The sequence below is a fragment of the Eschscholzia californica genome, unplaced genomic scaffold (genome assembly GCF_041429995.1).
Source record: "Eschscholzia californica isolate CP2 unplaced genomic scaffold, dmEscCali1.0.p SCAF_3, whole genome shotgun sequence".
NCBI lineage: Eukaryota > Viridiplantae > Streptophyta > Magnoliopsida > Ranunculales > Papaveraceae > Eschscholzia > Eschscholzia californica.
In genome coordinates, this window is record NW_028238420.1 from 5,626,061 (window position 1) to 5,743,822 (window position 117,762).

General features: G+C 36.1%; 8 protein-coding genes, 1 long non-coding RNA gene and 1 other non-coding gene across 13 annotated transcripts; 6 read left to right on the forward strand and 4 right to left on the reverse strand.

Annotated features, from left to right (window-relative positions):
- The first annotated feature begins 4,328 nt into the window (after window positions 1-4,328).
- LOC147547954 (hydroxyproline-rich glycoprotein family protein) lies at window positions 4,329-5,102 on the forward strand. The gene is made up of 3 exons (XM_086669552.1): window positions 4,329-4,565; window positions 4,657-4,765; window positions 4,956-5,102. Exons 1-3 carry the CDS (start codon window positions 4,390-4,392, stop codon window positions 4,998-5,000), a joined length of 330 nt encoding a protein of 109 aa, XP_086525678.1. The 5' UTR covers window positions 4,329-4,389; the 3' UTR covers window positions 5,001-5,102.
- Window positions 5,103-6,370: 1,268 nt separating this feature from the next.
- Window positions 6,371-9,440, forward strand: LOC147547955 (uncharacterized). Of its 2 annotated transcripts, XM_086669554.1 has the most exons (4): window positions 6,371-6,526; window positions 6,680-6,780; window positions 7,715-8,449; window positions 8,865-9,440. In XM_086669554.1, exons 3-4 carry the CDS (start codon window positions 7,734-7,736, stop codon window positions 9,100-9,102), a joined length of 954 nt encoding a protein of 317 aa, XP_086525680.1. In that variant the 5' UTR covers window positions 6,371-6,526; window positions 6,680-6,780; window positions 7,715-7,733; the 3' UTR covers window positions 9,103-9,440. The 2 variants fall into 2 exon arrangements, with proteins under 2 accessions (XP_086525680.1, XP_086525681.1); XM_086669555.1 differs by lacking the exon at window positions 6,371-6,526 and having other exon boundaries at window positions 6,665-6,780.
- Window positions 9,441-9,866: 426 nt separating this feature from the next.
- Window positions 9,867-13,179, reverse strand: LOC147547956 (ninja-family protein AFP3-like). The gene is made up of 2 exons (XM_086669553.1): window positions 11,940-13,179; window positions 9,867-10,560 (listed from the first exon to the last, which is right to left on the reverse strand). The coding sequence occupies exons 1-2, from the start codon at window positions 12,604-12,606 to the stop codon at window positions 10,139-10,141; spliced, it is 1,089 nt and encodes a 362-aa protein (XP_086525679.1). The 5' UTR covers window positions 12,607-13,179; the 3' UTR covers window positions 9,867-10,138.
- A 17,091-nt stretch (window positions 13,180-30,270) lies between these two features.
- LOC147547957 (uncharacterized) lies at window positions 30,271-32,335 on the reverse strand. Its single transcript, XR_015237986.1, has 2 exons — window positions 32,193-32,335; window positions 30,271-30,615 (listed from the first exon to the last, which is right to left on the reverse strand). It is a non-coding gene; the product is annotated as an uncharacterized LOC147547957 (long non-coding RNA).
- A 1,131-nt stretch (window positions 32,336-33,466) lies between these two features.
- LOC147547958 (Asparagine synthase family protein) lies at window positions 33,467-40,000 on the forward strand. The gene is made up of 14 exons (XM_086665034.1): window positions 33,467-33,836; window positions 34,700-35,063; window positions 35,275-35,465; window positions 35,546-35,681; window positions 35,948-36,238; window positions 36,382-36,479; window positions 36,614-36,728; window positions 36,870-36,975; window positions 37,203-37,296; window positions 37,699-37,895; window positions 38,204-38,303; window positions 38,405-38,521; window positions 39,171-39,227; window positions 39,415-40,000. Exons 1-14 carry the CDS (start codon window positions 33,741-33,743, stop codon window positions 39,529-39,531), a joined length of 2,079 nt encoding a protein of 692 aa, XP_086521160.1. The 5' UTR covers window positions 33,467-33,740; the 3' UTR covers window positions 39,532-40,000.
- TRNAT-CGU (transfer RNA threonine (anticodon CGU)) lies at window positions 33,533-33,604 on the reverse strand. The gene has a single exon. It is a non-coding gene; the product is annotated as a tRNA-Thr (tRNA).
- A 13,677-nt stretch (window positions 40,001-53,677) lies between the features above and the next one.
- CDC48B (cell division cycle 48B) lies at window positions 53,678-60,106 on the forward strand. Its single transcript, XM_086672492.1, has 13 exons — window positions 53,678-53,836; window positions 54,827-54,995; window positions 55,107-55,151; window positions 55,221-55,276; window positions 55,397-55,546; window positions 56,387-56,494; window positions 56,740-56,839; window positions 57,041-57,331; window positions 57,413-57,582; window positions 58,079-58,207; window positions 58,615-58,702; window positions 58,822-58,899; window positions 59,211-60,106. The coding sequence occupies exons 2-13, from the start codon at window positions 54,834-54,836 to the stop codon at window positions 59,688-59,690; spliced, it is 1,857 nt and encodes a 618-aa protein (XP_086528618.1). The 5' UTR covers window positions 53,678-53,836; window positions 54,827-54,833; the 3' UTR covers window positions 59,691-60,106.
- A 1,492-nt stretch (window positions 60,107-61,598) lies between these two features.
- On the forward strand, window positions 61,599-62,908 carry LOC147547961 (Bromodomain transcription factor). Its single transcript, XM_086672497.1, has one exon. It carries the CDS (start codon window positions 61,599-61,601, stop codon window positions 62,700-62,702), a length of 1,104 nt encoding a protein of 367 aa, XP_086528623.1. The 3' UTR covers window positions 62,703-62,908.
- Window positions 62,909-63,146: 238 nt separating this feature from the next.
- LNG2 (longifolia2) lies at window positions 63,147-67,817 on the reverse strand. Of its 3 annotated transcripts, none has more exons than XM_086672495.1 (6): window positions 67,593-67,817; window positions 66,791-66,913; window positions 66,599-66,669; window positions 64,425-66,509; window positions 64,195-64,342; window positions 63,147-64,116 (listed from the first exon to the last, which is right to left on the reverse strand). In XM_086672495.1, exons 2-6 carry the CDS (start codon window positions 66,876-66,878, stop codon window positions 63,314-63,316), a joined length of 3,195 nt encoding a protein of 1,064 aa, XP_086528621.1. In that variant the 5' UTR covers window positions 66,879-66,913; window positions 67,593-67,817; the 3' UTR covers window positions 63,147-63,313. The 3 variants fall into 3 exon arrangements, with proteins under 3 accessions (XP_086528621.1, XP_086528620.1, XP_086528619.1); XM_086672494.1 differs by having other exon boundaries at window positions 67,100-67,708; XM_086672493.1 differs by lacking the exon at window positions 67,593-67,817 and having other exon boundaries at window positions 66,791-67,498.
- A 5,326-nt stretch (window positions 67,818-73,143) lies between these two features.
- LOC147547963 (uncharacterized) lies at window positions 73,144-74,388 on the forward strand. The gene has a single exon (XM_086667971.1). The coding sequence runs from the start codon at window positions 73,144-73,146 to the stop codon at window positions 74,386-74,388; it is 1,245 nt and encodes a 414-aa protein (XP_086524097.1).
- The last annotated feature ends 43,374 nt before the right edge of the window (window positions 74,389-117,762 follow it).

Below are 117,762 nucleotides of genomic sequence, written 5' to 3' on the forward strand. Positions count from 1 at the left end.
TCCCATGGATGGATTGTCTCCAATTTTTTCACTTGTTATAAATCAAGTGGCCATCAACCCTCTAAATAAACATAACGAATGTCTTATCCGCCTTTTAATGGGTTGTACCCGTGTTTCAAGTAAGATTTATAGGGTCGTACCTTTTAATGCGCCTTTAGTGGTGTCTCCCGATTAAGCTCCCCTCGAACTCCCCATTGATCATTTGACAGCTACATAACTGTCAAGAGTTTTTTTTTGCAGAGCAAGAATACATAAAAATTTATGAAACTAGACTAAGAATGTCCTATCCGCACTAAAAAGTTTACTAATACCTTTCACCGAACACTTGAAATGTATACAAATCAACCAAGCAACTTTCCATAAACTCTGCTTTACATTTTAGAGTCCTCATAAGCTGACAGCTCATATAATGAATCCCATAATATAAAATATTTACCTCAAACTATCCATTCATGTTAAATATGATAAAGTTCGGGTAACCATCTCTATTCCAAATCATTAAAAAAACTAGTCCAAATATGAAATTCGAGTAGTAAATTAATTCGGTAGCACCCCATCTACATAAGTTGTCTATAATATCCTAAACAAGTTCATGGACATAAATCATTCGAAGAAATAGAACTATGACCATCTACATAACTCCAAATTAAGAATCCAAAAGAAATTAGACTCGAGTATACAGTTTTCAATAGAACTATCATACAACCATCAAATTTGGACGAAATAGAAAATTCTAAACCGCCGGATATGTAGAACGAGTCAAATTAGATTACCTGAAAAAATAAAGTTATTGAATTCCGACCACTGAGCACGAAGAATTTAACGAACGAAGTTAACCATTAAAAACCACTTCAACCAGATCGAATAGGATTACGAGATCAGATCTCGTCTGGTCGTCTGGTTTCCTCCCCTTCGCCAGAGTTAGAAAGAGAAGGGAGCAAGATGAAAGGAGATAGAGAGAGAGAGAGAGAGAGACAAAAAAAGGGAGAATGGGAGGGAGGAAGAAGAGAGAGATGAGAATTCCGCGAGTTTGCCGACAGGTGACTATACCTGCGATATGAAAGGAAGGGTGTGTTTGGGTGAATATTTTGAGTTTTCCACCCTTTGATATTTTTTCCCAAATTTTTTTATTATTTCTGCAAATCACCCACCATTCCAAAGCCCTTTTGTCTAATAATCGTGCGTCGCAGCCAGTGAGATCGGTGTTTCGGAGAAATAAGAAATTTTTCCGAGGAAGAAAATTTTGGGTGGAAACAAAATAAAAATTATTTCGTCGAAACACTATCACTTTTAAAGTTGTTTATTTTCTTCGTCCTATATCTTCCCCTCCAACCATCATAAATATCGGCAAGCATAAACTCCGACGACACCAGTTCTTCTCCTCCTCTCTTTTCTCTCTTCTCCTCTATCTTTTTCCCTTTCCCTCTTTCTACTCTTCTATGGTTCCGGCGAAGGGACCATTCCCTTCGTCGGAACTTAGAGAGAAGGAGAGGATATGACTTGAGAGAAAATAGAGAAGAGAGAAAGGAGAACAGAGATAAGAGAGGGAGAGAAAGAGTGATGTAGACGCAGCGGAATAATTAAAGAACAATAAAATAAACTAAGAACAATTAAAGAAAACTGTAAGAAACGATAAACTAAACTTAAATTCTTAATAACTTCAATTGTTTTTCTCTTCAAGGTGAATAATAACATAGACTAGATCTCCTTTTATAAGATAATAAACCTTCCGAGATAGACTCAAACTAGGATTCCTAAAATAATAAACTACTCAAACATAGAAACTTTAAAAATAAAGAAATATCAAATTAAAGTAACTTCTCCTATACTAAATAAACTACTATTATAACCAAATAGGATGTGGGAACGCGTGGACGTGGGCCCACACGTTTATGCGCCTGCATCAGCACCCTGTTCCCCAGAAGGTTCGTCCCGAACCGATTTCGATGAAGAAAACAAGTTGATGCACCCGCAGACGATGAACTTTGTCATGGCGATCCGTAATTTCCACTTCGAACGAAGTTTGCACTGGAATGGAAGGATACTAATGTGCAAGTAATCGTCAACCTCGTACCCAAACTCATATGCCAATGATTCTCGCAAAATTAACTTTAGTGAATAAATAATGTTCATCTCGCCATCTTCCCACGGTAGGCTCAACCACTTAATCTTCAAGAAAGTGTGAAGTACTATGAGCAAGTGTGAAGTAAGAGTAATTGTAACAAATTTCTAAAATACTTCATCAATAGCCAAAGTATAAGCATAACCATCGCTAACTAAGATATCGATATGGAACCATGTAGTGTAGATATGCCACGCAAAATTGACTTTTCCACGTTCATCTTCATGTAGTTTATGTACTCTAACGTGATCAATACCTGGAGCCCACTGTTTGTTTTCTTCAATTGATATGTGAAACCTAGATGGAAGTTGTTCAATTGGTATGTGATCTTTGACCATTGAGTATAGGTTCATTGTAAGAATTGGAAAATTGATCCTATTTTTCTTAATTGTTTGAAGAAAATTTTGTAGGAAGAGATTTGATAGAGAAAGCGGCGATGTGGGACATAATTGATTTAGAAAATTTTTATGATTCGAACCATCATAAGTAGGCAAAGCCTGATTTGAACCAGATGGAACTATCAAATCATCAAATTTAACAATATTTGACATATCCCAGTCACATGAATCCGAAAATCCATCATGAATCCCTCCACCGAATACTAAAGACTGGTCATTCACATCATCAAACTTAGTGTGTGTAGTGACTAATGGGTGTTTCTCTTGTTGTTCTTCTTCTTGGTTTTGATTGGTTTTGATAATTTCTTTTTGTTCTTCTTTTCCTTCACTAAATTCTGGGTTTTGATTACTTGGGTGTGTTGATAACTGAGTTTCAACTTGATGAGAAGATTCAAAATTTTGTGGTAGAAGTGTTGGGGATATGGAATAATAAGGAGAGGTTTGTTGTGTTGGTGATGGTGTTTGACACCAAAAGATTGGGAGGGAACCAGGAACATGTTGGTGATATTGGGGTAGGGTTATTTGGGTGGTGGCTATAGATGGGATTTGAATATTATGTATAGGGAAACTAGGGGTGCCTATAGAATCCGGATTGTAGCCTACATAACTAGGGTTTGTATATGTGTGGTGGTTTTGGGTTTGGGTTTCGAGTGGGATGGTGTTTGGTGAATAATATTGCCGAGGTGTTTGAAAGGGGTACGGTTGGGTGATACTTGGGTTGGTAGTAGAATGGTGGGAGAATGATTCGAGTTGGTTTGATGTTTGTTGTTCGTTGAAGGAGAAAGGTGGTGTGGTTGGAATGGATGTAGGGTTTATGTATGTTAGTGGGAAAACTGGTAAGAGTGGTGATGTAGGGTTGATGTGAATCGGTGGGAGGAAAGTGGTCGGGCATGGGTTAGTGATAGGTTGACCAAGTAGGGGAATTGAATTGGTGTTGTGGTTGTGGTAATGATGTTTGAATGGAAGTAGTAGATGAAGGAGTGGTGGTAAAAGAGGGAGACTTACATATGCCTTCGATTTGTTTAGATAACTTCATGATGGAATCATTGACTTGATCGAATTTTTCCATATTTTCCTTCTTGTAATTTTCGAAAGCTTCTTCCAATTTTGTAACCGAGGATAACTTTTTGTTGATGTTGTCCCATTCGGAGGCAAAAGTTGGTGTCTTCTCTTTGATCGTTGGAGTAGGAACGGTAGGATTAACCATTGTGATTGGTTAAAAAAAATGGCTCTGAATACCACTTGATGTAGACGCAGCGGAATAATTAAAGAACAATAAAATAAACTAAGAACAATTAAAGAAAACTGTAAGAAACGATAAACTAAACTTAAATTCTTAATAACTTCAATTGTTTTTCTCTTCAAGGTGAATAATAACATAGGCCAGATCTCCTTTTATAAGATAATAAACCTTCCTAGATAGACTCAAACTAGGATTCCTAAAATAATAAACTACTCAAACATAGAAACTTTAAAAATAAAGAAATATCAAATTAAAGTAACTTCTCCTATACTAAATAAACTACTATTATAACCAAATAGGATGTGGGCACGCGTGGACGTGGGCCCACACGTTTATGCGCCTGCATCAAAGAGAGAGGAGAGATAGAAGATGAAGTCGCCCGCAACATCCAGCCCGCGACTTGTAAGGTGTGTTTGGTTGGAGTTTTTTTTTGTTTTCCACCGTCTTCCCGGGAAACTTTTCTGATTTCCCGGAAACATTGCCCATTCCAAAATTCGACCGTTAGAACTCTGTTCATTTGAACGGTCATATCTCAAACCCTCTCTTCTTATAATGAATAATAATTACTATAATTCTCAGTCTAATTACTCTCAACTCTCTCTCTCTCTCTCTCTCTCCAACCCAAAATGGATAAACTGCTAGAGACTCCTCAAAGAAATCCAGCTAAACCCATGGAAGAAAAAACACCACCTCCAACTCTGCAAATAGATAAATCATCACCAATTTCAGTCGAAGAACTTCTTAATACCAACATCCCTGATCCTCTTAAAGTCCCTCAGTACTCATTCAAATACCCAGAAAGGTTCACCAAAATTTCTTCATCAATTAATTACATTCTAATGCTTCCAAATTTCCAACTTATCTTTATTTTTCCTTTGATTCATTTTTTGCAGGTATATGAGTCCAACTGATCTTATGATGTCTCCTATATCAAAAGGGATTCTTGCTAGAACCAAGAAGAAGCCAGGCGTTTTACTTCCGCCGTCTAATAACCCGCCTAAGGTAGAGTATGTCGATACTTCGAACATCTAAGACTTATTAGATTTCATTTAGATTAGATTCTTTGGTGGGGTTTAAATTTGTTATTTTTTTTTTGTTTAATCTAGCTTAATTTTTACTCTGTTTTTAAATTTTGGGCATTTTGAATCATGTTTATAATATGTTTTTTTTATTGTTTGATGAATTTTTGCAGATCTTGGAACCATACTTTCAGGATGTGGGTTTATCTCAAAATTGAATATCTTTGATGAAAATAAGCAGAATTTTATTAATTATATTCATGTGTTCTTTTGTATACAAGTTTGATCTTGTTAAGTTATGAATTTTCTTTGTTTATTAATACTGTATGTCTTTTTTTTATGCTTTGGGAAATGAGGGCCTAAGAGAAAGTTTAGTTATCTTGGAAATTAATTCAGCAATAAAAACAGATAGTTTCTTCAATTCTTAGGGTTTTCTAAATCCAATTCATGGGTTTGTTACATTTCCATCCAAAACCAAAGGGTCTTTTAGGGTTGTTGAAGTCATGGACTTTGCGCATTAATCTATGTAATTTATGAACTTATTCCGAGTTATGAGCAATCTCTCATAAGATGTGAGTCTATCTACCACTCACTCCAGGATCCTGAACAAGATGAATACAACTACCTTATAATCGGGCAACCAAAATGCGTTAATGTGCACTACAATTCAATTTAAAACAATCATTTCAAAGAAAATACAAGACTTAAAATAAACATTATAGAAGCGGGAACAATTGTAAGAATATATCAACCCAATCATATCCCAACATCTCTAGCCCAACATACAATATGCATATCTGAATACTCTGAAATTGGTTGAAGTGTTAGGCTTAACGCCGTAATGAATCGATAATATTAGCACATTGAGGACCTTAACTATAAAAGTTGCTTAAAATGTAATTCTTTTTTATGAGCAAACCAAAAGTGTAAGATAACCAGAAGTGTTGGGACTATATCACATCACTCGCGATAGTGTCCGGTGTCGGGGCTATAGGTGTAAGCTCAAACTTAGTCAGTGGTTAGGTCTTTTGGGTGGGTTTGTGGAGTCTTCGTCGAGAACAAAGCCTCGTACCCGGTGGGCCTGGGGTTAGGGTGCCAAAAACGGAGATAATATTGTTAACTGCTAAGGCTTGGGACGTCAGAATTAGTATCAGAATCGATGATGGCTCTTCGCTGGGGGTGGGAGCATTGTAATTGTCCCACATCGCTCCCGAGAATGTCCTGAGTCTGGGCTATAAGTGTATGCTTAAGCTTAGTAAATGTAGAGGCCTTTTGGGTGGATTCGTGGAGTCTTCCCTGAGAACAATATCCCGTCTAGTTTGTGCAGTTGTCCGAGTAGACAAGTCTGAGTAGTGTCCCTTCTGCCCGGACCAAATGGGTAATTGTCTGCAGACAGCCTCTCGGGACCAATTCCAACTCCTATTTATGGGGCCATGACATTTGGCCCAACTTATCGGTCCCTCCAAATACCCAAAAAACACAAGATAAAGAGAAAAGAGGTAGTTGGAAATGGCGCGAAAAGAAACTAGTTCGTTTATGCAAGGGGCCGTTAAAAATGCCGAGAATGTTGCTTAACCATCCTGATCATGAACCCTAATTTTCTCTTCTCTACCTAATCATCTCTCAAAAATAAACCAAAAAAATAGGAAAAGCAAAACCAAAGGTCCAAAACCAACCTTTCATTTTTATCCCACCAAAAAGAAAATTTATTCATTTCTTTGAAGAATGGCAGGACCTAATTGAGGTAAGAACTTAATTTCTCTCCAATTCTTCCCAATCTTCATTTAATTGTTTCAAAAGAATCAACAAGAATAAGAATAAGAAGATTGAATTTATTTTGGTTGGATGAATTTTGGGGAATTTCTTCTAATTTCCTGATGATTCTTAATAAAACTAGGGGTTTGGAAGGAGATTTGACTCAACTCCGGTGCGTTCCCCTCTGGGTTGATCGGAGGCGGTTTGATCGGCATTTGAGCTCCAATATATTTGATGAATTGGGTAATCATTTGTTTCTCTTGTTCTTGAGTTTGATTCTTCTTGTTAGTTTGTTTGCAATTCGTTTTAATCTTTCGTGTGTAGGTCTTTGTGTATTTGAAATTTTGAACCATATATGAGGTTTATGAACAAATATGAATTAGGTGTTGTAGCGACACACGAGAAACCAGTGTTATTTTGTCAATAACCATATCATACGGCTTCCCCCATCTCAACCCAAAAGGGAAAACGGAATGACACCCTTACATCAACGTAAATGGGGCGTGTAAAAAAATTTGGCAGGGCTTTGCTTATAGACCAAAATGGTTATCTGGGTCGCACTTCAAAGATTGCTATCGACCCATATTCAAGACGTTTTTGTTGTGTGGGTCTCACATTGTGGGTTGAATGGAAAATGATGCATAAAGGAATCGAAATGCACAACACCCGCAAAAGAAAATAGAAAAAGTGAAGTTATAGGAATGAAATTTTGAAGTTTCATTCATGTTAGTAGCAATAGAAGAAAACGAAAACAAGGGGTCTGTTGAATTTCAAGTATTCAGCTTCGCCAATAAAAGACGGAGGTACATTTTATTCTTCACCATCAAATTGAACATAATGGGTTTGGAAGATAATTAGGTGTTGTTCTATTGTTTCGTCAAGAGGGACCGGGCTTATCAGATACTTAGCCGACCAAAAACCATGACATTCACGGACATTTCTCATGTCCGTGCCAGCTTCATTATATGTACATGCTGTTATTATGTATGAATATGAATGTTCCTTTAAAATTCAAAAATATTTACTTCACCTTGTTTCTTGTAATGAAAGGATATATAATATGGTCTTAATGCATCTTGATTTCATGTTTTCCCTAGGTAAATTTACAGTTTATGTGTTTGTACAGGGATCTATAAATCTTAGTTATGGACTCTAAACAGTTTATGTGTTTGTACAGGGATCTATAAATCTTAGTTATGGACTCTAAACAAAAGAGTGAAAGTAGTAAGCACTCGACGATACTTCTAGAGGCCGATCCTCTTCTTATCCCAGACAAAGAATCAAAGTCACTTTCTTCTTCTTCGTCATCGTCCTCATCTTCGTCTGACTTTCCGTTAGATGAAGTTCTTTCCACACGAGATGAAAATGTACTTATTAGCCACAACGCCGATGCTCCCACTAGCCCTTCTGCTCTTACTGTAGAATATAGCTTGACCGAGATTCCGGAAGATCAGTCGTTTCCACTACAAGTTACAGACAAAGAAGAAAAACCGACTCCATATAGGATTCCGTCCAAGGTATTCGCTCGAACTCCATCGTCAAAACCAGTTGAATGGAGTGTGACTTCTAATGAGTCCTTGTTCAGTATTCATATGGGAAATAACAGTTTCTCTGCTGATCAAATATTCTTGATGAGGTCCGGGGAGCTTGGCATGCCAGGAGATTACAACAACTTCCTCGATTCTAAACTCGCAGATTCTAACAATAGACTGTCGACAACATCTCCAAGAGCAGGAAATGAAAACATAGGTGTAGATGAAGCGGCAGCCGAAACCATGAAGGAAGTTATAAGGGCGACATCAGAAGATAAAGATAAGGAGAAAACACCCACAGAGGCAGTTTGTCATTCCTCTAGTGTTTCTCGCCGTTCCGATGAGAGTGGCACTAGCGTCGTTTCCTTCGCATTTCCAATGTAAGTTCCTGTAGTTACACGAGTACATTTCTTCTTTCGTTTTATATTGAGTGAGAAAGAGTGAGCCAGTCTTTGTTTCTCTAGGCTTGTTTGAGTCCGACTCGTCTATGTCTGACTTGTCTGTACCTGAATCGTCTGGAAGGCCACAGGCTATTTCAGATATGCGCTCTTATTTCGGACTTATTTTATCTGTAACTCAAATTACGAAAAACCAGACCAAGTCGGCTATTAGACGAGTCAAATGCGTAAGTGAGACAAAAAACAAGCATTACGGAACCTTACTTGAGTCCGACTCATATTTCTTGTCAGAGTCCAGTCTGAACTTCAAAAAGCGAAAAACATCGGCAAAGCTAGTTCTTGCTCGTTATTTTAATACCATTGTAAATTTATGCTTACTAATTTATCCTATGCGTAGATTGACTGGGGAAGCATCAAGAGCTGTATCGGCAAAGGTTGAACCAGAACATCCAGTGCAACTATCAACGGAACCACCAAAGGAGCAGTCGATGGAGCAACCAAAAGAGAAATCCCAAGAGCAACAACAAGAGCAACATCAGCAGCAACAACCATCCTCACCTGCACCACAAAGTGCTGCTCCTCCTGCTGCCCAAACCAAGTGGTTCCCATGCCTCCCATGTTCATTTTGCTGCTGAGACTTGAGATTCACTATCCTTTTCTCTAAAGACGGAAGAGTCTCAACCCGTATCCTTCGAATTCATTTAAGATTGTTGTAATCATCATCATTAAGTAGGAACGGAGTGGTTTCCAAAATTTCATACTTGACGATCTCTGTGTAACCAAAATGATTATCTCTCCACCTAGATTTGTATTGTAGAGCTAGATACTTTTCAGTATTGAAGATGGAAAAAGGAAAGACGATGAGCTCCGAAAAGAGGAAGTAAACACACGGTTGAACAAATCTCTTTTCACATATATTGTATTTTATCTGAACTGTGTTAGAAGAAAATCTAAGAAACATTTTGTCTGCCCTGTCTGAGTTCTTCCTCTATCATATGGTCTGTGTTTCCTCTTGGTGCTTATATTCCAATATTTGAATCTAACTCAAGGTCTAAGTTGGCTAGAGTAATTTAAGGATGACTTGGGCTGATATTGGGGTCCAAGTGAGTCAGATTTAAACAATAAGAAGAAACAAACACACCCATGTTTCTGAATCTTGTCAGGGTTTCTCTAATTCAAAGTATACTAAAAACCCAGAAACAGAAGTGCTATAAGACTAGTTCAGAGAGCCAAGTATGTGGAACTGGAACACCAGAAACCTGGCTTGGATTCAGATGGACACCAATCATGCACCGATATTGCCATAACAAGTTCATATTTGCTACTAATGGAGACAATCAAGCTCCACAAACGAAGAAATGCTCAGAAAGATACGATCCACAGACTAAAGGCGTTAAAATAAGAGGGTGAATTAGTAATTATATTAGTTCTCAATAAAACTCTAAGCTTTCCATGACAGTCAATAAGAATTCATGAGGAAGAAAAACTGAAACATAATCCTTCTACTCTCTCTCTCTCTCTCTCCTATTTGTATTTCACTGTACACACACACTCAAGACCTAAAAGAAAAACCAACCACTTCTTTGCTCACCTTCCACCATTTTTTTCTTTCACTCCTTAAGAAGAAAGAACCATGAGAGAAGCGTAACTTGGTTGGGGTACTGGCATTCATCAGACATAGGTAGATGAAGATTGACTTATTGTTATGTGCCTTAAGGGATTTTCGACATCACCACCACCAGCGTGCTTAACGAACTCGGCTGGAGAGAGAAAGCTACCATGACAAACACAAACAATTCTTACCTCTTCTCCTTTCCTGTACTTGTAAAGAAATCCTTCGATTCGTTTCCCGTTAGGTCCATTTCCTGTTGTAGTTACGCACGGCATTTCTTCCATCATTTTCATTCCCATTTCCCTTGACCCATTTTCAGTTACCTTAGGAGGATCATTTGACGGATTCTCCGTCTTAACTCCACTTGAGGTTCCTGTTTTCTCAATAGGTGTTGATGTCGTGCGAGCTAGGACGGGTTTTTGTTCAGCTAGTTCAGGTACCACATTCATCGAGCTTCTTGCTTCGAAACAATTGTTCAACCCTGTGATGTAAAATTCCGTAAAACTATCAGAAGATGAAACAAGTATTCAAATTATTTTCTACATCAAACTAAGAAAATAGGGATTCATCCAGTATCTCAAATTAAAACGCGGATCTGTCACCTAACTCTACTTATAATTTTTTTTATCTATTTCATGTCATATCATATCATTCTACAAAAGGAAAGAACATTTAAAGTATACATTTAGATCAAATCCGTAATCGTTGAGGTTTCTTTGGTAACTTCGTACCCCTTGAGTTTCCCTCACGTGCATAACGTACAGTTTCACTATCGAATGAAGGCTACTATTGGCATTTAGATCATAAATAGGCATTTGGCTCATGTTTAGTATATACCAACATTCATCACCACTAACAAAAAATTCTATCTCATTGTGATGACAATCTCACCTATAGAATGGTCAAGTCCGATTGGCCATTGGCTCCAATATTATGACCAAATTGCCTTTTTGACCTCCATATTTTGACCAATAAACTTTTATTTTGTCAATTATCAATTACTCTCTAGCTATAAAAAATTAATTAATCCAAATGCATAAAAGTATTCATGTACTTTAGCAAAGTTTTATCCTAGGAGGCTAAGACTGAATTTTTTTGTTCAATAGAAAACTTACAGATACAGAAAGGCTGTTTGCTACGAACACCGAAGAACGATGGGGATGCCATGAAATTTCTAAATTTCTATGGGGACAGAAATTTCAAAATTCAAAAGGCCGTGATGGCAAAAAGCAACGACCATCTAGAAACAATCCATATGAACGTTCCCATAGCGCCGAAACTCAGAAATCCAAATCAATTTGAATCGGGTAACTAAAAGAACTAAAATAAACCAAGAAAAACATGAGCACGCTAGTAGAGGATACAAGTCAAAGCCTACTCCAGACCTACACAAAATCGAGCGCATCTATTTTCGAGTCAACACACTCTCTCTCTCTCTCTTGATGGACTTTTTCCCTCTATATGGACGGTTGGTTCCTATTTAGGTTTAAAGAATGTCTACTTTCTTAGCCTCTTCTATCATTTTTCTAAGGAACATAATGAATGATTCCAAAACTTTGAACCAAAATAGGGATTACCCTATATTTCCTACCTAAGTATGGGAAAAAAGCCAAAGGGGATTTCTCTTATCAAGCCATCTCAAATAGCTCAAGGTTACTCAGTTGCCCAATTTCTTTGGTTTACTTGACAACATTAGATTAGGTTGGTTTTAGGCAAGCATAATTTTCTAACTACCATAAAATCTCATCAGTACAAACCCTAATCTTGACTTTTGAAGATCAAAGTAACATATTTTATGAACTCAAGAAACCCTAATTTCGTTAATGAATCGAGTAAAATAAAAAATTTGTTCAACTATACCTTGAATCTGCCGACTTTCAATTTCAGAAACACCAGAAGAAGTACTCCTTTGTAATCCACCCGCCGGTTGAGATGGTGGTGGTGGTGATGGTGGTGGAAATCTTCGACCCGCCACCACCGCTGAACCACCACCACCACCAGAAGTATTGCTACCCCAAGTAGGAGGCCTAAATGAAACACCACCCATTGCTGAAGAAAACCCATTTCCAGTTACAGATTTGTGTTGAAGCTTATCTTCCTCATTAGTTCCTTCTAAAACCCCTCTATCTTTACCTAATTTCCAATTTCTCTGTTTCTCTGATCTTTTTCTTTTAGCTTCTAATCTTCTTAAAGATTGTAACTCTTTTCTTTTACGTTTTTCATCTTCATTAGGTACTGGTAATGAACAAGTTCTTATTAATGATATATCTTCATCTCTCCAAATATTTGTTAATCCAGCTATTGAAGATGATCTAACTAGTCTTGTTTTCTCACTTGGGTTTACACCAAAACAACCTCCTAATGAAAGCCCTAGATTTAACTCAATCCCTTCTTCTGTTTCTTCATCTTCTTCTTCAACTTTTGTTGTTGAAACAAAACTATTTCCCGCCATAAATCTCTGTAAAAGATCTCTTGGGTACCCATTTTCAATAGTATCTGATTTTCCAAATTCATTTGCTTCACCCATTAAAATACTAGTAAAAAAAAAAAAAAACAAGATCAAAATCAAAATCCAAAAGAATTTCTACTTTTCTTTTAGTTATGTTTGATACCCAGATTCAAAAACTTCATTTTTTCCAAAATAGTGATACAAAACTGAAGAAGAAGTTAGTAACCCAGAAATCACCATGAATGAAAGCTCAACTAAAACCAAATTTCAAAGATTTTCTTTTTTTTTTCCAATTCAATTCAATTCAGTTGAAAGTCAAAAGAGAATGATTCCTTTTCAATTCAAAAAGATTTCAACAGATCCAAAATCTCCTGCACGAGATTTAGAGAGAGAGAGAGAGAGAGGTAGAGAGAGAAACCGTCGACCTAATTAGCCGAAACCATGAAGAGAGAGAAAGAAAGAGAAGGAGAAGAAGAAGATTGAAATAAATAAAGAAATTTAATTAAAAAAGAAGAAAAAAAAGAAAGTGAGTTTTTTTTTTAAGTAAAAACTCAAAATTCTGAAAAATGCTAAAAAAAATATTAACGCCACGTGGCAATAAAAGGAGGTGAAAACTGACACGTGTTCATCGGTTCCAGATTCAGCGGCGTCGCCAAACAGGCGTCTCCATCGATAACTTAAGAGATAGAGAGAGAGAAAGTAAAAAAGATAATGTCGTTCTGATTCAGTTGTCGTCTTCCACGTGTCGATACGGTGCTCCAAAATAATCAAGACTAAACACGTGTCAAAATTATGTTGTTCGACCTCGTAAAGATGCGACGTCACATTTGTTTTTTCATTTCACTTTTATCTCTCTAGCTCTGGCCTCTGTGGACGCTAATATAGGAACATCTATGAGGTGTATTGGGACATCCACTTTATAGGGCATCTCTCTTTCTTTCTTATGTAGACTCTATTGAGCTGGGTTTCAGAATGTGGTCTGGTGACCCGATTCAGTCCGTGGACGGCTGTGTTTGTGAGTGTCTATGGCGCCCAACAACGAAGACAAACATGACCCGTCTGCATGATTGATACGTAGCTGACAGATGCTAGTAGGAAGGCTTATCCATCTTTATGTCGACGACAGAGAAAACGGTTAGTCATTACCGATCTTTGTCTCCTCCAACGGAAGTAATATTGTCACCACTCGAGAAACAAAAGATTTGAGAGTTCAGGCGAAAAATGCATGCATTGATAGTGATCTACTGACAAACGTCGATGATAAAAGTTCGGGACGTAGAACTGGAAGGCATACGGCGCGAAAAGTCTTCCCACGTCCAATTCCAAGTCTCAAGCTAAGTTGCTTCCGTCTTGCTCTCTAGTTGTAACTCAAAAAAAGTTAACAGACGAGTTTAAAGGCTAAATCAGTCAACATTTTGTCTGCTGACGACGATCGGGCCAGTAATAGTGGCTGGTATTAGTGATACTCCCTATTTTAATAGGGAAGTGTGTGTGTTTTTAAGAGAATGAAAATGAGGTGTAGTGAGATGTCTCTTAAGGTAAAATTAGTAGTACAGAGACATAAAATTCAAGTAGTAGTTGTAATTTTGTGATGTGCCAATACAAAAGTTAGGTGTCCTTATACAAGTGGCATTTCTTTAATTAGTTTAGATTCTCTCTCTTGTTTAAATCGATCTCTTTCTCTCTCTATCAGCTTAGCTGTTATGCAGAAGGTAGATACTGGCTAGGGTGGATACGTGTTAAAAAATGAGGAAGTTCAAGTTGAGAGGGGTTCGGTTGTCGATAAAGACCGCGGCTCTTCGGAAGTTGGAAAACAAATTAAATCCCCATCCGAATTTCGAACCCCATTATGGGATGTGAAAACTTGGAATGGTGACTCATCCACAATAAATTAAATTTGTAAAAAGATGTACAACCTTAAAATGAAATACTCCCTCCGTCCCAAATTAAGAATCCCATATTGGGAATCCAACTTATTTTCACATTTTCTCTTCTTCCATGTTTACCCTTATTTATTTCATAATTTTTCTTGAACTAATTCAAAGATTACAATTTTTATTCTAGAAATACATGTAACCATATTAATTTCTCACTTGGTTAATCTAAAAAGAGTGGATTTGTTCATTGGAAAACAAATTTTTGTATTAGAAATAATCAAATGTCTTAATTAGCTTAATTAATGCACCACATATTGGAAACATATAAGAAAGGGTATTTATGGAAAAGTAAGGGATTTTATGTGATAAAAAAGGAATGAGACTCTTAATTTGGGACATCCAAAAAAGGAATAGTGGACTCTTAATTTGAGACAGGGGGAGTAGTAAAAATCTTGCAATGAAAATTGTAAAGGTGCTTTTCTTTTCTACCTCGACAAAATCTTCTTTTCCAATTTTTTATGTCAAAAAAATATAATTGAGTTTTTGGGTCTAAAAGTTGGGCTAATAATATCAAAACTCCAATTGCAAAAAAAAAAAAAGTACTATCAAAAAGTTCAAAATCAGTTAATTGTATGGAGGTCCAAAAATTTTCTCATTCCATTCTTTTTTAGCATTTATGTGTTACCATGTGTTAATGGGTAAATAATGGAAAAATCTAAATGATAAACTATTTTGTTTCTTATATTTTTTTTTTTTTGAAAAGCAATACATTAACATAAAGAGTCAATTACAATAAATCAAGTAGAAAAAAAAACTACAATAAGTAAAGTAGTAAACACAAAATAACATAACTGAAGTAGTACATAATATAACTTCGATTTGTAGAGCAGTCTTCATTTTGTAGCTTGCGAGGCTGACAACTCTTCTTGAGAAAGATATAATATTTGATCTTGAGGATCCGTCTGGTTGATTTAAAGATGAAGCTCTTACCTAACTTCCCGTAATACTTAAGATGGATTAAACATATATCCAAAGTTTCAAGAAGAAACGTGGATGTCTGCAAGATGAAATCATAGAATGATTCCGGATTCCCGCCAGTATTCTCCATATACAGAGACCATATCCAATCAAATTCTACAAAGTAAAAACAGGTCAGACACTTGGTAAATGGGATCGCCATCATAGCCCGAGTATAAATACCCAGCTAATACGACAAACGATCGCAATAAAATTGCGAAAAGGGGTGGAAGTGAACATGTTACTGAACTTGGATTCAGAGTTAAATCTATTAGATAACCAAAGACAAATGTAATCAATAAAAAGTGAGCTGGAAGATAACCAATATAATCTGCACGACGAAGATGGAGATTAATATTTGAAGTAGAGTGTCGACCGGGGTCGAAGGAAAAGTTGAGATAAATGCTTTTTATAACTGGTCTGATTGATAGGCATAAGTGTCCAAGAAAAGGACGATTATTGTTCCTAAACTGATTTCAGTTCAAGATGGGTGAAACTAGAATGGGTAGCCGATTAAAATGATCGTAAGTATATCGACAACATGGATACCCTATATAACTAGAAGAAGATATAGGATTGAAGTAGGCATAAAGGTTCAGCATGACAAGTAGTTTGACAAAAAAAAAAGAGATCAGGATATACAATAGAGGTACATGAACTTAAAGGTCTGTTAACATCGCTACGAAAAATTGAAGGAGATCTAAGATTTGAGTTGTGGTCTATTAAGATTAAAGAGAAGGTTGAAACTAAGATTTGTTCATCGATTAACAGGAGAGGGGTGAAAAAACCGTCACTAGATGAACTATAAGCTCGGCCATTAGAAGATTAAACAACTAATTACCAAGAGATGTTGACTATAAACATAGATCAGTTCGACCAAAAGATTAACTTAAAGCGTGAACAAAGATAGTAAGCACCAGCTATCAACACCTAGACTTGGAATTCATAAGTTAACTCTAAGATGAAAAAACAAAAGTGAAGCTAAAGTGAAGCTTATGATTTAGTAGAGTACTGAAAGTCACTTGATGTGTCTGTGAAGGAAATTAATTGGACAAAAAACTTTATCCTACTACTTCCATTTTAAAGATAAAATAGAAATCAAAGTCATCACTTTGCATGGAAATTAGAACATGAACAAGGAGCAGGTAAGCAGTAGATAATTAAAACCAAAGGCCCTAGAGTACTAAAAGCTTAAATAGAAGGACTTCCCTAGTGTTTGTTGAACCTTGTTCATGGCGGCTTTTTCATTCTCGTACATGCAGATTGTTTTGATTGGTTGGTGTGTCAGATTCGTCGCCTTGTAGGAGGTGATTTTCTTTCTTATTCAAAAGAAACCTTTATCGGACTAAGAGTAATCACCACTTCGTGATGAAAATCTAGATATAGGGTTAAAGAAGTTGAAATAGATGGACAGTAGATGAAATTTCGAAATGAGATGATGTGGGTAATAGAGATTAAGGATTAAAGATGAGGGATTAGTGGTTTTTGATGAAAATCTAGATCTAGGGTTTAAGAGTAATCACCACTTCATGATGAAAATCTAGATCTAGGGTTTAAGAAGTTGAAATAGATGGACAGTAGCTGAAATTTCGAAATGAGGTGATGTGGGTAATAGAGATTAGAGATTAAAGATGAGGGTTAGTGCTTTGATTCTTGTATGGAGATTTCTATTTGCTGGTGTGGGTTGAGTACTGATTCGAGTCGGAAGTTAGGGTTTCGGTGGAAAGGAAAGAGGGAAAAAAATCGCCAAAGATGACGTCACGTCAGACCCTTATATTGGGTCTGCAAGTAAGGCTAATAGTCCTAAGGGTATATCCGTAACAAGAAAATGAGTCGCCAACAAATGGTAGCCTTGTTGGTTAGTACATCTATTCTGTAATGCGGAGGTGTCGTGTTCGATCCCATGAAAGTGCAAATTCAGGAATACTGAACTTGGGTATAATAAAGTAATTTTTGTAGTGACCAATATTAGAAAAAAGAAAAACAAGAAAAAGAGTCTAAGCCCAAGATCAAATTTAAAACCCCTATAAAGTCAATTTCGCAATCTTTATGTCTTGTGAAAATCTCCATGTACTTTTTTAAAGGTGTATGTTCTGGAGAAATAAGAAAACTTGTGGAGAAGAAAGCTTTGGGCGGAAACAAATGTTTTTTGTTTCCTCCAAACACTACCTACTTTTAATGCTTTTATTTTCTTCTCCCTCTTCTTCCTTCCAACCACCTTCAAATCCGGCAACCATTAATTCCGGTGAAAATAGCTCCGACAATCATCTCTCTTCCCCTCTCTTTTGCTCTCTATCTCCATCTCTCTCTCTCTCCCCATCTCTCTCCCTCTTTAGAAACTATTTTCATGGCATTTTCGTCGAGTTCATCTTTCTAAAACAAGTTATTTTCAAAATCATAAATTCTAAAAAAGATTCTAATTTCTTATAATCTTGTTGTTTGTTTTGTACCGTTCTTTTAGAATTAAAAAAAATTACGAAAAAAGGAAACAAATTATATACTTCAGTTTTTTCAAAAACTAAAAAAGTACAAATTCATGTTTTCCTGGATAATTCGATTTTGTTTTTTGCAACCACACTGTATTTGAACAGAGCATTTTGGTTTTGCTTTAGGCATTTTATTCACAAACACATATCATTTTTAGTTAGACGCAAAAATAAATTTATTTGTTAACTACATTTTGTATTTTACTTTATTAATGGCACAATAGAAATACCCATATCAAAATGTTATCTGTTCATTGTATGTTTGTCCAATACAAAAATAAAATGCAAAACATGTTTTCTTTAAAAAATAAAATTAAAATATGTTTAAGTCATATTTATACGTTAATGCATTTATCAAATGTTTTTATAAAATAAAATATAAAATGTACAAATAAATGGCTTTGGAGAATAAAGAAAATTCTTCGTGAAATAAAGACTTTCTTTAAAACTGGTCAAATAAGATTGATTTTTTTGTTTCTTTTGTTGCTAAGGGGCTTCTAATTTTGGGAGTTAAAAAAACAAATTTTAGAAGATACTACAAAATAAAATTAGAAGTTATTTTTTATAAAAATAAAAGAAATCTCCCTAGGGATCAAAAAATAGGGCAACTTCCAAGTTTTTTTCTTTTCTTCATCTTCATCTCCAAGGTTTGATGTTCTTCTAATCACTAAACACTAAAATTATGGAGAACAAGCCAAATGATAATGAAGAAGGCATATATACTAGAGAATGGTATGGCCTTGATGATGTTGAAGAGGTAATATTAAGTTCATGTTCTTTTCGATTTTTTCTTCTTCAACTCGATTTTCACAGTTGCATCACGAACAGAATTCGCAACCACGTAATACTTCGTGCTCCCTGTTGCCAAGAAACATTTCATGACAATCTGTCACACGAAATATTTCGTCTCTTCTGTTGACGCGAAACTAATTTGGTTCTGATTTTACGAATTTTATTATATAGATTATTTCAGTCTCTGATTTCTATTTCAGACTCTTCAATTTGACTCAAATGGTTCTTCGATGCCTGAACGTACAACTCTTCCTATGAGATTGGATGTATCACATATATTTCCGAGAGACAATGTAAGAATATGTTTTCATTAGTACCATTTTGTGAATAAATTGATTATACATTGAAGACAACTTATTTTCTTATATGTTACAGTATTTTGATTCAAGAGGAGAAGTAATAGATTGGTGTAGTAAGACATGTAAAGAAGTGGTATATTATGTAGCCACAAACCAAAAATTTGGCTTCTGATACAGTTTCAAGTAAAAGGAGGCGTACGGGTTCTTCTAAATGTGATTGTCCTTTTGCTGTAAAAGTGAAATATGTCGTACTTCATGAGAAGTGGAATTGAAGTACTCAATGGACATTACAACCACCAACTTGAGAAGGATATCACACGCCATGGATATGCGTCTCGGTTGAATCAAGTTGAATTTAAAAGGGTTAAGAGTTTAACTAATAGTGGATCACGTCTCAAAGAAATATTGTTGCACATAAAACAAAAGACCAAACAAAACAGTGAACGTAATTGGTCCACCATGAAGACTATTTACAATGCGCAACGAAAGATCAAGTGTGGTGAGAGTGAAGGTAGGTCAGCAATGCAACAGTTTATGAAGTTGTGCATCGACTACCACTATGTAACGAAACATAGATGTCACAGAAAGTTTAAAGAGATAAAAGATTTATTTTTTGAACACCCTAAGAGCGTCCAACTGGCGTGGTGCTTCCCTTAGTATCTTATCATTGATTGCACTTACAAACCTAATAGGTTTAAGCATCCTTTGCTCCAGGTAGTCTCGACTACTTCGACTGGAAATACTTTCACAGTGACAAATGCATTTATAGCTGGCGAGATTACAGATCATTAGATTTGGGTTCTAGAGTGTCTCAGAGATTTATATAATGTTGGAGTTACTCTAACGGTGTTTGTAACTTATAGGGAACAAGCGTTGATAAATGCAATTGGGGTCGTGTATCCAGATGCGAAACACATCCTTTGTTTGTGGCATATAAACAAGAACGTTCGATTGAAGGCTGAAAAATAACCAGAAAACATTGTCAAGAATATGAAGATGGATGAAAGTGAGAAGAAACTTGAGAAAGAGAAGATGGTTGATAAGTTTTGAGAAGATGGTTGACAAGTTTTTCAATGAATGGCAGCGTTGGGTCTGGGCAGATATTGAAGAATTATACAAGTCCTGGTACAATACAAATTGACCAAAAAAATCCTTAGAGTTAATATCTTATATACAAGATACATGGTACAATACAAATTGGACGAACCAGATAAAACCCTACGGCACCACAACAACCAGTAGAGCTGAGGAAGAACACGGTAGGTTGAATTGTTTCTTAAATAACTCAACAGGTAACTTTGTTCATGTTGGGAAGCTGCTCATAAGTGATCAGAACACAGTTTATTGGCATCACAATTGCATTTCAAAAAAAAATTGAGGACCGTAATGCATGAGCATCAAAGATGCCTTTTCGACAAATTAAGGAATGTGGTTTCACATCGGGCAATGTCAATTAAGTTGTCGAGATACAGCGGGTCGATCCTTATGAGAGTGGAAATCTTTATCTTTATATACTTAGGCGCATACATGGGCTACTATGTAGACACGAGTTGCTCGAGTAAAATAGTAGTAATGTACCCATACCTCATGACACTATTGATAGATATTGGAGATAGATGCCATACGATGTCTTGATAGAAGTCGAACAAATGAACTACGATGACCTACCTGAGCACATGATAGCTAGAAGAAGGTGGCAAAAGCCTCACAACCAGAGAGGGAGCAGACGAGAAACGAACTAAGGTTAATCAGTGCTCCTCAAACAACAAACATGAGAGAGCCTTAAAATTCTATTGTCGGAAAAGGTCGTCCCTCAAAGAAGCAAAGTCAGGAGGACATGAGTACAAAAACGGGAACCATCAAGCTTTGAGATTTTAGAAAAACAAAAAGCAGAGAAGGAAAAAATTAGAAAAAAAATGTTAGAAAAATAAAAGGCGTTGAAGGAGAAGCGAGAGAGGAAGGCACAAAAAGATAAGGCAAAAAAAGAAATGATCGAAACTCAAAAGGAAAAAAAAAGAGATGGAGGAAAGACAGAAAAGCTGGTTGAGAAAAAGAAAGGACTTGCAGACTATTCATACATAATAGGCAAATCAACGTTTAAAAATCACTTGTCACAAATAAGCAACGAAGAACTCGAAATAAGTTGAAGAACATGATGCAAATAACTGAACGGCAGGGGCTCGCACCACAGAAAAGCCCGTCTCCGGTGATATATCCGTCAATGTAGAGTCACATTTATTTCGTTCAATTCCCCCTCACATGACAAAGTACGTCCAAAATATAGTAGATGTCTTGGGGGATGGACATTGTGGTTTTCATGTTGGTAAAGAAATTACTAATGGACGTCACGAGTTTGGAAAAGAAATTCGCCGAATGATGTATAATCACATTATTGAGAATGAAAAATTTTACAGGGTCATGTGACATCGTAATACAGTCGACGAACTAAAGGACCGTGTCATGTGTAACGAAGATCCAACCCCGAAAAATAATTGGTTGTGTAAGCCACTATGTGGATATGTTGTGGCAACATTTTCAGTCCTTGTTGTGATATCATCAAAGAACATGAACTTTACCTTATTGTCGACCTTGACAGGGCCACAAAGTTATAAACATTGAGATATGGTCGTTCTTGCTCATTAAAATGGTAACCATTATGTCTGGGCCACGTTGAAGGAATATTCTCCCTTGCCGTATGCTCCACTATTTACGTATTACGAAAAAGTCAAGAACGAAAACTATTGGGCTTGATACGAGTTGTTTAAAGTTAGATTTGACTGTTACAAGAAGTTGACAGACATAGATCTAGTGGAGAACATTGACAACCCACAATATTAGTTTTGATTAGTTGAAATTAAATGTTTTTTTTTCTTCTGAGGATGATAAGTATTTTATTCGTTTATTTGGAGCAGTGTAGTAAAAGTTATATTATGGTAACATGAGTTATTCTCAATTTAAGCTTAATGTGAATTATGCATGTTTTTTAATTTGTTACATTGGCTCGATGTTCATAAATGTCGTACGAATAAATTATCAGTGAAAAGGACTTTTGTTCTGGAAAAAACAACAGATTTCGCAACCACGAAGTGTTTCATGCACACCCTGAGACACGAAAGATTTCGTGCCGGCGAAAACTAGGCAAAACAGGAAGGTGTTTTTCGTCATGAAACAGGTATTTAACTTGGTTTTTTTCATATTTTGTTTTGTTAGCACGAAATGTTTCGTGTCTACGAAATAATGATGAAACAGTAATATGTTTTTTTATCACGAAACTGGAGTTTTACTTGGTTTTTCCCTTTTTCCATCTTTTCAAGCAGTTCGCAGAGACAAAACATTTCGTGTTTACGAAATGGTGGGATGGAATTTCACCATTTTTACTTTTCAAAATTCAATAGGCAACATTCAAGGTAAAAAAAATACCACCATTAGACCAAAACAGTGGATAATTTAACAGTTTAACTATTCAAGAGTTAACATTTCGCAATTCAATAGGAAACACAAAAAAAAGATGTTCTACACAGAAAACGATGAAGTTTAAGATGATCTGAGTTGGTCGTCGCTTTCAATGTCATCCACTATCATCTTCGCCTTCTTCACCATCTTTGCTTTCAACTTCGGAGAAATGACCATGTTTTCACCACCCCCACATATATTCAGAACATCTGCAAACTTTTTCAAGCGAGATTTCTGAAATATATATTTACATTATAAGTATGTGTTAAAAGTAAAAATGAAAAAAGAAGAAGACAAGAGAGTAGTTGTTACCATTCTTTGCAAGATGTTATCAGTGTCTTTAGGTGACTCAACAATACCTTCTGTTTTTTCCTCTTTGCTCAGATGGATTGAATTACCTACCCTCGGATGGGTGACCGTGAGATACCATGTCATGTAACCGTCTTCGGTTTTATCAAGAATAGTGGCACCATCACGATATTGATCATAAAGGAGGTGGTTTTGCCAATTAGTTAACTCCCATGCAACATTGGAACTGTAGTAAGCTGTGAAGTGTTTGTCTGTTATTGTTGACGTCACTACATCGAGGTTGAGGTGGTCCAGAAATCGACTGAATATATCCAAGCAGACAATGGATCCGTAGAGGATACACGGTAGCAGTGAGTTCGAAACATACCACCATCCTACTATAATAACTGCTTGGATGGACTGGGTAATGATTTCAACTATGTGCATAAGAATCCCAAATAACCTGTAAATGTAGATAAAATGAGAATTTGTTTTTAAAATGATTTATATATCAAACGCATAAAGGTATTAATACTTGCATTTGTAGTTTGCAACTCATCAAGTGTCTCCCTCGAACCTTTTAAGATCTTGAAGTCGTTTTCTTCTATTCGTTGACCGCCTAGGTTCCGATTTCCTAGCCAATGGCCAACCCTCCTCAAATTTGATTTTTTTCATTCCACCCAGAGTAGAGGTCAAGAAAGTGCTCGTAAATCCAAACCTAAACAAATTTATAATTAGTAAATATTTTATAAAAGTAAATATAAAATGATATTTAAACATATACTTGTAACGTACTATAAGAACTGTAGAACATCCACCCATCTATTTTACTTTAAATCTAGTCGTAGAACAGAGTTGATGCATCAGGTTTGCGAGACATGTGGTCCCCCAAGAAGAACTCTTTACCTCACCCAAATATTCAAAGCACAGGAAGTATTGAACATTTTCCCTATTATTGTTTTTATCAGGGCATATACAGGATCCAACAACATATAGTAAATAAGCTCTAGCACAATACTATTTCTTCTTCTGTGACATGTTGTTTTTGGATTTCAAAAACTTTTCGACACCCACTTAAGTTCTATCGTTTTTAGACAACCATCTTTCAGTGCATTTCTAGCTTCTGTAGGCTCTAGTCCCAGGGTTCACTTCATCAACTTCAACACAAAATCCGGGTGCATTGAACTACTTGTTACTCCTTGTACCTTCTTCCCATCTATAGGGAGATCGACTATGTGTTTCACATCTTCAAGTCTGATAATCATCTCCCCGGGTGGTAAATGGAAGGTGTTGGTTTCAGGATAATGCATTTTCGTAAAAACACAAACAAGAGCCTCGTTGAGTCTCGATACACATAATTAATGATGGGTAAAAATCCAGCATCATTTACCTTTTGTTGTACGAATGTACACTCTCCACGAAGCACCCGTCGATCAATCCAACCAGCCGTGGGCTTAACTCTTAATAGTTGATCCAAACTCTAAAAAATAGAAGTTTCATTAAAAAATATTAAACCAAAATGGTTGAGTTCGGTAAAGAAAAAGACTCACGTTGCCCTTCCATATGTGGTTTGCAATGTACGAAGTATAATATTGAAGTAGGGATCGGTCTGCCGGGAATCCAACGGAGTTTGAGTGATCACTCGAACTAGTAGGTTATTCCTCCATATTTATCTCCTGGCCCTGGTTGTGGCCCCCTCATCGTCCTATTCCTCGCCAAACTGGTCGGCAGGCTGGTCTACAGACTCCTCGCCAAACTCCTCGTCCGACTCCTCGCTTGACTTTTCGTCTGACTTTATCGGCTCGTGAATGTTTTTATCTTTTTGTGACCGCCTCTCAGCGTTGGCCTTGGAGCGTATCTCCCCAAGCCGACGATGTTCAAACATTGTAGGAGGTCGTCTTCTTCTAGCAACGACTACCTCATTATGATCCGGAGACTTTTGAGCTGGAACATCCGCTTTATACTTTTTACGCCTATAAAACAAAAACAAAACAAACATGTGTGAGTGGTATTAAAAGATAGTCTAACAAAAATCCATGTTCTTTTCAACAACTAAACATTTTATCTCAAACCCCAAATCAATATAAACACTAAAAATAGTCTAATTTCATTATCTAAGATTTAACAAAAGAATATCTGAATCAGAAGAGTAGGCTACTAATGGTATCAAAAGAAACTATAACTGAATCAAGGATCATGCCGTAGAAGGGAAAGACACGAAACATTTCTGGTTGTCCTGCACACGAAAAATTTCGTGGTTTGTAATCCACGAAACTGAAACAGATATCGTGGATCGCAAACCACGAAATAGGAAGCAGAGAAAAACCCTAAATCTCAAATCGAAAGACATAAAAAACAATCAAACTAGGCTATATATATATGCTTCGAATTAAAGAATATAGATCATACAAGGCCTAAGATGATTCGAATCACAAAAAAATGGTCAAATCACACGAATGTCTAGGGTTTAGAAGATCTGAAAAAATTATTTTAGGGCTAAAACTAACTTGATTTTTAGGGTTTAGAATCTACTTACCTCTCTTGAGTATGATTAATGGATGAAGGTACCTTCTTTGGACGTCCCATTGTAAAAGATTGAAGAGATTTTGATGATTTCTAGTATTTTTCCCTGTCTTTTTTTTTTTTTATTGTAAGCGTGCCTCGAATCCTTGACCTCTAAGGTAAGACTAAACCTCTTGCCACTTCAACCAAGGGTTGTTGGCATTTTTCCCTCTTTGTCTCTCTAACTTGTTAGTGAGTTTAGGGAAAGAGTAAAGGAAAGAGATTTTTCTGATTTTTCAGAGAAGAGAATGTGAGATGGAGAAAAAAAGATTAGTTAAAGTTATGGAGGAGAGTATGAGATGGGTAAAGAGAGGAGATGAACTAAAGATTTTTTATTTTCTGTAAGAGGAAAGAGAGGAGGGAAGAAGAAAGATGAGGGAAGGACTTGCAATAATTTTTTTTTAAAAATTATTACTTAAAGCTAATTTCTTAATTTTTTATGTATTCTATATTCTCCATAACAATTTATTCCGCAGAACTTTCAAAGAAATTTGGATTCCCTCGAGAATTTATTCCTCGAATTTTTTTATTCCCCAAAGCCGCGTATTAATTATTTGTTCCGTTTGTTATATTATCGTCGATAAAATGTTTTTTTTTAAATAGACTACGTTGAGGTTAGTCATTACATGACACTGATACATCGTTAAGATGTGATAATCACGATAACCGCCAAAATTAAACTAATGAAAGAGGTACGTAGCTCAAAAACAAATAAAAGAGGCTTAAAGTCCAACAAACTTATTATTTATACCTTTAACTATAAATCTCTTGTGAGAATCGAACTTCAGACCTTCAGATATTTAGAGTTGATATCAAAACTTTCAACCACGTGAACAACCCAGTGTTAAATTCACTGATAAAATATTGAACAATATTTAATTAAAAAAAACACAAGATGATTGGATTATCACCCCTTAATCTTCACTTTATTATATATTCACTATAAAGTACAATGAGAAAGATGAAAAAGTAAGAGGGGAGGACTATGGGGACAGAGGGGGGTACGTGGTCCTGACACGGCATAGAGTGAGTCAAGTTGGAAGCCGAAAAGAGGCAGAAGGTAGGACCTACCAATTGACCCAAGTTGTAGTAATAAATATGTCTCCCTTTATAAGAAAATAATAATAAGTAAAGAAGTGCAAGTTGGAAGAAAAAGGAAATGTCGTGTCAAAATATAAGTGGGTAAAGATACATGTGTCAACACAGAGATGAGGGACCCATTTTATATCTTACCAGCTAATCTCCATCAACTTGCAGACAGGGACGTCTAGGATTTTGTCACCTATCCATCTGACATCACTACCTGTCCTATTGCACCTTCATCTACTCTCCTTTTCTCCCACTTGCTATATTTTCCCTTTTTTTCTTATACAATTTTCTTAGTCAATTAAAAATGTATTTAACTAGAAACATTAGGCACATTGTAAAAAAATATAATTTTTTTCTATGATATTTTACGTACTTACTGGACTAATATACTTAATCTTTCAACAAAAAAAAAAATTAATATACTTAACTGCATCGATTCATTGGTGAGCATTGCAACAAATATAGACTCTGTTTCGTGAAAAATTAGTGAGAATAGTTTGTGAAATGAGTATGAGGTCGATGTATTTTATATTTTAGTAATATTTAAATTTTGGTTAAAATGGTAAATGTTACCACAAGCTTAACATAAGTTCACTTATGTTATTAATGTCTGTTATCGTTCGTTGTTATGATGATATATTATAGGATTTTCTATACGTCTAAGTTTATTGTAATCTATTTTATGTTTGTCTAGACACAAACAAATGATTATTTTTTTTTACAAATCTTAAAATTCGACTCCAAACGATACATAATTTGAAGACGTAGTTTTCATCGTTCTACATTTTTGTCATTGGATGACTTGTTCTAATATGATATCAAAATTAATGGTACCCATTCAAACAATCGAACTACATTAAAATACAAGTCAAGTTAGAGCTTTCACAATGAAACGAATCTTATCTTTGATAATTATTTATTTTGTTGATATTTATATTCTAAAATTGTAAAATAATATTATTATTTAATTAAAAGAAAATGAGATAAGAGAAACGAGATCTTAGGAAGAAGATTTGCTGGGACACGTGGACACGTCATTGATGTTGACGTGGATACTTTAAATGTCTTTAGTTTGAAACAAACACGTGGGTGAGACATTTGGAGTATTGGTGGTTAGACTGCCATATTCTGCCCCCCTCCCCTTCCCCTTCCTCGCGTGTACCGTACGCCTTATACGTGTCGATCCACCAGTTGTTCCATCATATTGTAAAGAATAACCCTATTGGGACCGATCAAAACCGATCTAAACCCGAAAAAGTTCATTTTAGGGTGGATTAGTTCCGAGTTACATCATTGAGATACACAAAAAAAACCTTCTGAGGAGGTAAGATATCTACGGCTAAGATGAGAGATGCGGAACTTCCGCTTTTTTCGGTAGTCGACGTTTTGGGGAAATAAGAAAAATTTTCGAAAATAAAATATCAAAGGACGGAAAATTCAAAATGTTCCCTCAAACACACCCTCTATTTAATATCGTCGATAAAATTCGTCGGCGAATCATATTCTCTCTCTGCTCTCACTATCTCCGACGAAGGGGATGAACCTCTTTGCCAGACTCGTCTTGTTTGAAACTCAAGCCTCTGAAAATTAGACTTCCAGCGAAGGGGTTCCTCCCCTTCGACGGAGATAGAGACACAAGAGAGAGAAGATAGAGAGAAGAAAGAGAGAAGAAAGAAACAAAATGAAGATGTGAAAGGAAGAAATGTCGCTGGAGATGGTGGAGATGTTGCTGGAATTTGTGGTAGAGGTCGCCGGAGTTGATGGTGGTAGTGGGAAAGGAAGAAGAGTAAAGAAGAAGCTGAAAAGTAAAGTGTTTGGGGAAACAAAAAGTTCTAATTTTTTTTTTTGTTTCCATAAAAAACTTTGCAACTCGAAAATTTTCTTTGTTTTCCAATAATACAGACCTTTAAGAAATAACAAAGAGATATCGAGAAATGTTCACAAACAATTCATTAAAAAGAAATTTGACGTTACTTAAACATTGTAACGAAAACTATTTGTATATTTTTTTCGACGTTACTCAAACAAATAAATTAGATGCTCAAAGAATTAGGTGATTCAAAATTATATATTTTTTTCGAAGGTAGATAATACATCTGATAAGAATATTGGAACATAAAAAATTTGTTAAAATTAGAAAAAAGAGATAGTCGCAAATAGTGAAACACAATTTACTGATTTATCTGATATATCAACAAGAGACAGTTGTCAGTTATAGTCTCTTGGATGAAATAAAAATGATCATTATTTCCATTAACACACCAAAATAAGATTTGTTTTTTTAAGTAATTGACTAAATTTTTGCAAATTGTTATATCCCACAAAAGAATCCATTTCAAGTAGTAAAAGGGTCCTTCATCAAAAAAAAGTAGTAAGAGGGAATGTCATAAAAAAAAAAAAATAGTAAAAGGGAAACTTAAAAGACCACTTGCTTATAGCCGTTGGCCTAATAATAAAAGCAAGTATGAGGATGAGTATTTTAGGTATCATGGAGGCAGATTTTAGGTCAATAAATAGTTTATATGGAATTATAAAATGCAACTTGAAATTATTTAGATTAGATAGCAGGCCAAGAATAAGAAATTGGGACATGCTTAGCCAATACTTCTAAATCAGTGAGAGAAGTACATACCATCTTCCATCTAAATTATTAGTAAGATTTTGTTTATTAATATCTTATTCTACCCAACTTGAATACACACAAACTCATGCTCTATTTGGCTATTTTTTTGTTGAAAGTATTTGAAATTCTATAAAGGACTCCTAGAAATTATAAAATCCCAAGTAAGAGCGGTCGAGCTTTAGAAAATTAATTTAATCGTAGGACGGTTAGTTTAGGAAATGTAATCGAGAGTATCGTTCTAGTACGATACTAGATTCCTCTCTTTGTTTTTTTTTCTGAATTGTTCTTCCGAAACTGATGTGTGCTTATAAAATTTTCCGTTCACAATTTTTCCAAGACCACACATGAATAAAGACACTACCCAAATTAATATTTCTCTCGCCTCTTATCCACCGTCACCACCAACCATATTTCACTCTCTCTCTCTCTATTTATCGAAGTTGTTGGAGCTGTTATAGTTCTACTATGTGTCCTTTTTTGTTGTTGAGATTCTATCTATGTATCATGTTAGATCATTATTGATTAAAATCGTTTCAAATTGGTCGCCCTATAACAAGAGATTTGTTTCATCAAGTTTTTGAGAGATGAAATTTGTAACATTCAACTTTTGAGGATGGGTATGAGAAAAATAAGATGAAGTCGTACCAGTGATTGAACTTGCTTCATCCATTATTGCGTTTTTTAAAATTTAAGTTCTGATACGATGTGAGATTCAAAGAGGATGAGGTTTTTCCAGGACCGACCCTGACAATTTAGTGGCCCTAAATTAGTGGTTAGAATGTGGCTCCTACTCGTTTTTATGATATTCACACGAACATTTACAACTATCAGTATATGAAAAAACCATTCTTAAGCCTGGGCCAAGGCCCGAAAAACCGTTTTTTCATTACATTGATTGAAAGTAAAATTTTTACACCATCATTCTAAAGAGAGAAAGATTAGACTAGGAATAGTTAAGGAGGAAAAGTTTGTTACAATAGGTAACAAATATTCCAACTAAAAAAAAATATAAGGCACCCCCTCTTCTATAGGCACAGTTTCTCTCACTCTCTTATTTATTCCTACACTTCGTTTACACCCTTAGATGACAGTTACCTTTATCTTCCTCAATAGGGAGACAGGGAGGAAGAAGAGAGGTTGAGTTGGCCATGGCCGTGATGACGAAGATGAAAGATGCTGGTGGTGACCGATGTGCATGGAAAAAACCATTCCTTCTGTGTAACAATTGACTTAGTCTTGGTAAAAAACGCATCGTGTCATCATAATTGTTTGTTAAAATTGCCTTGATGTAACTTCACTTAAAACATTCTTACACCATAAGGAAAGCTGCAAATATAAACACCCCAAACAAATGGTAGGAGATAATCTGTCCAATCTTGCCTCATTATCATATATTTAAGTGTAAATTATGCAGTAATCATCAAAACTGTTAACATAAAAAAGTAAAAGGACGGTAATCCTGATCAAGGCGATCTACACCGAAGACAACATTGAATTTGAATATATCCCGTGTCTTGAGCTCTTTCAGATGGCCATCATTCACCACAATTGCGGAATACAAGAATCGAACCAGCAAACAATCCTCCAGCTCGAAGCAGCTTCTGAAAAAGTATGGAATGAGAGGAAAGGTTACAATTTTATCACACCAGATAATCCCAATTCGAAGCACAAACATTATTATAAGAAGAAATTAATTTCATATGATTCCCCATTAATAGGGTAAACGACTAAGGTCATTGAGCATTATGCTAGTCTTGGAGTTCGGCAAGTTGATCAATCCTCTTCTATTATTCAATATTAATTACTATCTTTTAGATTAAAGAATATGATGAACTGATAAGCGGATGACCACAAACTTAACATGGAAAGCTCGTTTCTAAAACCTAATATAAATAATTGACTAGGGAAATACTGAAACTATGATAAGCCTCAACGCGCAATGCCTGCGAAAAAAAAACCCTTTAATTACCAGAAGTTGTAAAAGAGAAAAGATATGAACATAACCAATCCTATACGTTGAAAGTATATACAATTTGTTCATTCATTTAGATCCCACGGTATAAGAGAAAAGATAGGGTACTTGACAAACCAAATTGAGAAAACCTATCAGTTTATACTTCACAGAGATCAAGTGCAATTCCTCAAAAGTTACATGAGTAGTTTCCTGGCAAGCAATTGGGGATGGAATTGGCTAGTCCAAGATCCCAATCTCCCAAAAGGCAGTAACAGAATGGTCTAGGGATCGGTCACCCGCCAAACTATACATATGTACATTATATACAAACAACTACAATTATTGTAAAACAAGTCCTTCTTCCTCTCCACTTGAGTTGATACCAATATCTCTTATAGGGGCACCTGTTTTGCTATATAAACGCCAATTCTATAAGGAGATAGTGTTTTTCTATCTAGTAATCTAGAGAGTAGACACTTCTTGTAAATTAAGCCTGAAAACTTTAAACATTACTTTTAAGGACCTACATCCAACAACTCTTCCCCTCCTTTCATTGCTGCAGGCAGAGGAAACCCTGGCATCGGCAGTGACAGAGAAATGTAGGGAGCGGAAAGGAGGGAGAGGAGGAAGGAGAGACATAAGATGAAAAAGATGGTGTAGAAGTTCTTGACTTGGGGGATCAGACAATCCCAAATGCTTATGTTCGATGAATAACCATAATGCTCTACCTGGCAGGGTATGTGTCCGGACAGGATTTAGATCTAAATTTTGTCTGGACACATACTCGGAACGAAGTAGTGGTTGGGCACATAAACATATTCTTTCAACGAAATCAAATTTCCAAGTGGTTTAGCATGTAGATGGATAATCTAAAAATTCTGCCCAGGCTGACAGAAGAAACAAGAGAAAGATAGCAACAACCAACAAGCATATCAATTAACAATTCACATAATAATAATCAACCCTAAAATATGATATAGGAACTGGCAATAACTAAAACAGTTTAAACTGAAGAAGAAGAAGAAAACAACAAGTAGGATATCTTCCATGATATTTAAATCTCATTAACTAATTTAATTATCTTTTTAGCCAAACAAATTCATGGATATATCAATTACCTAATCAACTACTATTAACCAGTAGTATTTAAGACTGTCAGTGATAAGTAATTCTTATTTATTAGGGTTATAGAAAAGAAATACTAGTAGAAATTTTTTTTTTTACCATGTTCATGTTCCAGTTCTCCTGGTTATGAACTTGAGAGGACACGAATTCCTTCAATTTCTCCATTGATATTCCTAAATTCACCATTGTTTGTAGGTAACCGTTTTTGCTATTAGGGTTTCGAATGGACGGTTTTTTAGGGTGGCCAATACGGGGACAACCGTTTTTCTTATATAGACAACTATTTTCGGGCCCGATGCGAGTCAAGTATGTTTGACTTAGTTGACTTTTATTTAATAAGGGGACAACTCTATAAAGTCTTAAATACTAATAATTAGTAACATGTAGACTACTAACAAAAATAATAGTTAAAGATTGAAAACCTAAACTGTCTTCTTCTTCATCTTCTTCCTTCTTTTTAGTCTTATTCTTCTTTCTTCACTTCTACTAAAAGTAAACATATCAAACCCTAGATGGATGAAGAAGACAAAATCTCTTCTTAGTCTTATTCTTCTTTCTTCACTTCTACTAAAAGTAAACTTATCAAGCCCTAGATGGATGAAGAAGACAAAATCCCTCAATCTGCACTTGAAGAAGTTTTTCCGGAAGTTTCTATAATATACATTAATGACATTGATGAGGTAAAACAGAACATAACTTGCGACGAAAATCTGACAAAATCGGACAATTTTCCAGATTTTCGTAGCAACTTAGCTTCTATTATGCCATATTTTCGTAGAAAATCGACGAAAATATTGCATAACAGAAGCTAAGTTGCGACGAAAATCTGGCAAGTTTTCTGATTATGCCAGATTTTCGTCTCAAGTGATGTTGTGTTATGTCATATTTTTGCACAACCCGAATTACCAGATTCATCTTCCTCTTCACCATCGTTTTCAGAGTCGGAACCAACAAATCCATCTTCGTCTTCCACATCTTCTCTGATTTTCTCTGCCATCAGTACCATCTTCTTCTTCATGGTTGGTTTTAGAGTTTTAAGGTTCTAACCTTTGTCTTTGGGAAGATTCTACAACAACTCCCTTGCCTTTGTTTGATGTCATAACCACCAATGTTTCTCCAAGGAATTTCTCTCTCTACAAATTTGGGTGATGATGAAGAACAAGTAATAGAAGAGATGAAGACTAAACTAACCTAGGGTTTATGGAGAAATAAGGAGGTCATCAAATAATACATTTGATTCTAAGAGGACTTGAGTGAAAATAATAGAGAGTTGTCCCCTTAAAAACTGATGTCCATATAAAAATTTAATTTTTTTGCGTTGTCCACATAAGATAGTTGTCCATATAAGAAAAACGGTTATCCGCGTATTGGCCACCTTTTTTAGACTAGACCTTCTGAAAGTAAAATCTCAAAAAGAAATAAAAAAAATTAGGTTTTAAAGCTCCCGGCGAGGATCGAACTCGCGACCTTTCGCTTACGAAGCGAACGCACTACCACTATGCTACGGAAGCAGCTGAGATATGATTTTGGATATATTGTTTATATTAAGTAATATTTACTACCCTAGACCTCACTGATGATTGCAGAGAAAGGACGAACTTGAAGGAGACGGTTAAACCCTAGAGAGAGAGAGAGAGAGAGAGAGAAATGTGTGGAATCGCTTTGATCATATCTGGTGTGAGAATTGACTTGTCTTTCCTAACTCCCGATTTCATATCTTTAGTTCCGGAAGCTGAGAAAGTAGTAAGTTCTATATGCTCTGTTTGACTATCTGAATTCTTTTCAAGTTTAGGTTTTATTATGTTCATTCAAATATGAATTTCATGATAAGTTTACCTTCTTTTAAGCATTTCTAATTATGGGTAGGTGTTTATTGTTTATGAAAACTCTCTAATGTTAATATCTAGTTGAAAAAACTTCATATATTCTTTCCTATTCATGTTATTTCAAACACTCCTAATTCATTCATGAAATGGTACCGAAAACATTAGACTAACAGAGAAACTACACCATTTTACGAGTAAACTAGTGGGGAGGCTGTTGATTTAGTAGTCCCATAATTAGACCTAACCATGTGATAGCTGGGGCTTTATATGGTCGATCCTTCGAATAACTGGTAGTTGGTGCTCATTTACATCTGGACCAATCACATTGTGGGCCGTCGACATGGATGGTGTGAGAAAATTGAAATCCTGTATTATGGTAAGCTAGGCTGCTTAATTTGGGTCTCTTAATAGGTTGTCATCTTCGTTGATGTTGCTGTTGTTTTTCTTGCTGTGTGGGAAGGTAGTAGGAACTTGTACTTTTCTTCATTAATTGGTTGTACATCTCTTTTGATTGGGAAATTAGGTATGGGGATGCGGTAGAACTCTATGATTTGGTTCATGATGTTAAGAAATTTAGAGTGTTGGTTTGTAAAGTCGTGTTTGTTACCAAATTAGTCCCATATAACAAAAGTTTTATGTCAATGTAACATCTAAAATTAGTCATGAACTTAAGAGTAATAATGTCGATTTAATTCTTTAATGCATTTAGAGTCGGTTAATGACTTCCTTCACTTTTATTTGTTTTTGTTGAGTGTTGAAAAAAATAACTACCATGTGCAGGCGTGTTGTTCAAAATTTTCGGAAGAGGATCTGAAAGCGGCTCTTCAAAGAAGAGGTCCTGATTATTTGGGAAGCAAGAAGGTATTCCTTCAGTTAAAGACTTCAACTTATGTGGAGAAAGAAAAAAGAGTATCTCTCGTGAATGTTGAAGAAGTAACAGAAAGGGTGAACTCCTGTTTTCACTTTAGTCCAAGTAAAATTGACTGCATCAATTCTGCAAATGAAGTGATGCAAGACAATGATTCTGTTGCAATCACTTCTCTTGCAGAACTGAATTTCCTGGGTGCCGAGTTGCAGCTTAGAGGAGTAACTCCTGTTTATCAGCCTTTGGCGGATGCTTCTGGCAATATCCTTGCGTTTAATGGTAGTATATTTTTTTTTTTTGTGTCGCTCTTTGATCCAAAAAGATAAGGCACTTTACTACAATACTGTGCTATCTGATTGGTTCGCATAATTTTTCAATTTAACGCCATAAACTCGTGATAGTTTTATAATTCATAGCTGTTCACTCTTCTTGGTATATGTCTATAATTTTGAAAAAGAACAAGAATCTTATTTGCATATCTTTTCTGAAGGTGAAATATTTGGGGGGCTTCACGTTGATCGTGATAGCAATGATGCTGAGACTCTTCTGCATTCTATTGAGAAGTGTTCCTGCAGGTACCGTGGACAAAGTAGAACATGCTATCGCAGTGAGAAAGAAGAAATTTCTGTACCTGATCTTCTTTCTACAATTAGAGGGCCGTGGGCATTAATATATTGGCAGGTAGTTTTCTCTTTGTTGGTCACCTATTCTTTTAGATTATTATATTCTAAGATGATAAATCTCTCCTAATATGCATGCAGGACAGTTCAAAGACATTATGGTTTGGTCGAGATGCATTAGGGAGGCGGAGTCTCCTGGTCCATTGGCCAACTCTGGACGACCCTCGATTTATGTTATCTTCTGTGTCTCCATCTCCAGATAGTAAAGTGAACTCTGGTAGGCAAAATTGATCACCTAGCTTTGATTCTTTCTATTTTATTTATTGGCTTTTCTTGTTGAATAGTTCCCTTACCTATATATTGTTCGCAATTAATCAGGCTACTTCTCGTATAGAAATTAACCAGTCTACTTTGAACCCACAAAATTTCTACGCGTTTCCTAGCTGCATCTGATTCCAAGTGCTCATCTAATACCATGGTGTATTACTTGTAAATGTGTTTAATATGAAAAAGTGGAAGTTGATAAACTCAACATAAATGCAGATTCTGGAGTTAGTGACGGGGTGAGCAACCTTGATTTCTGGGAGGAGCTTCCATGTGGTATATACAGTTTATGCATCAATGCTTCAGAACTTGAAGAATGTCTTGTTGGTGAAGTCAGGAAACATGAATGGACCGATCCTTTGCTAAAAGAACTGATTAAATGGGAGAGGAAAGATGTAGAACCAAAGTCTGAGATACTTTCTTCAGCAAATGACGTAGCTGAAAGGAATCGACGGGTCAAGGATCCAACTTATGAAAGAAAGACTTCAGCAGATAATGCCGTCTTGTCAGGTTTGAATTTTACTTGCGAAGGTGCATTAGTACTTAAGGACTAAGATAACGAAAAATATGTGTTTCAGTAGTTATCTAAAAATAGGATGGTAATGCCGAAGAATTCGAGGAAGTCCATGACTTTCAACTTCTACTGAATGCAGAGATTATTCAATCTTCAGTTTCGATTCCAGTCCAAAAGGTGCTTAGAGCTCTCAGAGAGTCTGTGATGAAGCGGACCACTATGGACACAATCTTCCCGGTATGAGTTGTTGATCTTTATGAGTCAGTTTAATTACGTAAGCAATTAAAAGAAACTTCAATGGGTACACAGACTAGGCTATATTTTTCACCAAATGCTTAATAGCACAACTGCTCTTGAATGTCAATATGCAGATAATTAAGCATGAAGCTAGACAAGAGAAAGTTGTTCCAGTGGCAGTACTTTTTTCTGGTGGTTTAGATTCGATGATACTTGCAGCATTATTGGACGAATGCCTTGATCCCTGCTGTAAGTTCTAAATGCGGGAAACACAGTGCTTCTCCATATTTCATTGTGCGCGGGCATTTCTTCATGCTTAGCAATCCATATTTTCTCATTTTTTTTTCCGGTGTGACATATAGATAATTAAGTTTGCTTGATATTTGTTAGATGAGATCGATTTGCTTAATGTGAGCTTTGACGGCCAATCTGCCCCAGATAGAATCTCTGCAAGGGCAGGAGTGAAGGAACTCCAAAAAATAGCACCTTCAAGGAGGTATTGTTCATATTTGTTGATACCTTTTTTTTACTTAAAGCGTGGTAAATATAACTAAAAAATTAGAAGTTCACATGAAACACTTATTGTTCTTTGCTAGTAACAAGGATCTATCTGGAGTTGTGTTACTAGGTAAAATTTCTCTTGGTTATGGATGGATGATATGTATAGTTTGGTGCATTATAGTTGATAGTTAAATAGTTAACCTGAAGCTAGTCTAAATGCAGGTGGAACCTTGTGGAGATCGACGATGATTTGTCGAATCTAACCTCAGAAATTAAGCACGTCATGTCGCTCATAAATCCTTCGAGGACATACATGGTAGTATACTAATTAATTCACGTTTACTAGTGATAATATATGGTAATCGTCTTCCAAAGAAAACAATCTTACATATTATGTTTGCATGCCTGAGTATAATTCTATCAAACTGAATTCCAAATAGTGGTGAAAGAACAACAAAAATTGCTACATGTATTTCAAACAACAGTACTATTATTGACACAACACATCCAAATATTTTTGGTGATGCAACTCATCCAAATCATTACGAGAAACAATATATATATATATATGTGTGTGTGTGTGTGTGTGTGTGTGTGTGTGTGTGTCTGTGTGTTTAGATTTTTTCACTCTGAGTAAAATATTTCAAACCTGCTAACATATTTTGACTACAACTTTCATGCTAAATTGCTAAATGCATAATTCTTGTTCATATTCTAGGACTTGAACATCGGAGTAGCATTATGGCTGGCAGCTGGCGGTGATGGTTGGGTAGATGAAGGGTTTTTAAATAACGATATAGATAACTACCAACGGGTGAAGTACACATCTGACGCAAAAATTCTCCTAGTTGGTTCTGGCGCTGATGAACAATGTGCTGGCTATAGTAGGCACAAAACTAAATATAGACTTGGAGGGTACGATTTATGTCATTATTTGACTGAATCAGGCTTCTGGTTTTGATAGTGCATACATTTATTAGATATTTATGCTTTCTAATCTGGCTAAAAGTGGACATACTTGTTAGTTGTTACATTTTGATTCATGAAATATAACATGAAGATATTCATGCTTACTAGTCTGGTTAAAAGTGGGCAGACTTGCTAGTTGTTACGTTTTGATTCATGAAACATAACATGAAAACGAATACGCAATATGTTTTCGTTCTATTGTTAAGCGTGTCGTTTTGTTACTCATTTCGTTTAGGTTGATATTTGATTGACAGTTGGCTTGGGTTGAATGAGGAAATGAAGTTAGATATGCAGAGAATTTGGAAAAGAAACCTAGGGAGGGATGATAGATGCATTTCTGACAAGGGAAAAGAGGTACTGCTGGAAGCCCGGAACTTAAGCTCGAAGTTTGTCTTTTCTTTTCTTTTTCAGTTTTTTGTGACATGTCCTGAATGTTTATATTACTTCTTATCTAGGCTAGATTTCCGTTCTTGGATGAGGAAGTTATCAGAACTCTATTAGATATTCCACTATGGGAGATTGCCAATCTTAATCAGCCAACTGGTAGAGGTGACAAGAAGATTCTGAGAGAGGTAACTCAGTTGCTCCCTGAATTCCTCAAAAACTTACTTATAAACTTGTCTCCTCTTGAATTCTTTTTTCATCATTTATTATCCTTCAAGAAAAACAGAAAATTGCGCCGAATACCTAGATTCTTGTAGATCTTGGTTAAAATGACATGTTGACATATTTTAGGCTTGGGCTCCATGTGCAAATCTATGAAACTTGTGCAAACATTATGCCCACTGTATCCACTTGACCTTTCATAAGCGGAAACAGAATAAAACGGGCATAATAAAGGCGCTTACTGTCTGGTCTTGATTCAACACACTTCAACCCGTGCAAACCTTTGCAAATTTTACATTTTGCCAAACCTTTGCAAACCTGCACTAATCTTGCATAGGGAGTTGAAGCAAAAAAGAAAATTGATGGATCCTTTTTGACAAAAAAATTCGGCATGAGAAGTTTTGGTTGGCCAATGTTCCTATTAAAAGAACTCCTCTCCAATGTAGATGTTTGAGAACTAATCAGCTGTGTTTTATAGGAAAGGCTATCTAATTCCTCGTATGTTTCGCCTGTAAAGTTGTTGATATCCAATAAATTGATTGGTAGCTATCTATCTTTATATTATCATTTATTCTTGAGCCGATACTGACTATAAATTCACCTAAACTTGTGAAGGTTGCCCAGCTTTTAGGTTTAGAGGCAGCAGCATTTCTTCCCAAGAGAGCAATCCAGGTATATCGTCTCTTTCTGAAATAAACAGAAAACCTTTCTTCAGATCTCTAATTTTTTGGTGTACTTTTTTTTCAGACCCAAGAAAGAAACTGAAAAGATTTTTTTGCTTTGGTTTTAAAATTACACAGTTCAACTAGTTATGAATTGTCATTGGCAAATAATCGTATTTTTTCCTTTTCTTTTCCAGTTTGGTTCAAGAATAGCTAGAGAATCAAATAGACAGAATTTTGGAAGTAATCGAGCAGCAAATCAGGCATCTGCAGGAAGTGTTACAATCCAGAAACCATCAACAAATAAATCGTGAGATCATTCATTCTTCTGTATAATTGGCAACGACCTAGGAGATCTGACCGAATAACTATGACTATGACACTCCTAAGGTGAAAGCATGACTGTGGTTTCAGCCAGTCGATCATCCTTGCCCATCTGTGAATTAGCCCAATCATCTGTGCCACTTTATTTTGGGGTCCAGATCCGATGAAACTTGTTAATGTATACTCACATCGATCTTCTTTCGTGGGTTTCTCTTCAAACATTTGTAACCTTTGAAGAGAATGATTCAAGTGATTTTTAAAACTTGTTATCCAACAATGTGGATTACTTAGGCCCTCATGCCATTTTAACTTCATGTTAATTTATTTACGGCAATACTTCCCTAAAATTCTTTCTTCCCTCTTCTCATATTCCTTGTGCATTTTGGTTGTTAACCAGGTTTAAATGTTCATGACTGAATTGATGCTTGTGTTTAATGGATGTATGTTTTAGTTTTACCACATAGTTAGTGGGTATTTTCTCATTTGTGGGTTCCTCTTCGAGAATATCTGTATCTTGGATCTTCAAAATGTTACCTTATTCAAGATACTTGATAATTTACGTTTCCGAGTTTGTAGATTCTTTAGGTGAAGTTTCATCCTTGAAAGACTATTGAAATCCAAGTTTATTAAACACTTAAGATCCTCGTCGATTGGAATATTCGATAGGATTTGAGATTAAATCGTAAAGCACTACGTACGCCTCTACCCCCATGTTTAGGGATTGAGGTATTGACCCACTTACATGGACCCCTATTTTCTCTTGATCCCCTGGGTATGCATGGTCGTATTTAAGTCACAATAGCGCTTAAGGGGCGTAAGGCAATCGTATCCCTCAATCTGGGCTTGAGTGACAGACCTCTTTTGGATTCAACCTTCCTGTTGACTTGATACAGGTTGACCCGTCCGACTTTTGATCTTTTCTTGACTTGTTGACCTTAGTCAACTGATGGTCAATTTTTGTATCATCACGAGTCCCGCCACTCGTTTTGTTGCAATTAAGTTAGTTTCTCCGATTAGAAACAAACCTTTTATTGTTTTAGAATCAAATATGGGAACATAGAGTTCTTTTGTCCAACTAGCAGTTCCAAAATTTGACGGGTATTATGATCGTTGGGCGATGCTCATGGAGAATTTCTTGAATTCTTTTGAGCTTACCTCCTCAACACTAATTAGTAATTGAGTTTACCCTCCTTCAATAATTAGTAATTGAGCTTACCCTCTTGAGTTTGGAATTTTCGGCAAAACTACGAAGAACATGTTTGACTTGGGATAATAAAATCATAAATTAAATAATGTACAAACAAAATCTATCTTTGCTAATCATATTACCTACCTAATCAAACAACAAAGTAAGGTGGAATAACTAAGAGGAATCATATTGAAGGATAATTGCTCTTCGTAGTCACATTTATTTAACGTACGCCAAACACAATATATGTGTTGATGAGCCTAAAAGGTTACCCTAAATAGGTCTACACCCGCAAGTGCACGGGTGTCAAGTTGTAATAAATTCCGGTAAGACCGGTTCGTTCCTCAGAGACTAGTTAAATATATTCTAAAACTAGGAAGTAATAAGATTTTTCAAATGTTTTGATTTTGGTTTTGAAGTGAATAAAATATTAAAATAAAATAACGGAAATGAAAATAAATACAAATGATACAAGGAACTCAAATGGGGGAGAGACCTAGGATTTTAGAATCCATCTTAACACGTATTAACAATGACTTAATCATGCATATCTTTTCTTATCACTCAAGTTTCGGTAACCTATCATACCGAACCCCGGAAAATTTTCGAGTTAAAGCCGACTGACCCTAAAGTTAAAACTCAAAGTATCGGAATATCGAACTCGCAACTATTATCTATCAATTAGTAAGCATGACTCATTAAAGAACTTAACCTAAACATGAACCATCAAATCAAAAGCATAGGTAATGAAGAAAAATTCGAATATTCGAAACTATGAAATTCTTACAACGTTTGAAACATTAAGATATTAAGCATAAAAATATATCATCGAAAATAACATGTTAAAACTTCATCCAAAACCTTAGACTAGAAAAATTAGTTACTCATGCTTATCAAAGATGTCATAAATATTCTCATGAAATAACAATCAAGTGAGAGGCGAAGAAAATCACCAAATCTGAAGCTCTTTGTTGATGTTAGATGAAGAAGATTAGTTGAAGAAATGGATTCTTTCTCTGTCTCTGTCGCTCTCTCTAAAGAAAATATGAATTTACTTCCAACAGAGAGGACAGGAAAAGAAACTCAATGATTCAATAGAAATAAATGACATTCAACCAACTCTCTGAAATTTTATTAAAAATGAACACCTCTCTCTTCAACTCTCTCTCACAAAGAGATGAATAAGATAAAGAACTCTTTGAGATTTCAATAACAGCAAAAGAGAAGAAGACAATCTCCTCCCATCTCTCTACAATCTTTGCTCTGAATTTTCTTCTTAATTTCTCTCTACAATCACTCTCTGTTATTAGAAGAAAAGATGATAGAAAGTCTCTCACAAACTCACTCTATCCTTCTCTAAAACTCAACAGAGAACAACATCAACTCTCTTTCTCTCTATCTCTCTCAATTTAAATCACTACTCTGTTTCTCTCTCTCTTTTTAAACAGAAACCATAACAACAAGAAGAAGAGAAAAGAAGATAGATAAATAAAACCGAAAATCAAATGTCAATTGTTTTCCGATTCTTCTCTCTTTTTCACTCTACAAATCACTCTTTCTCCATTTATAATTTCTTTCTCTCACTAAAAGAATTACAGAATAAGAAGAAGAAGAAAAGAAATAGATGAAGATAATGGTGTTTCTCTCTCTCTCTCTAATCTTTCTATTTGGTTGAGCTTAGAGATGGTCGTCCTTGACCCCCAAAACGAGATGATTTCTGCTCAGTTATGTCTCTGTTTTTATCCTCCCCTCATTCGGTTTTCTTTCTTTGTTAAGTTTTTAGAGAGAGAAAATATCTTCTCTCTCTAAAAACAGTAACTTCTTCTCCTCATTCTTCTTTCCATTCTTCTCTTCTTTTCTTTCCTCTTTCTAATCAGCTCGGTCTCTCACTGAAAATCAGAGAAGATTTCCATAGCCGAGCTGTCCCTTTGTGATATTTTCCCTTCTTCTTTTCAAATCGAGATCTATATTTCTCTAAATGGTTTTCAATCACTTTCTCAGTCTTCATGATTTCCAGCCAAGTTTCAATCTTTCAAAAATCTCTCTCCGTTTCTTTCTATTGATATCCCTCTCTCTCTCTCTATATTGTTGTTAAAATATTTCTCTAAATAAGACGAGAGAGAGAGAACAGATATTCTCTTTTAAATCTAGGCGGCAGAATTTCTTGGACCTCAAGTGATGCCGGTACGGTGTTTCGCAGGCTACTGAGATAAGATGCATCGCACGTCCAAGGACAAGAGATTGAAGGGTGAGTTCAGAAGCCGTCGGATTTAGTTTGTGCGTTCGAGGGGCTACTGAAGTAACGTGCATTTGTATACATCGGGTATGAGCCATCGCCAATCCCGAACATCATCCCGCAAACCCGACTGTGTACCGAAATTTCTTGTTAACGCTTGGGTGTGCGCCACGTGGCACTAAAGTTGATTTGGTCAACTAATTTTTCTCCCAACTTCGACTTGCACTATCTCCCTGATCCGGACTCCGATTCCACTTTCGCTTTCGCCGATAGATTCGTATTGGACTCTACTTTCACATGAGCACTACTATTTACCAGAATACCCTTGTCATTAAAATGACCAAAATGCCCCTCAAGTATGTCTTTATCACGATGTTTTTGCATTGAACTCCGTAAATGAGACCTGAGAAAGAAAATCAAACAAATCATCAGAGTAACCGCTCGAACCGGACTAACTAACCCGAGTTAAGAGATTCAAATGAGACATTTTCATGTCACATCAAATCATGTGTCTTTGTCAAAAATAGTAAATCTAAGGGGGTAAGCTCAATTACCCACTATTGAGGGAGAGTAAACTCAATTACCAATTAGTGATGAGGGGTAAACTCAAAAAACCCCATAATGAAATTCCGACAACAATAGCATGTACTCCTCTCGATGTTTCATAAAAGAAAAATATTGTAGATTTGAAATTGAAAGATCTGGATTTTGAAAGATTTTAAGACGAACAACTATATATTTCAAGCATCTTGCAGACTATCTTCAACATGAAAAATGAATACATCGGAAAACATATGGGATTCAATGAAGCAAATGTATCAAGGTACAAAAGGAAAGTGAAGGGTGTAAATTTGCAAGCACTTCACGAAGAGTCCGAAATTCTCCCATCAAGTTGGGAGAATCTTTGAGGTCGGATTGCTCGAAAAAATGCATGAGCAAATTGTCGTCGAAGTCATCGGGGAGGTGTGTCCGATATAACTGATGTAAAGTAATTGGCTAAAAAATACATGGAAGAAATTGATGCGGCCAAATATAAAGGTGCCAAAAAAAACCGAAGCTACGAGTGTCATTGGACCAAAATTTGAGGGATGGTGCGAAATAACCTTCCACCAATTTTTTGTCGCTTCGCCACAATCGGTCTACTTTGAGGGTCAAATCCATCGTTTAGGTCCTCAAAACGGACTTTTAGTAGTTTTTATCTATTTCTAGTACGTGTTTTAGTTATGTAATTTCTCATTTTCTTGAGATTCTAGCGTTTTAATTTCTTAGAAGTTGTTATTTGAATTTGATCAGGTCTAGGAAACCCTAAGGCTATATAGAGGGGATCTAATGGTTGTTTTATCCAATTAGTTTATTAATCCGTGGGTATAAAGCCCAAAATAATGTTCAAAAAGGGTTTAGGGTCAGATCTTCCAAAAAAAATGGATTTTTAGTCCTTTTGCTCTTGGGACTAAAAACCCTTAATATATATTACATAATTCCTTCCATGTCCCAGTCGTTTTTCGCAGGATTTTATATGTGGGTCCGGACAAAAAATTCAAACGGTTTAGTGTACCTTGATTTTAGGATAAATTTAGGAAAAAACGGATAGATTCTCACGCAATTTTCTCTCTTCTATAATCTGTTTAGAACAAAATCCAAACTTTTACAAATCAATTTTCTCTCTCTTCTTTACAGATTTAATATGGAGATTTATTAGCCAAAAATATGGAGATTTATTAGAAAAAAAATGGATAGAAACAAATCATAATTTCTCTCTCCTCTAAACAGATTTGGAAATCAAATTTTCTCTTTCACATTATCCGAATCAATCAGAAACCAAAATCCTAACCAAAGCCAAAACGTCATCACCATGGATATTTCCAAATCAATTTTCTCTCTTCTTTACAGATTTGGAAACCAAATCAATTTTCTCTATCTTACTATGTAATTTTTTTTCGATTCAAAACAATTTTCTCTCACTTGACTTTCAGATTTGAAAATAGTGTATAATCTAGGATCAATTTAGCGTGATTTGGGGGTTAATATACAAAATATATATATCACTTTCTCTCACTTAACTTTCAGTTTTGGAAATAGTATATTTTTCTGGGAACATTAAAGCAGCATTTGTTTTCGTTTTTACTCATACATAAATACACATCGAATACAAATTATGAAACAAATACGTAAATTATGTATTATTTATGACGATGAAACCATCATTTGTCAAGTATACAACGTAATTTATCAAATGTATTTGGGTATTGTTGAGTAAATTACACATAATTTCTTTTACATTACACATAATTTCTTTTACATTACACATCGTTTACATTCTGTTACAAAAAAAACGTACAAAATCTTCTCTGGTTCAATAATGGTGCCCATCCATGTTGCCCTATTGCTTGGGATGCCAATGGAGGGGGCCGAATATGAGGCTTTTCCAAGGAATCATGATCAAGATCCATTCAAGTGTGCATTTCTTATGAAATATTTCGAGGAACCAATCAACAAGTGATGGGCCTAAAAGGTTACCCTAAAAGGTCTCCACCCGCAAGTATACGGGCGTCAAGTAATAATTCCGGTAAGACCGGTTCGTTCCTCAGAGACTAAGTTAAATTAAATTCTAACCTTAAAACTATTGAGATTTAAAATTGGTTTGATGGTGGTAAAATAAAATAAATAAAATAAATAAAGAAATAAGTCGGTATTCAGAAAAAGGGAACCTAGGGTTTTCGAATCCGTCTTCCTAATAATTCTAACGACAATTTAATTTTGATCTAATTAGAGAGTTCTTTATATAACTCAGGTTTTAGTCCATGAACGGTCTAAAAACCCGGAAGATTTTATCGTTAAAATGGTAAAAACTTTAATGAATTTATCGAGAAAATAATTATTATGACTTCATCTAAAACCCTAGATATAAAAGACTTAGCTACTCATGCGAGAAACGATAAATATTTGAAGTAATATAAGAAAAAGAAGAAAGAAACTTAACTTTTCTGCGATTTTCCCACCAAACAGAGCCTAAGGAAGTGATTTCCTTCTGTTTTTCCAAGAATCTGCCAAACGCACCCTCTGGGAAAACGATTTTCTCATCTTCCCGGAAATGGTTTCCTCTCTGAGAAAATTATTTTCTCATCTTCTCCAACTCTATTTCTCTCTCTAACTTTCTGTTTCTTTCTCTCTTTCCACTAGAACTCTCTGTAATCTCTCTCTCTTAATGGAATCTATATCTCTCTCACCAAGAAAATAGAAGCAAATAAAAGAAAATCAAAATAACAAGATGAAGCTAATAGTTTATCTCAAAACCGAACCTTAATGTCTCTCTCACTTTCTCTCTTCCTCTGTAATCTCTTTCTCTCTCTCACTAAGAAACAAAGGTTACAAAAGAAAAATCAAAAATCAGAAATCAATAAGCTCTCGGTTTTCTCTCTCTCTCTTCCCTGTTTTCTTCTTTTAAAAACCGTGATCATCCTTCTCTGTTTTTCTGTTCTATAAAACTGATGATATCTCTCTCTCTGTAATCTTCTTTCTTATATAGACCAACCAAAACAAATCGAATCAAACCGACTCAGAAAATCTCTCTCCTTCCCTCTCTCCTTTCTGTTACGATTTTGACTTTAACCACATTCTCTCTCTACTATCTTCATTCAGTTATAAGATAACTTTGATCTCTCTCTCGGGTCCCTCTTGATGATTTCTAAGACTTGGTCAATCTTCTTCTTCAATTCTTCTCTCTCGGTTTCCCTCTCTGTTTTCTAAGAGAGAGAAATCCATAAGAAGAGATAAGAGAAGGAAGATAATTGCTTGCTGTGAATCTGATGTGGTGGGGTTGATTCGGTGTAGCGCAGAAAAGAAAAGAACAGTGCAACACACGCCTTGATGACCCCACGTGGCGCTGATTAGCTATGGAGCGCTAAATCCTAACGGGAGCACCGAACTATCTTGCGTTGCAGTACACGGGATCACACCCTGTAGTTGGTCCCGACATAACCATTGCGCCCACCACTAAACCGATAATTATACCTCTCCAATGGTTTCCGGCCATGTGTCTTTGAAGGTCCTAAGTTGACCTGATTTGACCGAACCTTTGACCTTGAATATTTTGCACAACCGGATTCCGATTCGACTTCCGTCTTCGCCGTTGGATTCGTCTTGGGCTCTACTCCTCATCCGAATACAGACGTGGACAAATCACCAGACTCAACAAATGACCAAAATGCCCCTCGTGTGTCTTTCTCCCGATTTCGTCTGTTTTTCACACTAAATTCCGTAAAAGACACCTGAGAAAGAAAACGAAGCAGTTTATCAGAGTAACGGCTCGATATGGACTAACTAACTCCAATTAAGAGATTGAAATGAGGCATTTTCATGACTCATCAACAAGTCAAGTAACAAGAACAAGGGTATTTCAAGTTTGATTTGCTTATTTTGATTTGATGATTCTTCCTGGAACTCCATCCGTGATAACAAATGGAGAGAGATTAATACATATAAATTATATAGAAACGTATATTATTTACAATAAATTACATGAACATTTACGTAAATTATATGTAATTTATTTCAAAGTACACGGGATTCACATATATAAGCGAAGTTGTCTAATAATGAAACGAGTACTGTTTTGAGATTAAAGCATACATAATGTTCCATAAATTACGTATAATTTATGAACAATAATATAATATTCATGATATTCGTGATAAAGTATATATAATTTGTCAGAAAATACATATATCATGTTCTCATTTTGAAAAACATCGTTGGGGGATGTTTGTATAATTTACTTTAAATTATGGTAATTTAAGATAAAGTAAATGTAATGTTAATTCTGTTATGAGAAACCGTACGAAAAATCACGTTTCATAAATCCGTACAGATTGAAAATCAGATCTGAAGAAAAATATGAATATCATACTTCGCATAATCTACAAATCTATAGATATCTGATATGATGATTGATTGCAACAATCAGTATACTCGATTTGTAGGATTCAGTAATGAAGGATTATCTCATCAAGATCAAAATCATTGATGAAATATTTAGAGAGAGAAAGACAATAATAACTTACTCGATTTGAAACAGAATCAGTAAAGAAGAATTTTGTTTACCTGATTAACAATTAAGATGATGATTTCCAAAAGATCTAATAAATACAGAAAGTGTTTTACCTGATTAACGATGAAGAAGATGATTTCAGCAGCTCTAATGAATCAGAAACAAATGCTCAGATTTAATGGAGTATTTTCAGACGATTAAGATGTAGAGAGAGAGATAGAGAGAAAACCAGAAGGTTTCGGTTACTAAATATAATGAAAATCACGGTTTCTTTGTTTATAAACGTGATTGGAGAGAGAAATTGAGAGATAAAAATGGAAAAAATATTTGGTGAATATGAAGATAAATGTGTTTTTATATTTAAAGAAGGTTAGTTTAGGTATTAAAATTTATTTTATATTCTAGGGTGTGTGTTTTCTCTCTAGATGTATCCAAATGGACTAGATATCTATTTGTATTAATATTTTGGTTTTTATACCCTTTTTGGGATCAGAGAGAATTAAAAGTGTTATTAGGGCCCGTTTTTTGGGCCATACACCAAAAAATTCTTCAGTATTTTATTTAATCTTCTTAGTTTCTGTTGATATTAAAAAATGACCTTCCGTTATATTAGCATGAAACAGGGACTTGATGCATGACATCGTCCGTTATGATCGAATATTTTGGTAAGGTGATTGAGATTCCTTTGGTCAGCTCTTTGCTCCTGCTCCTTGCTCCAACTATTGATTTTTGAGGGGAAAACCTGTAAAGAGTTCGAAAACCACTCTGACGCTCAAGACAGTCAACAGGTTCTTTGCAGTAAAAGATTGAATATTGATTGAACCTTTTGGGAAGGGGAGGGGGGGCGAGGTATGGGAACTCAGTGTAAAGTGTTTGTGTGTTCCACCTGTCTTGTGAAAGACGATGGGGGGCCCTTTTATAAGCTGAGGTAGGCCGACTGTGATTAGACGGTCTAGATGAAGCGGTTGTGATCCACCATTCAGGGAAGTTTCCCACTGTTCGTGGTTAGGGTTTTCCTTGTATTTATCTCGTATCTAGGATAAACAGAAGTTCCTAAGTTCAAGGATCCTTCGTAGATATCCTACTGAGGTGATAAATCTTCTAGGAGATGTTTCCTCCTTTGAGACTCTTGAAGTCCAAACTTACTTAAACACTTAAGATATGTAGCCGACTGGAATCTTTAAAGAGATTCCGGGATATAGTCGGTAAGTTGTTGGCGCACTTCTGCCTCCCCAGTTTAGGGTGTGAGGCATCGGCCTAACTTACGCGAACCCCCCTCATTCCTTTGAAGACTCCAGAGCTGATCTGTCTGTGCAGGGGGCGAAACAAGTCTGATACCTCTAGCCGACTTCCCAGTTAGGGGCGTACGTGGTGGAGTGTTGAGGGTTTATCTGTTCTGTTAACTTAAGCCGGGTTGACCCGTTAGACTTCAGGTCTGTTCTTGACTATTTGACGTTAGTCAACGTCTGGACAATTTATGCATCATCAGTTTCGGTTTCATAGTCTTTAGACCACGATCCAAGGCTTTTTATGAGTTTTTCGTTGCGTCAACTCTTCCGCTTGAACCCTGATATGTGAGGTTGGTAGTTTGGTACAAGCATCCTAGGCACTTTGAACCCCACGCTGGCCTAGAGGCAATCAAAAAAGAAAATCGAACCAACTGTAGTAAATACTCTACTTTGGTCTAGGAACAACGGAGGGAGGACTTCTGAAGTTAGTTCGGTACCTTGATCCATACTCTACCTCGAGGCAAGAGGAAATGTGGATCTATGTCAGGCTTCACAACCTAAGCCTTGATCTGACGTTAAAACTCATGGCAGGAAGATTAACCAGAGTGAATTCGGTACCTCCAAGCTTCGCTGTGCTTGAAGGACACACCAATGACGTGGAAGGCCAAGACAAGCAAATATCCACTTTTCATAGACAAAACCGTTTTGTGTTAGAATGTCAGTGTTAGAAGGTTCATACTCATAAGATACTATACTCTAAACCACTATCCACATGTGGCTACCATCACGACCGGTGTCTTCCACAAAAATAGATTCAAAGTCCGAACTTAGAAATGACATTTAGTCCCCTTTAAGGACAATTGATATGCTTATATAGGTTTTGATGAGTTGCAGCAATGCACGACTTAGATGACCGAGAAAACCACTTTTCGACATCATCACAAATGATATTCCGTTTAGCAAGTGTTATCAGTTATAATGTTAAAAAAGTAAACCCCCTTTAAAAATTTCACTAAAATCAGGAAGATACCCTTCCCACTCGTATATCCCTTTCTTTTATCACAAGATTATGTATCTTGAACGACATATTTTCAGAATCTATTTTTGTGGATATTTCGTATGTATTATGAACTATCATTACACATTATGACAAAAAAAGTATTTTATTCGTCAACTTCAACTAGAAAATCGCTTTTCTTTGTAAACGAAGTTTTTTTTTTCCAGAAAGATTTAGTTTCTCGCTTATAATATGTTATGCACATGGAATAATACGTTACAAACAAACACGATCAGATACTATGTTATCGAACGCGTCGCCTAGGTGTACTAGGGGTTCAAAGCGAAAATTTATTAACCGTGCAAATTCCCTTTATTTCTATGATTGGTGACTAAGAGTGCTTAGGCGAGCGCCTTTTGTGGACTAGGGTAGGGGTCGGAATAGGGCGGGTATGGGCGTCCATGGACATTTGAAGCATCGGGTCGAACGGGTCGGACATTAAATTTCAATGGCTATGAGGGTAAGCGGGTTAATCGGGCGGACAATTTTAAAATTCGTCTTGTCCATTATCCGTCCAAGTCCATTAAGAAGCTCGGACAATTCGGGTATAGGCGGGCGGGTAGCACGTAAGCTCATGACTTGAAAAAATTCACTTTTTTCTTTCTTTTATAAAGTCTCCAAACACCTTTCCTAATTCTAAAGAGCCAATTTGGGATTAAAACTAGACATTATTTGTGTTGTTTTTAGGAATTTAATCTCATATTGATAACTAATGAAGAATTCTCATGAGGTACAATATAAACTTATCCCTATCTTTGCTCCTTCAAAACCAAACACTACTTCAGTAAGCTATTAGGAAGGTGGCCAATACGCGGACAATCGTTTTTTTTGTATGGACAACTATTTTATATGGATAACCAAAAAAATAATTTTTTTATATGGACACCCGTTTTAAGGGGACAACTCTCTCTCTATTATTAACCCAAGTCCTCTTAAAATTAGATGTATTATTTTAAATCCTCCCTCTCCATAAACCCTAAACTAGTTTAGTCTTCTTTTTCCTACTACTTGATCTTTACCACCAACATCCAAATTTCTAGAAAGAGCATAGTCCTTGGTTTATGTTGGTCAAATAAAATAACTAGGGAATGACGACACTTTATCTTTGATCACACTTGAAATTACAGTAGAGAGAAAGAGGGAAGGTGAGAGTAGAGAGAGAAAGAGATAGGTGGTAGAGTGATGACTGAGAATTGGATTCGGTTACAAATAGCAAGGAATGAAATTTTTAGTGATTTGAGGGTTTCTCCATCTTTTGCTTCATACCCTAAGCATCCCCACGACCCTCCCCTACCAATTCGAAGGTTAATTTGTTTCCTTCTTACTGTAATTCAAATCAATTAAAACTATACAACTGGGATTTAGATCAAATAATTAGTTAATATGTTTAATTGTTTGGGTACTGCTTAAATCTATTGATACCTGAAAGTCGGTAATTGGTTATCAATAGCAGTGACTGTTTCGAGAGTTTCTCTATTGTGATGCTTAGAGGGTTTAAAACTTTCAGAGGGTTTTGCAGCTTTCAGGAGTTTCTCCATTGTGATGCTGTCTCCATTGTGATACTTTCTTGTTGAAATTTAGTTAGCGAGAAGAAGAAGCCAGCTATTATGGCTATGGGAATGGAGTAAGGAGTAAGAATAAGAGTACGAAGTAAGAAAGTAAGAAGAAGAAGAAGAATATGATGAAGAAGAAGAAGATATATTAGGTTTCAACTATTATTTTGGTAATAGTCCACAAATTAGGAACTCTTGATATTTAAGACTTTATGGAGTTGTCCCCTTATTAAATTAGGCCACCGTTTCGGGGAAAGCAGAAAAGTTTCCGGGGAAGACGGTGGAAAACCAAAAAAATTTAATCCAAACGCACCTTATCTCTCTTCTCTCTCTTCTCCGGCTAACCCTCTCTCTTCGGCCACCGCCGACCGTCTCTCTCTCTCTATCTCTCTTCTCTTCTATCTCTCTTCTCTTCTATCTCTCTTCTCTTCTATCTCTCTCCTCTCTCTTCTATCTCTCTCTCTCTCTTCTCTGTATCTCTCTCTTCTCATTGTCATTCTCTAAACTGAAACCACACCCTCTCTCTCTTACTGCCTCTCTCTCTCTCTCTCTCTCTCTTTCTTGGTAAGTTTCAATCTTCATCATATCTGCCTTATTCTTCCATGTTCCAAGTTTCAGAATTTATTTATTTCTCTGTTTTTCTTCTTCTTTTTCTTGGTAACTACATCTTTTTGTCTCTGTATATCTCTGATCTTGTGAATCACTTTGTTTTTTTTTTCAGGAAAAATGAAATCCAATCTACAATGGAACTTCATAACTCACCTCCTACTAAGATTGCTCGTTTTACAAACAACACTGGTAAGTACAATCTAGTTCTCCCTCCAATCTTTTTCTCTTTCTTCATGAAGTAGATAGATCTAAATGATATTGTGATTTGTGGGTTTGTTTTGTTTTGTTTGATGATTTGAAGGGGAAGGAAAAGTGACCACCACCTTTAGTAAAACTTGATCTTGGGCTTGGTGATTCTGGTGCTCTTAGTAGTAGTAGTAGCCATGAAAGGACTGGTTTTACATTCCTTCAGAGAGGGAGTAGAGAGAGAGAGAGAAAAAGATGGAAGAGAAAGAGGTAGAAGAGAGAGAGAGAGAGAAGAGATAGAGAAACAGGTGAAGAGAGAGAGAGAGAGAAAAAGGGATGAAGAGAGAGAGGGTCGCCGGCGTTAATGGTAGATGCTGCCGGAATTCGGTGGAGCCGTGGAGGTCGCCGAAGTTCTAATTGAGGTATTGGAGAAGAAGAAGAAAAAATAAAAAAGGTGATGTTTGAAGGAAACAAAAAGAATTTGTTTCCACCCAAAAATTATTGCCCCGGAAACTTCGTTGATTTTCCCGTAACACTGGCCTTAAATTAAAGTCAATTAAGTCAAGCATAGTTGACTCGCATCGGACCCGAAAATAGTTGTTCATATAAGAAATACGGTTGTCCACGTATTGGCCACCATTAGGAATTCTCATTGCAAAACAATGCATTGGGTTCATATGGTTGCCCTTAAACATATTGTTTACCATCTTAACTCTCTTAGCGACATGGGCTATTGGGCTTCATCAACCCAAAAAGTTGATGTAATTTAGTTGGTCATCATTGGACCACGTTAAGTGGGTGCGGACGTGGGGTGCGCAGGTGGAGGTTTTAACCCATGCCCGTCCACCAAAACTTACTGGCTGGACGGATTGTGTCCGAGACGGGCGCGGGCGCCCATGGTCCTCATTGGGCTCGGGTGCCCGTGGGCGGGCTCATGGGCAGAATTCCCACCCCTAGCCCTGGGGAAGCGCAAGACCATATGAAAGCGATGATGGGTGCCTATATGAAAAATGAAAAGTTAAGTCCAACTGTTTAAACCCAGTCAACCGAACTCCGAACACATCGAAATCAGTTTCTCTCTACCCTTGGCCCTAATCGATCAAAACGGTATAGAGAGAGAGAGAGAGGGGAAGAACACTTCAACCTTCATCTCCTTCTTCTTCCATTTGCTGTCTTAATCGAACTTAAGGTATTTCCTTTTTGCGTTTTCATAATCTTCCTGAGTTCTAGTTCTTGTCTTCACTTCTCCTAGGGTTTTGAATATTAATGAATTCAGTCTCCCACAACAAGCAGCATAGTGAAGTTATAGGACGTTGATAAGAACAAATAAGAAGAGGCAATTATACTTCTTCAACTAGATTTTGTGAAATATTAGATGGTTTGCACTTATGAATTAGAGATTACCAAATATGAATTGGTGCACAGAAGATGAAACAAGAGAGGCAGGTACTGCCTTTGCTAGAAGCTGTTGCCTAGGCCAGAAGCTTGTGGCCTTGCCTCACGCCTAATACAACATAAGGCCCTTCCTTCACTGAATGGGTTCGGAGAAACCAGACGTTAGACAGCCAATCAGACCCTTTCACAGGGTTTAGGGTTTCACAACTTGCGTTATTCAAACAAATGATCAATTTCCTTTCAGATTTTAATCATTAGGATTACGATGGAAAGTAGGGTCATATAGAGCCATCGCCAGGTTATGGCATTTCCTTTTCGTCACTTCAAATCAACGTTAGTTTACGGTGTAATGTAATTTTAGTTTGAGATAATTTTAAAGAAAGTTGTTTAATTTTTGGATCTGCCACCACAACTAACACTATCACCATAAGCACAAAAAAAAAGAAGGCTAAAATTTCTTTGGGAAGTTATCGTGCTTATCACATCTTGATGCCTTGTAATGACTAACGTAGATCGTAGTCGATTTCTCGAAAAGAAAAGAATGACTCTGATAAGTAACCAATGAGGGGTGCCTATATGCAAAAATGAAAACGTAAAGTTCATAGCTTGTCGCCTCGTCTCGTCTCACGCCTAATAGAACATATGGCCCTTCCTTCACTGATCGAGTGGGTTCAGAAAAGACCAGACCTAAGCCAGTCAATCAGAGCCTTTTACAGGGTTTAGGGTTTCGCCATTTGCGTTATTCAAAATATTGATTAATTTCCTTTCAAATTGTAATCACTAGGATTTAGATGGAAAGTAGTAGCAGTAACAACAATGCCAATTACAAGAACAACAATCGCTGGAGAGCGGAAGAAGCCATTGCTGGCAATGTAGAAGCTCTTGAAGCTCTTAGAGAACTCATCATCTTCCCTATTCACTATTCTAAAGAGTCCCAGAAACTGGGCCTCAAAGTGAGATACTCCTCCTCCTTAATTTTTCTCACCTGTGACAATCTCCATAATCAATTGCAGTTAGTAAATTATGCAATTTTTACTAAATGGTCTAATTAATTTGAACTCCAGTGGCGTAGAGGATTACTTCTGTACGGTCCTCCTGGCACCGGAAAGGTATGTAAGTTAGGGTTTACTTCATTCGGAAATGTTAGGAGATTTTTATTAAATCCTTTTTGTTTTCAGACAAGCTTGGTCCGTGCTGTTGTTCGAGAATGTAACGCACATTTGATTGTGATTAGGTAAAATGGGGTTCTAATTAATAAAATTTTCATCTTAGTTTGATTTAAGCTCTTGAATTACTTTCGAATTTTAGTTCACATGTTGAAACCTTTTTGAAATTTGTGGGATTTGTTTTGCAGTCCTCATTCTGTTCATAGAGCACATGCGGGAGAAAGTGAGAAGATTTTGCGCGAAGCATTTGCGGAAGCAGCATCTAATTCATCTTCGGGCAAGCCATCGGTTATTTTTATCGACGAAATTGATGCACTTTGTCCACGTCGTGATTCGAGGTAAATTATAAAATCAAGTGAATCTAGATGTTCTTTTTCGGATTTTTGCATCTTACTATCTTTATTCTATACTAATATGCGAAGTCGCTAACAACTACCTCTTTGTATACCATGACCTGTTAACTTCATACTTACTTTAAGTTAATTTCCTGCCAGGTTATAAATAAACAAGGTTCACATACACTTTTATGCAAATATGCATTCATTTGTAATAATCTAATTTTCATTCAAATCAAGAACAATTTTGAAATGTAAAAAAACCTTCATTTGAGTGTCACATGTTCTTCTAATATCTAGTTTTTGGAAAGTAAGATTTTAACGAAAAGTGACAGCTGTAGTGGTTGTTATAACGATTAGCCACATGGAAATATGCTGCATTGTATTAAAAGTGGAATAAAAGCTGTTGCAATTGTAAGGGTCAAATTCCAAAAAAAAAAACAGTGTGAATGTTGTTTAGTTGTTAATGTTTCAAAAGAACGATAGGAGTGTTTTGTACACGTCGGAGCATCTGACATGCTGACCCAAATCACTCTAATGGATAAGCTGAAAGATTCAGGAAAACATTGTTGATGAGATGGTTGAGTGATGTTGATCTGAAGTCAAATATTATTCATTAATAGTGCTCAGTGCATCTTCAATGATGTAGGCTATTTCTCGAATTTATGAAGTATCTAGGATACGGGGGTATGAAAGGAGAAAGGATGTGTTTGAAGAGCTTGTCATTTTTTTTTATTGGAAATGAAGAAGAATAATATTCTTCCCTTCAAAGGAAAAGAAGACCCTGTAAGGTGTTTGGATCACTTTGAACAGTATAATAAGTTCAACGTTTCTTCAATGCAGGAGAGAGCAGGACATTAGGTTAGCGTCTCAACTCTTCACACTGATGGACTCGCTTAAGCCATCACCAACATCTCCTTCTCAAGTTTTTGTTGTGGCCTCGACAAACAGGTAACTCAAATAAATACAGTTGAAGTCAGTTGCATGAATATCGTGAAGTCAGTTGCATGAATATCGTGAAGAATCCTCTTTAGCCTCCCTCCTTGTGTCTGTGTTGTATAGTTCTTTTGTTAATATTAATTCAAATTTTCAAAAAAAAAAAAAGAAGTCAGTTGCATGACATTTATTTTGTACTTCCAAGTTCCAACTTTTTGCAAGTTTTTAATTGAATTGACTCTTTGTATGTCTTTATTAAGGGTGGATGCAATTGATCCAGCATTACGAAGATCAGGGCGTTTTGATGCTGAAGTTGAAGTAACAACTCCTACTGAAGCTGAACGCTTTCAAATCCTCAAGGTATGGTGCAAATCAATCATCTTAAAGTAATCTTAAACCTTAGCAATGTTAATTTTCTCATAAAGGCCAGCTACAGAGCTACTAATGATTTTAATCTTCTCAATGCTACTCTTTATTGACTTTGGTCAACTATTCATGTTGAACTGATACACGAGCTTTCATGTTTTAAGCTCTATGATGTTTTTGTTAAATTCGTTTCAGCTTTACTCAAGAAAACTTCCTTTGGACCCCAGTGTCGACCTACAAGCTGTAGCCGCATCTTGCAATGGATATGTTGGTGCTGATTTAGAAGCTTTATGTCGGGAAGCTGCAATCTCTGCAGCAAAGAGGTCCTCTGATATAACTGAAGATGGTCCCACTCCTATGTGTAACTTAATAATGGATGACTGGAAATATGCAAGGTCAGTGGTAGGTCCAAGCATAACAAGAGGTGTTACAGTGGAGATCCCGAAGGTGTCATGGGATGATATTGGGGGGCTAAAAGATTTGAAGGTCTAACTTTTTTCCTTTGGCCTGCTCAACCTTTGAAATAATAGAGATTTTGACATACTTTTATCCAATTGCTTTGAACAGAAGAAACTTCAGCAAGCAGTTGAATGGCCGGTCAAGCACGCTGCTGCATTTGCTAGATTAGGGATATCACCAGTTCGAGGTGTTCTTCTACATGGACCTCCGGGGTGCTCAAAGACTACCCTTGCCAAAGCTGCAGCTAATGCTGCCCAAGCATCTTTTTTCTCCTTGAGGTTTTGCTTCTTTTCCTTCTTTTTGGCTTTGGATATATTGGTTTGAACTCAGAGTTTGACCCAGATGAGGAAATAATTATTTCATGGAACATTTTACTAGTGACAGATTAGTGAATGCTCGTTTACCGAACGAGCAACCAAGTTAGTGGGTTTACAAGAAATTGTAGGTCAAAACCTAAATGAGTTAAGTTCTACGCTTCTACTTCTAGTTTAAGGACCTTATATAGTTGCATTAGATTGTGTTAGCTCACCGTGCAAATGTTAAGTTTATTTTTGTCAAACTCCCTCGAAGTTTGGTTTCCATTCAGTATTTCAGTTTTCCTTCCATTTCCTTGAATGAAGTTTATGACCTTCAGTCCAAAAATGTAGTTTTTGTGAAAAATATTATTTCTTGTGTATTTTTTTTCTTAATTTATATTGTGATACCACTTGTTACTTGTTAGTATGAACAATTGTCATATTCATTGTCTTTTGAACTTGCACAAATATGCTCCAGTGGTGCAGAACTATATTCAATGTATGTCGGTGAAGGAGAAGCCTTATTACGTAACACATTTCAGAGAGCTCGCCTTGCAGCACCAAGTATAATATTCTTCGATGAGGCTGATGTGGTTGCTGCCAAGCGGTAAAGAAATTGAAACTTATAATCTTCAATGGGATTATGTGAAATTCATCGATTTAAAGTACTAAAGAGATGTAATTATCTCTGCTTAAGCTTACTTTTTGTTTGTAGCTGATAAATTCATAGAGCAAAGAAGAGTGAACCTACGGATTTCTTATGTGTGAAAAACTTTGTTAATCCCACCAAGTAGATTCGGTTAAGGAAACTTATCAGAGTTTATAACCAGAATCAGCCAGTATTTCAGTGCATATGAAATCTATCCAGTACTTCCCCCTTCTGCCTGAGACTGTCAACCTCTTATAGGTTTTCTACTGGGTGTCTTATACGAAATCTATCCAGTTCTTCTCCCTTCTGCCTTGCTTGCAGTTCCTTATGACCTTATCTAATGCACCTGATTAAAATTATGGCAGAAGTGGTAGCAAAAGCAACAATGTTGCAGTTGGAGAGAGACTTTTATCTACCTTGCTAACCGAAATGGATGGCTTAGAGCAGGCTAAGGTAAGATTTCTAGATTACTCCAAAAATTAGTCAGATCAGATTTAAAACAAAGTCACCTCATTCACCAATTTGAGTACCAACTTTTTTTCCTTTTTTTTGGTGGGCCCATCCATTTATAGGGAATTCTTGTATTGGCTGCCACAAATCGTCCTCGCTCCATCGATGCTGCACTTATGCGTCCTGGTCGTTTTGATTTGGTATAAACAATTTCTATATTCTTTAGATATCACTTCTCTGCTTCTATATTCCACTACATTTTGATTTTTTTCAATATTGTTCGCCTCTTTGTCACCTCGGCCCAAGCCCGAAATACAGGGTCTTGTTTACGGCAGAGGCACCACAAGCCCACCCAAAAGTCTTGAGCTTGTACTTACAGTCCAATCTCCGGACATTCTCCCAAGGGATGTAGGATATTACATTTTTAAACCAAAGAGACGTGATTTATTACCGGGTGATTCTTCTTATTTTTTCAAACCTACCTGACTTGATGATTTTTACGAACTTTTAGGTACTATATGTTTCACCACCAGATTTAGAATCTCGGTACGAAATATTACGTGTACATACACGTAATATGGAAGTAGCTGACGATGTCGATCTAAGACAAGTTGCGGAAGAAACTGATCTCTTCACAGGTGCTGAACTAGAAGGTCTTTGTAGAGAAGCTGGAATGGTGGCTTTGAGAGAAGACATTTCTGCCGCAGTTGTTCGTAATCGACATTTTGAAACAGTCCGAGAATCGTTAAAACCTGCATTAACCAGAGAAGAATTGGACAAGTATGCCTCTTTTATGAAGAACCCTTATTTGGGATCTATTGAGCAACAGTGCAGTTCAGATACCAAACAGAACAACAAGGTTAGGAAAAACCTGCTAAATCCATTAAGTGTTGGATTAGTAGGCGTAATACTAATCTCAGTCGGTTCATATTTTGGTTCACATTTTCTAATAAATTTGGATCATAAAGCAAATCAGATAGCAGTGACATGAATAAAAGGGGTCGATTGAAGCTATTGTGGTTACTTGGTAGGGTGTTAGATAAGTTTTCACATAGATCATCTTTCAATTTGAATATGGAGTAAATTAGTAGAATGGTGAGTCTTTGGGTTGATCCCTATGAGAAAGGTGTATGATAAAGATGGTAATAGTGTGTCATTTAAGATCAATTTTGATTTGGATAATTATAGTTTTTATTTGTATGAAAGGACAAATTTTGTCTGAATAATAGGAGGTTGAGTATAGGTAATTTATGGTTAGTCTTAGGGTTTGGTCCTTACTAAGAGCAACACATTATTTAGAGATGTTAGCTGGTTGCTGAAGCACAAGGAGCCCTTTGTTTTCCAGATATGACACGGAATATACTAGAGAAGTAGATATTATAAAGTTCGTTTTTTTGTTGTGTATTATTCCACGAAGTTCATTTAATCAAAACAAAAAAATATTCTATGCTCTCATCGGCTTGTTTAAAGCGACTCTAATGTGGTTATTGGGATTATTAAGGGAAGGGCTCGAGCTTCCACCATGTTTGCTGTAGGCCCCGAGGTTAATAAAAAATTGTGAGGAGGTCCTGTGTGTAATCTTGGGGCCTACAACAATTGGACATGAGGCTTTTAGCCCTTGTAAATTAATAGGTTTCTTTCAACTTGCACCAAAAAAAAAGAAGGATTTTGTGAGTATGGTTCTCAGAGTAGAGCCAACTCATCCTTAACAAAAAAAAACAAAAAAAAGAGTAGAGCCTACTCTTTTTTGAAGGGTGAATTTGTCCTTGAAACTGTGTCTAATTTTCATACTACAAAATTAGATAGGTAAGCAAGAGGTCTAGAGTTCGAACCACCAAACCTACATGTTTTGTCGACAAATTTTGGTTGAAGTGATAAGTGGTTCAGTCTTCCACGCGAAAAGTCAAGAATTCGAGGCATGCTGACAGTTCAAAGAAAAGATTGGTAAGCAAATGAGCAAAAATACAAATACAAAACGCGATCTGGCTTGGTTAAGTTATTTTTCTCCTTTGAAGGCCTGACTTATTGGGGCCGACTACATTACCTTTCAGTCGTACCATTTAGCAGTTTCCATCACTGAGAGTTATATACATGTGGACTCTGTGGACTCAAGAGAGTGGTTGTTTTGATGTTGTTGACTTGTTGTAACAGCCTCGTGCTAACAATCCTTGATTGGAGTGATAAGAGGTATAATCTTCCACCTAGAGATCAAGGGTTCGAGACACACGCTCAACGATTAGAAAAAAAGAACAATTTGCCTCGTCAATAATTTTGAATGGTCAACGTATGTACAAATAGGAACTCTGGAACGTCAACGCAGACAATACTCACCAAAGTCCCGATCCGTGAGGTTCACTTCAGTTCATCGTCTATAAATCGTCCACCCTATTAGTTCTTCCTCTGTTCTTTGATTCGTCTTTTCTAGGGTTTCCTCTTAGGACAAGTCTTTAATCCAATCTTCTCATTTTCTTTCCTATTGATCATTACCCACTTTATGATTTTTGATTTGTCAACTCTGTTGACTCAAAATTTAGAAAAAGTCCGTTGTTAGGGTTTCTTGATCCGAATATCTTCTCTCAGTGGAGCTTCTTCTTTGCTCAATTGACGAGTTTGATTTGGCTATGAATTCTAGCTATTACTGGTAAGAGTTCTTCTAATCTCCGAAATTTCTTTTTGTTCTTGGTTAATTCCTTCGTGAAATTCTCTTGAAATGCAATACCAGCTTCTGAATCTTTATCTACGGGAATTTTTGTTCTTTAATGAGCGGATTATCTTTGCGAGTAATTCAAGTAGAAAAAGAAGATAGGAGAATGGTATCTAGCGAAAGCCCTAGTGAATTGGGGGGAAATTTTGTTTCTTGGAACCCTAGTTCCGGGTAAATTGATATGAGGGTTTGAATATGAGTGATGGAGGTGGGGAGAATGGAAGAGATAACAAAAAGGGAAAACTACAAGCTGGTGGAAGTGATGATTTTGGTAGAGCGATTGCAAGAATTGCGGTGGCTCAGATTTGCGAAACGGCTGGATTTCAAAGCATCCATGAGTCAACTCTCGATGCTTTCTCAGACATTTTGATTCGTTACGTTTGTGATTTGGGCAAAACTGCTCATTTTTATGCAAATTTAGCTGATAGAATAGAATGCAATATTTTCGATATCATTCAAGGATTGGAAGATTTGGGTATTGGACAAGGTTTTACTAGTGCTTCAAACCCTAATCATTGCTTAGTAGATTCAGGTACAATTAGAGAGTTAATTCATTATGTGAACTCCTCAGAGGAATCTCCATTCGCTCGGTTTGTTCCTCGGTTTCCCATTAACAGAAATCGAAAACCTACTCCAAGTTTTTTACAAATTGGCGAAACAGCGCCTGGAAAACATATTCCTGATTGGTTACCTGCTTTCCCTGATCCTCACACATATATTCACACTCCTGTATGGAATGAGAGAACAACAGATCCTAGAATAGATAAAATTGAACAGGCGAAACAGCGAAGGAAAGCGGAAAGTTCATTGTTGAGTTTGCAGCAGCGCTTAATATGTAGTAGTTCGGAAACACCACTTTCATTGGATTACAGAGATGAAGCTGGGAAGGCCGACCATGTAGAATTGACTAACAACCCATTTCTTGCTCCACCTATTGAAGCCAGTGCCGAAGAAGTATTAGTCCCTGTTTTTCCAGCAAAAATTCGGAAAGATAAGGTTTTGGGGAATCAATTATCGGTTCTTGATACTTTTTCCCCGGCTATTGAAGCAGCTAAGAGTGGGTTTTCTGATTTAGGAGATGGCGAGAAAAGAGCTCTTCCAAACAAGAGAGCTGTTGTGAATTTCAAATTTGGGGTTGGGAAGAAATCATTAGGCATGCCTGTGGATTTGGATCTTCAGAACATTGGTGTTTGGAAAACTGGTGCTTGGTTTGAAAGGGATAATGAGAGAGACGAGAAAAAGAGGAGAGCAGAGCAAATTCTTAGGGAGTCCATGGAAATTCAACAGGATCTTTCTTAGTTTCTAATTAGTTTGTTGACTGGCTTTTTGTATACTTTTCAAGAATTGAGTAGCCCAGATCTGGTATTTGTATCGGTTCAAACTGCTGGTTAAAGGTTCGACCTTTTACAGTCTCCGGGTATGTGAATTCTGTTTCCATCAATGGTCGTCTTGTATTGAAATACAATTCTTTTGAATGAAATTCATGGAGTTCTTTTTCCTTTTTAGTTTTGGCATTTGTTTAGCATTTACTGTTCTTCTATTTACCAGTTGTAGTCATTAAAATCAAAACATATACAGTTTTAGTTTGATTCCGAAAACTGAAACCATTACAAGTTGATTAAATTCATCATTAGTAGCAAAACATATTCGCTCGTCCTCTACTCGGTAGTAACCTAAACTTTCATTTTCTACCTGCTTTGATACCATGTCAGAACGAGTCCGCTTGTATCTCTTTAGCTTGAGTTAACCAAATGGCATGTTTATATATTGATCACATTGAACATGTATATTACAGAACTTCCGAAAAAGTATGTTCTTTTTACAAGCTACAAAAAGAACTCTTATGTATTATTATGTTTCTTGAATCAAGAAACAATGAAAAATATATGAAGAATGAGAAGTAATCTTACTTAGAAAATGACTTTACTTGTCTTGGCTCGCTGATTCTCAGCTTCACCACTAACAATCTCGTCTATCAAGTCCTTGAAAATTAATCGTTCGATGTCCAAAGCTACCACAGGGAACTCCTTATGAAAATCTACCCAATTCTCTGAACTACGCATTATATCGTCAGCCAAGATGGGCTTTAAAGTATCTTCATCTTCATCGAGATTCACTTCTTTGCTAGCTTGAAGCTGTTCTATCTCTGAACATAGTTCTTTTAATAACCTCTGTGCATTCATGGGCACTCCTTGTAATTTCTTGGGTTTGATCCAAGGCTCATTTGGGATACCCACCAAAGACAACTTCTGAACAAGAACTTCATTAACAGCATCGAAAACAAGCTTCCGATGTTGCTTATCTCGACCTGTTTTAATTCGACCAGTCTTTGTTCTATTGAATCCATCTTTAGAGATATCCTTGCTCGCCTTAGTTTGCTCCAACACGATGAACAAGTCTGGGCTGATTGGGTGACCTGATGGGTGGAGCTGAGTTTTTGGTATACCCGAGCCAAGGTCTCGAAGTAGAAGACCTGACGCTAATAATATCTCAGAGATGTATCTTTGATCAGGATTAGTGCTTTCACACAATGATGCAATATAGTCTGTGGTAGTTTCATTGTGGTTTGAGTTCAATCTTCTTAGCTTCTGAACTAGGTCCTCGATGTTTTCTAGTTTCATACGATTTATCCCAGAACGAAGATAAGCTCCCGGCGTTGTCAGGTTCTGATCATCTTCAGTCAGATGATCGCTCCAATTTTGAATATCGGTATCTGTTGCAATAAAATTACGTAAGTGTGGTCTAAAGTTTGTCATATTTGCAAATGAAGAAAGATAAAAAAAAAGCTTACCATTTGAACATGACATTTTTCTCACGGGCGAAGATAACTCATCCTTGTAGAATGAAGAATCAAGAACAGATACTGGACTCGGTTGGTCTGGACCAACGGTAGCAAGTTCTGTTAGCAACTCATCTTTGTTTAGCCTCAGTGGCGGTTTCTGAAAGAATGAACACGAAGTTGTTAGCAATGAACTGCAATAATAAAAAAAATGGTTTCTGAAAGAAACAATGATTCCTTACTTTCTGTTTCAACTTAGAGATCATGTTCTCAGCCGTCTTCCTGGATGGATTCTGGCCTCCTTTCTGAAGTAAGAGCTCAGCAGATCTATCTGCACTTGTTACTTCGACATCCATCTGTGAGTTGTTTCTGTCTGATTGCTGAGAAATTTCATCTCCTTGACTTGAGTTTCTTGAATCTCTACTCAGCTCTCTTAGTTGGTCATCATTATGTCGCGAACTCCGAGACCTTCCTCTTGCTCTTCCTCCGGGGGAGCCTGATTCAGTTGGCTGCCTAGAAGACTGCTTTCTGAGATTCTTTGAATCTTGTGAGGGAATGGGAGGGCGAGAACGCTTTTCTAACTCGAGCTTCTTTTGTTGCAACCTTGGGCTAACAGATCCTGAGTTTTTTATGTTACTTCTAGGGTTTTCTGTCGACATCTGCTGAGTCTTTGTCAAAGTTTGTGATGACTTCATTGTTCTTTCATTGTCTTTCTTATCGGTCGAACTGAGAGTTCTGTTTGAAGACTCTCTGTGGTTGAGTTTAGGACCTCGGTTATTAGTTGAATCTCTTTTGCCATTCTTGGGCAAACGAAGACCTGATAAACTGTCGATTGGAATAACCGAAGAAGCAGGAATACCAGATTTCTCGATGAGTTTTGCTGGTTTCATTATGACAATCGGGGTCTCAAATGACTTTGGAGTAGCTCCCTTGACTCTTGAAGAAATCAGTTGATTACTTAGTGGGTTTCGCCTGTTTACCATCTTTGGATTTCGATTAATATCCTGCCGGTTCATGTTGTTTCTGTTTGTCTCGGAAACAAAATCAGAAGATTTATTTTCTTCGTTCTTGCCCTCTAACAAACCTTTCGCGTGCATGCCGTCCAATATTTGCTTAAGAGCCCGTAAATCTCTATCTGATTGCCTAAACTCAAGCTCTTTCAGTCGTTTCTCGATCTCAGAATAAACAGAAGGAGATTGGTTTGAGGTCTTCGTGGCGAACTCATAATTCCTCTGTACTGCTTTCGTCGAACCCCAGCTTTCGTCTAGCTTCTTCCACGGAGCTGGTTCAATTGGAACCCGTGGTGAGACGGGCCTCATAACCGGATCATGACTTCTTAACCTGGGTGAAACCGTGTCCTTAGCCGAACTCTTAGGACTAGAAGTTCTACTGTACTTGCTTCCATTATTTGTGTTCAGCGACTCCGTGGAAGGGTCCAATTCTTCAAATGGGTAGGTTTTGATCAACCTCATTTCACCTTCGGTGTTCGCCATGGGCTTTGGCAATCCTTCCAAGCCCATTAGCTTCGCCACGAGACTGGTAGACGGTTTATAACTTCCGATTTCTTGCTGTAAATCTGACGTTCTGCTAAGGTTGTAACTACTACTTCTCCGCAAATCCTTTGAGATCAAGTTAGATTTTGAACCCGAGTTGGGATCGTTCAAGTAACTCTCCCTGCTATCGAGCGATAGCCTTGGAAGTTCCCTAAGCTTTGTGGTGGATTTTAAGGTCTCACGTGAATCAAATGGCGAACGCCTTGTTTCACGACTGTCATAAGAATATCGGGGAGAATCCTTCGGTATTGAAAACGGAGATCTAGTTCTCCCTTCACACGATGATCTTGGTCGTTCGCCCCTGACATTAGAACTCCATTGTGCTTCTCGAGGTTTAGCAGGAACCCTCTCTGACTCATTGAGATCAACAACCCTCTGTTTCGAATGACTTCCGACTCCAAATGGTTCATCAACAGACTTAGACATCTGGAAGGGCCTGGGAGAATCGGCGGGCTTCATGACACAACCCACGGCCTCTTCCATAATCGTTGTTTTAACCGATAATCCACGACCTTCTCTGTAAATTGAATCCTTAACGACGTCTCTGAAATCAAGCGAATGTCGTCCGAATTTTGATGAATTTGCATATGCAAGAGGTGGATCTCTTGCGGGTGTTTCTGAAAAAATGGTTCTCTCAGATGAATTTGATTCTTGTTGAGAATTTTTATAGTCAAGAGAGGAGAAAGAAGAGGAACAAGAAGATGAAACGGAAGGTGCGGATGACTCCATTGAAACTCTCCGATTTTCTGTTGAGTTCTGTTTATGATTCCTTTCCTGCAACCAAACACCCCAAACCCTTAATCTCTTTAATCTCGTCAAACAAAACAAGATTAAGTCTGAGAATTACAAGCGAAAATCCTTACAGAAGCTGACTGCACGAATCGTAGACCATCAGGTTCAACTCCAAGGTTGCCATTGTTTAAGTGAGAATTACCTAAATATATACCGAAATCGAAATTTAGATTACTAATTGATAAGCTTAGAGAATTCCTCAAAACTAGTAAGAACCCATAATTCAAACTTGAAGAAACAACCGGTTGAAGTTGAAGAAATACCTGTATGAAGTGTTTTATGTGCTTGACCTGTAATTCTTCTAGGAGTGAGGATATGGTGACGATCAAAGATTTGAAAAATACCATTCATGCATCCAATTTGCTTTTTCAGATCTGGGTTTTCATCTGTCAAAGCATGAAGAAGTTTTGCAGACATTTTAATGATCTCTTTTCACTCTCTCTTCAACTACCTTAGAAATTCTTCAATAAAGGTACAATCTTTACCAAAGTTGAAAGATTCTTGGGTTTCCCAAACCCCAATTTCATAAAAATAAATGCTCAAAACTGAAAATAAACATAATTCCTCCTTACCCAAATCTTCTTTCTCTCTCAAAAATCACTCAGAACCTTAAATTCAAATCAAGAAATGAACAGATACTGAGTTTTGTTAAAACAGAGCTGAAGAGCTCTGTTTTTAGAAATGAAATAGAATTAAGTTCCCTTAACCCTTCTCAAACAAGCATTCAAACTCCCCTAATTCCAGCTAAGAACAGATCAGAAATCAGAAATATTTCTCTCTCCAATCAAAACTCAAAAAACCCACATTATTTTTTTGTTGTGGGTACAAGTAGGGAAGTAGCTAAAAGCATTAAAAAGAGTAAAATAATGGAGAAAAACAGATAAATTCAAAACCCAAGAAAAGCTCAGAAACCCATATACATATTCCTTAATACAAGAAGGGAATCAGAATAATGTCATTCTGTAACAACCAAAAGAAGAAAACAAGAATAGGTAATAGATATATAGGGTGAGGTTACAAAAAGACACAGTCAATTCAAATTTCTGAAAGAGATAAAAATTGTACCCAAGAAGATAAATTCAGAGATGGGGGTTTTTCCTTTTTCATGGAAAGATCAAAATGAAGAAAAGATCAAGTGATTGTTATCTAGGTTTCTTAAAGAGTCTTGGCAGTGTTCCTTTGTTTTTTATTCTAAAAAGATAATTCTGTAATTGACAGAAGAGAGAGAGAGAGAGAGGAGTGAGGAGGAAGGTGGGACAGTCCTGGTTGGTCCATGTGAGGATGTAAAGTTGGTGGGTATGTAATCTTAAACCTTCATGTCTGCATGTGCATGTGAGGTTTGTCAGTCATGAGATAGAAAAGTTATGAATGAAGAAAAGTAAAACAAGATAAAAACAAAGATGGTATAGGTTGTTGATTTAGTGACATAATTGGAAAATGGGTTTCTGTCCATCTCCTCTGTGGAGGAGTCAAGCCCCCTTACGTGACCGGATAAAATTTAGAAAAAAATCGGAATACGCTTTTGTTCTAAATCTTGTCTGCTCATGTCACCTGATTGGGAGTCGGTAGTGAGACGGCCGTGCAACCTCTCATGGTGTGGCATAATTAACTGGCCCATGTCTTAAAGCTCTACTTTGGTTGGATTAGTAGGCTTATCGTTCAAGCAAGCAATAAGTGAAAGACAATAGTCTTTCTTGCTCCTCTCACTTAATGAACTTACGTGTCCTTCCTTCAGCCCGAAAACCAAATGACCATGCGAATTGTCCATTTTCTCTCTTTAGGGCGTTATGTTGGCAGGGCGGAGTCAAGACTTTCCATCAGGAGAATTGACCTAAACTTAACAGAAATTAATCTCTAAATATAGTATTTGGAAACTATGTGACATCTATGTAGAGAAGAAAAATGAAAGAGAACAAGAAAACTCAGACATACTCTAGACATACATTCTATGTGGTTTGCTGTGATTTGTGTTTTTGATGATTCTAGTACACTAAACAACGTATCACAGCAAGCCACATAGAATGTATATTTAGAGTATGTCTGGATTTTTTTGTTCTCTATCATTTCTCGATAGAGAATACGATCCATCAAATCAGGCATCTCGATATCTTTGCTTTTTATTCTCAATTGAAAATGATCGAAATGAATGATTTAACAAAGAAACTGAAAAGTGCGAGCTTTATCTATATGGAAGGGTCAATATGGTAGTAAACAAAATGAGAAAAAAATTGCACTCTTTTTCATTTCAATACAAAGTCAATCTAGTGTAGTTTTTGAATCTTTTATCCACTTGTAGCTAAACTATAAATATTGAGTATGTTTGGTCTTTTATATAATAAGAAATCTACAAACTAATTAGAAGCTAGCTAATAACTAAGTGAAAAAATAGGTCAATATTATATATCAATATATATATAATATATATATATATATATATATATATATATATATATATATATTTTCTGATCATTGATAAAAAAAAGCAGTCTGATCCATAATGTTCTATCTAATAAATGGAGAATAAGTAATAGCTATCTTTTTCTGGGGCTACTCTACACATACATTGCAACACTTTTTGCAATAAGTGGAGCAATAATTCATGTTAACCTAAAGAACCTCTAAATTCATGCCTAACAGACAAAAACAAAGATGAGGGCTAAGGGCATTTTATATGTTAAGTTTATTTTCCATTTTGCATAATATCAACTATTTTTCAATTTTTTTGAATCTCAAGTTCAAAGCTTCTTTGTTCAACAAACAAAAAAAAGTTCAACGCGTCTCTCGTAATGCCTAATCTATTTATAATGAAGTGTTTGGCTTTATTCTATAAGTATTACTAACAATATTTCGAGCCACGTGTTCAAAATAATATAATATTATGTACGTAACTAGGAAGAATATTCGGATAAATAAAATAATGAAAAAAAAAACAAACACTTTTTGATTTTTTTTTTTGATGAAAGAAAACACTTTTTGATTACTATCAAAAAGTTGTATTACAAAACTTAATATGTTTTTTTATTCTCAGCAAAAAAAAAAGAAAACTAAATATGTTTTTTCACTAGAGCAGAAAAATTTATGAGAAGTTTTTGACAAATTTTCCTTTTATCTTTTGGATGTTAACAAATTTTGTTATGAAATAGCCAATTAGTCTCGACTTACTCAAAATAGGCGATGGAGCCAACAAATTTAGACAACTTGTGTTTAGGCTACTGAGAATAAACATAATTGACGGGAGGTCCAAAGTTGATTTTTAATTTTTTTATAACCAAAATGCCCCTCGCCTTGTGAAATCCATGAAGTCCCATAATGCACTGTGAACGATCATAAATGTACAATGACAAAATTGTATTTTATTCTTTAACTTAAATACAAAATTGTTTTTCTTCTTAATGCAATTTTGTTTCTCGTCATGATGCGTTATGAATAGAAAAATTACGTTACGAGCATAAAATATATCCAGAATAAATGAAGTATATCATCATCTTCTTAAGCTTCATTTTTAGCTTCTATCTCTAGAACAATAATTGTTACATGTATAAAATGATGGAGTAATAATAGACTAGTTTCTAGAAGTTGAAGCTGTTTTGCTCTCGGGCGGAGTTATTTGCTTTTTCAGTTTTTTTTTCCGGCGCCACCTTTTAGGGCTTGTTTTCCTTTAAATTAGGCCGTTCTTTAACCGTTTTTTGGCAGTTACTCTGCAAAGCGGACTCAGTCTCGGGCGGTTCTCCGCCCTTTTATTATCCATTGCGCGATTTGAACTTCTTCAAGTTCTAAATCTTCTCATTCGTCGCTCTTAAGGGGCTTTCATAGTCGAGATACAGTCTCAATTCGGTGTTTCCTTCTTCAGTCTTACTATTGTCTTCTGATTCATCCTAGTATGGATACTACTGATACTCATTTCATTCAACAATTCGAAGCATTAACCACGGCAGATCAGGTTCCCCCCACAGTTGACGGCGGTGATATTACAAATGGGAAAATTGCGATTATAAAACAGGGTGTTATTTGGTTCCAGAGTTTGAAAAAGGTTGATATAGGACAAGCCGCGTATCGATTATCTAGAATCATACACGGTCCTAACAAGTATACTATTTCGGAAGTGAAGGATAACTTGTATCTTATCAAATTCCAAACTGCTACGGAATTGGAAATTGCTTTGGAAAGCTCTCCTTGGATTATTCAAGAAGAACTTATAGTTCTTCAACCGTGTGAACCGGAAGTGTCTCTGATTGATCATTCTTTTGATTCTGTCTGGTTTTGGATTCAATTTCATGGCATCCCCCCAGTCATCTTAATAGTACTATTGTAAATCTTCTTGCTTGCACTCTAGGACCGTATACTCCTACTACTATTGAGGATTCTATGAAATAGAGTCTTTTTGGCCGTGTTAGGGTTAAATTAAGTATCAACCAGGCCTTACCCCCGAGAGTTAATCTAAAACTCTCTAATTCTAAGTTAGTCTCTATTGAAATCAGGATTGAAAAACTTCCTCGATTCTGTATCTATTGTGGTCACATAGGGCATAACATTAAATTCTGTTATACCATTATGGCCTTGAACGATCTTCTAAAACAGAATCTGTCTGATTCGATTCGTACTAGAATATTGAAAGAAATGTCTCCCAAATACCCAGAGGCATTTAAGGTTCCGTTCTCTACAAAAAAAAAATCCTTTAAAAGAATTAGGATCTTTCGGCAAGGATTTAATTCCCAAATTTACGGATCTCAATATTGAAAATGAAAATATTAATCCGGTGGCAACAGTTTGTGCTAAGCACCCAAATATTCGTACTAATTATGGTAATCTTATTTCTAGTCTTTGTCAGGCAAAAAGATCAAAAATCCAGACGGAGAAGGGCATAACCTCGGTTTATTCTAACAATCTCTATAAGGATTCATCTGATTTTCGTCAATTGGAGAAAGAGCTGATCCGAGTACGAGTGATGACATTGATGAGGATATGCCTCTGGTTGATGTTCGAGTGAGGAAGAAATTCGTAATATCTCAATCGGTGGTGAACTAATTGTTTTGTATTTATGGGCCTCCAAGGGTCCAGGACAGACCTCGTTTTTGGTCGTCTATATTGAACAAAATTCGTAATATTGATAACCCGTATTGTTGTATTGGTGACCTAAATGCTATTTCCGCTCGATCGGAAAAAATAGGTGGCTCTTCTAATATTCCTTTCATGACACAATTTCAGAAATTCATTCAAGATGCAAACCTTCTGGATCTCGGCTTCAATGGTCTCGGCTTCAATGGTCCGTCAACATAACTCATCGAGTATTTTCAGAATTTATTTAGGGTTGAACCAGTTAGTTCACCACCGATTGAGATATTAAATGCATATAAAGTTATATCGGAAAATGATCTGGACTACTTCTCAAGAATTCCCACAACAGAAGAAATTAAAGCCGTAGTGATGGAAATGGGATCGATCAAAAGCCCGGGGCCAGATGGTTTACCTTGCTTTATTTTCCAAAAACATTGGGATATAATCGGACAGGATCTCACGGCTTATATCCAATCGGCATTCCAAACAGGTTCAATCGATCCTTCTCTCAATCTCACTACTTTGGCCCTTATTCCTAAGTGTAGAAATCCGAGTTTAGCCTTTGATTATAGACCGATTTCACTTTGCAACTCAATCTATAAATTCATCACGAAACTTATTGCTAATAGAATTAGACCTTGCCTTGATGAAGCCATTATGTGGACCCAAAATGCTTTTGTTCCTAATAGACAAATTATGGACAATATCATTATTACTCAGGAATTGTTCCATTCTATGCACAATTCCAAAGCTAAAAATGGTGCTTTCGCTCTTAAAATGGACAGGCAAAAGTATATGATAGGGTAAATTGGGACTTTCTCAAACAAGTCCTTATTTCTACTGGTTTTTCGGGTCGCATTCTTGATTTAATTATGTCATGTGTTACCACCCCTAGATTCAATATCAAGCTCAATGGAAAATTGGTGGGAGATTTTTCGGGACAGAAGGTGAATTTCAACAAGTCTTCTTTATACTTCAGCAATGGAGTTTCAGATGATATCAAAGCTGCATTCGTCTCTCAATTGAATGCTCCAATTATGAATGATCAAGCTAAGTATCTGGGTGCATTAATCCTCAAGCCAGGAAACAGAATTCAAAGCCACCAATGGTTAGTGGAGAAATTCAATAAGAGTTTATCAGGTTGGAAACAAAAATATATTTCTCAAACAGGTAGAACTGTTCTTATAAAATCAATTTTGGCTGCTTTTTTTGCACTTACCCTTTTAGCTACCAAATTCTTCCAAAACATATTATTAACCTTCTTGAAGTTGCAGAGAAAAGTTTTTGGTGGGATCACTCTCCTGATCACAGTAAGATTCATTTTATTAAATGGGATATCATTTGTTCCCCCAAACATCATGGGGGATTAGGTATAAGAAATCTTCATTTAGTTAATGAGGCCCTAGTAGCCAAGATGACATGGAGATTATTATCAAACTCAAATGCTATTTGGGTCAGACTATTAAAGTCTAAATATTACAAAAATGATGATTTCTGAACTACTGAGAGTCCTTCATCTATGTCTCCATTTTGGCAATCTATCTTAAAAACAAAGAACACCATGAGAGATAACATTCTCTGGCTAGTGGGTGATGGTACAAGTATAAAAATCAAGACAGACCCTTGGGTTCCAAATCTTCTGAATAAAGTTCCTACTCTTATTACGGAATTACCTTCTAATGTCTTCTGGGTCTCGGATTTGATCATAAGGGACACTAATACTTGGAATATTGATATTCTCAATACATTTTTCGATAATCTCAGTGTGCAGGCCATTATTAGTATTAATATTCCTCAGATATCACGCAAAGACACTCTGATTTGGTACAAAACAGAGAATGGGAAGTTTAACACAACGTCATATTACTCGGAGTTGAGTTCGCGCCCAGTATTAAATCAGGAGGCTTATGATTTCCCGTGGAAATTTTTTTTGAAGATAAAGGGTATGAATCCAACCATACAACAGTTTATTTGGAAAATCATCCACAATGGAGTTGCTACTTTAAGTAATATAGGCAAGAGATTACAGGAACTACCTCAAAATTGTTTGCTATGCAACACAAATGATCCAGAAACTACCATGCATCTCTTTGGAACTTGTCCACTCTTTAAACAGCTTTTAACCCTCACTGGTGAAGATTATCTACAAAATATGGGTGAAGATTTAGTTTATAACTTAAAACAGTGCTTACAGAGTAAAGAACTTGAACGAATCTGGTTTATTTTCACTTATCTTATTTGGGAGTGGTGGAAAATGAGAAACGACATGCACTTCAATCGAAGACCAGTAGATCTAACCCGATGTTGGTGGAATACGAAGGAATCTCTAAGGTTAGTTCTTCCTTCTCTTGATTCATCTTTACTTTCGACTAATCTTGATGCAGAAAACTGGAGCCATCCTCAAGCAAGAAAAATCAAAATAAACTGTGATGGATCTTACAAGGAGAATCGAGCATCAGCAGCTGCAGTTGCAAGAGACTCTTCTGGTGTGATTTTAGGAACGAAGAGGTTAATCTTCAGACCACGATCGCCGCTTCATAGCGAATTTCTAGGGTTTCAGTTGGGTTTAGACCTAGCCGAAGAGTTGGGGATAAATGAATTTATATTAGAAGGTAATAGCAGGGTGTTGGTAGAGCTATTAACGACCGTTGATCCTCAGGCCCCTTGGCGTTTGATGGACGAGATCCCTGCTTTGAGAGACCGCATCTCCACTCGACACGTCACCGTCGTTTATACTCCCCGTCATTGCAATCAAGTGGCTCACTTATTAGCGACTGAGGATTTGGCCCAAAGTTTGGCTGTGTAGTCCGTTTAGTCCTTCTCTGTTAAATCACATGGTTTTATCTTACTTTGCTTTGTAAAACTATGTTATCTTTTATGAGTATTATTGTTTCCCTCAAAAAAAAAAATTGTTACATGTATGAAAATCGATTCCATCTTTTATTTGACGAAATCAGTTACCATTTATAGTATTACGTTGACAATCTTGGAAGGCTCTTTTGATATAGTTTCACACAATTTTGTTTCTCCCCTGATCGAATCTATCATATTTTTTTCTATCTTTAGAATTTTGTGTCTTTTATAACACATTAGGAACTATCATACTATATAAATTGTTCATAACACTTATTTCCCAGCACGACATTATTCCATGCGTCATACAGGAAAGACAGACAGGGACGTCAGTTATATCCTTTAGACCTTTGGTTGATTTATTCCTGCGTCAGAATCTCTTGCATATTTTCTGTCCATGGAATGGATTTAAATCAGGAATCCAGACTACCAAAAACAAATTTTAATCAAGGAAATTTGACCATTGTGGAGAGAATGTTTAATTCTTACAAATTTTAGTTTGTTATGAAACACAACATTTGAATCATAATCTCTCCAATTTTTTTTATACAAATATTAATAAACTTGGAAAATAAATTCCTCTTTTAAGAGCTATTTATGTGGTTTAGGGGTTTGTACATGCATGAATGGATATAGCCATATAGGAGGGGGAGTGGACATACTCATAACTAATAAATTGGCAGAGTTTTTGGGTCCTACAATAATTTAAACAATTAATTAGGGCTACATAATGGGCCACTAACTCTCTACTTGTCTGCTGCCAGTTATCATATAATTATTTGAGTTCCCCTAGTATTTGAAATTTGAATCTCGTTTGAGTAATAGTTGAGTTTTTTAACAGTTGGTATCTTATATGATTGATAGTAAATAGTATCAGAGCTAAAAATCATGGTGGAGATTTTTCCCACCTACAGCTAATGATAGTCTCTTCAAAACTCAGATTTTTGCTCCTTCTCAGTTTGGGAACCTTAAACATAGATTTAAGACGTCAAGCATTATAAGTTTAAAGCCAAATTCTCTCAAATTGGTGAATTCGATAGTGTAATTCAATTTACACCTTTTCTTTTTTAAAAATTCAACTACGATCTAGTCATTACTAGGTATTGATACATCATTAAGATGTGATAATCACGATAACTGTCTAAGTTAAACTAATAAATAAAGGGGCCTAAAGCCTAACAACGTACAACCTAAATGCCGACAAATTTATTACTATACCTTTAATAACCCATATTCAATAACCATGCGTTCCACCTCTTCCAGGATTTTGGAATTTATGTTAATACTAGCAACGACTTAGGCAACCAAACGTTGATTATTCATTTTGCACTTAAAAGTAGGGGTGTACTCGAGTCGAGCCGAGTAGTAAGATGTTCAAGTTCGGTTCGTGTATTTAACTGTCGAGCTCGAGCTCGAGCTCGTTCGAGTAATTGTCCACTTGTTCAAGCTCGGTTCGTATAAGGTTGAAAGAGCTCGAGCTCGCATTGTTTTAAGCTCGTTTATGAGAATACTTCAAATTAAAACATTCTAAATCATCAAAATACTTCAATGATCATTTGTCACATACAATAATAATGATTAATGATTCATATTCCAATAATTTTTTAATGGTTGATATTTCATGTACAAGTTTCAATACTAATACGTAATTATGTACTATACTACTATAAGAGTATGTTAAATGAGCTGTTCACGAGTAGCTCGTGATACACTAAAGAATATTCAAGCTCGGCTCGTTTATGTAAACAAGCTTTATTTTGAGCTCGTGTTAAGCTCGGGCTCGTTAATATTCGAGTCGAGCACGAGCAATAGTCGAGCCGAGCTCGAGCAGCTCGTTAAGAGCTCGACTCGTGTACACCCCTACTTAAAAGGACAAAGAAACATACAATATTAGAATTAGAAGTCCGGGCAAAATGTGCTTTAAGAGTGGTCAAATTCATTCTTTGTCAAAATATATATATATATTTTTGTTGAGATTTGTCAAAATATATATGGTAGCTAAAAGAATTACTTTGTATAAATTAGGGGCCAAATAAATAGGAATTAACACTTTATAACCTATGAATTGTGATAATATTAAGCTACTAGTTACATTAATATATATATATATATTTTTTTTTGGAAATTGACTACGATCTACGATAATCATTACCTGACCTAAAGCGTAACAACATTATTTATAGATTAATAACCCAATTTCGATAAACTATGGAAACCACCTCCTCTGGAAATCGAACTTGAGACTTCTAAGATTTTGGAGTTTATGTCAACACATTGGACCACTTGGGCAACCCATTGTTGACTACATACTTTAATGATGGTAATTAGTCAAGGGGATTAAAGAAGGCCGCGTCTTTGGGGCATAAAGAATAATCTCCGGGGAATAAATTCTCTAGGGAATCCATGTTTTTTTGTACATTCTCCGAAGAATATTATTTTTTAACCCAAAAATTAACTTGATTAAACATTGCTCCCTAATCTGCATCTTCTCTATCACCACCACAACTTCTCACCACAACCCATTGTTGAGAAATATCTTAATTAAACAAGTCAAGGGGATTAAAGAAGGCCGCGTCTTTGGGGCATAAAGAATAATCTCCGGGGAATAAATTCTCTAGGGAATCCATGTTTTTTTGTACATTCTCCGAAGAATATTATTTTTTAACCCAAAAATTAACTTGATTAAACATTGCTCCCTAATCTGCATCTTCTCTATCACCACCACAACTTCTCACCACAACCATTTTGACCACCATTGCCTCCTCTTCTCTATTATCTCTCTTCTCCTCTCTCACTTACTGTTACTATCTCTCTAGTTCTCTCCCTTTCCCTCTCATTGTCTCTCTCTATTGCTCTTACAATCTATGTCTCTCGATCTCTCACTACTTCTCTCTCAATCTCTCATTCTTTATTGATCGGCCTCTCATTGTTTTTTTTTCTCTCTCTCTTTCACTCTCTCAAACAGACACTGATCAGTGTTCCCTTTGCCAGAACCAGACTTCGAGGAAGATTTTTGATGAAATCCTTCGAGAATTTCGTGGCCACGAAACGTTTTGTGGCCCAGACAATTTCGTGGCTACAAAATGTTTCATGACCACAAAACGTTTTGTGGCCTCGAACTCTGTGATCTCCACAATGAGATCTATACATACCACAGGAGAGAGAGAGAGAGAGAGGACGAGATAGAGACTTCGAGAAAGAGAGATAAAGACTGCGAGAGAGAAAAAGAAAAACTAATCTACAGTGACATATGTCTACACCGAGAGAGATGGAAGTGATCTATAATGACAGATAGAGAGATCTAGAGTGAGAACGACAAAGAGATAGTCAGTGAGAGAAAGAGAGAGAGAGAGAGAGAGAGATAATGTGGAACAGTGGGAGATAAAGTGATAGTAAGTAAGAAAACGACGAGAGAGGGAGAAAGAAGATGAAGATTAGGGGACAATGTTTGATGAAGACAATTTTTGGATTAAAAAAAGAATAGGGAAATGATAGAGTGACTTAGAAATTGGTACTTAAAGGATGACATGTTTCCTCATTTGGAAATAAAAGCGGTCCCTACAGTAGTCAAATTTTGAAAAAACCTTGTCTTTTAGTGAATTCCACGTCATTATGTCATCCTCTAAGTAACTCTAGCATCTCCCAAAAGAATATGTCTTCTAAATCAATTTTTATTGACTAATTCTTTATTTCCCTAGATTTTTCTTTATTCCCCAAAATCGCGGCCTTAAAAGAAATGCATAGGATCACGTGGTGGGGATCAAATAAAATTAAGTTAGGATTGTTAAGGCATATAAAACCAACCATTAAAAACTAATTGGCTCAATCATTCAAACCCCATGTTCCCCAAAAACATAATAATCTAACTTGATTGGCACATGATGCCTCCTAACCTTCCAAGAGTTTTTCCCTACCAAATCAACATGTCCAACCCTATGTTTATAATTGATGGAAACTCACTAGTCAATGAGATAAGAATAAATCAAATCTAAATTAGTCGAATTCTTGAAGTTGAGTACAAAGATAGTAAACATTAAAGTGAGAGAATCAGATTTGGAAAATAGTTCTTCTGATTGTAGATTTGTATTTTGTAGCTCAACTCACTAGTACAAAAGTAAGAACAAAATAAAAAATTTAACCGTGCTGAGTTCATCTTGCTAGATTATGAGCAAACCAATTATGCTTTCGATTGCAATGGGTGAATGTGATGCTATTGAGAAATTTCCTTCAATTTCTTATTGAGGATGATGGGCCATCCATTTATGTGATAAGGATATGTAATAAAATTTTGTTATGATGATGTTAACAACTCTGTGGAAAATTGTCAGGTATTACATGTGAAATCTTTAATTGTATATCACGCCATGATCGTCAGTTTCTAGTTTCATATCACCTCCAACCCTTAACTCATACTACTCAATTTCTCTCTCTCCTTACAATCTCTTACTCTCTCTCTCTAATATCAACTTTTGGTCTTTATTATCATGTGTACTGAGGAGACAGAGGGAGTTATTTTAGTGACAGAGGAGTCAGTCCTGGTTCCTGATTGTGGTTGGCAGATGATGAGGATGGTAGATTGTTGATTAGGGTGATGAATTTCTTGTAAAACCAACCAATCATTCATGTTCAAATACAGGTGGAAACCACTACTACTAGATAAGAGAGAGTTGTATTCATGAATTTTGTCATGTCACTTCTTTTTGGACTTTTCCTATAAATTGTACAATTGATGATCACGTATCTTAACCGGTAACTATCCCAAATGTTATTCGGCGTGACAATTCTCGACCTACGCCAGACCTAATCAATCACTTTTTTATTAAGAGTGTACATTTAGTATCCAAACCAACCAAACCGATCCTAATAGATCTGGACAGTTTAGAGACCGACCCAATGGTTATCTGGATTGGATCGGATGCTAAAATGTCAAAACCGAGTGGTTTGGTTCGGTTCATGGATTATTCTGACGGGTAACTGATAGAACCGAACCAAACCATTTATTATTATCTTTTTTATATATTGTATATGTAAAAATATATTGTTTGACATGATGGATGGTGGAGATTCAATTGTTTATCGTTTTTTATCTTCCTTGAATGTTGATAAATTATATCGAAATTATAATGTACATCTAGACTTAATATTTTATGAGATGATGCTGACTTTTAGCACGTTTTAAGTATAAATGTAGCAGGTTTTAAAGTCGAAAAATCAAAATTTTGATCTTGGCAAAATTATCAAAGTTTTTAATTCTTGGTTCGGTTGTACCCACTAGTAAGAAAAGTGTTGCTGAAGCCATTTATCTTGAAGATTCAGTCGATTGGAAGCAAAAAGGCACCAGAAATCCGCAGGATTTTGTGAGGTAATAAGCTAGGGAGTTAAGATTTTTTTTTTCATTTTTGGACAAAAAACTAGGTTTACTACTTCAGGACTTTGTTAAATTAATTAGGCGAAGGGTAAAAGACACCCGAAATTCGCAAGATTTTGTAAGGTAATATGGTACGAAGAGAGAAGGCGATGGGTACCAATTTTTGTGAAAAAATATTTTTGGACGGAAATGTCTAGTACTCAACGTAGTGAAGGACTCTACACAAGACAATACCTCGATTACTAGTTTTGGAGCTAGGTTGCATCTTGTCAAGCTTGAAATTTTTTTTGGTTCACTATTCCAGAACACACTTTTTGAAGAATTGAAGAAGGGTAGCAAACCTCTTTGACTGGTTCTACTTCTGTTATTCATTCCAGAAAATGGGTTTCTCATGATTCATTCCAATCTTTGGTGTAATCATTCTGAAAGTTTCAAAGCCCTTGTTTGATTCTCTAATGATGGAGTTTAATTTCTTTCTTGGTTTGGAGTTTTCTAGTTCATTCCTTTTATTTTTCTTCCTTAAATGGTTAATGGTTTTGAACAATAAAAGATCCAACAACATCTAACTCCACAAGCAGACTGGCAATGACGTTGCCGCTCTTGTTGTTTCATAGCCCGCCAACTGAAGTGGGACGAATGATCATCCTCATCAAAGGGCACTTGTAATACAAACGCCTTGGAATGTTCGTGGATCTCGATCGTTTCAAAACTATGTTACCACCACCACAAGGAAATGGAATCTCAAACGTAATTTGAGACATTCTACAAAAAAACAATATAGATACTGAGTAAACCAACCCAATTGAATTCGAAAAATTCATATATTATTGCATTTGTTGTCTGGATACTAGGTATTATTGAACCCATAACAAGCATTACACATGAAAGCAACATTAAGTTGATAATGTGAAATTGGTACTTACTTTCCCGTATTATAATATCATGAAACTCTATCAGTGGGGGACTAATTTCTAGCTGAAATAAATGCGAAATTTGAGATAACATGTAACAAAACAAAGAGAGATGAACAAAAAACTATCATCACATTACATACAAGACTGAATTTGAGATAACATGGTAAATGGAAAAAACCCTCATTTACCTCAAAAACCCCTAAATGAAAAACCCTAACTTATTACATCACAAAATGTGGCAAATTTCAAGTGTTTTTTTTCTTCTTCTCCAAATCGGTTGAATCTTCAACAGAATTGGCTTCACAAGTACTTTTATGATAAGGGCAGGTACAATCTTTAGATTTCTCAAGTTGAGTGATTGAAGATAGGGAAGAAAAACATTTTTTTGTTGCTTGGGTGTTTTTTAGAGACAGATAGAGAGGTTGAACTCAATCTGTCTAGTGAGATTGAGAGGAGTTTGGTTTTTTCTTTTTCTTATAAGATTTCTACAATCCGTCCATTCAACGGTCCAGAATAGTCAGAAGAGGAGAGACGTAAAGTGAATGCTCTTGCTTTCACGGACGGAAAGCAAAAGTTTTCAAAAATCTTAACTTTTGCACGGAAAAAAAACGTGTCGCCCATTGATTAGGTCCGGTGTAGGTCGAGAATTGCCATGCGGAATAGCATTTCTGTTTAACTACGGTCTACGGGCCCATATTTATTCAGACTAGTGATATTTTGTTTTGGAGAAATGTTACAGTATATTCTTATCATTTTTACCTGCCACACTCAAATATCTTTTGACTTCAACAAAAATTACCTTAAATGTAAGGTGCTGTTTGTTTTTTAAATTATTCAGATCTGAAATCTGAATTGGAATAAATTCAGATTTCAGATGTTTGTTTTTCTAATTTAGGGAAATCTGAATGGTTGGCTGAATTAGCTCCATGTCTGAATGAGCTGAAAAATACTCCACATTTTTCAGACTTCAAAAGAAGTCTGAAACAAGGTCCATCATCTGAAATGAGTCAAAATGACAGTTATGCCCCCATTAATTAGAAAACTTCTCTCCAAGTATTTTACCACCACCACAAACCAACCGCCTATACCACCACGGCAACACCCACACCGCCACCACCAACCATACCGGCTCCACCCCCAACAACCTTACAAAGAAGAGAGAAAGGGGGTGGAATCTTACAGGCTTCTGGTAGTAATGAAACAAAGAAGGACCAAGAAATTTCTTCCTTTTTTGAAGAACTTCATCAGTTAAAGGTCCTTTATACAGTTTCGGCTCATAATCGAAAGGAGGAAGATTTGGAGGAGAAGAAGATGAATAATTACATTTAATTAAACGATTAAACTTCTCCTTCGAATCTAAACTTTTGTTCATTAAAGTTCTTCTAAACGCCATTATTAACAAACAATCAGATATTGATAGAGAGAGAGAGATTCTTCTGATTTTCTCTCTCTAGAACTAGAAGTGAAATTTGGTTGTCTTCTAAACAGAAGCAAAACCGGAGAGTGAGAGAGGGAGGGTGAGACGAAACCCTAGGGTTTTGTGTAGAGAAATGTAGAAGGAGGGAGGAACTTTTAGGTTTTCTTTTTTTGAGGTTACTTTTAGGGTTTTTATTCTCTCACAGAGATGGAGAAAGAGGGGGAGAGGGATTAGGGTTTTCTAAAAGGGAGGATAAATAGAGATTAGGGTTTTGTTTGCCCAAAATAACAAATAGGGGTATAAATGTCAAAATGTTATTTCAGACCTAATAATTCAGATTTAGAAAACAAACATCTAACTTGTAAACTAATTCAGCAAATTCAGATTCAGCCAATTCAGTTCAGAAAATTCAGATTCAGCCAATTCAGATTCAGACTTTCAAAAAAAAACAAACAGCACCTAAGTCTATGTAACAAAAATGGAGAGTACATTTAAAATTTTCCTTTATTTTATTTATGGCCCAAATGGACAAACACATTTGACAAAGTGGAATTTTTAAAGGCGCCTTTGCAAATTGTTATTGACGCCCGCCCCCTTGAGGCAATCTTTAGAAGGAGAACTGAATGTGAATAAAAGGTTTGTGAGCAATACTTTCAGGAGGTGCCTTTAAAGTAACATGTTAAAAAAAGGGTAACTATTTTTTTTTTGAGAAATCGACTACGATATACGTTATTCATTACAAAGCATTGATACATCATGAAGATGTGATAAGCACGATAATTGCCTAAGTTAAACCGATAATGAAAGAAGTCTAAAGCCCGACCAAACATGGCCTAAAGTCCGACAATTTTATTACATTATTTATACCTTAATAACCCAAGTTCAATAAACCATGAAATCCACCTCCTCAGGGATTCGAACCTGGGGCCTCTAGGGTTTTGTAATTTAGGTCAACATTATCGACCACTACCATTTCTTTCTTTTTTTCTCTCATTCTTCCTCTTTACCCGTTCGTGACCACATTGCACTCTAGTTTAGAGAAATTCCTCGCACTAGATCGACTTTCCAACTAAGTAGAGTCATTTGTTGGAACAGAAAAAGGAAGAGAAAGAGAAGAGGTGAGATAAATGATGGCGGCGGTGGTGGTGGTATGGGCGGAATTGAGGTTGAGATGAAAATTAGGGAGTAAAAAATGATGGTTATAAAGGGTTTCTGGAAAAACCGTCTCCTTGATGGGCCTTGAAAGTTTTCCTAAAAGGTCTACACCCGCAAGTGCATGGGTGTCGAGTTGTAATTTCCCGGTAAGACCGGGGTCGACCCGCAGAGACTTAGTCAAACTTGATTTCTAACCTTAAAACTGTTACGATTTCAAAACTGGATTGATGGTAAGATGATCCAAAAAGAGATGAATAAAAAATAGCAAATAACTTAATACTTAGAAAAGGGGAGAACCTAGGGCTTTTGAATCCATCCTCCTAACAATTTAAAGATGATTTACTAGAATTGGTCAACTAACTCCTTATATTACTCGGATTCTAGAACATGAATGGTCTAAAATCCGAAAGATGTTATCATTAAAAGCAATAAAAACTCACTTATAAATCATATTAATTAAAATTATCATTATGAATTTCATCTAAAACCCTAGATAGGAAAGTTAGTTACTCAGGGCAAATAAGATTAAATCAATAAACATGAAAACAAGAGATGAATAAAGAGGAAAAACAGAACTTTTTCTCACTGGAAAGTTATTTTCCCTTCAGAACCAAACGCAACCCAGCAGAGAACGATTTTTCTTCTGTTAGCCAAACACCCCTCGCGAGAAAATAGTTTTCCTGTGAGGTTGGAAAATCATTTTCCAGAAGCAATTTTCGCCCAAACAGATTCTTTTTCTTCCTTAGAATTTCTCTCTCACTCTACTGTTTTTTTTCTCTCTTCTCACTCTCTCGCTTCTCATTCTCTCTGTTTCTCTTTCTCACTAATAGAAACAATAAAGTAAAAATAAGAAAAATAACAATATCAATCCGAATTGATCAAAAAGAGAAAAAGATGATTGAGAACTCTATTTATTTTCTTTCTTCTTGGCTTGAGATGATATGACGATAATTCCCACTCAATACAATAATCTCTCTCTCTGTAATTTCTTTCTCTCTCACTAAGAAGGAAATTCAAAGAAAAGTCAGAAGTAGATGATGATAATCCTGTTCCTTCCTCTCTGTTTTAGCCGAATGGAGATTGAAAAAATATGAGAGAAAGCTTTCTGTTTTCGCTCCTTTTTCTTAGCCGTGAGATGATCCTCAACTATGTATATTCACTGTTAAATAAAAAAAAAGCCCAATCCACAATCGCCACCGATTCCTCTCGATTTCCATTCTTGATTAAGTTTTTAGAGAGAGAAAATATCTTCTCTCTCTAAAAACAACAACTTCTTCTCTTCCTGCCTTTGACGATTGAATCCGGTCCGTTTTATCAAGAAGACCTTCCATAATAGACGGAAAGTTTTTTGAGGAGAGAGAAGGAGCCGGCTGACATAAGCAAGTCGACTTCTCTTCTTCCTCCTTTTTACTGCCAAAAGCTAATACCATCCATGAAACCTCCTCAAGGTTGTCATTAAAGCCATTAAACTGCCCATGCAAGGATAGACATAGATAGGATCAAGACAAACATTTACTTTTCCAGATCCATTAATACTTATAGAGTTTAGTCAGTGAAATAGAGAGAGAAAGAGAAGAATCAAAACATTCATTCCCCTCGAGAAGAGAAGAAAGCCTGGAGAAAGATCTCGGGAAGGAACGAGTGGAAGATTATTCGTTTTCATCAAGAAGGTAACCCTAATTCCCTCCTCTTAATTACATCTGGTGTATTTTAATTCGATTTTGCAACATGTGGCATAACTAACTCATAAACCGAGACAGACTACTCTGTAAACCCCACGCATGCGCCGGATTAACAGGATAATCTGACGTTAGGCCTTCCCCTATTACGTCCGTTTTAGGGTTTCTCCAAGTGGAGTAATTATACTTTAATCTTCGAGAAGTCGCGTTTAGATACTGAGAGGTAGTACACGTGGAATTGCTCCTCTGCTTGGCCTTTATGGTGGAGAGATCAAGGAAGGAGGGGTTACAGGTTATCCATAACCCCTTCACCTTCCTTATATTTAAGAGAAGCAACTCTAGGGTTTTTAGTTCACACTGTCATCTTCTCCTTCTCCTAATCCTTCTAATGTCGATTACCTCTCCAGACAGTATCGAAGAACTCTCTCAACTTATGTCGATACAACTTAGCATGTCTGACTATGGCAAGTTAACCATTAACTACCCTAAACCTTCTGAGCACAAAGAACTCCCCATCATCTCTTCTGGTTTCTTAGCCCGTCTCTGTTGTCAGTATGATTATGGGATAGGTTTCATTCGCAAACATCTCTCTGCCCAGTCAAGGTTCTTTAGAGAAAGTAAGATCATTCCCTCTTCCACAGGTCCAAATCATTTTATGATCAAACCCAGGAACCTTATAGCCATGAATGAAATAAACCAAGGTCGTCCTTGGATCATTAGAGGGTACCTGGTTGTCATGCAAGAAGTGGACTTTCCATTTCATGGAGAGGTTCCTGCTCTCATGCAGGAACCAATGTGGTGCAGCTTCTCTGGACTTCCATCTTCGATTCAGAATAGGCATGACTTGGAAATCATTTTCTCTTGCATGGGTTTCATTCTCCAAATCCAACCGAAAATTTTTAGTAAGGTCACTAACTCTAATATCCGTATACAATTTCTTTATGATGTTCGTACCCCTCTTCTTGCAACTCTCAACTCGATATTCACAGATGGTGGAAAGCCAGTTAACTTCAGTTATTTCAAGTTTCCTAAAGCAATATGCCACAAATGTAGAATAGTGGAACACCCAGTTACCCCTTGCATTCAGACTCGTGATCATTTGGACAGTGTACCTATGGATGTCAACTTTGTTGCCCATGGTCCTGCAGATAACTGGGCTCTCACTATAGTCCCCCCCTCTAAAGCTCAATCCAAACCTATTCCTCCCCATGAATTGTTTAATCAGAGAGGTAAACGTAAGGATTTGGATAAGCTAGTTGAAGTAAAAATAGAAGAAGATGTTAGGAGACAGCTTATGAGCAAGAGGTTGAAGTACTATAGAGAGTGTTTCACTTCTCCTTTCTCAGGTAGTCCTCATAGTTGGAATTCAGGCAACTCTTCAGGATCGTCTTCGTTCACAGGTTATGACCCCTCTAGTTGGTATACTCCACCCCCAGAATCTTTAGATAGTGCAGAGGAAAGGCGTAGGCACAAATTCGCAGATTCTCTCCTTGAATCCCAGGGCTTTTCGATGGAAAAAGACAGTGGTGGTGACAAAGAGTAGTATGTTCTTGGTCCATGTTCATCATAGTTCAGTTGTTTAATTTATCATTTTAAGTAAGTTTATGTTTTAACTTTTTTGGGTGGATTACTACTGTTAAGTAGTTTTAATTTTGTTTTGTGATAATTAATATCAATTTTGCTTTAGTAACTTCTACTCCTTATAGTCGGATAGAAGTTTTCATTATCAGCATCTTGTGTTAGTTTATGTGTAATCTGAATCTATTAAGTACTATTTTGTGTTTTAATGTTATTTACTTCCTATGATAAGCCCAGAGGTTAAGTATCATAGCTCTATCTTTATTGTTGAACTATTATAGCTCTATCTAGTTATTAGAATCAGTACAATAGCTTATGCTTCCCTCCATCTCCATTTATGCTCCTCATCATAACCTTATTAATCCGTTATTCTTGTGCCTGATAAGTAGGAGGGCCTTTAGACTAATCCCTGTTTTTTAGTCAATTGAAACTTGTCTTATTCCCTCTCTTTTATTAGTCTGATTAGGTGTATTTAGACAGCTAAGTAGGCTTCCTTTAAGGGCCTGGTACTAGTAGCATCCTATTAGTATAGTAGATGCCCCTAAAAGTCGAGAAAGGAGTTAGGGACCATCAGTTTGATAAGGGGCCTAAGAAGTAGACCATCTCTAGCCTTACCCTATTAACACCCTCAACAACAGTATCAATAGAGGTTTTATCTAAAAGCAGCCACTCAGGAGTGCCTTTAGATAGTCCCTTTCGGTCTGTTGATTTTTAGAGATAGTTTAGGCTAGGAGTTAGTTTTCTCTTTCTTAATGTCTTCAAACTCCTAGTATGATACTACTATTCTTAGTTGGAATGTAAGAGGAATTTCTTCTTTCACTACTAGGAAATACCTGATGAATCTCATACACAAACACAATCCTGATATTATTTTCTTATCTGAAACGAAAACCAAATCATTAAATATTAATAAATACATAAAGCTAAATAAACACTATAAAAATCACTTCGTTGAACCTAATAATAAAGATGGAGGCCTGGTTATGTACTGGAAACATAACCTAAATTTAAAAATAGAATTCTTAGACAATAACATTATTCACACAGTCATTTCGAATAATAGTAACAACTCTCACTTCTTGATTACGGGTTTTTATGGTTGTCCTCACCATAAGAATAAATGTAAACCTTGGAAATTGTTAGAGAATCTGAATATAGACAAGAATTCGCCTTGGATTTTGATAGGAGACCTCAATACGACCCTCAATAACCAAGATAAGCAGGGAGGTTCTTTAGCCTCTAGCTCCCACATCCCTCGAATCTTAAAGTATATTAACAATCTCAATCTTCTAGATGTAGGCTTTAAAAGTTTCCCGTATACGTGGAACAATAAACAATTTGGGGAAAACTTCATCCAAGAACGTCTAGATAGAGCCTTGGCAAACCTCCCTTGGTTCTCTAAGAACAGGCGCTTCAGTGTTAAACATTTAGAAGCAGTAGGATCGGATTATCTCCCCATTCTATTAACAGAAGATGAAGATTACCACAATAAGCCGAAACCTTTCAAATTTATTCGTACCTGGATGTCTCATCCAGATTGCCATAATTTCATTTCTAAAAAATGGACGAATAATAAGAATATACAAGTAAATCTCAAAAATCTGAGTAGACAGCTCACAAAATGGAACAAGGAAGTTTTTGGAAATATTGAGAATAATATTAAAACCATTATTACTAAGTTAAACAATGCCACTAATAGAAGTGAGTATAACAACTTAAGCCAAAAGCTAGAAGAGATGTACAAACTTCAAGAATCGTTATGGAAAGAGAAATCGAGAAATAATTTTTTAGAGTTAGGTGATAAAAATACTAAATTCTTCCACTCTCAAGCGATTCAAAATAATAGGAGTAATAAAATTAGAGTGATCAAGAATAATCAAGGTGAGTGGTGTGAAGAGTTGACAGATATTCACACTATTTTCACTGAACACCTTCTTAACATTAATACCTCTACTGTGGATTTCCCCGACCAAAAAATTTTAGATCTTTTCACAAACACTATCACACAAGATCAGAGTAGAGATCTAGACAGAATCCCCGACCAAGAAGAAATCAATAGAGCCATTAACAGCTTAAAGAAAGAAGCAGCCCCGGGACCGGACGGATATCCCCCCTTCTTCTTTTAGACAAACTGGGACACCGTTAGCGATAACATTCTGAGCTTAGTGCAAGACTTCTTCTCCTCTGCGGAGTTCCCTCCGGAAACTAATCACACACATATTTGTCTCATCCCTAAGACCACGACTCCTCAAAACCCAGCAGACTTTAGACCTATCAGTCTGCTTAATACTACGTATAAGATCATCACTAAAATTCTAGCTGATAGACTTAAGTTTTCCTTACAAAACATTATATCCCCCTACCAAGCTGCATACATCCCCGGTAGGCAGATTACGGATAATGTTATTATTGGCCAGGAAATCATTCATTCTCTGAGAAATTTAAAAGGCGCTACTGGGTATTTTGGACTTAAATTAGATATGTCTAAAGCGTTCGACAGAATCGAATGGAAATTCCTGACGGAGATAATGCATAAACTGGGGTACTCTAGACATTGGATTCGCATGATCTCTCAATGTATTTCCACTTCTTTAATGGCTGTCCTGGTCAATGGTCGCCCTGGCCCTATCTTCTACCCTTCGAGAGGTATAAGACAAGACGATCCGCTTTCTCCCTTTCTGTTTACTATAGCCATGGAAGCACTTAGTAGGCTTATCAATGCGAACCATAATGGTAACAAATTTATAGGTTTTCCCACTAATAACCCCAATCTTAACATATCTCATCTCCTTTTCGCGGATGATTGCATCATCTTTGGTAGAAACTCCCTAGAGAATATCCACACCCTCAAATCCATTCTTAAGATGTTTTGCGACTCTTCTGGTCAAATGATTAACTACAGTAAGTCTAACATCTTTTATTCTAAAAACTCACACCCTAAATTCAAAAGATTAATTACGAGAACCCTAAAAGTCAAATATGCTTCCACGTCGGAAAAATACCTTGGGGCTCAACTTTTCATAGGGGCAAACAAAAAGAAGGTTTTTAATGATATAATTGATAAAATTAAAAATAAATTAGATAAGTGGAATTATAATTTCCTCTCTCAGGCTGGTCGCACGATTGTCATTTCAACAATAGCGGCAGCTGTACCCCGATACCAAATGCAATGCTTTGCCCTTCCTAAAGGCACAAGCAAGAGTATTTCGACTTTGCAAAAGTCGTTCTGGTGGGGTAGGTCAAAGGGCATTTGCACCAAAAGTTGGGCTTCCATTTGTACACCCAAAAAGATGGGTGGGCTAGGCATTCACAATACGGAATTGGATAACCAAGCGATGTTAAGTAAACTAGCTTGGAAGATCAAATCTGAGCCCAAAGCTATATGGGTTCAATTCCTTAAAGCTAAATATTATAATAATAGTAAGCACCCGAACTTAGCGAAATCGCATCACTCGTGGCACTGGAAAAACATTAGTAAACACCTTCATAACATTGATAAACACTCGTTTTGGGAAGTACAAAATGGGAAGAACATAGAGATATGGAAAGACAATTGGATTCCAACTCTTAACAACCTCCCGGAAAATATTTACAACTCTCAGCTTACTAAGGTTTCTCAACTCATAGAGGGGAATCAGTACTAATGAGGACCAACTTAGGTGGTCCCTTACCAAATCAGGAAACTTCTCGGTTAAATCTATGTACCATAATCTTTCCACCAGCATGAATTCTCCTCTTCCTCTGGCACCAAACTGGAACTTTATCTTGTCCTTCCAGGTGGTGCCAAGAATTAAATTATTTATTTGGAAAATATGCGTCAAAGCCCTCCCGGTGCGGGAAAGAATAGGAAAATACATTGATAATAATCTGAATTGCCCTAACTGTAATGTTGTAGAAACATTGGAGCATGCACTATTACATTGTCCTTTGGCAAAAAACATTTGGTTTTACTTTAATATCATCTCTGAACGGATTACTTCAATTTGAGATTGGATTTTCACATGGGAAGATACCCCTGATGCTAGTCAAACCTACAATGGCACTCACTTGGCGACAATAATGTGGAATATATGGAAAATTAGATGCGATCATTGCTTTCAGCATGAAATCAATTCCTTAGAACAGATAACATCAATGATAATGAATTTTCCACAATACACAAAGAAGACCCAAAAAAATACCAAGAAGACGCAAGATAAATGGATACCGCCAATGCTAGGCTGGGTAAAAATAAATGTAGATGCATCATTTATTAATATCAATGAAATCGCAGGCTTTGGCCTCATTATGCACAACAATGAATCAACATACATAGAAGCTCACGCATCAACAACCAGAAGTAGAAACGCAGAGGAATGCGAATCCATAGCCATATTAAAAGGAATGGAATGGGCGATAGCCCACAACTACAGGAAAATAATAATAGAAAGTGACAATATTAATGTGATCCATTACTTACAGAAAAATAGAAATGAAATACAATGGCAATCCAAGAAGAATATACAAAAAATAATGGAAATCATACCCAGGCTGGAATCTGTTAAATTTTCTTATGTCAACAGGAAATTGAATCAAGCGGCAGACAAGTTGGCAAAGTGGGCGAGGAAGAGGAATAAAACGCAGACATGGAAGAATATCCCTTATTTTATTGCAAATATGTATTGTAATAGAACTCTTGCTATAATATAAGCTATTTCAACAAAAAAAAGAAGACCTTCCATAACCTCCTCCCATTGATTCACAGATCTTTCTCTTTCTTTCCATTCACGAGAAGATCCAATCTCTTTTCTCTGTTTCAATTTTAAGAAGAAATATTTCTTTTCTTTTGATTAATAAGGAATTCCAAAAGCAGAGGGAGAGATTTAATTGGACAGAGTGTATCAACGTGGGGGGTAGGGATTGGTCCATGCTTAACTGATGGCTGGAAAGTGTGGAGATGATTGAGTGCTTCGCGAAGCATTTTAACAGGTTCGTTTCACGGTCCAGATTAAGACATACGTGCGGACGTTGTGTGGGCCGTTGGATCCTGTTCCGCGTGTAAGGAGTATCATAGAATCCTACGTCCACAAACACTGTAGCAGAGAATCCCGTCAGTAATAGCTGGCGTCAAGAGTGCAATGATTCGGTGTAGCAACGTTAGAACCGTGGCTATTTTTCTCGTCCGGACTCCGATTTAACTTTTGTTTACGGCGTTGGGTTCCTCTTTGACCCTACTATTCATCCGAGCATCAACATTATCCAAAATTACCATGCTACCCTTGTCACCAAATGACCAAAATGCCCCTAACATCAATTTCTCCCGATTTCGTCTGTTTTTCACACTGAACCCTGTAAAGACACCTGAGAAAGAAAAACAAGTAATTCATCAAAGTAACTGCTCGAAATGGACAAACTGACCCGAGTTAAGAGATTCAGATGGGACATTTTCATGTCTCATCACTCCTCAATTCTCTCCAAACCAGTTTCCTAGATCTTCATTTAGTCTGGAGGAGGGTTTCCTTCTCCCGAATTTCCTCTTGTTATGTATATATTTTTCTTTTAATCTATAGTAATCTTTTTGGAAGTAGAGATTCTATTTTCTGTTTTAGATTTGAGATATTTTCAAGAAAACAGGAAAGGAGGAGAGGAAACTAGAAGGTTCCAAATTTCATTATCTTCCTCATGGTTTCTGTATCTTGATGATAAGAAGAAATATAAATGGAGGAGGAAAGATTATACATAAACAACAAGAAGATAAAGCTATGCAACCACTCAACCTTCATCTTCGAAATCAAGTATAATAATTCGTCTCCGCGAAACTTGGTGGTGCTCTTGATGAAACCAAAATTCGTCTCTACTTGGTCCATCTTGATTACATATAATTAAGTATTTCACGACCTTTAGGGTCTCCTTCGTTATCTTTAGAATCTTTTATTTGTGACCTTTAGGGTCTTTTTATTTTTTTTTTGGAATCTTGTACTTCATTTCCCTTCATGTTGTCTTTACTTTTGTAAGTTTCATTTTGTTCTTTACTTGAGTAAATCCATGTTGTACTCAAATGAGTCAAAATCATCAAAATCATGTAATTTGATGGAATGTATTACTTCTATGAATGAAATTTGATTTATTTAAAAAAGAATGATGGTTATCACCAACTTAATGTGGTGTTTGGTTTATACCCTTTCATCTTTTAGCCCTTAATTTGAATCATCCCAAACATTGGGATACCCCATGCCTCTTAGTAAGTTTGAAAATTTTCAAAATTTGGATTATTTCCATCATTGGGCTCCTAATCCAAACTTATTTTCTTCTGAACCAAATAAACCAATATCAACTGGCAGACGAGTCACATTAGAAAATAAACTTTTTCAAATATGTAACATGTCATCTCGTACTTGAAGGAGTTGAAGGAGATGTCATTCGACCAAGGTGACAATGCGAACAATTTGTCGGATAGGACAATTGATGTAGAGGATCATCAAGTCCGATTGATTTAGGGATCGTAGAGTTGTAGCTAGAGACCAACTACGATCGTCGAATTACGAAGTAATTCGCGGCTAACTTCAATCGGATCCTACAACGGGTTACACATAAGAGTGACAAATTGATCTAGGATATGACTAGTGGGAGCGAGATATAATCATGGGAGTGTCCCATAAACATATCTCATAGGCCTAAAAAGGAATTAGGCAAAGATAGTACAAAAAGGCCAAAAACAGGGTTTTTGGGCCTAGACCGGTTCGGGTACTTCTAGGACTCGGATTGGGCTGAATTTTGGAGGGTTAGTTTCTGATATAATAAACATTATATCTGCCAATTTTCGTGGTGTTTGGACGCTCCCTCCTTGGAATTGAGAAAATATCAGTAGTTGCTATTTTCGACTATTTCCCTAAATCTTATTCTAAAGGGTGTTTTAGGAAACCTAAAAGGAGGTGGATTCTTATTAGGGTTCTATATAAACACTCTTAGGGCAGAGAATAAGGTGTGGAATTTTCTCTAAGCTTTCTTACTCTACCACATCAAGTAGAGAGGAGAAAGTGAGCTAATTCCCATTAACTATCTATCTAGTCAAGAAGAAAGGTGTTCTTCTTTCCAACCACCATTGGTGTGCTAGCTAAATAACAAGGTGGGAGATCAAGTTGATTGCTCGTGTCCCAAGTAGAGGAGCTACGCTTGAAGCTCTTGGTCTTCTCATAAGCAATTGGAAAGGTTCGAGGGAAAACTAGCGAATAAGGTATTTATCTTTCTAGTTTTACTTAGTATTATTATGGGCTTATGCATGTGATCCTAGGAATACTAGTGTATACATTAGATGTCTTATTTCCGCTATAAACACTAGTAGAAGGGTGTAAATCCCAACAGTACTTTGATTCAAATTTCATAGAGAAATGCTACATTGAAATTTCCGGTGACCTAACCAACGCCATATCCAGTCAGCAAGGTGACGTGGATGTGGTTGAATATTTGATTGGCGAATCTGAAATTCTTTTGTTTTTTACAAAACAGAATCACTTCTATTGCGGGCAGACTCGAATGCTCTAAAGTCTGATTACGCTAAGCTTTTTGTTTTAATAGTTAATATTATCTACTTAAGGTATGCAATTATAGACAATGTTATACCATTTTTTTTATCACATAGGATGATAAACTCAAATCCACGCCGAACGAACGAGTTTTATCGACTAAAGGGTCTCCGATCATTCACCATTTTTCTCAAAGCCTTGCACAAGCTATTGGTTAGAGATCTCAAAAATTCCGTCAACTTAATTGTTTACTCATGCATGAAGTTCTACCTTCTGCTTGGGCTTGGTAAATTTACGCGGCGATCTTCCTATCTGGGATTTGGTCCTTGGTCCCTTGGAGGAAGCTTATATTGCTCATGCCTCTAGCGAATAAGGTATTTATCTTTCTAGTTTTACTTAGTATTATTATGGGCTTATGCATGTGATCCTGTGAATACTAGTGTAGACATTAGATGTCTTATTTCCGCTATAAACACTAGTAGAAGGGTGTAAATTCCAACAGTGGCTTCAAAGTCTTTTGCAATTAGCCTATCTTATCTAAGTTTTGGACCGATTCCATACTTTTCTAGATAGATAATGGTGTTTAAAAGTGTTTTAAACACAAATTTGATTAATTGTGAATGAGATTCAAGAATTCTTCAAGTTGTTTTCAAAATTCGTTCTTGAAAGTGTTTCAAAAACCAAGATTTTGATCCAATCTATGCTTGTTCTAGATAGATTGTAATGTTTAAAAGAAATTTTAAACATAAAATTTGACTAATTTTGAATGGGATTCAAAAAAAATTTCAAATTGGTTTCAAAATTGTTCTTGAAAAAGGTTTCAAAAACCTAGATTTTGATCCAAAATTGGTTTGGTGAAAGAGTTGTTTTTGAGTTTTAGGAAACTCATAAAAAAAAATTGGGAATTTTAGAAGTGTTCTAAAAGAGTTGTTTGAGTTTTAGGAAACTCCAAAAAACAAAATTTGGAAAATTTAAAAGTTTCTAAGAGTTTTGAAAATTTTTAGAAGTGTTCTAAAAGGATTTCAAAAATTTAGAAAGAGTTTTAAAATTGGAAAAAGCAACTTAGAGTTGCAAAAGAAAAAAAGAAGGAAACTATTGAGTTTTACAAACTCAATAGGTCCGATCAGGAAGCTTCCTGGCCGGACCAGTAGCCTCGAGGATGCGTCCCAGACTGCAACGGTCATGTTGGGGACCAAATCTGGTCGTTAAATGATGGGCCTAGAAAGGGTTACCCTAAATAGGTCTACACCCGCAAGTGCACGGGTGTCAAGTTGTAATAATTTCCGGTAAGACCGGTTCGTTCCTCAGAGACTAAGTCAAATTTCAATTCTAATCTTAAAACTATTATGTCTTCAAAATAGTGGTTTGATTGGTGATATTATTTTTTTTTTCAAATAATAAAAAGATAAATAACAATTAAAAATTAAATAATACTAAAGTTGATATTCAGATAAAGGGAACTTATGAGAAGAGGGAATCTAGGGTTTCAGGATCCACTTTAGCAAATATGACTTCTAACTTATGCAATTCAAATCTTCTTATTATATAACTCAAGGAAGAATAACCAACCTCGGATGATTTTGACTTTTCAGAACACTTACTTCAAAACTTTCAATTTTGATACGTAAAATCACGGGTACTCTAACTATTAGATATCAAACATAAGTATGAAACATTAAAGACCTAATGTCTAAATATGATCCATCAAACATAAGTATAACTAATGAAAGGGGTTATCGTAAAAGATACGCGAAGAAATCAAAGTATTTAAGTACTTAAAAGAGATTAAGTCAGAAAATCACATAAAACTAAAGCTTAACCTTAACCCTAGATCGGGAAAGTTAGTTACTCATGCTGGATGACATCATAATAATGATTAAAGAGAATAAAAATTAATAACATTAAAGAAAGAAAAAGATTCGGAGAAGAAAACACCTTTTTTCGCTTTTTTTTCCTTCTGCGCAGCCAAACAGAACCTTAGGGAAAATTATTTTCTCATCTTCCCGGAAACGATTTCCAGGTGAGAAAGTAATTTTCCTTCTCTGGTTTTTCCCTCTCTCTACTGTTTTCTCCTTCTTTCTCACTCTAAACCTTCTCTTTCTCTCTCTAAACAATAATATAACTCTCTCTTTCTCTCTATAACAGTAACAGAAAAGGAAGAAGAAGAAAAAGATGATTTAAACTTGATTTTATAAATTGATTTCGATCTTTCTCTCTCTACAGTAAACAGTAGTTTTCTCTCTCTTTAACTCTCTCAATCTATTCCTCTCTCTCTCACAAAGAGAAGGACGACAGAAGAAGAAAAAGAAAACAAAAAATTACTCTTTCACTCACTTTCTCTCTCTAGCTCTCGGTTCTTCCTTCAATGGCCGACTCTCTCTCTCTAAACTCTTTCTCTTTCTTTAGCCGTGAGGAGATATCTCCCTGGTGGTCGGTCTCTATTTTTCTTTTATCCTTACCAAGACATAATCCCAAATAACATCTTCATGAGAAAACCTTCCAAAATCTCTTATTTCCTTCTCGGTTTTCTTTCCTATTCATGGCAACATATCATACTGATCTTTCTTTCCTTCTTTATCTCTCCCTAATTTCCTCTGTTTTTTGAATGAATTGTAGAAGATAAGAGGAGTTCGAATTCGGTTTACACTGTTGAAGATAATACGACTGATTCAGTGCTTCATAGTGTAGGTAACTTAAGTTGCAGCGGGTACTCGGATGAAGCCACGTAACAGCAACCGATTCCAGCCGCTAGATGCGTTCAGGTTGATGATAGTATATTGCGTCAGATTACATGATATCAAAGACCCTCGAAATTCCGAAATGCACCGGCCTGGTGACAGAAGCTAACCCACACTCAAGCTGCTCTGTACACGTGTCCATCTTAGGCTTTGACCTATTGACCTTGACCACATCTTTGACTTGCTATAATCTCCTCATCCGGACTCCGATTTCACTTCCGTTTTCGGCTATGAGCTCGTCTTGGACTCTATTTTCCATCATGGTATCAACATTGACCAAAAATACCAGACTATCCTCATCACCAAAAGACCAGAATGCCCTTAGTATGTCTTTCTCCCGATTTTAACCGTTTTTCGCGCTCAATTCCATAGAAGACACCTGGACAAGAGAAACAAGCAAATCATCAGAGTAACTGCTCGAAATTGACTAACTAATCCGAGTTAAGAGATTCAGATGGGACATTTTCATGTCTCATCATTAAGCTATCTTACAACCATGAATATAATGTCTAGGTCCTCTCTATTCATAGCCAATTGGTTATGAGTTGGATGACCACAAACTTAACATGATATCAGAGTTGGGACCGCATTAGGCTTAAAAGCCACACGTGCTCTACGTCACCCAAAAAAAAAACACGTGTTAGGCTAACCACGCCACACGTGAGGAGTCATGTGAGAATAGTCCCACATGAGAGAAAGTTTATCTAACAACCAAGGATATAATGTCTATGTCCTCTCCACTCCACTCATTGCCAATTGGTTTTGAGTTGGATGTCTACAAACTTAACATCAAACGGCCGGAAATTTTTTTATTTTTTATTTTTGAAAATGTAGTTAGTTATTTGTTTTTGTTTCTTTTAAATGCAATTAGTTTTGTTTTTAATCTAATAAGTTTTTTGTTTTATTAAATCTAATATATAAGTTTTTTGATATTGTTTTTGTTTTTTTTATCTAATTATGTTTTTAAAATCTAATTAGTTTTTTGTTTAAAAAAAAAACTATTCCTAAAATAGTTCAAACACGTGTTTTGCACATACAGAAGATCGCACACATTTTTCGCACACCCGTAAAAAACCCACACACGCATTTCCCACATGCACAAATTTTAGGCTTAAGCACAAGCTGACATTGGAGCTGGATTTTTCAGGCCGAGTGAGGCTCAAACTTTTGGGTGAAAAAGTGTTGTTTTAGACCTAAGACAGGTTGGGATTGGAGTTGCTCCAAGAGGGTGTTCGATTATTGGTACTATTGTAAGTGATATGACCACTTGGAAGTGCAAAAAAGTTATTAAAATACAAGTATGTATTGTTTGATGGTTATTGTCTCGTGTTTAATCTTAATTGTTGTATATTTCTATGTGTTGAGACTTCACAGTCACGCTTGCAAGTGCAAATTGGTGTGCTTCGACATGAAATTGTTCGAGAGTTGATGAAATACAGTATTTGAGATATAGAGCTCGGTATAAGGGAGTTCGTTAGATGGTCAAGACCTTTTACAAATTAGTTAGTATTCTTACCAAAATCTCGACCGGATTCTATTGACAGCTTTCAGTGAGATATGGCAAGAGTATACTAACACTTTTCATTTGTTATTTGGGGAAATGACAATCACATTAGAGGATGTGCATCCCATAACTGGTTTGAGAGTTGAGCATAAATCAATGAAAGAACCCGATGAAGAAATTAATGAAACGGTATTTGAGATATATAGCTCTAGTGTAAGGGAGTTCGTCAGGAGGTTGGGGCCTTTTACAAATTACTAAGTATTCCTACTAGAATCTCGCGGATTCTAGTGACAGCTTTCGGTGAGAGATGGCAAGAGGATTCAAACACTTTTCATCTGTTATTTTAGGAAATTAGGATCTCACTTTGATCGTCTGGGCAGTAAGATAATATCATTTAACGATTAAGAAAATGAATTCAAGTAACCAAAAAATGATGAAGTTATACGGATATCTTAAGCAACAGAGATTGTGTTAAACGAGATGACTTATTGTGAATGAAAGAAATCGTGTTAGTTGATCAGATAAAATAAGATAAGGAACTTAAAACAAAGTTCTGAAAGAAAATAAAAAGATTTTGATTTTTTGTAAAAATTTACCTTGGTAGACAATGACCAAATTAGGGTTTCGGAGTAGACAAAAGAAGTTAGAGCTTTAGGTCAACAGTTTGTCTGTTATACCCAATTGCCTAAAGACGGTTGTTAACAATCGTTGTCTTGTGGTCCAAATGATAATGTCGGTACTTTACGTTGACCTTAACACTAAATATCTTAGAGGTAGATTGCAATGCCACAATAAAAGCATATTGATCTCTCTAGCAAAAAATTCAAAAACATAAAATGTTCATCGAAGTCAATATGTTGATTATAGAGGGAACATGCTTTATTCTGCACTTAATGCTCGTCCTCAAATCGTTGCGTCTTTCCGATGCGAAAATTGTTATACCAGTGCTCGAAATATGAGTTTTTTCCCTATAAATTCTCTATATCTCTTTGTTCTAATGGCACTCGTCTTTTATAGTGAAACTCTCCATACTTACCAAAATATTTTTCACAAATATCACATGGACTTAATTTTCTTATTGAGAATCTCATCGGACGAGTTCTTACGACTATTTTCTTGATACATTGAAGGGGGCTTATGCTAAGAAGTAGATACATTGGAGTGACCTATGCTAACACAACTTGTCTTTCTACCAACGGTAGGTCGTCGGCGTCTATGACTCTCTACTGGCGGGTTCGTCGGTCAAGGTCCTTGTCTTTCGCAGCGCTAACGATGGTGGAAGAGATAGCTTAGGATTAGGCTCCACTCTATGTCTGACAAGTTCTCAAATCTGACAAGTTCTCCATCGAAATGTCTACACCCCTGAAACCTCACATTCACCCCTGAAACACATTTCACCACTTAAGACGTCCATGTTCCAATGATTGAAAGGTAAAGCTAGTGTTAGGTCAATGAAAAAGTATCGGCATAAGCATTTGGGTCACAAACTAACGGTTGTTAACGACCGTCTCTAGTCAATTGGGTGAGCGGTTAATTTGTGACCCAGACCCTATGACAGACAAACTCTTGACCCAAATGCTAATGTCGGTACTTTTCTTTGACCTTAACGCTAAATATCCCTCATCTTTATTCTCATCTAATATTGCAGCAAAAAACTTACGAATAAGAATACCACGAAATAATCTCCCTGACCGATTTATCAGGCATCCAACAACTTCAGGTCAATTCTCTCTTAAAGCTTTTTATCAAGAATTATTAAAATGACAGAGTCCATCATCTTCACACCCTTCTATTGATTGGAAACAATTAAATAAAAATAACAAGTTAGAGCCATAAATACAACGTTTTATTTGGAAGATACTTCATAATAACCTACCAATAAAGAACAATATAGCAAGGTTCGTACAGATCTCATCAACTTTTTGTGAATGTTGTAATCAACTAATAGAGAATATTGATCATCTTTTTATGGAATGTCTGCAGGGTCGTGACTGACAATTTGGAGGTCCGGTGTCAAATCTTTAACAGGGCCCTTCTGCAGAAAAAACAAGATTGCTTAAAATTTTACAGTCTGATAAAGGTTTATTTCCCTAATAGCCCCCAACTTTGTGACCGTTTCCTGTCTAGCCCCTTACTTTATGAAAATTACCCAGACGACCCCTTTTTTCAGATTCCGTTATAACACCGTTAATAGTCATGACCTCTCTCTTATCCAACTGATCGCCTCTCTCTGCCACCTCATCTTCTCGCCACCTCATCTTCTTCAGCTGCGAAGGTCGCCGGCCGGCTAATTTTCCGGCTGGCGACCTTAAAACATTAAAAAAAATTTAAAACTCTCCTTTCTCTAATTTTTTTTTTAAAACTCTCCTCTCTCTAGATCGGCTGAACCAGATCTGGACTCTTCAACGAATCACAAGTTGACATTGATTCATCCATAAAAATCGAACCTCCATCTGACCGGCTAGGAGAAATATTCATTCTACGAGGGATAAAAACGGGCATGATGGTGGGGGTTGGTCTATCATTTGTTGCAGGAATAGTGTTCTTAGTACCACCCGAAACATTTGATTTCAAAGATGAGGATGCAGAAACAGAAGATCGAGGCACGCTTGTACTTCTAACATAAGTAGAAGGTTCCTTCTTTATCTTTGGAATGGTAACTACACGTGGTACCTTCAACAATAAAAGGCAGAGTCAACATATTATAGGTATGTTCTTAATCAAGAACTATAATGGCTTCAAGACCAATCAATCCTCACCACCCCAAACAACAAAGAGAAATATCCTATTTGATTAATACAGTATTAGCTATCTTCATCAATGTTACACTTCCCTTACTCTCCTTCATAAATACAACATAAACAATAAATGGATTCTCATTCTGTTCAACGTTACCCTATCCCATTATAAGAATAAGATTTGAAGTCTAGACAATTCTTTGCTCTTGCAATTTTCTTCAAGACAAAACATGAAAAATCAAACCTATTGTAGGTATAATCAATTTGGGTAGTTTGAGTAGGCACTTCAAAACCAGAGAGTTGCTTAATATTTTCTTGTTAATCACTAATCTTTGTCAGTATTAGTAAATTACATATTCAATTAATTTCTGGTTCACTATCAATAATTAATAATTTATGAAAAAATGTAACATCAAGTCATCTGTTTCTTATAAATTTCCAACCAAGAACATATTTAACATCATGGGTAGCTAAAACCCTAAATCTTAATACACCAAATTAGCAAAAAGAAAAACAGGGAATGAAAATCTTAAATTTGAATCAAGATTGCAACTATAACAATAAAAAAGATAATAAGATCTGGTTCACCAGATCTACAGAGAGAGAGGGTAGAGTTTAAAAAAGAAATATATTTTTTTAGAGAGAGAGAGGAGAGTTAAAAAAAACAAAAATTTTAATGTTTGAAGGTCGTCGGCTGGAAAATTGGTCGGTCGGCGACCGTCGCCGATGAAGATGATGAGGTGGCGAGAAGATGAGGTGACAGAGAGAGACGATGAGTTGGATGAGAGAGAGGAGATGACTAGTTAACGGTGTTATAACGGAATCTGAAAAAGGGGGCCATCTGGGTATTTTTGATAAAGTAGGGGGCTAGACAGGAAATCAGTCACAAAGTTGGGGGCTATTGGGGAAATAATCCTTTAAAAAATAAAGATAAATTTGAAAAAAGTTCAGTATAAAAAAAATTAAATTGTAATTAATGTGCGACGTAGTAGACTCTAATTTATGTCCCGAGAGGTTTTGAGATTTCAAGAAAGAATGTATCACAGGAGCCTCAATTTGATTCGCGTGAGAAGAGTTAGATGGGAACATCCATTCTTTCCTAAATAAGAAAACAAAATTTTGTTTTTATGGTTTCGGCTATCCAATTTTCATTTAGTTTACGTCCAACTATCCAAAATTTGTGTTTTGGTTTTCTTATGGCACATTATGTCTAGAATAAATAAGGTTTGAACCTCGGTATCGACTATTAGTTGGAGAGCCATACTTATTATCATTCACACCATATAAAATGAGAGCAAATTTACGAGAGAAGTGATGGGATATGTACCTTAACATGTTTTTTAGTTTGCAAATACAAGAAGAATAAAAATTGTGTTATTTCATTAGAAAATAAAGCAAAATAAATATAAAAGACACTCAAAACCATTGAGGTAGCTTGTAAGACCAATTTGGTCTCTACAAAAATAATAGGAAAAACAAAGAGGTTGTGAGTTTCAAACACCAGGGCGCCCAACCCGATACTTTCGGTGGAGTGATATGTTGCCGACTTTCTTTTGAGCCACTGTTTTGGGGAAAACAGAAAAGTTTCTGGGGAAGACGGTGGAAAACAAAAAAAATTAAACCAAACACACCTTTAATGTCCGAAGAAAAAAGTGGTCGGCCGGATGTTGCCGGCGACTTCATCATCTTCTCTCTCTCTCTCTCTCTCTTCTCTCTTCTGTTTCTCTCTCTTCTCCCTCTCTTCTCTCTTTCTTCTCTAATTCTTCTTTCCCTTCTCTTGTTTTCTCTCTTCTCTTGTTCTCTCTTTCTTCTCAATGTCTCCGGCGAAGGAGAGGAGCCCCTTCGCCGGAGCTCGTCTGGTTTTTCAAACCAGACGCGTCTTGTTGTCCGAACCAGATCTGGTTTCGTCTGGAAACCAGAGCTCCGGCGAACAAAAATAAATAAAAATTTGTCACCGGAAATGGTGGACTTCGCCGAAGATGGTGGAAGTTGCCGGAGTTAGTGGTGGTAGGTGAAAGGAAGAAGAAGCTAAAAAAAGTATAAGGAGTTGGTTGTTTGGAGTAAAAAAAAATTCTACTTTTTTTGTTTCCACCCAAAACTTTACACCCCGAAAAATTTCTTTAGTTCCCCGTAATACCGATCTTCTTTAAATTTATAGCGATATATCTGTATAGATAAGTTTAAAAAAATGGGTCCCATGCGGTGGGGGGCCATGTGCCCAGCCCACAATCCCCACCACACGGCCCTGTGTCTCTATATATACAGTCTCTATTTAACACTTCTATATTTGGACATCTTCCATAACTCAGAACCCAACAATCAAAGATCAATTGCAACAATGTATTTCCATGCATCCAAGATCATTTTTATGCTTTCAACAAGCTTTTATAATCTTATGGAACTTTTGGATTAAAAAAAAGGTATTCTATGACTCAATTATAGTCAACATGGAAAAAGTTATTATCTTGATAAACAAATAATGGAAATCAAATATTAGCTCACATCATCCCGTTAATTTTCCAAACGATCGATTAATTACAAGAGTTGGTCGTTGAGTACCACTAATAGAACCATTTATGAAGATAAATGTAGATGGGGTCTTCTCATCCAAGCAAGTTGTTTTGCGTTAGCAAGAAATCATGTTGGTACTTTCTTGGGGGTGAATCTAAATTAGTCTTCAGTTAAGATCCAATCGAAGTTGAAACCTTGGCATGTAGTTATCAATCGGAATGGGTTTGCAACAAATAATCATTAAGAGTGACTTCAAAGTTCTCATTGACAATATTACATCATCCTTGGTCTCCGATCCCTGAAGAACTTGTGTTTTACTCTCAGAGATTCATCATTGACAATCTACATTTGATTCTATTCAATTTATCTTTTGCACAAGGCAATATAATCTGTTGGAGTAGTATGTTATTTTCCTTATCTTGATGTCCACCAAGAATGTACAACCACTAAGTGACAATGTGATCACGAAACAAGATTTTGATAGCCTTGTTCACATTAGTAGAAGTAACATAACCAAATCCATACAACACTGGGGCAGTAAGATAATTTTATATCAAAGCTTTATAATCGAAGTCGCCACTTTGAAGATAAAGTTTGTTAACTCGTAAGAGGATTGAAGATACACGCGCTTTTGTTTAGCTAGTAACTTCAACCTATAGCTACACCCAACCCTGCAAGAAATAGAATGAAGAAGAGTTAATTACAAAAAAGAAACTACTGTAAGGGAAATCTTGGGAAGTCTTCGACTTAAAATTATAAACCTTACTAACCGAGTTTTAATCAAATGTTGAAATTGAGATATGAAAACACATATGTAGCTTATGGTGGCTTATGTATGCATTGCCTTCCCAGATATTGAGTTGTTTGAGTCTATGTGTGTTTCCCACTGACAAGGGTACCTCGTCACTATCTCCACTAGTCGAATAGAAGGGGTCGGCCAACATATACACCATCTGCCAGTTCCAATTGTTCCTGACCGACGGCTATAATATTTAATGTAATTAGGATTAAGATTTTACCTACTTATATATAGGTGATTCTTAGATTTGTTGCCTAAACAAATTGTTATACTGTTTGAAACAAACATCCAGACAGTGGTTTGCTGAATTTCCTTCTGGTCTAAAGGTTGGAGGCTTCTCTCAGTCTTCTTTCGGCCATGTATTTTATAGTCTATGTTGACAAAAAAATTATACTGGCAACGATAATCCTACCATAACTTCTTTGCGTTCTTGCCTTACGCGACGATTTTCATTTAAAAATCGAGGTCGCCTTCACTACTGGGTAGTGGTGTTCAAAAGGCGGGGCCGGGCCAGTCCGGCCTGCCAAAAAACATGCCAGGACGGGCCTAGCCAACCCGGGTTGGAAAGGTCCCAGGTTCGGTATACCTTGGCCCAGCCCGGGACCGGGATCCAGTCCAGGTCGAGCCTGGCCGGGTAAATCCAATTATTATTTTTTTTTCTTTTAAATTCTTAAATAGTGATAAATAAATAAAAAATATAAACTTATATTTTATTTTGGAAGGTATTAATCCATAGTTTAGAAATAATTTTCTTAAAAGAATTTTTTAGAATGATTTTGGGATGATTTTATTATAATGGAGTAATAAATAAGACAAGATATGGAAATAATTTTAGGAATTAAATCTTTTGGAAAGAAATCAATGGAATTTTAGAAAGACTTTCTCATATACTTAAGATTTATGTAAGATTTCCATGATTTTTTGGAATGAAATCATTTTGAAAGAAATCTGTGGAATTTTAAAAAAGAATTTCTCACAAACTCAAAATTTCCTATGATTTACACAAGTAACTTTAACAAAAGATTTTTTGGAAAGGTTTTATTGAAAAGATTTTATGGAAGTAGTTTTAGCAATGAAATTTTTGAGAAAGAAATTTTAATGAAATCCATGGAAGTTTAGAAAAGACTTTACCATTAATTTAAAGATTCTTATAATTTACATAAGTAACTTTAACAAAGATTTTTTAGAAAGGTTTTATGGAAATAGTTTTAGGAATAAAATTTTTCGGAAAGAAATTTATGAAATTTTAGAAAAGACTTTCCTATTAATTTAAAGATTACTATAGAATTGTAAAGAAATCTAAGGAAGTTTAAAAAAACATCGAAGGAAAAAAAAAACGGGTTGAACTCGGGCTATCCCTGACCAGACTTGGCCCGCCGGGCTCAAAACATAGGCCCAGCCCGGGACCAGAAATGAACACAGGTTAACCTGGCCCGTTTTTCAGTACGGGTCAAGCCGGACCGGGCCGATCAAGGGCCCAACCCGGGCCAACACGACCTTTTGAACACCACTAATTCTGGGTGTAGAGGTTTTTCTGACAGCGGACAATTCCACCACGCCTTTGGGTTTCAAATAATTTTCTCTTTTAGTTTCCAAATTAGGTTCGTGTCAGATATCTTCCCCTACTCCAACTTGGTGTGTGTTAACAAAAAAAAAAAATTGTTGTGGATATTGAGTATATGTGTGGTAATGATTTTTCTGGTGCTAAAGGAATTTTAGAAACTGCTTACGTTTCGTAGAGGCTAATAAAGATGTTCATCATTGAACTTTGTCCTTTTACTTGACCCATTTTAATGTTCTCACAATTTATTATTAATGATATTTTGAATTAATATGATTTCCAATTTTGAAAATATTTAGCAATTAGGTGATTCGAAGAGACAGATCATTAGTTGATAAGTTTACATTTTCAATTTTGTATTGTCAATTTCATATGTCAGTACAAAATTTTTTTTTTTTTTGGAAGTCGACTACGATCTACGTATGTCGTTACATTTGGCACTTGATACATCATAGATGTGATAAGCTCGATAACCGCCCACTCAAAGACTAACAGGACCGGGCCTATAGCCCAACTAGAACATGCCCTAAAGGCCAACAACATTATTTACACCCTAATAATCCCAATTCAAATAACCAAAGATTCCACCTTCTCTGGGATTCGAACCTGGGACCTCCAGGGCTTTCTGGAGTTTATGTCAACACCTTGGAACCACTTGGGCTACCAACTGTTGACTATGTCAGTACATAATTGTGAATTTGTTAATTTATATGACTAGTGATGGTCCAAAAACTACCCAAAAAATCATGAAACTGATCAAATTTTAAGACTATTTGATATATTTTAAGACTTCATAGGGCTTGATTGCAAGGTGAATAAAACAGTCAAATATAACAATAACTAAGTATATCCTCACCCAGTTGCTCATGATCACTTTGTTTTATGGTAAATCGTTGATTCGATCGTGGGAGTTTTTGAAACTACACATTCTTTCCAACCTGAAATTTCAAGAATGAAGAGAAGTTAATTGAGTACAGTTAATGTCTATCACATTATAAATTTTCAAAAGCAAAAGAAATAAAAATATGAATTTTTATGATCTCTTAAAATAATTTGATTTTTTACTATTCTACAAGTTTCATCAAATTTGACAAGGAAACAACGACCATGATATAAGATTCTATCCGAACACAAGCAAACTAAAACAAGAAAGAAATCAAATACTTTACCTATTCCTATCTCCATTACCAAGAGAGTTGAAGAGAGAGAGGGATGTGGGCGACTGCTCTGTTCATTGCTTTATAAACTAGAATATATAAGTGGGATCAATACACGCTTAAATCACACCGCATATCTTTTTTAATTTAGGAAACTATATCTTAGAGATACACACGCTTAAATCACACCGCATATCTTTTTTAATTTAGGAAACTATATCATAGAGATTAAAGAGAATAATGGCACCTAGTCAAGATTGTATTGCCAAATTTTTGTAACGTCTTTAATGCCAAATTTTTCTAACGTCTTTAATGCCACTGTTTTGTTGTTGATTTTTTTTTTGTTGAACTACTGTTTTGTTGTTGATAATGACTAACATCTTTGAGAATACCACGGTTTTGTTCTTGATAATGACAATTGACACATGGGTGCTTCTAAAGGCACCAAGCTAAAAGGCTGTTAGCATCCATCTCTATTAGCACAAGGCTCAACTGCTCATTTCTTTGTTAGCACCGTACAACTATGTAGGCACCAGTCAAAGTCAACTTAAACCTAAAACCTCCATCCGTTTATCACAAAATCAAACAAAATCTATCGGACAGACTAAACCGGTCCGAGCCTTAAGAGAACCAAACGGATCAGCTGATCCGGGACTTAAGAGGACAAAACAGATCAGCTGATCCGGGACCTAGGAGGACCAAACGGATCAGCTGATCCGGGACCTAAGAGTTCCAAACGGATCAGCTGATCCGGGGCTTGAAAAACATCCCAATCCTCATTCTCTTTCTCGTGAACTCGACCATGACCAGCTCCTCTGCTACTTCTCGCAAGGTTTTCTTCATCTTTCTCTCTCTAAAAACCCTTATTCTCGATCTTTCTTCTACATTTACAAAGGGGATATAGAAGGGATGAAGATGAACATGAGAAGGAAGAGGAGAGAAAATGAATTTATTTTGTGGATGAAATTGGTGAAGAAGGAAGAAGAGAGTGGACCAATTCTTTTCAATTTTGTGTATTTACTAACAGGAATGGAAAGTAAATAAGAAAAAATGGAAATTCTTTTACTATCTTGATGAGCATACATGATTTTTGTTTTGGAAAAAAAATGAATTGGTATTCTTTTTATTTTGGAATAAGAAGATGGAAGAAGCAAATGAAGGTGAATGTCACCCACATTAAAAACTGGTGCTTATAGAGAACTCGGGTCAATTGCTATTGACCCGAGTCAATAAAATTTCCGGATGCTAACAACCTTTTGGACCGGTGCCTTTAGAAAGACCCTTGACACATAATATCTGAAAAACTCAAAATTTGGGGATAATAGAAAACCAGACCCAATTTGAAAAAAAAATATGTTGTAGAAGCTAAGCTTGAAAAATCGGAAATCGAGACTAGTCGGTCGACCCGGGCCTAGCTACTAGTCGGGACTACAACGGGACCAGTCGGATTTAATCGGTTAATATAAAATAATATATACTATAATATATCATATGTAAATTATGTATATATTATAAATTATATAATAGAGATTATACATAATATATATATATATATATATATATATATATAATATATCATATATAAATTATATATATACATAATATAACTAATATAATAGATAGATTACTTCCATAATAAAACTAACTAAAATTTGTGCTAAAACTCATCCTCATTTTCCTCCTAGATTCATTACTAAGTTCAGAAAAAATTGCTTTCAAAATTGACAACCAACAATAAAATAAAATTGGCAAGAAATTTAACTAATATTGACTTCAATATTTGTTTCCAAATTCGAAATCTTTCAATGTTAAAGATAGAATTTTTTTAAAAAAATTTAAATTCAAAAGGGTATATGGTAATTACAATTTCCAATTTGGTGCACTCTCGTCAAGATTTTCTACCAAAGTTGGTCAAGTTTCTTTCCAAATTCTTATTTATTTTAGGTTTAAATATGATAATGGTAGCCTTATTTTTCCAAGAAAATTATCTTTCCAAATTCTTATTTATATTAGGCTTAAATAGAGGGTTATAGAGAATAAAAAATATAAAGAAAAAACAGAAGACTACTTTCTGCAGCTGTAGAGAGAGAAAGAAGACAAAAAAGAGATAGGGAGAGAGAAAAAAGAGATCGAGGATGAGAAATAGAAAGAGAGATCGAGGGAGAGAAGAGCAGATTGAAGACTTCTTCGTGTTTCTCTCTCTATAATAATGAGGTAGATTGAAGATCATACTAACCCTTGAGGAAAGAACATTAAAACCCCAACATTAAGTTAGGGTTTTGAAAAAAAAAAAATAGCTGCTGCCCGAGCCGAGTTAGTCGGCGCCTAGCCAGCCGGGTAGTCGGCTCCTGGGCGCCGGCTAACTCGGCTGCTGAAATCGACTAGCTGACCGAGTGCTAGTCGATTAGTGTGTAAGCGGCGCCTAGGCGCCGCTTTTTAAAGCATAGTGTAGAAGTACAACTTTACTCCGAAATCAACGTGAAAAATATGTTTGAAAATTTCTAAACAAATCTTAGTTTACTCTCAACAATTCTGTACATTTCTAAACAAAATTTGTTTTGCTCAAAAAATTGATTTGCAAAAATGTGTTACGTTTTGTCTTTTCCATTTGACGAACACACACTAGCACTAACATTTTAGCTAAAGAAATTTCCGATTTGTCTTGTGAAGAAACAAATGGTTTCCGCATTTTTTGTTTTTCTTCCGACATAAACATTTAGACCAATGCATTTTTTAGTTTGTTTTTTCCAAAAATTAAAATGTTATGCATATTATATTTTGTATTTGACAAACTCATGAACGCACAAGTAATATCTTGGGTAATGCACTATATGTTAAAAACATAATTATATATGTTATAAACATTTTATAACAAGTTAGGGAAATTATATATGTGCTCAACATTTTATAACAAGTCAGGACTTTGTAACATGTATTGTCAGCAGTTTGTAACAACACAATTATATATGTTGTCAACATAGAAGGGTAAAAAAGGGATTATACGAAAAATAAGACTGTCTTGTTTATAACATAATTATATATGTAGTCAAAAGTTAAAGAATGTTAAGAAAATGTTAAAAAATGAGTTTTTTTACAATAATTTTTTTGAGTGATTTTTTTTTCCAATTTGGTCCCATTTTCTTGCGCTTCTAACTCATAAATTCTTTTTTATTTTTATTTGAATAATCAATCAATTCTTATGCAGCTTAATGTTTTTCTTTGGCCGAGGTTTTGAGAAATAAAGAAAAACCTCCAGGACATAAAGACCGGACCAATCGAGATTGACTTAGGGAGCATATTTAGGTTTTAACTCAAAAATAAATGAAACCGCTTTTTGGCCCTTAGTCTCTTTTCATTCTCTCTGAAGTTTTAATATACTTTTACCAAGTTAATTAAGATGGATTCGTCTTGTGATCAATTCGTAAGGCAGTTTGCGGCTTTAAGCACTCAAGAACAACCCGCGGTGACGGTCGAAGATGAAGACCTTGTCCCCTGGTCGTCGGATATAATCAAGCAAGGAGTAGCACGGTTCCAAAGTTCAAAGAAAGTTGATATTACTCAGGCAATGATTCGACTTACGAGGGCGATACACGGTCCAAATCGTTTCAACATCACATAAGTGCAAGATAATGTTTTTCTCATTAAGTTTTTAACTTCTTCTAAATTGGACCTGGCTTTAGATAGTTCCCCTTGGGTGATCCAAGAGGAACTCATAGTCCTTCAACCGTGTAGGAACGATGTACCCCCGAATGAACACAAATTCGACAAGGCCTGGTTTTGGGTTCAACTTCAGTGAATCCCTGTAGGTCATTTGAATAGTACTACAGTCAATCGACTAGGAGGTTCATTAGGAAATTTCGTCCCCACTACTACTGAAGATGCGTTTAAGTGCAACATCTTTGGACGAGTCCGAATTGAACTCAGTCTTATAAAACCACTACCTTAGAGCGTAAATCTAAACTCTCTAATTACCAGTTGATATGGGTGGAAGTCCGAATTGAGAAACTACCTAGGTTCTGTGTATATTGTGATTTCTTACGCCATACTATTAAATTATGTCCTACAATTTTAGCTTTTGGCAACCTCCTCAAACAACCACTAACCGATGATCGAAAGAAACTAGTGCTAAAGGCTATGGAGCCCAAGTACAAGGAGGAATTCAAAGTGTCGTTTTCTCTAAGAAATCATACTAAGAAATTGGATCTTTTGGAGTGGACAAGCCACTCACGGTTGGGCTTCCACGTCATGTCTCAGTTCCTGGCTCAAGGGGGGACGCACGAAATTCTGAATTTACTGTTAGTACTAACTTTGGAGATATTTTGGTCAGTCTTTGCCAGGTTAAGAAGTATAAAGTTCAGACTCCAAATCAAATCACGACTGTAGTATCCACTGAACCAAGAGTAACAGAGAGAAATCACATGCGACGAGATGAAGGAGGATCACCTTCATTGCCGATGATGATTGGGGATGGACCTGAACAGATGGATACGCAAGAGGATAGAACTAAAAAACACTACAAACACACTACTAGGTAAATTCAGGGGCGTGTTTGAGGGGGTGTGACCGGTGCGGTCGCACCGGGCCCCCTCAAACCACATAATTTTCTCAAAGAGATCGGGCCCCTAAATGTCGAATTAAATATATTAATTTTGCAGTATACAATGAAACAAAATAGTGATATAGCTAAATTGGTAAACCTCTTGAACATTGAGTATGAGGTTTCAGGTTCATTCCTCTCAACAGTCAGCTTTTTGTTTATTTTATCATCTCATTATTATCTCAAACTGTTTCTAACAACAACTATTTTCTTCACAAAAAACAAACAATAGCTATTAGTTATGGATAAACTATTACTTCAGTTTAGTTTGTATGTCTATGAAGTTGAATACTTATTGTTCTATTCTTTTCATAGAAGAAGTGTTGTCAAATCTGTATGGTTTTTGCATATAAGTATTTGAGAGGAAAAAAAATACACAACTTAGATTCATCTGTGTAAAAAATTTACGTTTGATGTCATTGGAGAAAGGGCCCCAAACATTTTTTTTCGCATCGGGCCCTCAAATTCTCGGCCACGCCACTGGGGAGATTGCCTCGGGAATAATGGAAGAAAGAGTATCGGCAACCCAAATTCCGCGTTGATCATGAATGTCTTTGGTCTTTCTCTCCGAAAATAGAATTTCTAATTATTAACCTATATTTTTTTTCAATAAATTTAATGTTCCTGAGTATCATGTTGTCCTGTCGAATGGTAGAAGTGGTGGACTGTTATTGCATTGGTCCTCATCTCTTAATGTTGTTATAAACTCTTCCTCCACTAATCTAGTTCATTTGACGGTTACCACTCCTCAGAACCGAGGCCCTTGGAACCTATTATGTATTTATGGTCCCCCACAAGTACAAAATCGACACCAATTTTGGAGTAGTCTATTAACTGTTATTCGTGGATTAAATAGACCTTACTGTTGTATCGGTGATCTAAATACACTTTTGTCCCAAGGCGAAAATTGGGGAGGCTCTTCTAATATTCCGTTTATGTCTACCTTTCAGAACTTCATCCGCGAAGCTAACTTATTAGGCCCGGGTTACAATGGCCCGGCTTACACATGGACAAATAGTAAAGCGATCCACCACCTAACTACAAAATGGTTGGACAGGGTTTGTGTGATGCCTCGTGGCTTCTAAGTTCCGTCAATGACTACGATAGTTAAATTTGAGGTGTATTGGACAAAGCAGTATTAAGCCACATTCCAAACTAAATGGGAAAACATTAATGCCCCATTTTCACAAAAAATACAAGAGGTGAAGGACACCATCAAAGTGTGGAACAGGAAGACATTCGGATAATTAAAAATAGACTTACTACATTGAGGAACAAACTACTGGATATTCAATCAGTAACCCCTACAACAAACTCCATGAATGTTGAGAGCAAGATTCAGGAGGAAATCGTACATTTAGAGAATTTACAATGTACTAAAGCAGAACAGAGGGCAAAGCCGAAATGGGTCCAAAATGGCGACAGAAACACAAAAGTGTTCCACGTGGCAATGTCTACCAGAAGACAAAAAAACACAATACATCAATTGACGCGTAGTTTAGGCCAAACAACTCAAGATACAAAGGTTATTTCAAATGAATTTATTGCTTATTTTAAGAACTTATTTGAGGCAGAACCTGTTAGTCAACCCCCGACTGAGATTCTTAATGCTTATAAAGTACTCACGACTGAACAACTGGGTTACATCTCTAGAGTTCCAACGCCGGAGGAAATCAAGGATGTAGTCATGAAGATGGGATCGATCAAAAGCTCGGGACCAAAGGGATTACCATGTTATTTCTTCCAACACAATTGGGATGTAGTGGGAGCAGAACTCATTTCTCATATTCAGACAACATTCATATCGGGTTCAATCGATCCATCTCTTAATTAAACTACTATCGCATCGATCCATCTCAGTCTATAAGTTAATCACAAAAATCATTACAAATCGAATTTGGCCTTACCTCGAAAGTAATATCATGTGGACCCAGAACGCTTTCGTGCCAGACAGCAAATCATTGATAATATCGTGGTGGTTAAGGAGTTCTACACTCTATGTAGAGATCTAGGTTGAAGAATGGTGTTTTCTCGTTAAAATGGGCATCGCTAAGACCTACGATCGTGTTAACTTGGACTTCCTCTAGTTGGTGTTAAATGCCTCGGGGGTTCAGGGGCCTTTGCTAAACCTTATTATGTCTTGCATCACCATGACAAGATTTAATGTTCAAATTAATGGTAGATTGGTTGGGGATTTCACGACCTCGAGGGGCCTTTGACAGGGTTACCCCTATCCCCCTACCTCTTTATACTAACCTCACAGTCTTTCTCTCTCTCTTAATTTCTCATTATGAAAATGATATAAGATTTACAGGTTGCAAGATCAATCAGGCCAGTCCAACCATCTCTCATCTTTTGTTTGCAAACGACCTGATTATGTTTGGGAAAGCTAACATAAGTAATCTTAATACAATAGTAGAACTGATGGGTAAATATTCAGACTTCTCCGGACAACAAGTAAACTTTAGTAAATCTTCTTTGTACTTCAGTAGAGGAGTGGCAGATCACATTCAAAACCAATTCACGGCGCAGCTAAACGCCCCCTTATGAATGACCAATCCAAATACTTGGGAGCTCTGATTCTCAAATCTAGTCACAAAATACGAAGTCATAAGTGGTTAATAGATAAATTCAAAAGTCACTTTCAGGATGGAAACAGAAATATGTATCTCAAGCTGGTAAGACAGTACTGACAAAATCTATACTTGCCTCTTTTTGCACATATCCTTGCAGCTATCAAATGCTACCCAAAAGTTCTCGAACAATCGGAACGGATTGAAAGAGATTTTTGGTAGGGACATGCACAAAACGAGAAAATGACATTTCATAAATTGAGATATTCTTACTTGTTCTAAGAAACATGGTGGTTCAGGTATTAATACGGGTCCACCAAAAGCCGTTACAAATTGAGTCTTTTGTAACGGCTCCCTTAAAGCCTTTATAATAAACCGTTACAAAAACTCCATCTTTTTGTAGTGATTTAGTCGTTACAGCAAGTCAACGAATCACTCATTGCAAAGCTAACTTGGCGATTCATAACTCAACCAAATGCCGTTTGGGTTAGACTCTTAAGCCAAATATAGAAGCGATATTTGAATATTTAACTTTGCTCTTTTTCTCCGTGTTTAATATTTTCTCATTGTAATTTTTAACTTTTCAGATCGTCTAAATATATGTGTAGTATTCTAGAAGTATAAGACGTAATTATCTTAAGGTATTTAAGGTTTAATTTGAGCCTACAAAACCATTTGACGTTCTTAAATCTGTTAAGAAAATATATTTCTCGCTACCGTGATGCTCATTACAACATAAATGATGAAATTTTTCCATACTATTGCTTAACGAACATACTTGATTTACCACGTGCTTCTGAATCAACATCAGCCGTGTCCTATCAATCCACCATATACAAGAAAATCACGAAACTGTATCAAACTTATTCAAAAATATGAACAACAATTTACATCGAAGTAAATAGAAATGTTCCTTTTGATCAGATTATCTTGTTTGACATATATTGATATACGTATGTTAGGATTCTGATTAAAAATTTAAAGATCAAAATACCTGAAATCGAATAACATTTATCCATTTGTTACCTGTGGAGTTTTTTTTTTCACTAAAAGGGAAAGATAAAATAAGTTTTTCAGCATAAAAGATCGAGTTAACGCAAGATGCTAATTAAATGAAGTTCTTAGACCGATGTTGTTAGTCCTATTTATCCACCCTATAGATGAAAATCACAAATTTTGATCTAATATACGCAAACTAAGATGCACAACCATGACGATCAAAGTAAACAAAACTATTTGTTGTGTTAAATTATCTTGTTTGACATATATACGCAAACTAATATGAACAACCATGACGATCGAATAAAAACCTAAATCTAATTGTTACTTAATTAGGTTGAACTCCTGAAAGTGTCATATGTTCAACATAAAACAAAACACCAACAACATTTATAGTAGCTTCATTTAACGTTGTTCATGATTCAAAATCTCTTTGTGGTATTTCAACACACAGTTCGTGACATTTACCCATTCACCACAAAATGAGTAAAGATTGAAGATAGAATGTTGAATATAAATACTATCATTAAAAATAACCAATTTACGAACATGGGTTTGAATATATTGCACTTGTTTAATACATCTAAAACAACAAAAGGAAATGTATAATTATTAGGAAAAACTGAGTTTTTAAGTATATGGATGTAAATGGTTTTAAGATAATTAGAGTGAGAGAAAGATCGAAAGAAAGAGTTACAAATAAAAACAAGGATAGAACATGAGAAAGATATAAACTACAAATGGAATTATGCAAGAAAGACTTATGAGAAAATATATTTACCTGGTAAGTTGGTTTATCATGAATAAGCTCTATGTAAACCAAAATTACAGTCAACGGTCTAAAGAATGAACAAACTAATTTGTATGTAACTAATTTGTATCATGAAGAAGAACACGTACTGAACTTAATTTGTGACAACTCCATAACTAAACTAATTAATTTCTTAGGAGGGGATGATAATAAGTGAGAGTTTCAGATAAACGAAAAGTAATGAAGAAGCTTGCAGGGAAAGAAAGAAAAAGGTTGCGAAAGGCGATGAATTGAGAAATTACACTGCGGGAGAACCTTGTAGGGGTGTCTTTTAATTTCTTCGCAAGAGATGCACACTCTTGATTAAAGAACAAATGATATCTCTAGTGATCCTCCTATAACAAATGGCTTACCCAGTTTTAGTTTCTACCTTTTACTTGGCAAGCTCCTAATTTTTAAAGTTTCAAGGAATCTAATGCTTGCAACATTTTCAACTTTAACAAGTTAATAGGTCTTGTCAAGATAATTTTGAATGTTTCCGTATTTGTTGCTCATTTTGCCAAGGTAATTTTGAATGTTTCCGTATTTGGTGTTCTTTTTGCCTAGACTATATTACAAAACAAAATGGTGTAAAACAACAAGAAGAAAAAGCTTAGTATAAGAAATTTTAGTTGCGTTTGTTGTACATAACAATTTCGCTAAACAAAGAGTCTCACTCACACGGTAAGATGGGTTTAAGATACGACTACCAACCTGGATAATCCTGCAACGATAGGAAAACAATGTTTAGTATAAGGAATTTAAAGTGCAAAAAAACAAAAACAAAAAAAATATATCATATCTTCTTTATGCGGCGGCTAAGTTTACCTCTACAAAATTTCAAGTAACTGGCCACACACTCTATCGTCTTCCCGTTGTACATCTTAGTAATTGAATCCTTCTCTACGAGTTAAAGTGGTAAGCCTAGTGGCGGAGGATATTAACAAACATATTTAATCTTTAAGCTAAAAAAATGATAACTCAATTCGAATTGAAAATCTTGATATGTACTTCACTGATAGGATCTCTATTTTTCTTATCTGCATACTTCAACTGTAACAAAACAAGAAGCTGAAGGATTTGGTGCCAAGAAATTCGAAGAAAGAATTGTCATGCATGCAATGAATCAAAGACCAATTTATTTCACGGGAGAAAGGAGAAATAGAAATTGTTCACTTGTTCGTAATTTTTTGTCATTCTAAATTGGCGATGAAGAAAGTTTTGTTAGTGTGACTTTGAATACTTGAAAATTGTGTTTAATTTTGAGGAGAAATGGAGTTGGGTTCCGAACTCTCGGATTTACAGATTTGGGATTCATGAGAGAAAAAAAAAGGAGGAAAAACCAAAAAATAATGACAACGTGGGAATTTGATTTGTGAGAAATAAAAATTGTTCACATGTTGGTCATTTTTTGTCATTATAAACTGGTGATGACGACAGTTTTGTTAGTGTAACTTTGACTACTTGAAAATTATGTTTGATTTTGAGGAGAAATAGAGTTGGGTTTCAAACTGGGATCTACAGATTTGAGATTCATGACGGAGGAGAAGAGGAAAAGATAAAAAACCAAAGAGTTGTGACAACGTGGGAATTTGATTTGTGAGAAGTGGGACATTTGAGAGAAATGAAGGACCTGTACGGTTGGATTTTACTCGAGGTGGCGTATTATATGGTATGATTTATGAAAGTGGGAAAATAGAGACATTAGTCTCGCAGCATAAGAGTTAACTCGATCAAACATATATAA

Coding starts and splice junctions, on each gene's coding strand:
- LOC147547958 (XM_086665034.1), top strand. CDS start 33,741: ATGTGTGGAATCGCTTTGATCATATCTGGTGTGAGAATTGACTTGTCT. Junction 36,729..36,869: donor CGAATGCCTTGATCCCTGCT/GTAAGTTCTAAA, acceptor GATATTTGTTAG/ATGAGATCGATTTGCTTAAT. Junction 38,522..39,170: donor ACAAGAAGATTCTGAGAGAG/GTAACTCAGTTG, acceptor AAACTTGTGAAG/GTTGCCCAGCTTTTAGGTTT.
- LOC147547961 (XM_086672497.1), top strand. CDS start 61,599: ATGAGTGATGGAGGTGGGGAGAATGGAAGAGATAACAAAAAGGGAAAA.
- LOC147547955 (XM_086669554.1), top strand. CDS start 7,734: ATGGACTCTAAACAAAAGAGTGAAAGTAGTAAGCACTCGACGATACTT. Junction 8,450..8,864: donor GTTTCCTTCGCATTTCCAAT/GTAAGTTCCTGT, acceptor TCCTATGCGTAG/ATTGACTGGGGAAGCATCAA.
- CDC48B (XM_086672492.1), top strand. CDS start 54,834: ATGGAAAGTAGTAGCAGTAACAACAATGCCAATTACAAGAACAACAAT. Junction 55,152..55,220: donor GTCCTCCTGGCACCGGAAAG/GTATGTAAGTTA, acceptor TTTTGTTTTCAG/ACAAGCTTGGTCCGTGCTGT. Junction 56,840..57,040: donor AACGCTTTCAAATCCTCAAG/GTATGGTGCAAA, acceptor AATTCGTTTCAG/CTTTACTCAAGAAAACTTCC.
- LOC147547956 (XM_086669553.1), bottom strand. CDS start 12,606: ATGGGTGAAGCAAATGAATTTGGAAAATCAGATACTATTGAAAATGGG. Junction 10,561..11,939: donor TGAAAGTCGGCAGATTCAAG/GTATAGTTGAAC, acceptor TTTACATCACAG/GGTTGAACAATTGTTTCGAA.
- LNG2 (XM_086672493.1), bottom strand. CDS start 66,944: ATGTCTGCAAAACTTCTTCATGCTTTGACAGATGAAAACCCAGATCTG. Junction 64,343..64,424: donor TCTCTAAGTTGAAACAGAAA/GTAAGGAATCAT, acceptor TCATTCTTTCAG/AAACCGCCACTGAGGCTAAA. Junction 64,117..64,194: donor AAAAATGTCATGTTCAAATG/GTAAGCTTTTTT, acceptor TTATTGCAACAG/ATACCGATATTCAAAATTGG.
- LOC147547954 (XM_086669552.1), top strand. CDS start 4,390: ATGGATAAACTGCTAGAGACTCCTCAAAGAAATCCAGCTAAACCCATG. Junction 4,566..4,656: donor TCATTCAAATACCCAGAAAG/GTTCACCAAAAT, acceptor CATTTTTTGCAG/GTATATGAGTCCAACTGATC. Junction 4,766..4,955: donor CGTCTAATAACCCGCCTAAG/GTAGAGTATGTC, acceptor GAATTTTTGCAG/ATCTTGGAACCATACTTTCA.
- LOC147547963 (XM_086667971.1), top strand. CDS start 73,144: ATGAGAGATAACATTCTCTGGCTAGTGGGTGATGGTACAAGTATAAAA.